General features: G+C 40.9%; 3 protein-coding genes across 7 annotated transcripts; 2 read left to right on the top strand and 1 right to left on the bottom strand.

Annotated features, from left to right (window-relative positions):
- Window positions 1-20,571: 20,571 nt before the first annotated feature.
- KCNK18 (potassium two pore domain channel subfamily K member 18) lies at window positions 20,572-30,956 on the top strand. The gene is made up of 3 exons (XM_053387450.1): window positions 20,572-20,754; window positions 23,830-23,973; window positions 30,145-30,956. The coding sequence occupies exons 1-3, from the start codon at window positions 20,658-20,660 to the stop codon at window positions 30,954-30,956; spliced, it is 1,053 nt and encodes a 350-aa protein (XP_053243425.1). The 5' UTR covers window positions 20,572-20,657.
- A 32,001-nt stretch (window positions 30,957-62,957) lies between these two features.
- Window positions 62,958-89,921, top strand: SLC18A2 (solute carrier family 18 member A2). 5 transcript variants are annotated; one of them, XM_053389071.1, is made up of 17 exons: window positions 62,958-63,397; window positions 63,804-63,906; window positions 66,934-67,084; window positions 71,731-72,088; window positions 75,959-76,017; window positions 76,762-76,845; window positions 77,390-77,482; window positions 78,395-78,484; window positions 78,595-78,638; window positions 78,718-78,778; window positions 81,214-81,309; window positions 82,697-82,775; window positions 83,023-83,074; window positions 84,762-84,825; window positions 86,421-86,540; window positions 87,492-87,625; window positions 88,200-89,921. In XM_053389071.1, exons 3-17 carry the CDS (start codon window positions 66,964-66,966, stop codon window positions 88,308-88,310), a joined length of 1,566 nt encoding a protein of 521 aa, XP_053245046.1. In that variant the 5' UTR covers window positions 62,958-63,397; window positions 63,804-63,906; window positions 66,934-66,963; the 3' UTR covers window positions 88,311-89,921. The 5 variants fall into 5 exon arrangements, with proteins under 5 accessions (XP_053245046.1, XP_053245048.1, XP_053245047.1 ...); XM_053389073.1 differs by lacking the exon at window positions 62,958-63,397 and having other exon boundaries at window positions 63,752-63,906; XM_053389072.1 differs by lacking the exons at window positions 62,958-63,397; window positions 63,804-63,906 and adding an exon at window positions 64,121-64,256.
- Window positions 89,922-92,387: 2,466 nt separating this feature from the next.
- PDZD8 (PDZ domain containing 8) lies at window positions 92,388-130,580 on the bottom strand. Its single transcript, XM_053389068.1, has 5 exons — window positions 129,262-130,580; window positions 114,678-114,800; window positions 113,006-113,108; window positions 99,535-99,697; window positions 92,388-96,762 (listed from the first exon to the last, which is right to left on the bottom strand). Exons 1-5 carry the CDS (start codon window positions 130,137-130,139, stop codon window positions 94,472-94,474), a joined length of 3,558 nt encoding a protein of 1,185 aa, XP_053245043.1. The 5' UTR covers window positions 130,140-130,580; the 3' UTR covers window positions 92,388-94,471.
- Window positions 130,581-144,179: the final 13,599 nt, after the last annotated feature.

Below are 144,179 nucleotides of genomic sequence, written 5' to 3'. Positions count from 1 at the left end.
CTTCCCCATCCCCCCACTAGACTCAGCTTCTTCCAGCTGCCTTTATCCAGGGAAGGTGGGCTTCCCAAAATCTGAGGTCCCATCAGTTAATACTACAAACTGAAACTGACCCAAACAGACAGGGTAAGGCTGAGCCCAGACATAAAAAGAGGGTGAAGAAGGCTACACATACAAAGAGAGTGAGAGAGTGAGAGAGTGAGAGAGTGAGAGAGAGAGAGAGAGAGAGAGAGAGAGAGAGAGAGAGAGAGAGATGGAAGGACAATGCTGATGTAAGCAACTGGAATCAAATTCTAACGCTGTTCTTGCACACAATAAAGTGGACCATTGACGAAGTTCTCAGAAGAACTTCTACCATCATCATAGGAGCCAACTCCTATGGACAGAGGGGTCTTTACTCCCCCCAATAAAACATTTGAAGGGGCTGCCCCCCCAGTTGATGGGCATTGTCATTCAAATGGTGTGTGCACACCACATCATGTAATCAATTATGCGGGACAGAGCTTACCTCCCCCCCCCCCCATATTTTATTCAAGTTGGCACTCTTGGCCATCATAAATGTGTTAATCTTTAAATGTTTCAGCGGAACTATTCCCTGTTTTTAGCGAACAACATATGGTATTGAGAAACACACCCAGATGCTTTTCTATTTCTCTGTGAAAGAGAACAAGCTGCCTGTGTGTGTGTGTGTGTGTGTGTGTGTGTGTGTGCGCGCGCGCGCGCCTGTGCGTGTAAACTTCCGTGTTTGAACCGTTATCTGAACTTTCAGAAGTAGGCTGTAAGCAGCCATTATTGCTATCGCGACTGCGAACTGCCGTCAAGTGAGGCGCGTGCTTCTGCTAGCTCTCTGCCTTGTTCGCTCAAATCTCTTACCCTCCACAAGGCTTTGTACAGACACCTCTGCGCTTGGCGTCGTTGCTTTCTTGCTGTTCTGGTCTCCTAAATGTTTACAGAATACCAACAAGAAGACAGAATTGTTGGGGGGCGGGGAATAGGACCCCGGGTCTTGAAGCACAACTTTTGTCACATAAAAAATAGTTTTAGCTCCCATAACAAGTGCAGCAGAGTCAGACCCTAGAAGTATATGTATCTATATTCTACTGGGGTCTGGGACTTCTGCCCAAGGTTTCAGAACGGCCAAGGTGACCTGAGTCACAGGCAGGATACAAACCGATGGGAAGAAATTCCGGAAAATCAAATTCACTTGTGGATCAAATCAGGACTGCGCTTTCTCAAGCCACACTTCATGGGTGTACAAATCTGGATCAGGATCCGGCTGTGTTCTATTTAGCGAGCATTCTATTTACCGAGAAGTAAGTCCCATTGAAATCAGTGCGACTTATTTATGGGAAAATCCGGGCGGGCTTGGGCTTGAAAACGGCCCTTCTAGAAGCCTACATCCATCTTTCTTTGTTTGTCCGTTTATATCCCTCCTTTTACAGCAAAATTCTCACAAGGAAGCTTGCAGAGCTTAATAAATGAATAGCACAGATCAAGCAAACAAAACCCACCAATTTGCAACTAATGCACGAAATCGAATACAGCCATCTATAAAATGTTGAGTGGAATAATAATAAATTTTGTAATCTGCTTGAAAGCCAGCACTGAGGAGATCCTAGGGGTCTTCACCTCTGGCAATTCCGAAGATAAGGGGCCAACACCGATAAGATCCTATCTCTGGTCTCAGCGCCAATCGGATGGTTCTGAACTGCGAGTCAAACCACAGGCTTTGAGGGTCGATCTCGGGCCGGCTTATATGGGAGCCCGTGATCCTTCACTTAGTACAGTCCCAAACCTCACTCTACCTTGATTTTTAAATAAAATGTTGGGTTCACAGCGTGACCCTTTACGCGTCTTTTCAGAAGTAAGCCATATCAAGTTCAATGGGACTTGGGAGTTAAGTGTGTGTTGTGTTATTCCCTTACATAGTCCTCTTAAAAAATAAAATAAAATTCCCAACAGATTTGTATGGCTCAGGAGCTTAATATAACGGACTCACTGTTAAGTCTGTGTTCATGGAAGACAACCTTACTCGGCTACGAGTGATCGCCAAAGAAGAAGAATTCCTTCAGTCTCCCACGCCTATTTGCATTAACTATAGGCGATACCAGTGCTTTTTCTGGGGGTACGCAGGGGTACACATACCCCTAAACATTTTGTGACTCTTTGCACTTTTGTCCATTTACTGTATTTATTTTTCTCGATTTGAACTATAAAATGGTGATTTTCTTGAGTCAAAATGAGAGTACCCCTAAACATTATTAAATAGAAAAGAACAACACTGGGAGATACCATAAACTTTAGGGCGTAAAGGGCACAAAACTGGAGTTGTCAAAAGCAGCGTCTCTTCCCTTCTCTTTCGACAGCACGTTGCGTTGGCAAGAAAAGTTTAAAACACACACACACACACACACACACACACACACACACACGAGTAGTGGAAAAAAAGAACAAGCCTTTGAAATGAAATCTCACTTTAATAAGAAATCAAACTTCCCCCATCCCGCTCCTCCTCCCGCCACCTCTCTCCTTCCTCCCCCGTGGCGAGTCCTCGGATGCTTGGAAACTCAAGATACTACAGACTTCAACGAATCCAGAGACAGACCACAGAGCTACATAGAGAGCTGCCTTCTGCTGAGTAGAAACACTGTTCCATCCAGCGCAGTTTTGTCTACACTGACTGAGACCAGCTCTCTAGGGTTCAAGTCTGGAAGTGCCTGGGATCTTCTGCATGCTGTCCATTGTCCACTGACCCCTGGCCTTCTCCGGATTGTTCCTCCCGGGTGTTTTTCCACGTCTCGTGTCTGGGGGGGGGGGCAGGCAGGCAGGCACCAGTCGCCTAGGCTCCTGTCCCAAAGTGTGGCATTTTTCTTTAATCGCCTGGTGGGAGTGGCTGTGGAACTTGACGAGGTCGGGCGTCTGTTTCTTCCAAGGCAATCTTATACTCAGAAGTAAACCCTACTGAATTCAGTGGGGCTTACTCCCAGGTAAGCGGATAGGATTGCAAGCCTTCGGTCAGTTTCTCCCAGGAGAGCGGGGTGCGTGTAACTATTGGGGGAAGGGGGGCTCGATCGGTCGCAGCCCACCCCGTCGCGAATCACCTTCCTCTTCTTCAATCATCAATATCCTGGTTTAGAGGTCCGAGCGCCGTTTCCTCGGCGCAGGCAGCGTTGCTGGGCCGCGGGACTGAGCGCTAGACGGAGCCCTCCCGCCCGAGAGGACTGTTCGACGGAAAGGCGACGCGTTGCGCGAACTGGAGCGAACCGGATTGCGCGCGGGTGCGAGGGAAGGTACATGGGCAGGTACATAGAGTCAGCCACATAGAGACCTGCTCCGGGGTACTGGATGCCCCCAAGCCACACTTTCCCCCAGGTGGAAGGGGACGGCGGCACCACCCACGTCGGAGAAAGGCAGCAAACGCGCTCTCTTCCTTCCACCCCACGCCGCCACGTCTGCTTTCGCACCCTCCGAGTTCACGCGTAACTGTGGCTCACGCGCGGCGCTCTGGTAGTCGCCCACCCCTCTTTCGTGCTGTCTCCACCCATCTTCAGAGCTATAGACCCATTTTCAGGTTTTTATTTCTATCAGTGTCGCATTATCCTGATTTTCTACTTACTTTTAGCTCCTTACTTTCCCCGTACATTGCATCTAGGCAGTGTTTCCTTCCGTTTCCCACAGCGCAGTCCTAACCATGTTTACTCGGAAGTAGGAGATATTGATTTTTATTTTAATGGGACTTGGTCGGAAGCGTCTGTTGCAACACTTGTCCTCCGCCTTTGCACCCACTTCCCTTGACAGCTTCTTCATATTTTTTACACACGCCCTCAGGTTTTGTTGTGGTTTTTTAAAAATTAAGATAGCCTCTATATTTATTTTTAACCGCAAGTGGTATTTTTTTGTTCGTCTATTGTCCTGTATGTCTTTGAATCGAGGAATGAAAAAATTGCAGGATCATTCCTTATTAGTATCTACGCCCCACTTTTGGGGGGGGTCTATTTTGGGAGAAGAATAAGATCCCCATTTAGTATTTTTGTATCTCTGTGTGGACACAAGGAAAGTTATGAAAAGTTTGTTTTTTAAAAAATAAAAAACAAAGCCGTGCTAAACGTTTTGAGTGTTCCTTCCACACCTTTCTGGTACACACCGTTTCTGAATTTCATATCTGTTGCAGCATTCAATATCTACTATAATATAGGCGCTAATCTCGGGTGGGTTATTTTGAATGATCATTATATAAACATCTGGTAACAGCGTAGAATAAAACGGAGCCACTAGCTCTACTCAGAAGAGAGTCCTATTGAATTCAAGGGAGCTTCCTCGCAGGTGAATTGGGTTAGGACTGCAGCCTTAGCAAATGAATGCCCTACCTTCGCACCGTGTGCCATGATGCTAAGGGCGATGGTGACTTCTGTACACGCTTTCTCTTTTGAGCAAGTTGTCCTTGAAATGATCCACTCCTTTCCTTTCGCATCTCGCCTTTTCCCCGCGCAGCTACGGAATTTCTGGAACTATGGGCGCAGGAGACTCGCAGTCGAAGAAACTATGACCTTTAATAAAATATCGGTTAGGAAACACAGTCCCGGGAATCCCTCCCCCCTTGTCTTTCACACACACCTTTCCAAAAGCCTTACGAGACCGTTGCTTGTGTCTTTTTTCAGAATCCCATCGCAACCCGCAAACCCAACAAGAAGACTCTTTCCACCTCCTTCCTCAGGCTGAGCAGGTCTGCCTGGCTCAGCACTCAGCAGCGACCAGGCAGGGCTCCAAGCATTATGATGGGCCTTCTCCTGCAATGCAGCGCCACCGCCATGCAGAGATACACTGCCTCTGCCCATGGAGGCTTTGGTTAGCTGCCTGGGCTAGCAGGTCTGCTCCACCATGAATATTATTTTTACGAAATAAGGAACTGCAAAGCAGCCAAAAGTGCCCGCTTTGGCAAGGTCAAATCAATTAATCTTTGTTTCTACTGTGGTTTTTTAATAATTTATTGGAAGCCGTCCAGAGTGGCTTGGGCAACCCAGTCAGATGGGCGGCATACACATAGCAAAGTATTATTATTGCTAGCCCCTATTCCACCCCTGTATCCCCCGCTGAAGAGGCGTAGCATCTCCTTATCTGCGCTGAGAGAGAGAAACGCCTCCGTCGAATTTGGGCGAGGGCGGCGCTGCTTAGGCGCCCAGGAGTCACCCGGCTTAGCAGCTCTTCTGCTCAGCAGACACTCTTCCGGGCCCCAGTTCCTTTTGCCCTAAGTGGGGATTCCTCCTCCAGCCCAGACGGAATTCCTAAACTTGGCTCGGTTCCACGGGACTCAGCGCCCAGAGCCAGGTCTCAACACCGACACCCATCTAAAGAAAGATGAGGTGAGCCACTGAGCATGTGCAGACGATCTTTGTCTCACTTGAGTAACTAAGAAACTCCCCTTCCACTTCCAAGTTAGCACAGGAAACAAGGAACTTTGTAAGGAATTTGGAGACAGAGCGCCTAACCCTCCCCCGCCCCCAAGATATAAAACTTCCTGCTCTGTGAATTTTGTATTGTTTTCTCGACCTCTCTTCTGGTGTAAACTCATCAAGGCTGACTCCACTTTCGTCTGTCGCCGGTGGAAGAAAATTAAGAAACATTGTATGGGGCCAGCATGGAGAAAAGCTCATCTTTGGCTAGAAATCTAGTCGACCGCGTTGGCCTCGGTGCGTGCACGCAGGTTTCGCATACGGACAATTCATGACAAACGCAGGAATGTGCACGTGTGAATGAACGATCAGATGCTAAAACAGCCCGGAAGCAGCTTTCCGATCGCCTCATACAGAATGGGTTCGCCAATGCACTATAAATAAATGTAAGCCTTCCTGGTAAAGTTTAATTGGCTGGCGGGATAAATCCATCCATCTCAAAGCCTCCGAATCAGGTATCATACTTAGTCGGCATGAGACTCTTAATCTTAGGGTTGTGGGTTCGAGACCCACGTTGGGCCAAGATTCCTACATTGTAGGGGTTGGACTAGATATCCCTGGGACCCCTACCAACTCTACGATTCTGATATAATATACTGTACCGACAAACCAAGTCCCACACGCAGATACCTGCGCGATTCTGCATTAACCAGTTCTGCTTCCCCGCACTTCCCAGAACTAGCTGGGGGGTGGGGGGCGTTGACTGAATTCAGCCCTACCCGCTGTCGCCCACCAATTTTAGTCCAAACGTGCCCCCCCCCGGTAGCTGTCAGAACTAGTAAATAAGGTGGTATTTTTAAAAAGTTGTGGCGGCATCACGCCCGGGTCACTGCTGTCTTCAGTTCCAAAACCCTAGCAGGATCTTAATAATCGCCAAGGGGGAAATAAACACCGAACCCCATTTCTGCTGGTTATACTCTCTCCCTGGCGCCCACCCTTCTCGTCTAGGGTCGAAACACGAGCTCGAAAAAGAACAGTTGCAAAAATGAAATTCGCTCTCTGCCCTTTTGAAGCGCCGAAGCCAGCATCGCCACGCACGTGGTGGGCCTCTGCGAAGTCTCTCCCCCCCACGGAAAGATAGTCCAGGGCGCCGCTTCTTCAACCCACAGGACACACCGGCGCCCGCTCCGTCCCCGCATCTCTCCGCAGCAACGCTCGAGCGTCTGCACCGGCCGAGGGAGAGCAGAAGCGCGAGAAAGTAGCTGCCTCGAGGGTCATCGGCAGCTGCAGCAGAGGCCTGTCTTTCGGGTCAGGGAAAAGAACAGCCCTCCTGGCTGCAAACATGCTGGTGTTAAAGAATTGCTATGGGGCGAATTTCCCGGGCATTTTACATAAATAGGCAGTGAATAAGGAGCCGCATGTAGTCCCACCCATTGTTTATATGTATAGTGTTGCTGGCAGTGCAGTCCTCAGAAGGGAGTTTCACTGAGTTCAATGGGTATAGGATTGCAGTCTTAGGTAAACCAGGGAAGTGAGACCTGCTATCTTCCAGCTGTGAAACTGCAGCTCCCACCATCCATGAACATTGGCTATGTCAGGTGGTCCTGATGGAAGCTGGAGTCCGGCCTCTGAAGGGCCACAGTTTCCCCAGCCCTTGACTAAACATTTCACCCTATCTAATACTGCAAATGTAAAATCTACGGTTGCTAGAGCACACTGTACAATCTGTTTTAGGATTGCTTTCTATTCTACGGTTTTAAAAATGATAAAAAGAACACATAATATATCAGAGGCTGATAGGGTTCACAAATGAAAACTGTCTCCAAACTGACACATTGGCTGGACCTCGAGCTATTCTTGGTGTCTTTTGCAAAATTCCCTTTTGGCACCACGTAATTTTATGACCTCCTTGAGAACAGGGGTTGCCATGAAGGTGGGGCTGAGTTCACTCTTCTGTAAATAGGGACTTGGAAATCCCTTATGAGTTCTGAAATTGTACATGTTTTTGCACCAAATGAAGTACGAGGTAATAACTTTTGTCATAGTTTGTGCCACCCTTTATTGAAATTTCTTAATGAACTGCAATGGAAAGAGAGCAACTACAGCATATTTGAGGGTTGCAGTTCAAGAATGTGATGCATCCATCAGCTCCATTCAAAACTTTAAGTTCAATGTGGACGATCATTTCTTTAAGCTTTCCTTTTAAACAAAGATAACCTGGACTCATTCAGTATTCAGCCACACAATTTTAAAAAGACCGTTACTGGCTATTGCTTCTAAAATGTCTGTTGCTTTAACCTACTTTCAAAGTATAAATTGATGATGCATTCAGTTCAGACTTTCAAGCTATGAATTGATGAAAGAAACAAATTTAATAAGCTCTGCAAAAGGGTGTCCATTTGGAATCTGGCTTTATTGAAATGCGTGAATGCTTGACTTGGTTCATGAATATGAAATAGCCAAAAGCTCAGTGTTTCACACAGAGTCTTTCCACTGTTTCTCTCTCTGGCAAAATACATTTAGGTCACAATCCAACAGATAGCCAAGTGCACTTATGTCCATCGACATCAATGGGCTTAAGTGCACTTAACTCTTTATTGGATTGTGGCTTTACACTAAGTCCAATCCTGATTTCAATGGGACTAACACTCAAGTAAGAATGCTTAGGGTTGCAGACCTCTTTAACTTAACAATAGTTAGCCATTTCGTATAACAACAATAACATTTTATACCACACATTTAAAATGTTCATAATCCTCCACATATCTTATCTTGGGGGTCTTTACAACAACCCTAGAAGGTGGGCAAATCACATCGCTCAGTTTCCTAGTGCCCTGGTGCTGAAAGAAATAGAGCCAAAACAGAGTCAATGCTAAACAAGAGAATTGGCATCCTTGGTGTATGTGGAGTAACCATTTCATAGAATCATAGAATGGCAGAGCTGGAACGGGACCCTTAGGGTCACCTAGTCCAACCCCTTGCAATGCAGGAATATGCAGGGATCCAACCTTGCAATGCAGGAATATGGGGATCCAACCTGTGACCTTGGTGTTATCAGCACCAAGCTTCGAAAAGGAAGAATCGGGAAAGAGAGGGAGGAAAGTGAATGGAGTCCCCTGCAGTTTATATTCTGGAGGAAGACATGAATGTCGATGACTTGAACCCTGAACAGGAGTATTCCTGTTAAGACAGTGATGAGGGGGCTGTGGCCTTCCAGATGTTGAGGAGTTCCAACTCCTATCAGGCCAAGCCAGTATGATAAATTGTTAGGATGATGGGAGCTGTAGCCTGGGGCAGCAGCATCTGCAGGGCACCAGGATCCCTGACCCTTTGTCAGTGGAGTGGAGATATGCTGCAATGTTCTGCTTCTTGTCCTCTCTTTTTTCAGGTACAGGACTAAGATAGAAATATGGTTCATTAAATGCAACTAGTCTATCTCTTAGATGTTAACTATCTAATTAACAATTTAGATTATATAATTAACATGGCCTAAATGAAATCGTAACTGCTGTATTGATTGCACTTTCTACGCATCCCGCTTGACATGGTCAACTAGGAGGACCAAGTTCTTTCCATCCTGACAATCTTCAAAGTGATCAGGCGCCCTCTTGTGGCACAATGAATTATTTCTGCGATACAGTATGTACTTTCAAAGGGCACAAAGTTTCTATAATTAATCACAACAAAGATCCACTACAGATTTGCTAAAGAAGAGATAAGGACTTCGTCAAAACTACTCATTGAACTGTATAGCTAAGAGTTAATTTATACCAGGGTCAACAGCAAAGAAGCCTGTGGACCTTAAAATCTTACAAGATTTATTGTGGCATAAATTTTCATGGCTTTCATCATAGAATCATATAATTATAGAGTTGCAAAGGACCACCAGGGTCATCTATTCCAACCCCCTACAATGCAGGAATCTTTCATCCAATGTGGGGCTAGAACCCAGAACCCTGAGATTAAGTGTCTCATGCTCTACTGACTGAGCTAGGTCCATGAGGCTCAAAAGAGCTGCTTTCTTACAGATGTGGGATTTTGCTTGGAGAATCCACCTACCCACCACCAATGCCTTTCTTTCAGATAAAACAGAGTTCAGCAATTGAGTGGAGAGTGTTCTAAGGTTGGCACTGCGCCTAATTGTTTCTGGATGGAATCCTGTTACTGTCCCGTTCTTGTTTGAGATGCAGAGTAAAGTTCTTAACTGGGGTGGAGGGTGCCCAGGTAGGAAACTGCCCTATCTGGAGATGATGGAGATTGAACCTGGGGGAGCAGATGCTTTACTACTGAGCTATGGCCCTTCCCCAAGCACCCTCCACTTGTCTTGCCTCTTCTTCTCTAGGCAGTTGTGTGAATTGAGCCCAAAGGGAGAGGGCAACTCAGTGGATAGTGGAAGCAGCCAGACAGGTGTTCCACTAAGAGCATCTTGTCCAAGAGGCTTCCCAAAGCCTGGAACTGGCACTGCCTGCAATGATCTATATATTCTAGTACCAGAATTTCTCACTAACTCAGTACACATTACAATAAAGTCATATATCTAACCTGAGCCTGTCTTCACATATATATGCAATGCTTGCTTTTTTCTTTTTCTTTTAACTAAGCGTCAACAGGTTAAGAAATGGAACATGCAAGCTTTGAGAAACAGTATATATGGATTTACCAACAAGCACCGTCTTGGGGATCAACAGGCTATAATTAGAATTTAATAATATGAGCGGAGGAGTGATCTGCATGCTGTTTGAAAAATTGGAGCTTTTTCTCAACACTTCTGAACATTTTCCTTCCTAGATTGGACTCCAACTTGCCTTGCACAATATCCCTCCAGCTGAGACAAACGTGATACAAATAAGAACAATGAGATCAGCAACACTCTAGCTTTAAACACCATAAACAAAGGGACTAATTGAAACACCTCTAGCTAGTCTTGATGGAATCTGCACAACTGGTTAGCTTGGGGAGGCAGAAAAGCAAACTGGATTCCCAGACTTCAGAGGGATCCTTTCCTTATAGGCCTTGCCCATGATCATAAACATTAGATTCAGTCTAGTCATTTATTTATTTATAACGTATTCACTTAAGCAAAGGGTGGCAGTGATATTCTGTAAGCAATGCATAGCAGCAGTGGTGGATGGTGCCCATTTGAGCTGGTAGAGAGCAAGGCAGGGTGGCTGCCAGTGGGTGGGGCCACAGTCAATGATGGGCGGGGCCAGAGTGAACAACTGGTGGAGCCAACTCATGTGTCTCCATCCCCTGCTGAGTTCTACAAGGGACAACACTGAGAACTAGGAGGAGGAAACTGACAGGCAGTGCCTCTCTTTGGGCTGGTTGTAAGAAGGTAGGTTGGGATGCGGGTGGCGCTGTGGTCTAAACCAAAGAGCCTAGGACTTGCTGATCAGAAGGTCGGCGGTTCGAATCCCTGCGATGGGGTGAGCTCCCGTTGCTCAGTCCCTGCTCCTGCCTACCTAGCAGTTCGAAAGCATGTCAAAATGCAAGTAGATAAATAGGTACCACTCTGGCGGGAAGGTAAATGGCATTTCTGTGCGCTGCTCTGGTTTGCCAGAAGCGGCTTTGTCATGCTGGCCACATGACCCGGAAAAACTGTCTGCAGACAAATGTCAGCTCCCTCGGCCAGTAAAGTGAGAGGAGCGCCGCAACCTCAGAGTCGTTCACGACTGGACTTAATGGCCAGGAGTCCCTTTACCTTTACCCTTTACCTTTAAGAAGGTAGGCAGGCAGGGGCTGGTTGAGGGCAGTGCCCCATTTGCCCTAATGGACCAACATCCACTGCATAGTGGTGGTGATGTGGGGAGCAACAATTCTGTGCACCCTTTCTTGAGAGTAAGCCTAATTGAATACTGTGGTGTTTACTTCCGAATGGACATACAAGTGTAGATTGCATGGTGCAGTATGCTGGCTGAAATTCCCTTTTCTAAAAGTGCAGGAGACATGTCTTCTTTTGTATCTGACAACTCTGTTATGCTGCAATCCTAAACACAGTTACAGTGAAATCGTATATTTGTCTACCCAGAAGCAAACTATTTGAATTCATACCTCCTAACTAATACATGGCTTCAAATACAGCCCATAAGATTTTGTACTTCCTTGGATTTTGCAATTCACTTTTCAGCTCGAGAAACAATCCTTGAATACATCTTAAGCACGTGCATTTTAGGATCAAATATATTCAGAAATGCATAAACCCATGAGACAAATATGCATTTAAATATGAATTTGCGTATGGATTTATTTATTTACTTTGCAGATTAATGCAGCAATGGGATGGAATAGGCTTTTGAATAATACAGTACATGCATTATTGCCATAGACTGGAAATATTACAGGGCAGTTGAATTGGTTTGTTTTGCATAATGCACAAGAAAAGGGGCCCATTCTGTTTTTAATAAAGCCCACACCCCTCCAGAGAGTAAGATGAATCTACACACAAACATCCTTGTGTGCTATTTTGCGCCTTTAACACACAAGCCGTTTAAAACCAAATTAAAGCTAGGGAATCTTAGACTGATCAGAGAAAGCAATGAATGCTGTTAATTCCAAGTGATGTTAATTGTGATAGTTTCTGGAATGTGAGCTTCACTCTCTAATGTGTCATCTCCGGTTACACTGGTAACGACACAATTAACAGGGCCACTCTTCTAACTTGTAGGGCCAAACTTGAAGAAGATGGTTAGCGGCCATTTGAGTATATTGTAAAAGAAAATATTGACTTGTTGATAGTAATTTTCAGTCAAGCATGCACTATTTGTCTATTTAGAAACTTTTTAGCTTGCCTTTCAGTAAAATCAAAGTGTTCCCAATGCAGGGAACAACAATATCAAAGAGCCATAATCCAATTAACAAAGCCATCCAATAAGCCATAAAAACAAATAAGTTTCAACTGCAGGGAAAAGCAGCAATTACAAGTCTAATTGACATATTCCATAGTCTGTCTGCTTAAACACAATCTGGTTGCTTTATTGTGGGAGATGGTTTCCCTATATCATGTCTTTAAGCAAAACAGCCTCCCACAGAGCTTGTCCTAGGGATTTGTGATGCACAACAGATGCTGATGGACTACAAATCCGATCACCCCTGACCATTGTCCTTAGGGCTGATGGGAGTTGGAGTCCAAAATAAAAGGAGGGCACCAAGCTGTGGTAGCTTATACAGTGGTACCTCGGGTTACATATGCTTCAGGTTACATACGCTTCAGGTTACAGACTCCGCTAACCCAGAAATAGTGCTTCAGGTTAAGAACTTTGCTTCAGGATAAGAACAGAAATTGTGCTTTGGCAGCGCGGCAGCAGCAGGAAGCCCCATTAGCTAAAGTGGTGCTTCAGGTTAAGAACAGTTTCAGGTTAAGAACGGACCTCTGGAACGAATTAAGTACTTAACCTGAGGTACCACTGTATACAGCAGAGGGTATTCCTGCAAATGTCCTGAACTCAAGCCATGAACGGCTCCAAAGGGTACCAGCACTTTTAATTGGTCCCAGAAACAAACTGGCAGCCAGTGATGCTCATGCAGTTGCACATTTCCTATAACTAGAAGCAACAATCACAATGGCGTCTGCATTCTGCACCTGCCAAATCATTTTCGAGAGGGTGTATCATAGTCATCTAAATGGAGATCAAAAGGTGCACTTGCAGATTTCCTGTGGTCTAATCTGTGTCTCTCTGGTATTTTGATTTCTGAAAATGTTTGGCTTGATACCTTATTACCTGATCTAATTTAAAGCAAAGTAAAGGTAAGAAAAATGCAGTGCGGGCTATCTGAATAATCCAAATTTGCAAACATATCTGCCTGAGTCAATACTAAGTTGGATCAGGGGTGGTTTGGCTCATGAACTAGTCCAGCTTCATAATAATAATGGTATGAGTCGAGCTTGCCCAATTATTAATTGTAGCCAAGGACTTTCCTACAGATACTTGCCTGACATTTTGGAACACCTTTGAACTGTTGAAGTGAAACATCTTAAATGAGGCTTTCCCGACCTTTCCCTAAAAGCCTGGTTTAACAAATCATGTGTTCCTTGAGTGCCCTCTTGTGGCTCTTTTTACTTAAGTCAAAAAAAGGCTGTAAATAGCTGAATGGTGCATGTAGGAATTGTGGAGCATTCCTGACAGGTAAGTTAACTTCCAGGTGGGTACATGGCTGCTGTGCTTTGATTTATGAAGTGGGATGGGCATTATGAATCTTAACAGCAAAAAATTATAAAAGGATCCCATGGAGGCAGCAAAAACGATGCATTTACACATTATATAACTTGGTGTCCTATACTGAAGAATGCTTAGAATAATGGATAATCCAGCACAGGTCAAAATCCACGTATTATTCTTTGATCACCATCGATTCTATGCATAACAAGCTAGAGGGAATAATCAATAAGCCAAAGTGAAAAAACAACCTTGAAAAATACTCTGGTAATAGCTCATCAATAGTCCTGCAAATTTCCCGTTGTTTCTGTTACACCACCAAACACTGGGTAGCTTCAGTGTAAATGAGATCGGAATCTGGCCACAATCCACCACAGACTGACCAGTGCCAGGCAATTTATTGTTGTTACTTAACTTTAAATGGTCCATTGGCTTCCTACTATTTGTGGTATGCTTCAGAAGAACTCTCAGTCCCAAATGATTAAATACAAAATAACTGTGAAGCAGACAGGTAGATGAAATGGCTCTCTAATGGAATGGGCTTGCTGAGCTAATCACTTTTGCTCATATAAACATTTGATGATATAGAAGGATATCATCTTTGTCTAATGCAGCAAAGAAATACTTTGGAGTAACTGTAAACAAAACCTATTTTCCTTCTGGGGTACAACTGTTGCACACTTTTGTACAACATTTACAAAGTGTAAGCATTTACTGTACGAAGCTGTCTAAAGCAACTGATGGTAGTTGCTTCACATACAGCAGAGGGAAGGGCATTCCACAGTACAGGGGCAGCAGAAGAAAATGCCCTCTGCAGTGAGCCGAGAAGAATTACCCCATATGATTGAAGTGATCTTACAGTTCTATGCAAGGCCAGGGGGACTTTCAGGTAACCTGGTCCTGAGTTGTTCAGGGCTTTATATATTGACAATGTGATTCTTTACATTTTGCCTTGAGAGGGATGTTAAATCAGCGTGCATAGTACTCAAGGTTAGTCAAGTAATGTTGACGTCCATCGGGCAGAAAATCCCACAAATGTCTCTTAACCCCCCACTCTGAAATTAATAATAATAATAATAATAATAATAATAATAATAATAATTTAAACCTCCAATGCAAACAAATTAGATGACCAACAATTTATTGCCCTTCTACCAACTTCCTGAAGTGATTGCTTCACTCTCATTAGTCGTGCAAATCAGCTTCCTTTGGAGGCTACCTCAATCTGCCTAATGGTAGGGCTGGACATTGTCCAGGGTTTAATGAGTGAGGCCAGTTTTCTGAGGCCTGGAAAATCTGGTTTCTAGCTTGGGCATTGGGGCAGAGTTGGCTCCAGTTGTCCTGCTAGATTATCTTCACAAATGATGTCCCCAGGCTGCTGGTTCTGATAGACCCCTCCGCAGCTTCCATTACCATCTGCTATGTATCAGGATACATAGAAACAGGTCTCAGAGGCATAGTGTATGGTGGCTCTTGTCAGGGTATGTTTCAGAAGGTCCTGCTTGGGGATTCTTCTTCCCCGTGGAGTTGTGGCACATGAGCTGGGGTATTGTCACTGTACTACCCTCTTGGCTGTGATGGCACTACTGCTCATCAGGACTAAGATGGGTCAGGGTAGGTGGCGACAAGGGCAGGGGAAACTTTGGGTTGGTGGGAAACTAGAAACTCTTGGGCAAGTCACTATCTCTCAGGCGGCCATTGTAGATATCACATTCCCTGTCCTTCGGTATGGTGTCAGCGGACATATAGGTCATGATCACACAATACTTCAAGGACCGCCTCTTTCCATATGAACTTACCTGGAAGCTGAGATCATCCTCTGAGGCCCTTCTTTGTGTGCTTCCTCCATGGGAGGTCCCAAGTTTGGCAATGCGAGAACGGACCCTTTCTGGCTATCCATTTGTGGAATGCTCTCCCCCAGGAGGTTCGGCTGGTGCCTTCATTTTATACCTTTAGGCACCAGGCGAAACATTGCTCTTTAATCAGGCCTTTGGCTAATTGACATCCGATGCCCTTTTGTGGAAGGGGGGGATTATTGGGTTGTCTCTGTTTTTGTTTTTATTTGTGTTTTTTATATTGTAATTTTGTGTTATAAACAGCCCTGAGATCTACGGGTATAAGGCAGTATACAAATTTAATAAATAATAATAATATGGGTTGGTCTTAAAGGTCATTAGTTTTAAGCCTTTATGTCAAAAGCAAGCGTATTTCTCTCTTAAGATTGTTAACCTTCTGCATTGGGAATGAATCACGCATCAAGAGTTGGGAGTGTTCCTGCTGTTATTTAAATCCACAAGCACAAACTTGTTCTCTAAGCACCACCAATGCTTGCCAGGTGCTGTAGAGCAGAAATGTGACCTGAGTATGAAGATAGGATTGTGGTGCAATTTGAGGATGAAGTAATGGCATCTCCCTGTTAAGTATAATAGTGGCACAAAACCACCATTCCCATTTGGCTCTTTTAAATGCTACTACAAAACTTGGCATAGTGGGATATGCCCTTGATACTCTAAATGGCATTCCTCAATAAGGCCCATCAATAATTTATCTAAGAGCAATATTTGTAGAAGCATTAAATTAAACAAAGGTGCCACGGGGAATTTAAAGATCCTCTTCCGCCAGTTTAAATCGGAAGAAGAAGAAAGCAGTAAATGGATGCCCCATTCCTCTTGAAAGAAAGATTCCCCTGATTAAGCCAGTATCTCAGTGGCTAACATTAACTCTACCCCATACCACACAACTGTCCCATTTCAAGCAAGACATCCCAGATTTACAGAAACTACCCTGGCTTCTGATCCCAACACCAGATGTCCCGTTTGGGCTGTGCCAGAGCGCAGGACCAAAAGACACAGATTTTTTGGTTCCATGCTGTGGAGCAAGTGTAATTTATCTACTAATTTATCCAAAAGAGATAGAAAAAGCAGATTCATGCTATTACGAGTTGTGTGTGAGATTCCTTCTGCCTTCGTTGTGATGTGCTTAGAGCAATCAAAAACAGATTCTTAACCCAGTCAACTCTTCAATACAACTCATTGTTTATTGTTGAATAATTTTCGTATAAAAATCACTGTATCAATAGAATAAGGGTTTTTTAAGAAAAGAAAAGAATCTAAATTGTTCAAATGCAACCAGCACAGACGCATAAAAAATATTTTCCTTTTATTTTCTGGTGCTGCCTAGATCTTGAGAATGGTTTATTTCAGTCCTAAACACACGTATATCCCTGTGGAACATATTCCAAAGTAAGCAAGTATAGTATTTAAGAGCATAAAACCACACTGATAACAACAATATTACAGTCAGCCAGGCTTAGGATTGTAGCTTATCTTGATGAGATCACCAAATAATAATAATAATAGTTATAATAATAATAGTTATAATAATAATAATAATAATAATAATAATAATAATAATAATAATAATAATAATAATTTATTATTTATACCTTGCCCATCTGGCTGGGTTTCCCCAGCCACTTTGGGCAGCTCCCAACAGAATTATATTATATCTAAATGTAAAAGGTTTTCCTTTATGATAGCATGAACACAGTGAGCTTCTTTACTCCATAAAATGCACATCTATTGTTAGTTTAACAACATTCAGCTCCTCCATTTAAGCATTTACAGATGACTTGGTTCAGAGATCTATTTAGATGAATATTTATTAAAGGTGACTGAAAGACACCTTTGACTGTTTCCACCCTGTTCATTATTTTTCCAGCTCTATGAGAAGTCTAGTTAATTTATATTCAGGATGTAAAGCATAATTCATCACATATAAAAACTGTTCGGGAAAGCATGAATTGTAATTTAAAGGTACTGTGAGATATATAAAAAAGATCATACTTCTGGGTCAAGTCCTATTTATATCTGTACTATTTAAAAAACTAATATAATTGAAGAGAGGCCACCAAAGAGGTAAAAAAGAAATATAATTTCATGGTCATAAACCAGCGTTGGGTTATGTGGGCTCAAGACCATTGATTTTAGTGCATGTGTTGGCTTTTGATCATTTGGAATGCCTTGAAAAGCTACTATCCTGGCCCAGCAATGCCTAATGGAAGATACTATAACCCACCTATTAATATTTCAAGAGAGCAGCAGGCAAGAGCAGGCAAAATAAGAGATGAAAATCAATGCCCATATAAATGAAATGCGGTTGTTTGGTTATTGGCTATGGCTCTGTCACATCTAACCATATGGTTTCAGGTAGTACCATCTGCGCTGGTGGTAATACATAATCTTCACCATAGTAGTCTTATATTGTAAGATGTGAGCCTGGGATAATGGCTCAAAAGATGAAATGGAACAAATAACATGACAATCTTGATTTACGTACCCAGATTTGTCTTAGCATTAATATCTGGTCATTGTGACCACAGGGACCCCAAAACATGGGGATAGTGAGTTGCATCAAAGCAATAGCCGATCAGAGATTGTCCATTTAGACTGTATACAAGTTGCACCTGCAACAAAACAGTGATGTGCAGAGTGGTCCTGTTAACAATTCTACCCACTCCAGTTCATTCCCCTTGCCCTGCCCAGTTTCTCATTTTCCTCCCAACAAACTATTGGAATATGTTTATTATGAATGCATTTGCTTCACCACCACATATCTCTCTCCCCTCTTTATATGTCCTGGCAAACAGCAGCAGCAGCAGCATGACTGACAGAAGGACAGGCACATGGTGCCACACTACCATGCTATCTGCCACTGCTTCTGCTCTTGATCTCCAAGGCTTGCCAACCTGCCCACTCAGTTCAGTGATCTTGAGGGTGGGGGATTCCTGCAGCTGTTCTTGTCCGATGGAATGCCTCGAGTACAGTGTGGCATGTAGCAAACATTGCCCCTTTCCTTTTACTCTTTCCCCCAATGAATCACTTAGTGATGGGCAGGAAGGGAAGACGTATAGTATATGTATAAATTATATGGACTTGAAATCTGAGCATTTAATGCTTGGAAGTACAGCAGTTGACTATAATGGAACACCTAAACAACAGCTCATTGATAAAATAATGCAGGGAGAGTTGTTATTGATTATCTAAAAGCCTTTCAGTATCCAAAGAAAGAGCTTTCTAATTTGAACTACTGTGATCCAAGAAAATTAGAAGAACTGCCTGCATTCTAATTTGCACTTATCTGACGGAATAATTGAATTAGGCTTGTCTGCAGTAATCCCCTCCCCCTATTTCCACAGAATATTTTCATAGCACAACATCTCTGTGTTAGCAAATGAAATAGACTTTTGAAAATGTGTTGGGCTTTACCTTTTATTAGTACAGACCTGAACATGGGGAGGGAGTGCACAGATACCCAGTTTCTTGATCCATGTAGACTGGATCATGCTCAGGAATGGGTCAGGTAGTCTGTGCCCAGTCAGAAGGCTACTCAACATCTTCTTATCCCAACATCAGGATGCTTTCAGGAGCAGATTAAACAATGTCCCAGCAATTTCATGAAAATACTTCTCAGAGATACAACAGCACATAGCAAATAGTGACTCGCAGCCTGGTTTGAGAGAAATGAGTAGAATTGCCAGGCCTAGGAATTGAATGTGGTCCTTCAGGCCTCTTCCCATGTGTCACACCCTCATCCCCAAACACAACAACAGTGGCTCTTAGTTGAGAATAAGAAAGGGATCTTTATTTTGGCTAAAAATGTTACAGGCTCAGCAGCAAGCATAGGGCCCAGAAATCAGGATCCCAAGGTAACACATACAGAACTGAACAGAAGCAATGCAGATGTCCCAACAATTTCCCCTCCCCTCCCACCAAGCTTTTAAATATGAGTCAGGGTGAGTTAACTTGCAAGACTCTCTCACTTACGTGACCATTCAAAGTCTGGGCTAGTGCATCTGATCCAGTCCACAGAGGCAGCACTTGGTTACTGGCAACAAGACTGTGTCCTGCTAACTCTGACTCCTGCTTCTCCTCCACCTCTTCCTGCTCAGCCCCTCCCACTGGATGGAGTGTATCCAAACTGCCCAGTACCTTGCTGCAAACACTCCATTGGGGGGGGGGGTTAATGTTGCCTACTGCTGGTGGGAGACTGTCTGGAGGAATCCTCTTGTCCACTTGGGTATAGGTTGGGCTCCACCACAGCAGAGCCCCCCCAACTCATCTCTACTCAATAATCTACCCTTCCAGAACACATTTTAAAAGGGCCATCAGCCAAAGGCCAGGTTAAAGAGGAACGTTTTTGCCTGGCACCTAAAGGTGTATAATGAAGGCACTTAAGGCATTCTAATCTGTATATATATACACAGGATACTGACCTACAACACAGTCCTAATCCTGTCTACTACTTGAATTCAATGGGGCTTATTTCCAGGTTAGTGGGGTTGTTGTTGTTGTTGTTGTCGTTGTTGTCGTTGTTAGGACTGCAGTCTTAGTGCAGCAAACACCCAGAAAGCCAGGATGAAAGGGTGGGAGGAATAGCAAAACAGAGTGATATTTTGAATTCCCTGGGAAATAGACATTAATCCATACAATGGCAGAAGCACAATAGATACTACATCTTCACTCCTTGGGGACACCCCCTGATCATATTCCGATCCATTATCTGTATCCATTATCTATACTCTGCAGTTTGCTTTCTCTTACTGGAAATTTCGTTTCAGTTGTTGCCAGAGGGCAGATCGCAGGAAGTTATACTGCACAGTACCAAAACTATCCTCTCCTTTCAAATATCACGTAACTGTTGGAGAGGCTGCACTGTAGCCTGTCATCTGCATGCATTATAGCTCCGGTGGAAATCAATAGCCATTCTGCACAAAGTATTAATATCTGACAGACGGATATTTCTCAGACATGATTGGTTGCAAGCTCTCTCCAGGCTCCTTTGGGTATTGTGAGGATAACTCCAGTTATAATATCAAGAGCGCTTTAAGCATGGAACAGAAATAGTGTATTCTATTCCTCTTAAGCGGAAGAGGTTTTGCAGGAGTGCTGGAGCCTTCTTGAGTCTGCTTTTGCTGAGACCAAGTTTTGAGAAGATGAAGACAGAACCATCGCCTTCCCAGACAGAGAAAAAGTCCTGCAACCAAGTGTTTTGGACAGTCTTCCCTCATGTCTGCTTCATTTGTTCCTTAGTGATCTACGCATTGCTGGGTGCTCTCATGTTTTCTCATGTTGAAGGCAACAGAGAAAGCAATGAAACAGAAGCATATCAGACTTTCATGCGACAGCTTTGGAATCTGTCAAAGAATTCATCAGGTATGTGCACAAGTAGCATTGGCAGAGATGTATTAACCCAAGTTTATTTCACAGAGTGGATGTCAATTCTCTTGTCCTTTTGAATGTCTGAATATATTTGGGCACCTGTGACTCTGCAATATACTGTGTTGGGTGGTTTGTTTGTTTTTTGCTTGTTTTAATGTGAAAGGATTTCTCATCCTCGGAGGAATCTCTGCTCCCAGTTTCCGAACATCATACTTATCTCTGGTTTATGAAAACAGCTGCTGCTTAGGTCTTCTTCCCCATCTTATGACTTTATTGTTGTGTAGATCTTTCTCACCCCGCAATCTTGGTCATGGGCTGTGGGACACTGCCCATGATTGGACATTTTGGTGTGAAACAGATTCCTTGGTTCCAGTAAAGCAGTTCATTATTTTGAGGCTTTTTTTCACACCAATCGCTGTAGGCGGCTGTACCATGCCTGCCCTACAATGCTACAATCCTAAAGTCAAGTTTTGTACATATCCTAAGAAGCAGTAAGTCCTTTTCGAGGAATGTGATTGTTCCAGGATGCATCATTTTAAGAAAGAATGGGTTTGGAACAATGGTGATAATTTATTGAAAAAATATTTAAGATCCAAATTTGTCAGGAACATTTTGTTAAAATTATGTTTTAAATTCAATCTCAGGTTTAATTTTATGATGTTTTCTTTCTTCTATCACTCCTCAGTATTTTCTCCATGCCTTCACTCAGTGCTATGGAAAACATGTAAAAGCACATGGTTGTGTTACCAAGCAGGTGCTGTTTGCATTTATTTCAACACCAGCTAGAGTGGCAACCCCCACCCCCACCCAGATCATAAGCTCGCCCCCGTCCAATCATTACTTTCCTCTCCATGGAATGATGCACTGGAAGACTTCCGGGTTAGCGCCATCGCCTAATGGCGGATTCCCTCCGAGCTCCGGAGGGAATCGGCTCAGCAGGGGTTGGGTCCTGCCGCGGTGGCGACGCGGGGACCCTCATAAACCACAGGCGTTGAAGCCTGTGGACCTGGTGACTCGGCGGGCACCATTTGCGCCCCCCCGACCCGCAAAGGAGCCTTTTTAAAGGCTCCGGAACGGGGGACGGAGAGCGGCGTGGTGCTGTGAGTCGACTGCTTCCCCTGCTGAGTGAAGCCACATGCCATGGACGGAGAGCGCTGACTTCTTTCTCTGAACATTTGGACTAAAAGTAACAACCCGTGAGTAATACGGAAATTGGACTTAAAAGGGAAATTTTCTTTGGGAATTAGGCACGACCGGGTGAGGTGTAAAGAGGAAGTCCGCCCACCCGCCTTGTAAACATCGTAAAGCAAGGATTTTATTACTAAGGTTGTGAGAATACCTTTCTTCTTTGTGGATTAAAACAATTAACTCTACGTTTTGGCAATTTAAGTGATTGTGCTGGAGGATAAGAGCTAACATTGAGAAGGGAATTCACCCCCCCAAGACCCGGGAGCGATCGGTGGGAGAGCCTGCGGAAGAGAAATAAAGACTTTGACAGCTGTCAAACTAGCTGTCAAAGTTGGGAAAAACCGAGAACTTTGTTTCTGCTATCTTTGCTGGTTATATTCGCTACAATTTGGTAACAAATTGTTAAAAATAAAGAGAAAAGACTAACTTGACTTTTGGGTTGGAACTGGAAGATAATAAGAAACTAGAATCCCTCTAGAGGGGATTAGGACATTACAAAAATGGCTGTAAGTGGAAAAATACTGGCTGAACTGGAGAGGTCTTTTTTTCTCTTGGGAAAGTTACAGGAACAGAGTGATGTTTTGACTATTAACGTCACAATACTGAAGGGAACAGTAAACAAAGTTGCTGAGCCTGGGAGGGACTTGACTCAAGTTTTTGCAGATGAACAGGAAAGTCTTGCAGTTGACCTTAAAATTTCAGCAGCCGAACAAGAAAAGAAATTTGAGAAATCTGAGAATGTGATGAAAGAGGAACATGATGATTTGAAGGAAAAAGAAGGAGGAGCTATAATGCCACAGATGGTGAGGAGAGCCAGAGGCCGGTTAAGATGGATATAAAGGAAAATAAGATCAGGATGATGGAAATTTCGTTTGAATTGAAGAATGGAAAATGGAGAGATCTCCCTATGTGGAGATCTGAAGACATATGGAATACAAACCTGGCTAAAGTGGAAACTGGAGCTTTTGGGACATTTGGACTTAAGAGAAGTAAGAAACAAGATCTTGGCTCCATTTTTAAATATGGAGGCCTAGCTGGAAGAAACATGGACCTTATTGGGACAGAGCTCCTTCGAGATTCGGAGTTTAATATAAAGGACTATCAAAAAAACCGGCAGAGAGGAATTGAGAGAGAATTGAGAGCCTCGGACGTGAGGTCGCCAGGCTGACTGCAGATGGACTGATGGACTTTTTGTTGGGGTTCGAAACCGGGAAAAGGGGGTGGTGGGGCCTTGGGAATCCAAAGGGTGTATAACTATATTCTGTTTTAATTAACTTGGTTTTGTCATTAACATAAAAATGGGGATTTCAGGGAAGGGAATTGGGGCCGACCTTAGAAAAAGACTTTTAAGAATAAGTATTGACGTATAAAGATTGAGGTTTTTAAGTTAAAGTTGGTTAATTAAATTGATGGGGTGAACTTAGAAAAAGATTTTTAAGAATAAGTATTGATGTACAAAGATTGAGGTTTATAAGTTAAAATTGGTTAACTAAAATGAATTAGAGAAAATATGGTAAAGTTTGGGGACAAGAACTTGCTGAGCTAAAAATTGGAACTGGAATACAAGAAGGGGAGGTGTGGGGAAGTCAAGGAAATTGGTAATTGACAGTAAGAAATGTGAACTTTATGTGTTTTAATTGTTGTTATTTAAAGTTTTTTCTTTATTTTTTGAAAATTCCAATAAATATCTTTAAAAAAAAAAAGGAATGATGCACTGGAAGAGAGGCGTGTGTTGTTTTTAAAAAAACTAAACCTCAATAAAAGCCAGCCAGCCAGTCTGTGCTGAATAACTCAATGGTCCATAACCCTTACTTATTGTCCATCATCCAGGACCATAATTTTCAGTTTGTTTAATACTAAATCCCACTTTCTTATGAACAGGAAATGAGATCTCCTTTGATGAGTTCAAGGAAGAAGCACGTAAGTTGATTGAAACAATTGAATGGGAATGGTTTGGCGACCCTAAAAAGAAATGGTCCTTTCTGGGCTCTCTCTTTTTCTGCTGCACTGTGTTCACAACAGTGGGTAAGTATGACTTTTCGAAAGTATTTTGCACTTGACTTGTTAAGATAATTGAGCTCATCAGCATGTCTGCAAGAAATATATAAACCCCAGTGGGGACCTGTAGCTTCTTCAGCAACAGCATATGCCACCAGAATCTCAAAGTTACCTACATTACACCATGAATATAGTCATTTGAGGGTGAATGTCGGTGTCCATGTACATAGGAGTCACTCTCATTGAACTCAGAGAGATTACTTCCAAATATATATACGCATAGGGTTTATGGTTGCAAAGCTACAATCCTGTGCTCATTTATCAGACAGTAAGTCACATTGGATACAGTGGGATTTACTTCCAAGAAAACATGTGATTGTAATGCAAGTTACATCAAGGACCTCTCATAAAGTTTTTACATACAACGTGAAGACACTTCTTCAGTGTTATAAAAATAGCTGAAACAAACAAGTAAGTTAAGTCATCATTGGCTGTAGAAACTTCCCATAGAAAGAAGGGGTAAGCCATATAAGCCATATAAGGGAGTACAGGATGTGTGGCTCATGAGGGTCCCCAGGCACACCAAATCTAGAAATCTTCTTACATTTTTGTTTGGAAAAGGTTTAAAGTTATTGATGTTAAAAAAATAATATTTGCAATATTCGAATATAACTTTATTATGTCAGTTAGTATTATGTGTAAAGACGTGTCTCTAATTTATATACATTCTGAAGACTTGTGCTTCATATTTTAATCCCCAATCAAATCACGTCACATCAAATCTTTACTAATCTTGTCGATGAACAACATTTAGAGAACAGGATAAAACACACATAAAACACATTCACTTCATATTTAATTATATTCCAACAGAATATTAATACAGTATTAATAATAATAAAGTGATAAAATATCAAACATTAAAAACTTCCCTAAACAGGGCTGCCTTCAGATGTCTTCTAGAAGTCAGATAGTTGTTTATTTCCTTGACATCCAATGGGAGGGTGCCATTTCCGAGAAGGCCCTCTGCCTGGTTCCCTGTAACTTCACTTCTTGCAGTGAGGGAACTGCCAGAAGGCCCTTGGAGCTGCACCTCAGCATCCAGGCAGAACAATGGAGGTGGAGATGTTCCTTATTATTAATTTTGTTGGCCTCCATCTATCTTGAGAGACAATGGAGTGTGCCTGGGGGGCAGGCGCAAGTCAAACTGCTGTGCTAGCAGCACTGAAGTGACTCCCCTGGGGCACAAACCAGGGCAGTGTGTATGGAGGTCCAGGGCTGCCAAGATGACAAGACAAGATCCCCCTCTCAGCCTCTCTGTTGTGGTTCAAAGGAAAGCCAAGCAATATGTTTGGCACCAGCATTGCTGCAGGAGTTGCCGGAAGGAGGTGTACAAGATGCCATCCAACTGTCTTAGGGACTCCACTCAGGATTTGTGTAGGGTTTAGTCCTTAGTCTTTTCTTCTCCCAAAGATATCCCACAAGACAGCAGAGGTTTAGGATCAGAGTTTTCCTTCTCCTAGATGGGCTGCCTTCCCAGGTTGATGAGCCCCATCTGCCCCTCACTTCCCTCTACAGCATGTGCAGAAACCCCCTTCTTCACCGTTGGACCCACTACTGGTCTTGTCCACTCAATCTGGCAGCGCCTGTCTTCACGTGCAGGAGAAGTCCCTAACTCACAAGGGTTTGAGACCCATTGGCTACCCTCACCTGGTTTCGCCAGCCAGTGAAGTCATTCCTGGGATATGGCTGCTGTCACGTGCTGACAGCTTCTAAGAGCCACAGGTGAGAGCTGAGTGCAGGGTGAGGACCAAAGTGGACAAACTACACCAGAAGGAGAACCACGTGTCCCCCACCAGAGATACTACCCCTCTCTTAACGCCCCATTCACCCCTCCTATTTAATTCAGCTGCTAATAATATTATTTCATCTCCTGTCAGAATATACTGGTATATAATCAAATTAAATTGGGAGCTCCCCCTCCAGAAAATAAACCCAATTTTTTCTCAGTGAAATATGATTGCCACTACCTCAAACCAGGAAGAAGAAACCAGGTCAGGAGGACACTAGTCTCAAACTGCCATAGTGCATAATGTATAAATGATGATTTTGTTTCAGTGTCAGAGCATTGATGCCTCTCTTAGTGCTTAGGCTATGTGCACTATGTACCGTATTTTTTGCTCTATAAGACTCACTTTTTCCCTCTAAAAAGTAAGGGGAAATGTGTGTGCGTCTTATGGGGTGAATGCAGGCTGCGCAGCTTTCCCAGAAGCCAGAACAGCAAGAGGGATTGCTGCTTTCGCTGCGCAGTGATCCCTCTTGCTGTTCTGGCTTCTGAGATTCAGAGTATTTTTTTTCTTGTTTTCCTCCTCCAAAAACTAGGTGCATCTTGTAGTCTGGTGTGTCTTATAGAGCGAAAAATACGGTATATTCTTGTGATGCATGCACCAGAGATAGATTCTCTACCTCTGTATGCACAGATAGCCTGTATGATATAGTGCTTAGAGTACCTGGCAGACTGGAGTTCAAATCCCCACTCAGCCATGAAGCTCACTGGGTCACTACCTCTCCACCTAGCCTACTTCACGGGGTTGTTGTGAGGATAAATGGGAAGGAAGAGGAAACATGTATGCCGCCCTGAGCTTCCTGGAGGAAAGGTGGAGTATAAATGTAAGAAATAAATGAATGAATCTTCAGGTCATCAGTTGGCATACCCCAATTTATTTCCTGGGATTGAGGTAAAGACAATAACTTATAGGGACCACTTCAATGAACATATTATGTGGGTAACCAATGATATTCAAGGAGCAAGTAAAATCTCACTTGGAGTTCTCTTAAAGATATATTAGCAAGGAGCAATGCTAGTTTTTAACATTTGCATTTTCCTTCCAGTGTAGTACATCATCTGGGGAAAGGTGGGCTTTGGTGAATCTAGTCTTCTTCTGCTAGCTAAGTCATTTAAGATGACTGTTTCAAGAAAGAATCATCTAAGCAACATATGCATACCAAAAGATTCACAGTAATAGGGACCTAATTCGTTTGTGGCTGGCAAATGCCATATTGCTATTTTTAGCAATTGGATTTATAGTAAAATAAGCAACAGGGTAGATCCAAAAGGTATCTCATAACAGAAATATGAATACAGGACAATTTTTAACAAAAATAAAATATAAATATTAGTATTGATGTCATTTGATGATTTTCAAAAGTTAAGACGTGATTGACACTGTTCTGCATTCTCTTTCTCCCTCCTCACTTGTGGCTGCTTGCCATACATTGGCAACCTATTTCTTGATTGTGAGCACTCTGGAAGTACACCAACTTTTTGCAATTATCATTTTTGCTATCGTCAACAATTCTGGGATTACAAGACAGTGCATGTCTGATTCATAGTCACTTATGAATCCAGGCAATAAGGATTTGGGAGTTAATGGCCAATTATAGTCTGTCATTGATTTCTGTTAAAAAAAAAATTCCCAAATTTAGACAACAGTTTGGGAAAGAGGGGATGTTCACTGAGACCTTTCATGAGCATCAGAGGAGGTACCAACTGGCACAGCCATCCTTTGAAATCAGCACATCTTTGAATTTTTCAAATCATTCCTCCAGGGTAAAATGTGCATGAGAATCAACTTATTGTTGAAATATATATATATAAATACATTATACTCAAGAAAACTGCTTTCCAAAAATGTGTATATTAGGTAAAACTGTGTACAAAAATGTGTATATTAGAAGAAAAGGAATATAAAGGGACAGAAGAGTAGAGACTACTTAGCTAGATGGACCTGATATGTGGCAAATTCCTACTATCTAACTGAGATCCAGTGTGGTATAGTATTTAGAGGGCCAGGGAGTTCCACGTTCAGACACCTGCCCTCTGTCCTTGGGCCAGAAGTCCAAGCTGCAGCAAAGTCCAAAATCAGCTGCAGCAAAGTCCATTTGTATTAACCTAGAATAAAATCATTATAAAAATTTCATATGTTGGGGATTTGCCATGTTGAACATATGTTGAACAGAATAGATAACATTGGCTATTAAAACTACTGGAAACATACAGGTGTTGTGAATGAGGCAGAAAAATAAGAATCTATCTTGCAGGGAAAGAAAACCTCCAAGAAATTTGAAGATATTTTAGTACAGCAGGTTTTCAACGTTATCTTAAAGCAGCAAACATATAAAAGAATATTTGTCCAGCTGTAGATTTGCACTGGAGATTTCATACTATCATAAAGCTGGAAAGAATAATAATAACAATAAAATAGTTCCCTGCTCCAAAAGAAGGCTTATCCCTCCACCAGTTCTCTTCCCCTTCCTGGTCCAATCCATATACGCAATCCAGACTGTTGTGGCTCATGAACTAGAAGGTGCCGGTAAGGCAAATTCCCCTGGACTCAGGAAATCAAGCCAAGCCAGCAAAATCATGAAAGCAATGCCAATCTATTTGCTGAGGGTTTTTTTGTTTATTTGAGATAGGAAAGGAGGACGCACTCTCTGTTGCCTGTAACCTCAGGCAGAATTTGTTAGTATTTGGGTGGACTGTATTGTTAAAGTATTTTACAAATAACAACCCCACCCCATCCCCCCAAAAATCCCAGAGTCTGGGCTTAAGCCTTTTCGATTACTATCATTAAGAGATAAAAAGGAAACAAAAAAAACCTACTCCATACATTTAAATTATAGCAATTAACTTCCTCCTCTGGCCAATCCCTGAAGTCTACATTATTAGTTGCTTCCAGGTGCGAAAGTAAGGAGGTAAAGGCATTTCAAGCTTCAAGGCCACACATCAAGTTGGCTGTAAAGTTGAGAATGGAATCTAAAGACTGTAGGAACGCTTAGTAGCAAGAATTCATGCAGTATTTGGGACGTACTTCTATAACAACTTTTCTGGGAGTAAGTCCTATTGAACTCAGTGCGACATGCTTTTGAGTAGACACAAATAAGATATGCTGTTAAACCTTTGGTTTGCTAACATCTCTTGATGAACTAAGTAGCATATGTAGTGACAGATCTCCTCATAAACTACTATCTTCATATTGTACTTTGTATGCAGTGTGGAATCACTGTACCCCCCAACCCAATTTTCTATTAGTTCTTAGGAGGAAAGGACTCTGATCATAACATATAGGAATGTTATTAATGCAAGTTGACATTATGTGATTTGATTTGTTGACGATTTGCCCTTTGCTGCTAGATCTTTAAGGGAGAGTGAGGCCTCAGGCAGCAGATACTAAAGGGAAGGGAGCAGGCAGAACTGTGTAACCCATACAGACTGCCCTGAAAGCCCTAAGGTAGCTTGCTGTCCTCAGATGGGGTGGATAATTTTTTTCCATTGCCAAATGTAAGAGTCAAGTACAAGTTTGATCAACTTCCGTGCATGGAATGGGAGAATTGCCATCTTTCCCTTTGCCTCAGGCAGCAAAATGTCTTGGGCTGGCCTTGTGTTGTAGTCAACCGGTGTATTGCAAAGAGATTAAGTTGAAGTATGTTAACATCTTGCTAAATCACCTACCAGCACTTAAAAAAAAAAATCAATCAAGGATTACCAAAAGTCAGTCTTTAGTTGAGCAAAAGATACCCAAGTTAGATACAGTGGTACCTCGGGTTACAGGCGCTTCAGGTTACAGACGCTTCAGGTTACAGACTCCACTAACCCAGAAATAGTACCTTGGGTTAAGAACTTTGCTTCAGGATGAGAACAGAAATCACGCGGTGGCGGCACGGCGGCAGAGGGAGGCCCCATTAGCTAAAGTGGTGCTTCAGATTAAGAACAGTTTCAGGTTAAGAATGGACCTCCAGAACAAATTAAGTTCTTAACCCGAGGTACCACTGTACTGGAAGAATGTTGTTATTTGCAGATAAACATGAAGAAACTAAGGATAAACTCTACAAAAGGAGGCAACCTTTCCAAAAGAATTTTAAAAATGCACAAAAGGGGACTTAAAGAAACCATTTCATCTTGCATTGTAGGTAGGAAAATTAAGTTCTGCATAGTATTTGTCAAAAGCAATGGAAATACATGAATGTAGTAGAGCTGTCTGTTTTTAGACTTCACGTTCTGGGTGGCAGGGAAGCAATATTGGATAAAGGGAGGAAATTCTTTGCATATTTCATCAGCTTGGTTTTAATTGACATACCAGTGAAAAAACAAATCAAATGGAATTTAAATTGTGCTTCTCTGATTCTGTTTGGTTTCAGGTTATGGTCATACCTACCCTGTGACAAGACCTGGGAAATACTTGTGTATGCTGTATGCATTATTTGGCATCCCTCTAATGTTCTTAGTTCTCACTGATATGGGAGACATCCTCTCATCTATATTATCCACATCTTACAATAAAGGGAGACAACTACAGTCAAAAATATTAGCCAGGCTTTCTCTTGCATCCTGCTGGAAGAAGAAGAGAGACTCAAAATCTGGATCCTTAGCCCTCAGGCAAACCAAAGTAGTCCTTCATGAACCTTTAAACATCAAAGAAGTGCTAAGACATCATTCTTCACTGAAAATAAAGCCTTGCCAAAGTCGAAATGTCGAAATATTTGAACAACTTATTGCCAGGGAGAACCAGTTCCTTGCACCACCGAGACCTGGCAAGTTTGAACGATGGAGTTCATGCCCTGAACTGGATTCAGGGGCAATGATGAACCACATGATTGACAATATTGACAATATAGGGAAAAGAGTAGAAAAGTTGGATGTGCCATTTTGGTTGATGATGCTCATTGTCTTTGTATACATTTCCTGTGCTGCCGCCATCCTTCCGCGCTGGGAAAGCCGTTTGAATTTCGAGGGCGCTTTCTATTTCTGCTTCATCACCTTAACAACAATTGGCTTTGGTGACGTTGCCCTGGAACACCCCAACTTCTTTTTGTTTTTGTCATTTTATATTGTAGTCGGCATGGAAATTGTCATCATCGCTTTCAAGCTGGGACAAGACAGGCTCATTTCTCTGTACAAAAAGTTGATCTGCTGCATCGGACGGAAAAATGCCCCACAAAAAATGGTATGAAAAATGTCCATCTAACTAAAAGGAGAGGCAGCAACATCAGTGCCAAACTCATGTTGATGGACAGCTGCTGCAGGCTATTGCAAATGCTTTTGTTTTTCCACCTTAGATTCAGTAATGGAAAATCATGATGGGTGATTATTTTCATTGACAGTGGGATCTGCTGTAAACTAGTGGAATGATTATGTAGCAGCTGAACACAAATGATAGTGAGGGCATTCCTCCCCTTTAAGGAGTGGAATAAAACTATTCTTTGGAACGCTAGGTAATATAGAAGGTGCCACTCTGTTAAATATGAATATTCACAATTGTGTGGACATATCCACCATTTGGCTCCCCCCACTCCATTGGCAATGACAGCGGTGAGCTAGAATAATTGATAATAACAATGAAATATTTACAATATTAATATACCACATCTTACTGAAATTGGTTCCATGTACATTTACACAATTGAGATAACAAAATAAAACAGACAATTGGTAAGATTTAAAATGCTTAAAATTTAAAAACCTGGGATAACAAAAGGGGGGTTGTTTGGCACCCAAAATATGATGGTGATTGATCAATCAATCAATCAATCAATCAATCTAAATAACACTTGATGCAAAAAAAGGACTTCAATATGGTTTACAGGTATATTTTAAAAAATACAGAATCATTGAAATATAGGCATCCAAAATTAAAATGTGCAATAAAACAATTTCATCAAAATATAGAAAATTGAATCTGCAATTAAGGGGTCATCCATAACAAAAGGAACTCCTTGATGGACATTGGCGGATGAAGAGGTTCCTGTGGAAGCTGGTTTTCTCTCAGCTGCCCCTGATCTAAGCATGGCAAATGGCTTTGAAAACCACTGAGAAGAAATCCAGAAGAACCCACCATGTTACATTCCCTCTGTCTCTCCTAGAGATGGTTATCAACCAGGGCAACCAAGGCAGTTTCAGATGGCAACATTACTACCATGTGAACTTCCTGGGGGATGCCATTCCATGAATGAGGCACCATGGCTGAGAAAGCCCCCTCTCCATGTTATCACTCACTTCTCTGATGTCACCCTGGTCTATTTAGTTGTCACATCTGAACCAGAAGTGGCTGTATAAGCTCTGGACTGGATTCTGTGGTGGGCCGGATGAAGGCTAGGAAACTGAGTGAATCCTGGCATGACAGAGCTTCTGTGGGCAAGTGATTTCTGTGGTCAGAAGATAGGCCAGCTGTCTGTTCTGGGCAGGGTTGCATGACCTTTGAAAGTGCAGGCATGCAGTCTGGGGGATGCTCCTACAGGTGCCTGTCACTGGAAACGCAGGTATCTTCCTAGGCTTGAAAAATCTGCTAATAAGCCAATATGCTACTGGGTCCAATCTCTTCTTCTTCTCTCTTTGGCAATCACTCATAGCTAAATATGGTCTTAACAGTGTGTCCATAAGTGACTGTGGAGGCCAATTCTGGACCCACAGATCAAATTTAAGGTGCTGCTGTTAGTATGTATATAAAGCCTTAAACAATTTGGGGCCACTGCCAGGCAAAGCCACCCCCTGAATTGTCGGCAGCAAGAAAGTGGACAGGTGAGAGATGGCTGAGGGCAATCTGAGGTTGGTGGGCCAGTTGCCCATTTGCCCTAACAGATCAGCCTCTACCAGTAGCAGCACTGATGTTATGGAACCCCCTGCCAAAGAAGATCAAGCAAGTTCCATCTGTATTAACTTAGAAGCAAAGATCTTTGTTTAATCAAGCTTTCCTGAAATGTGACCAGTTTTGTATTATTAGTTATTTGACTGACAGTACAGTATTCATGTTTGAATTTTATATTGTTTCATGTAACTTTTTGTATCATTCAGCACTTAGGTGGGACTTTCCTTTTGACTGAATGGTGTATAAATTTGCTAAAGAAAATAAAGAATCACAGGAAAGAACCTTAGCTAATGATCTGAGAGTGCAAGCAGGAAGGCACTCCTGCAAGTACTGGGATCCCAAGCTGTTTAGGCTTTAAAAGTCAATGCTAGCACTTTGAGTGGGCATAGAAGTGGGCAGCCAGCCAGTTGAGCTCTTTTAATGATATATGACCTGAATAGGCTGTGCCAGTTAAAATCCTGGCAGCTGTAGCAGTTCAAGCTTCCAAACTGCTGCCTTCAAAGGCAGCCCCAGATGGAACACATTATAGGAATCCAGTTGGGAGGTTATCAGGGCAAGGGCAACTGTGGCCAGACTAGCCTTGTGCAGGAGAAGCCACAGATAATAAACCAGGCAAAGCTAATGAAAAGCACTATGACAGCCTAGGCTGTAGCTTGCCCCATGAGAGAGAGAGAAGGAAGGCAACTAAACCAGTCCAACCAACCCCTTCTTGGCCACTTCACCACTGTCACAAAGGGGATGTCTTTATTTTTCTCCGGGTGCCTCTGCTAAAAAGCCCTTTAATTGGCACAACTTGCTCCTAATATTGAGTAGTGTGGCATTTAGGGTGCAATCCTAATCCTGGCTGCCAAGCAGCAAGGCTTTATCAAGCAACAGGCATTCTGCCACATCTCCAGCCCCGACACACACAGCAGCTGACATGGAAGGTGGAGGGAGGCAGCAAAAGTGCTGGAGCTGATGCTTCAACTGGGCCCAGTGTCATCACACAACAGCAGTGGCTCAGGATGAACAAATCCTAGGGCAACTTCCCTCCTCTACAAAAATACTCCATTTCAGGGTAGAGGAGATCCCGTAGGAAGCACTGCTGCACACCTGTACATTTCATAGGCAGAAGGATAATAACATCAATGGAATGAAACCTGCGACATTTCATCAGTGGCAGAAAGCTGGAGGCTAGCTTAGCCAGGAGAGCTGGGTGCAAGTGACTGAGCACTCCCACCCCTGGGCCTGGCACAAGAGAGAAGATTGAATTGGTTTGCCAGGCACTGAATGAATAACAAGGTCTCATACCTCCCCCCTATATGAAGTTTTTCACAATGTGTTCCATGGAAAATATATGTGGCAGAGAGGGATATGTCAAATTTTCCTGCATATGTCCAATCCTTGTTACTTTGCAGAGAACACTTGGATAGAGTTTAAGCACTCCTCACACATCCTGATCTTCTTTTTATGCCTCAACTATGTATTATGCACTGCTGATAATGGATGGTGTTCAGAATTGTGTGTGTGTGTGTTACTAATAGCTTTTGTGGAATGTGGAGGTGAAGGGCCAACTGATTCTCATGCTTACAGAGCTGGAGAAATGAAACATGGCTGAGAGCAAAAAAACAACAACAACCCAAAACAACCCAATAATTTCTCAAAATCATAAATACCGTAATTTTTCTTATTTAGCATAGTGAATGCATTTCTTCTATTTCCTACAGTACTATCACTAGAAACTTTATTTCACAACAATGTACTCCTGTTATTAAAGCACATAATGAAAACTCACCTTGCTAACAGCAAAGATTCCTCCCCCCAGGCATGCACTTGCTTTGAGCTAGCAGTCACTGGGTGCACAACTAATCTGATTTAATGTTCTAGCTGCAGTTACTGTAATATTTTCAGAGAGGCAGAGTTGGGCATGCACTGTCAGTGTTTCTGTAAAACTGCAGTCTGAAAAGCACTTTAAATTCTTATATCAAATTTTGCCAATGATATCTTGGCTGAACAGATTGGTGCCTTCTCACTAACCTCTTTCATTTTCACAGTGAAATAACCACCATCTCATAGCAGGGCTGTTACAAGGATTAAATCAATGAAACTTAATGTATACCTTGATCACAGAAAAGCGTTGTCATCCTAATGCATGAATATTTTCCAAATGGTGCTTACACTTGGTCTCGAAAGTGGGTTTGATTCTCTTTGTCACACAAATCCTATATACAAGCACATTTTGATTGTCAGAAAGTTCAGTAGTGCAGAACTAGGTATATAGGCTCTCGTATCAGTGAAGTATTCCTGGTAGGGTCACTGCTCTGACTTTTAAAACCCTGCTTCAATACAAGTGGGCAGTTCTTCAATATGTATCATTTGATTATGCTGGACTCCTTTTACAGTTGACATTTTGATCTGAGCTGATTGTTTTTCCCGTATAAGAAGCAGGAGCACTGCTAGGTACTTAAGAGATTAACAACACAGGCCATAAATTGGCACAACATGTGCATATGCTAATTTATATGTGCAGATGCAAGTTTAGGTTTCTGAGTGAATTACGATGGTGTGGCTGGGGTCTCTCTCTGCCACTGTGCTTCATAGCACTCCCAGCATGCCCTGTAAGCAAAGGCTCCCTGCCCCCAACATTGCACTAATTTATTGCCCTGCCAGTGCAAGGATTTCTGCTTGCACAATGGGACTTGCCCCCTCCCCCATGTGTGCCCCTCCCCAAATCTGCCCCAGAGGCTTGGGGATACCCCCAGATCAGATTTAGGGGGCCTGTGAGGGAAGAAAGTCCTACTGCACAAGCAGAAATCCTTGTGCTCATGGGACAGTTCCTTAGCACTACATTCAATGCAAGCTAAAGTAGATTTTTTTAAAGTTTGTTTTTAATGGTAAAGGAGTCCAGAGATCTGGGGCCCAGCATAAAAGATGTGGGTCTTGGAGGGGGCCTGCTAAACCACCCACTAACCACACTGCTGGTAAGAAGTGAGAAAATAAAAATCTACGTTCTGAGTTCCTGATCTTTTTGCAAACTGTTAATGACGTTTATCCAATAAAAACAATTATTTTATGTTTTTTCCCCAAGGTTTAAGCAAAGAGTATTAAAATAAACAAGCTTTCAGTAACCTCAATAATCATGATTGATTGCTAGGAATTAATGAATAATTTATCATATGCTTTAATGTATGCAAAACAATACTAATAAAGGTTATGCCTGCACCACACCATTCTAGGTATTTAATCTTTAGTTTCATTTGGCAGCTATTGTTCCAAAATAACAGCACTGTTTGGAGTGACTTATGAATTTCTTTCAGGTTGCCTGATATTTACTTATGCTCTACAATGCCTCTAAGCTTGCCCTGATATAACTGAAAAGTAACGCACACAATTTCACCCAAAGCTGCTTCCAGGAAAACATAGGTAAATATGAAGCTGTCTTGAAATTACTCTGGAGATGTAAATTTGGGTGGCCCCTCTGAAGTGGCACTGAGTATGGACCCTTAAGTCCCCAAAACAGCACCATACACACAGAAGAGGGAGATATCAACAGACCTGGTGCAACCCCAAAGCTTGCAGATAAACAAAAGAAAACCTTTAGAAAAACCTTAGGCGTGGAAACCCTAAACCAAACTAAACATACTGGAAAGGGAAAATTGAAAATAGGCGTGGGTGGGAGATGGAATGCCATAGGAGCACCAGAAGCTGCCTTATTGTCAGACTCACATACCCCAAACACCACCGCTGAATGTCCAGCACTCATTCAACAATTGGGGTTCTCTCCAGATGGACGTTTGCTGCAATTTACTACCATGTGAACTTCCTGGGGGATGCCATTCCATGAATGAGGCACCATGGCTGAGAGAGCCCCCTCTCCAGTTATCACTCATTTCACTGATGTCACCCTGGTCTATTTTTTTGTCACATCTGAACCAGAAGTGGCTGTATAAGCTCTAGACTGGATTCTGTGGTGGGCCGGATGAAGGCTAGGAAACTGAGTGAATCCTGGCATGACAGAGCTTCTGTGGGCAAGTGATTTCTGTGGTCAGAAGATAGGCCAGCTGTCTGTTCTGGGCAGGGTTGCATGACCTTTGAAAGTGCAGGCATGCAGTCTGGGGGATGCTCCTACAGGTGCCTGTCACTGGAAACGCAGGTATCTTCCTAGGCTTGAAAAATCCGCTAATAAGCCAATATGCTACTAGGTCCAATCTCTTCTTCTTCTTTCTTTGGCAATCACTCATAGCCAAATATGGTCTTAACAGTGTGTCCATAAGTGACTGTGGAGGCCAATTCTGGACCCACAGATCTAATTTAAGGTGCTGCTGTTAGTATGTATATAAAGCCTTAAACAATTTGGGGCCACTGCCAGGCAAAGCCACCCCCTGAATGGTCAGCAGCAAGAAAGTGGACAGGTGAGAGATGGCTGAGGGCAATCTGAGGTTGGTGGGCCAGTTGCCCATTTGCCCTAACAGATCAGCCTCTACCAGCAGCAGCACTGATGTTATGGAACTCCCTGCCAAAGAAGATCAAGCAAGTTCCATCTGTATTAACTTAGAAGCAAAGATCTTTGTTTAATCAAGCTTTCCTGAAATGTGACCAGTTTTGTATTATTAGTTACTTGACTGACAGTACAGTATTCATGTTTGAATTTTATATTGTTTCATGTAACTTTTTGTATCATTCAGCACTTAGGTGGGACTTTCCTTTTGACTGAATGGTGTATAAATTTGCTAAAGAAAATAAAGAATCACAGGAAAGAACCTTAGCTAATGATCTGAGAGTGCAAGCATTTGCCCCAACAGATCAACCTCTACCAGAAGCTGCCTTATTGTCAGACTCACATACCCCAAACACCACCGCTGAATGTCCAGCACTCATTCAGCAATTGGGGTTCTCTCCAGATTGACGTTTGCTGCAATGTAGCATAAAAGAGCAGGTTTTCTCTGGGAAAGGAGCAGGGCAGGGGGGAAAGGCACAGCACAAACAGAAGTGTGGAACACTTAAGAGGTGTTTTTAATATTTTGTTGAGAGCCACCCAGAACGGCTGGGGCAACCCAGTCAGTTGGGTGGCATATAAATAATAAAATTATTATTATTATTGAGAGTAAGACAGACTAATAGCAGTATAGGCTCAGCAGCAAACCTAAGGTCCAGAAGTCTAGATTCTAAGAGATTCATAACCTAATGGATGCTTTGAAGACGTCCTGAAAGGCAACATGTCCCTCCTGCCAAATTTTTAAAGACGAGGCAGGCTGAACTTCCTCATTACACACTCTTGTTCTGTGGGCCTGCTTTGCAGACATGTGCTCTCTCTGGGTGCATTTGAACCCACCAAAGAAGGTGGCACCTTGTTTTCAGTGACAAGACCGTGTCCTGTCCCTCTCCAGCACCACTGCCATCTCCTCCTGTTCTGCCCCTCTCTTTGACTGGTTGAAGTCCTGCCCGCTCCCTGATGAGGCTCGGTACTCCCTGAAGGGGCAGGGGAGAGAGCTGGCCCATCTGTTTCTCTCTCTTTGACATCCAGAGTCACAAGCAGAGGACTTCCCTTCTCCATTTCTTTGTGCCAGCCTTCCAGCCCTCCGCTGGCTCTTCCTCCTTGTCCATCTGGGGTAGCCAAACTATGACACATCCTGATGGAACCACAGGGTCCATGACACCTATTCTGAGCCAGACAATTGTTCCATTTAAATCAGTATTATCTAAATTGACAGACCACAGCTTTTCAGTGTTTCAGGCATGATTGAACCTGGGTCCTTCTGTACATAAATCTGTGCTCTTCCACTGAACTCTAATGTCAGAAATGTCAAACAAGCGTGCTCAACTGTTTGAAGTGTCTCTTACAATAATGTGGAAATGAAAGAGAATGGAACTTGATCTAATATCACCACAATTCTGAGGATAGTTTCTCCCAGGAAGACACCAACAACGTAAAATAGAATATATTCTTTGACATAACAGAGCTGTGTCAAATCCCATGATAATAAAGTGTCAGCTCCACATAAAAATGTGACTATTCACACAGCCATTTGGCTAGACTAGTGCCCTCTCTTGGCTGATGGAGTTACTGTACATTGCTAGCACATTGCTTGGTGTGTTTTTTTTGTTTTTTTTACATTAAGTTGTTGTCAGCGCTGCCCGAGGTCCCAGCTCACAGAAGACCAACGCTGCTTCGTTGTTTAGTATAAAAGTCTTTATTGAAGTTCAGTTTCACTTCCACAGGCGCAGCGTGCAACGCTACGTCTCTAACCTTAGACCGCCGAAGCTCCATCTGAATCTCCTCCCCCCTGACACCAGTTTAAGATTCTAGCCTTGCTCCACCTCCTCCTTTGTTCTTTTCTCCTCTGGGTCCGCCTGCCCGTCGGGGTCTCTCCCTTCCTAGACTCCTCTGACGCTGAGTCCCCTGACTCTTCCCCCTCCCTCCGTCGGGCTTTAGGACCTGGCTCCCAATCCGGGTTTCCTGCTGTCCCGCGTGCCTGTACATTTGAACTTGGCGCGCGCGCCGAGCCTCCCACTTTCCTTCTGACCGTTACACTGCTGTCACTACTCCCTCCTTCAGGGAGGCTAGCTGGAACTGACCTCCCCTCCGTTTCCCCACTTTCCGATTGGGGCGTGGTCAGTCCTGACTCATCTTCTCTCCCTGCTGGAGGAGAGGCTGGCCCTGACACATGTGACTCTTCCCCCCCACTGCGCTCTGGTGGGGGAGCTGGTCCTGATCCCCCGCTGCTGCCTTGGGAGTCCCCGCTGGCCCCCTGCTTCTGGTGCGTCCCCCCTGGGACCCCCCTTGCCCTCACCATCGGCGCCCCCTTCTGGGAATCTTCTGATTCGCTGGAGAAGCTCATGGAATCTCTCGGGTCACTGTCATACTCCCCTACGCTCCCCTCCGCTCTCCATTTCCTCTCTCCCCTGTGCTTCTGCTCCTGAGCCCCTGACATTTGTATTTAAATGAAATATTTTTGTTGTTGTATTTTAATGTTGTTCCTTGGCCTGAGATTGTGTGAAGAATAAAGGGCTGCCGCAAACGAACAAATAAAAGTATGCTGCGAACGTCTTCATGTAGTGCGAGCAAAATGCTCTTGTAAAAGTGATTGTGTCTTGGGGGTGGGGGGAGATCATCTGAATGTATCCGTAATTCCATGGAAACAAGATAATCAAGAAAAGCTCTAGCACAGACCTTCTTCTAAAAGCTGGTGATACTTGATTCTCCGCTTCAGCAGAATTACTTGGCTTCCATGCTATGTTGGCTGTTGGCTGGCTCCATGCTGAGTGCTCTGAAGGAGCAACTCATTGACTTGCGGAAAGAATAAGTGACTGTTGACACTGCTGCCTATTGCCATATGTGATACAAGGTCTAAAGAAACAATCACATGTTTAGAGGATTGTGCTTCCAGACGGCACATACTACTCTTCCATAAGCTTGCCTTGCTATTCATTTCAAACAATGGGTCAAGTACTGAGAGACTAAAATGCAAACAAGACCAGCAGTGTTAATTCAGGTGAAGGCTTTCACATTTTAGGCGGTTTTGTCCTGCAGAAACATACTTCAATACTGCAAGATGTAACTGATAACTAGGAGTTTCTGATTTGCTCTATATGCCCCGTTTCAACTTCAACTGGTGGAAACTATGCTTCCGCTTTGGGTATGGTTCCAACATTTGATAAACTGGGAGCTGTCTTTAAAAAGTTCATTCTGTCTGCAAGAAATTAAACCATTTCCTTCAGTAGTGGCTGTGTATGTAATATGTTTAAAAAGTGAAAAGTGACTGGCCTGAGGTCACCCAGTGAGCTTCATGGCCAAGTTGGCATTTGAACCCTGAAATGCCTTCTCATGAGTAGAAGACAAGACCTCTCTTTGGGTCCAACCTGCTGAATTATATTTTGTGTTTTCATTTTACATTATTATGGTACAACAGATTCTAAATTATAATTTGAAAATTATTCCAGGTAGGTCCTTGAAGAAATATTTAAAATTAGTATCCTGTTCAATTCCAAATCTATTGCCACTTAGCTCAAAATTCCTGCAGCATATGCTTTTAAGTGCTTTGTTTTCATTGGCCAAATCTCTCCCCCCCCCCAGTTAATTGTACTCTAAGCCACATAATGAATTTAAATTTTAAATTAAAGAACTTACATCAAATTTCAAAATGTGGATGGATTCATTTTTTAAAAAAATCAGCTTGCCCTAATAATTCTTCTAGGGCTGCCACTACAGTATCTATCACATCTACATCATATGTAATGAAAACATATTTACAGCTTGGTAGCAAATATATTGCAGTATAGCTTATTAAAGTATGTCCATGTCATAAATTTGGCCAATTTACTAACATAAAAGAGTCTGGTGACATCAGCATTGTTGTCTGTCCATGTCCAAATGACGCAATTAAAAAGCATTGCAAATAAAGCATGTGCAGCATGCAATTGTCCAAATGGAAAGTGTTCCAGCTGTACTGCCTTTATTTTTTCAAATTACATCTTGGAGCATAGCCATTTGACCAGCATTTATAAAAAGGCCAATGTCTTATCAGAGCATTCATTTTTTGTGTGCTTCCATTAATAAATACACATTATGATCATTGTGCAAACACACTGGAGCCTTCCAGCAAGCACCAGGGAGAAGAATGCAAAGGTTTCAAATTATAGCACTTTCCATTATGAACCAGCTATCTTGATCCCTGCAGGAGGGCAGAAGTGGGCTATTTGAAAGGAGCAACAAAGCAGGATTTCCCCCCCACTAGCAAGGGAGGAAATAAATATAGTGAGCCTATTTGTGAACAAATATGCAACTTCTGGTATATGGACAAAAGTTGTGCTTGTTTTGTTGTTGTTGCTGTTGCCATGCTCACACTTTTGAAGGACTTTTTAGGCCTGTGCTCACTCGGTTCCATTAAAAAACAACAGCATGCCAACAACAACAACTTGGGATTCTCATTAGGAAAAACTATATACAGTGGTACCTCAGGTTAAGAACTTAATTCGTTCTGGAGGTCTGTTCTTAACCTGAAACTGTTCTTAACTTGAGGTACCACTTTAGCTAATGGCGCCTCCCGCTGCCGCCACACAATTTCTGTTCTCATCCTGAAGCAAAGTTCTTAATCCGAGGTACTATTTCTGGGTTGGCCGAGTCTGCAATCTGAAGCATATGTAACCTGAAGCGTCTGTAACCCAAGGTACCACTGTATGTGTCTTAAGAACATGAAAAGATAAAATGGGCCTGCTGGGTCAAGCCCATGGCCCATCAGGTCCAGCGTCCTGTTCTCACAGCAGTAGCCAACCAGATGCCCGTGGGAAACCAGCAAGCAGGATTCAAGCACAGGAGCCCTCTCTCTTCCTGTGGTTTCCAGCAGCTGGTTTCAGAAGCATGACTACCTCTCTGGCCATGGAGGCGGAACACAGCTATCATGGCTAGTAGACTTCAATAGCCCTCTTTCCTCCAGGAGTTTGTCTAATCCTCTTTTAAAGCCATCCAAGGTTGGTACCCACCACTGCCCACCTCCCTGGGAGTAAGTTCCATAGTTTAACTGCACCCAGAATAACTGCACTTTCTGTAATCTGTCCTGAATCTCCCAACATTCATTGGACATCAGACTTGCCTCTTCTTTTCCATTTCAGTAGAGGGCTTGCTACAAACATTATTCAGAACCTGCTGATTTAAAGGATGAATTGGTGGCAGGGTCTGGAAGGCAAACCCCCCCCCCCACTATTTTCATAGTTTGAAAGTAGTGAAGTGACCTGGTCTCTGTCCATTAAACTTTAATTAGTTTAATGTTAAGTAAACGTCCAGTGCGCTTCCAACGCCATAAATCTTATCTCAGCAGAGAATTTCGTGCAGCGGTTTAAGAAGGCAGGAGAGTCAGTACCTTTCAATGAAGAATCCTGGAGCAAGCACTTTGGAACTCAGGAAAAAACTTTATTTACAAAAGAAAACCCTGGCGATAAAGCACACATGCTCTTATCTCCGGCATAAAGAAAACTTTACTCTAAACCTAACTCATATCAGCCCACTGGCCACAAACTGAGTGAACTGACTATTTATACAAACTAACTCACATTCTTGGATGCTTAATGACTTCTAGCTGCTCAGTGATTAGAGCGACTTGTTACCTCTTAACCCTTTAGTACCAACACCCCCTCTCGCTCGTAACACTGAGCTGTACCAACCTTAATTCAAATTTAAACCTGAACAGAAATATTTATGAGACTCAAAGCTTTTGTAAAACCGTCTGCGAGATTTTCTTTGCTTGGACAATACTTTAGTTCAATTAAACCTTGTTTTACACTTTGGCATATATTTTGATAACGGATATCCAAGTGTTTTGTGAGTGCCTTGAATTGACCTGATTTAGCTAGTTTAATACAAGGTTGATTGTCTTCCCACACTCTGATAGGTAGGGAACATTCTCCAAACAATTCTTGTACCAGTTGCTTATAAAATTCCAGTTCTCTACATACATCTGATAATGCATTGAACTCAGATTCAGTTGAACTTAAATCTATAAGTGATTGCTTTCTTGATCTCCAACCAATTAGTGCATTTCCAAATTTTATCGCCATTCCTGACACTGATTTTCTATCTGGTCCAGCATCTGCCCAACTGCTGTCGGCCCAACATTCAAGTTGTGTGCTGCCCTCTGCTGATAGTTTTAAGCGAAACCTTTTGGTAGTTTGGAGATACCTTAAAACTCTTTTTACTCCTTGCCAAGCATGCATTGATGGTTTTTCAGCTTGTCAACACAGCATTTTGACAGCATATGTTATATCGGGCCGAGTCCACTGTGCAATGTGGAGTAGACTGCCTATCGCTGACTGGTAAACCCCGGGATTACTGAACTCTGCCTGTTGCTCGGCTTGAACATCCTTTGTGTAACTTAACTCCATTGGGGTTTTAACACCAGCACAGTTGTCCATTTTAAACCTTTTCAGCAACTGCTGGATCTTAGCTTCTTGGCTGAGCCAATAGTTCCCATTTTCATCTTGCTGAATTTTGACTCCTAGATAAACAGATACAGTGCCTAGTGATTTTATCTGAAACTTTTCTCCAAGCTTTGTGGCAAATTGTTGTGCAAGTTTATCGTCTTTTCCACTGTATAATAAATTGTCAACAAATATCAAAACTGCTTCTTGTTCACATCCAGAGCCTTTTAGATAAAGACACGCATCTGCTGCGCTCTTTCTGAACCCCATGCTCTCTAGAGCATCGTTTAAACACGAATTCCAATTACGGGCGGACTGTTTCAACCCATAAATGGATTTGTGTAGGCGCCAGACCTGGTTTGGCTTGTCTCCTTCAAAACCTGGTGGTGGTGTCATATAGACTTCCTCCTGTAAGTCTGCATTTAAATAAGCCACATTGACATCAAAATGAAACAGCTTATTTCCCTTCTTAGCTGAAGAGGCTAAAAGCATTCTTAATGACTCCAATCTTGAAGTAGGGGCATAGATTTGAGAATAGTGAACACCTTTGCGCTGCAAGAAACCTTTTGCAACTAGTCGGGCTTTATATTGCAACTCCTCAGTAGTTGTGGGCTTTAAACGATATACGCATTGACAACCTACAGCTTGTTGCCCTTTCGGAAGCTCTGTACTTGTAAACACACCGAGAGACTTCATTGAAGCCATCTCCTTTTCCATTGCTTCCTGCCACTTTACGGCTTCTGAGCTTGGAAGCTGTTGTACCTCTATATAGCTATCTGGCTCACACTGTGCCATATTTACGTATACACTTGTCACCTTAAACCGCTCTGGTGGTTTGCCCTTTGTGGCACGTTTTGATCTGCGCAATTGTTCCTCTTGTGCCCCCTCTGACCGTTGGCTGTCAGAATCTGTCTCAGACTTTATATCTGGGTGCGCCCCTAGGGATAAAGACCTCCGTTTAGATACCTCCCTTGGGCTTGGTGTTGCAGGCGACCTGCTTCGCTTTTGCTGTCTACTAGGCCTACTGACTGGCGATGTTGGAACACTCCTAGATTCTGGCTTTTCTACCTTAGGAGAAGAACCTTGTGCCTGGTCAGAATCTGCATCTGAACCATGTGCACCATCCCCTTCTGGCTCACCACCCTCTGGACTTTCATTCTCAGCATAAATGCCTAAATCATCTCTCAAAATGTCAGGGTTAGCATGTAAGTGAGTCCATCCGGATTGCTCACAAAATTCAGCGCTCCTACTGATGACCACTCTTGTAGTATCCCCATCTGGGTTCACGAACCTCTAAGATTTGGCGTGTGGTTCGTACCCACAAAAAATGAGTTTCCTAGCCCTTGGACTTCCCTTTTTCCTTAACGCTTTTGGGATAAGTACATAGGCTTGAGATCCAAACACCTGAAAGTAATTAACTTTGGGCTTCTTCCCGTATAAAGCAAAATATGGTGTAGTATCAATTACCGAATTATATACTCGGTTCAGAATATGAGTAGCCGTCTGCCAGGCTTCCGCCCAGTAACTTTGAGGGAGTTTAGAATCAAACAACATAGAGTTTGCCAACTCTTGTAGAACCCTGTTTTTACGTTCAGCCACGCCTCCTTCTTGCGGGGAATAAGGTGTAGACAGACGATGCTTAATTCCCTTTTTCTTAAAGAAATTCTGCAACACAGACCCGGTAAATTCTGACCCTCTGTCTGTCTGAAAAGCAAGTACTCTAGTACCAAATTCAAGTTCTACTGCATGAACCCAATTTTTAACTGTTTCTGCAGTATCTGCTTTTGTTTTGAGAGGAAAAAACCATGTGACTTTTGTTTTGTCATCCGAGAGACACAGTGCATGCCTCGAACCTCCCATGCTAGCAACAGGCATTGGGCCACATAGGTCCATATGAACAAGTTGGAATACTTTGTCAGATTTCCTATCTGAACTGGGATAGCTGCATCTATGAACCTTCGCCCTTTTGCATGCAGTACAATCCAAATACTTAGTACATTTGTTCATTTTGCACCCTTCTGATAATTCAGGTTGCCTTTTAAACATACTGAAAATTAATATGTCCCAAACAGCGGTGCCATAAATGAACACAAGAATTATGGGTAGGCGAGTTCACACAACCAGCATGAACCTGTTCAACTTCATCTGGACTTGTCTCAAAATAATATAACCCTTTCTGCATTCCACCTGCAAAAGAGATAAGTTATTCTTTGAAATAGTGCAAACCCCATTTTCAAACACAGTTTTAAACCCATCTCTATCAAGTTCTGACACAGACAAAATACACCCCTTCATTCCCTTTAGCACATAGGCATCAATTTCTGTATGCAAACAATTCAAGAACACTGTGCCTACGGTCTTTAAGGAACGTTTAGTTGAATCTGCCATTGTCACAACTTTAAGGGTTTGCAATGCCTGCAATTCTGCAAACGGACACTAGATGGCGCCACCAGGTGGTGAGATGCACCACTGTCGATCAACCAGCGTAGATTGCTGCCTTGGCCACGCCCTTGCATCAATGCCATTGCTGAAGCCATAAGTTGTGTGCTGTGGGAGTAGCCACGACCACCTCCTCTTCTTCGACGTCCCCTGGAACTCCTTGTCTGGTAACTAGGGGTAATGGCCTTGGTGCTGTCTTGACCAGGTTCACGTGTGCAGTTCCTGATTAAATGGGAAGAGGAACCACAGCGAAAACCACAGTGTCTAGCTGCAAAAGCATTTACTGTGTTCTCAAACTCAGCATCCCCACTCTTAGGCACAGCACAACTCCCCTTTGAAGACAAACCTCTTTCTCTTTGCCTTTTATCCTGTTCATCTGCAAGCTGAGAAGAAATGTATTCAAGGGTTAATTCAGCTGAAGGCATAGCTTCCAAAGTTAAAGCTAGAGTCTCATAGCTTTTATCAAGAGAAGACAACAATATGTATGACTGCTGCTCCATAGAGAAAGGAATGCCCAGCTGTCTTAGTTGATTAAAGGCAGACACCATTTTGGCAATATGTTCTTTCACACACGCTCCCGGTTGGAGACGTAAATCAAACAAACATCTTGTAGCATGGATCTTGGCCCCCGCAGTGTTTCTGGAATTTAGCTGCTGCAGAACCGTCCAGACCTCATGCGTGTTCTTTAACTCAGAAACATAAGGCATTTGCTCTGGTCCCACTGCCAAAACTAATAGACCTTGGGCTTTCCTGTCACGTTTTTGTGAAGCTGCTGCTGCTGCTTTGTCTTCTGCAGACGCGTCTGCAGCTGCCTGCAAAGGCGGTGCTTCAGTACAACTCCACAACTCTTTTGCTTGCAACCAAACCCTTACTCTAGCCTTCCAATCTTCCAATTTTTCCCATTGAGTCGCGTAAACGGGACAGCAAAACTTTCCTGGGACTCCGCCATCCTCCCTGGGGCTTAGGAACGATACTCACACACCTGTAGACCGTCTCCCAGCTGCTGAGGTGGTTCCTTGAGGAATAAGATGTCTTCCAGCGAGTACAAACTGCGCAGTGCCTGCTTAAAACTTTTTCTAGGCACGTTGCAGGACTCAAGCTGCTTTGAAGGCTTTCGTTGTCGGCAACCGGTTCTGTCTTCACTCCAATCCTTTCATAAATCACTCTGAACTGCACTCCTTATCTCCTTCTTGACGTACAAACAACCATAACGTGTCCATTAAACTTTAATTAGTTTAATGTTAAGTAAACGTCCAGTGCGCTTCCAACGCCATAAATCTTATCTCAGCAGAGAATTTCGTGCAGCGGTTTAAGAAGGCAGGAGAGTCAGTACCTTTCAATGAAGAATCCTGGAGCAAGCACTTTGGAACTCAGGAAAAAACTTTATTTACAAAAGAAAACCCTGGCGATAAAGCACACATGCTCTTATCTCCGGCATAAAGAAAACTTTACTCTAAACCTAACTCATATCAGCCCACTGGCCACAAACTGAGTGAACTGACTATTTATACAAACTAACTCACATTCTTGGATGCTTAATGACTTCCAGCTGCTCAGTGATTAGAGCGACTTGTTACCTCTTAACCCTTTAGTACCAACAGTCTCCTCCTTCTCCAATCCTGCTACATAAGGCATATAAAATTCTTTCTCGTGTTCTTGGTACATGGCCAAATAGTTGAGGGAAGATGGACAGTCGTGAGCAATTTCTGCAGGAACAGCAGCCTCACTATCTCATAGCGATATTTTCTAATTTTGAGAGAAGTTGTTTTCTCACTCAAACAGCAACAACAAACTGCACTGTAATTCCAAAGCTATGGCTTTTGTAAGAGTGCTTTCAGGCCACATCAAACCATTATCTGCTTTCACATCTATAGTAACTGCATCCCTGGTGTAATCTCATTGGCTATTCTTGAGGTGCCCAAAGCTGACTCATAAAGTATGAGCTTAAAAGCCCACATGAAGAAGTGCTAAGTCTTACATATTAGACTATATGCCTGCAGGCAGGTCTATTGTCCATTTAAAAAAAAATCTGTACAGTGCATCATTGTAGGAATAATTTGTTATATGGTGCATTAAGGAACCTCATATCAATATAGTGAATGTACAGTGATAGCAGAATACTCCATCTTCACTGTAAATATGCAGCACATGGGCGAAGCACTGTTTTTCACTGGAAAAATCTTCCCAGACATTTAGTCAATTTCTGCCTGGACACTTTTTGCAATATTCTGGCTATGTCCAGGAAATTCCAGACATATGGCAACCCTAAGATGGTTTGGACAAAGCAGCTGTTAAGGCACAGGAGCTCTGGAGTGGAGGTGGGGAGGGACCACCCCAGCAATAACTTGCTTTCTTATACATCCTCCCAAGGACTTTCATTGCGTGCTTCCAAACGCCTATCCTTTTGTTTGGAAGGCTGGCCTCTGTTCTACGTGCAATACAAGTTGACTCATCAGACAGACTTAGCAGTGGCCACCAGATGGCATCACTGAAACATATAAATAGTTTTGAAACACAAATTGCTTGTGGACATAAAAAATCAAAAGACACCAAATGGAATCCTCTGACACAAACTGTTATTTTTGGATCCTTGCTTCAGTATTCTCATTCCATCATTATTTTTGTAAGCATAAAATGTCCTGCAAAGACCTTAACTGATTTTAATGTTGTAGGTAAATCCCATGGTGCAGTGATTTACAAAGCCATTACTTGGGGAAAATGAGGCAATAATAATAATAATAATAATAATAATAATAATAATAATAATAATAATAGACCCAGAGCCACAGTGCAGGTCTGTGGCAGCAAAGCCCTCAATTTTCAAAACAATTTGGCTAGTACTTTAGTATACTGTTCTTAATATTAGCACATTTTCATTCAGAATTGTTATTGAGAAACAATGTAGAAGTACCCAGTATATTCTGTCAACTCAAAAGTGCGCACTTATAGTCTAGGTCATAATTAAAATTAGAAGACAATGTGAGGAATAAAAAAAGTAAAAATGCATTTTAGGAGAATTAGAATTTAATCTTCATTAAACTTTTGTATACTGATATTGGGGCATCAATATACAGGTCTTAGGCTGCACTCCTATAGACACTTACCTCAGAGTCTCATCAAAGTTAAATTGGCATGTATAGGATTGTGCTGTTAGGCTGCAACTCTGTGCAAGTTGAAAGCAGGCTGATCAGGTAAAAAAGAGCACGGAGCACCTGCACCTTTAATAGCTGTATAAAACTCATCAACTTCATCAACTATTAAAGATACAAGAGCCCTTTCTCCTTTTTTCACCTGGCCACCCTGCTTAGAAGTAATTCAACCCAATGGAACTTATTTCCAAATAAGCACATATATTGTTGTGTTCATATTTCTTTTAGGGAATTAAATATTGTTCGTATTTTGTATAATGTATATAAACAGCATTTATTCAAATATTGTTATATGGCATGTTTCAAAATACAGAGCCAGCAAGAGCATTTCTGAGCATGTGCAAGGAATACCTCCCTCGCCACTGAATGCTGACTGCCTACAACATCAAGATCTGAGAGGAGAGACAGGGGATTCTGGTCAGAGGTTGGGCTTCCAGTCATGCACAGGTATGTTAGATATTTAAGGCACAGCAGTCAGTCAGAATAAAGCAGGCCTATGGTCTCATTGATTTTAATGGGAGGTATTTAATCTATAACATTCTTCCACTGAAATGAAATGCTTTGGTTGGATCATGCCAGTAGAGATTAAACACTGACTATATATACGGTAACACATGTCATATCTTAAAACAGTTTTAACAAGTGACTTAAATATTGGCTCAGTGCTTGCTTTACAAGCGATGATAAACTCTGATGCATTTAAAAGCATACCCGGCTAATGCCAGGTGTTCAAATGATGGACTGAGAAACATATTTTCACTACCGCCTTTTTGGTTTTGCTCTGTGACTATGTGGGTAGCCAGAAAAAGGGCAGGGTTTCAGCAGCTAGGGTTTTTACAACTAGTAAAGGGGGTCTGGGAATAGCTCCCTTTCCTATGCAACTAGTGTGGAGAGCCTATTTGCAAGTCATTGGTCCCTCAGCCTGCTAGCCAAAGCTTCTCCTGTTTCTTGAACTTATTTTGGGTAGGGCAGCCAGAAGCAGCATCTCTGTGCATGCCTCCAAGTTGTGCAAAGGACTGTGCTAAGTGGTGTCATGCTTGGGGATGCTTGAGGGGGGTGTCTGATGATTTGGGACAATATTAGCAGATGGCAATGACCTAGAAGGGTGTGCCTTTTTGTGAAAAAAGGCCTTCAAGATTGAAGCTGTCGTTTCTGCCCTGTTCCCTTGCTCCTGCCTGCAGTGCCCTGGGATGCCTTTCAGATCTTTCGTCAAACACCTCGTCAACATCGAACAAGGTAGCAAGTGAGTCACATAATTAAATGTTCATCTTCTGCTTAAGCTTTTCATTCAGCGGTGAATCTCCTCCTTTACTGGTTGCCCGTTTCCTGGAATTTTAAGCCCTGTGCAGGTTTTGATTAGTCCACCCTTTGTCGCAGACGGCAGCATATGATTCACAGTCTTGATGGTACAGCTGATTGCAAGTGTTAGCAGTGCAGCAGGCTTGTAAAATGTCAGCTGTTGCACAAAGGTCTAATTGCAGAATGACAATGGCCTCCCCTCCCCTTTAAGTACTACTGTGACCACCACTGAACCCTTCCTGCCCCAAACACTTAAGAAAACACAGGAAGGCCAAAACACCAGTGATTTTGCACCTGTGAGACACATACGCTGCCGATTATGGTCTTGACTTCCTGAAAAATGAAACGCTGGAGATTTTTTGCATAACATACTTTCATTAAGAAAAGAAAGACGGTCTCTCTTATACAGCTCTGATAAAACAGCTGACAACTTAGCCAGAACCAGGGGGAATGAGAGACGGAGATCTGTACTGAAAAGCTCCGTATATCCATTCCTGTGTCTTTGGGAGTCAGCCTTCCCCAACTGGGTGCCCTTCAGAGGTTTTGCACTACAATTCCCATCAGCACTTAATAAGTATTTTAAATAAAAGCAATAAAATATTTATATAAAAGGAATAACAGAGTTCATATTCTCCTGGTCATTCTGACCGGTCCGTAGCAACCTGGAGGATGCTCAGGGCTGTAAAATTCTGCAAACATGGGTCAACCATTTTAATTCAACTTGGATTTCTGTAGAGCTTAGTCATATCAGAACTCCTGTTGTTAGTGTCAGCAGGAGATAGATCTGGCCCTCTGTCTCTCGCTTAATTATGGTCTCCTGTACAAAATGTTTTGCATTGCAGTAGTTCAGGGATATGCAGAACATTTGCTATGGATGTTGAAATGATTCTCTGCTTAGATTCAAACTTTAAAGCTGACTTTCTCAGAAGAACAAAGAGGCAGCAGGATGTAATGAGCATCCAATGATCGTAAATTACTTCTTTTATCTCTAATTTGCCCCTTTATTACTTTGTCTTTGTCCTTTTCTTTTTTTTACAAGGAGGGAATTCATACTAATATTGCAAATTTAAGGATGGAAGCAACAAAGGCAGTCTTTTGAGGGTTGTTTTTTTAGCCCTAGCAGGTCTGTCTGGTTCTAGGAGACTAAAACTGGCATATTTGAAAGGGTCTTATCTGCCAAGATTCAGAACATCAATGTATTTATAAAATATATGATCCAAATACTCTGGATCCACATACTTCACACATACACTGTGCAAGTATTATTATTAAATAAAAATGTGTCCTTTTTTATTTAAAGAAGAGGTGGCCTGGTTTACACTTGCTTTGAAGCCCTTCCCAGATGTGCAGAAGTTTGTAGGAATGACTTAGTGGTGAGGAAAAGGTACTCTGTACATGCTCATGGCGTATATCAGTTTTCACATACAAATTATAATAGTTCCAGCTTGACAGGAAATTGAAAACAATGCCTGATCATAAAAGAGACTTCAGAAACAGTTGCATTTGTAACATTCTGAAAGTCTTATTAAAGGTAAAGGGACCCCTGACCATTAGGTCCAGTTGTGGCTGACTCTGGGTTGTGGCGCTCATCTCGCTTTAATGGCCGAGGGAGCCGACGTACAGCTTCCGGGTCATGTGGCCAGTATGACTAAGCTGCTTCTGGCGAAACAAAGCAGCGCACAGAAATGCTGTTTACCTTCCCGCCAGAGCGGTACCTATTTATCTACTTGCACTTTGATGTGCTTTCGAACTGCTAGGTTGGCAGCAGCAGGGACCAAGCAACGGGAGCTCACCCCGTCGTGGGGTTTTGAACCGCCGACCTTGTGATCAGCAAGTCCTAAGCTCTGTGGTTTAACCCACAGCGCCACCCGTGTCCCTCAAAGTCATATTACATGGTCATAAATAGCTACCTGGTGGACATGTTATGAACATCTGGGTGAGAATTAACCTATGCAATGTCCTAAATTCCATCTAAATTCCAGGAAATTTGGAAGCCTCCATCTGAGGTTTATCTCTGTGGTCTCTGTGGTTCCAAAAAGAAAGAAAGAAAGAAAGAAATAAAGAAAAAGAAAAGGGGGAAAAGGTGGGGGGGGGAAAGGCTTGACTCGTTATAGCTGTGCCACCCTATGCATGTTTACTTGGAAATAAATCCCAGTGGGTTCAGTGGGGTTTACTCCTCAGTAAATGTGTATACAATGGTAGCCTGAATCCTATTGATCCTATTCTACTAAGCTTTGGCTCAATCTTGTTTAGAAGCCATATCTTCTGACCCAGAAGCCCAGTCTCCTGATCCCAGATGTGTGGGAAGTACTGTATTTCTCTCTGTGATGAAAGCAATGCATTCTGCACTAGTTCAGAGGCGCTTTCTTCTTCATTGCATTTTGCAGGCTGAAGACAAGTTCTCTGGATAAGCCCTGAACCAAATTACATCCCAGTTCTTTTCTTCTTTCTATTCCTCTCTTGGTTCACGTTGCATGGCAAGTAGCCAGAAGCAAAATGGCCTTTGCAGTGAGAGAGAGAGATAAGAAAACGGAAGCTACAGTTGACTCAGCACTAGCATTGTGGTCCAGTTTGCTAAAGATCTTGATTTATCTATCAAGCCTAAACATGCCATCCGCTTCCCTCAACTCATCTTTATTTTCAATCTCTGCTGCAGGAAGAGGCTTTAAAGGCAGATCTATGAAACTGTTCTAATGGTGTTTCAAATAAATGGTGTTTTGGATGTTTTCCATCTGAGTGGTGGTGGTGGTGATTACCTGGCCTTCACCCTAAAGTCCCAGGTGGGTTAAAGCTATTTAAAATACAACATTAAAAGCAGTCTTAAAATAAAATATTTTTAAAATACAATAACAAAGAACAAGGTGGGTCCTGAAAATATACAGGTCAGGTACATTCCACAACAATGGACATGTATCAAGAAATCTAATGAACATTTAATTCACAAATCTGTCATTTTAATAAAAGAACTGAGTAATCAGTTACAATTAAATGAGTTTGCATATTACCAAACACTGATAATTTGTGCCTTTTGGAGATACTGAAGGGAGTATAAGCGGATAAACAATTTGTTGAACAAAAACTGCCATCCATTCTTAGTAGAAAGGCCACTGTTATATGTTCTTTACTCCCTTTTACAGCAGAAGCAAAATAGCCTCACCATCCCACAAAAAAGAAGTTGAAAGTGCTTAAACTCACAGCTCCAGCAATTTAAACTTTCCCAGGTTGAAAATTGCCCCGACCCAATAATTTATTTAGTGTAGGTAACTGAGACTGCCATTCCTTAGGAACACTTAACAAAAAGTAAATGCTGTGGGACACTTTGAATTTTGGATCTTGCTGCATTCCATTGATAAAACATATTAATTGTTGCAGCCCTAATTATGACTTTCAGCTTCAGAACCCACTGGTATATTTTCACCACGTCTTTAAATCCTCCATCATAGGATATTTCACTGACTGTTCTTTCTCTTTGCTGTAAATGTATAAGGGACAGGAATATTAAACCTCTGTCCTAAACAGATACTGCTAGACTACCTATCCTAAAGAGCAGCTGTTTGCCTTAGAAAAAGCTGCCCATCCATTCCCAGGCAACTTACTTAGGATTTTCTAATAGCAATGTGTACATCATCTGAAAATGTCTGGAAGGTGGAAATTACTTGTACGTGCTGGGGACAATGTTCCATTAGCAGCAATTTATTATCCTTAAGAGCCTCACAGGAGCGTTTATTAACACAACAGAACACAGACATTCACAATCTGTTGTAGTATCACATTGCATTTGTCCATTTGTGAATCAGCACTACATTGCTCCTTTTACTCCTAGACCAATTTTTCTATTTCTTAAAATCTGTCCTAAATCCATAGGACCAATTGAGGGAAGATAGGGCGGTGGGATTAATCCTGCAACAAAATAAATCGCCATAATTGAGAAAATACACAAAGCAGGCACATGACATTACACTTGGTGTTAGTGCTTATAAAATGCATGCATTTTCCAGCGATATTTTAATTACATTCGACTAAGCTAAGGAACAGTTTTCAATTCTATGTAAAAAGCTTTGAGAACTTGTTTAAAAAGCAATATAAACATTCTGTATGAATAAGACTGCGATCCCACACTTACATGAGTTCAATAGGGTCTGCACTGCAGGTTTCAGGTAGAACTTGCTGCAAGATTATTTGCACCTTCAAACAGCAACCACTGTCCTGTGGATGAAAGAGTATCTGTGTGTGAACGCAAGCAATGTGTACATCCAAACATATTGGCTTGGAGCCTAAGAAAAGTTAACCTAAGGACATTCAGGGAGGTGAAGTTTCCCATTCCACCCTCCCAGCTGCAGGCAGCTGCAAGGCTTTTCAGAGGTTGGGGAGTCCGCCTGAATAACATGGCAGGAGGTGTCAGGAAGGGCTGCTGAAGTGCAGAAGGAATGGGAAATGGTCCTTCTGTGACTTAATTTTAGGACAGCTGCAAGGGGGGGTAGCAAACAGGAAAGTGTCATTCTGTAAGCTTTCTTAAGTTAATTCTGCCCCCCATGGCCCCCAGACCCCTTCCTTTTGTACTGTCTCCTGTCCCCCCTAATTTTTCATTTTAAAATTTATGGGGTTTGCTTTGCTTTTTCTTTATTTGAAGGGGCTGCCTTCGCATGGGAGGGTGTTGCCTGCTTTTTTGTCTGGGCTTTATTTGTTTTGGGTTATGTTTTCCCTTTTTTCATGGTTCTGAGCATCACCAGTTGTTATTTTGTGAGATAGGTATTTTGTGGTACCTTAACAGTTCCTTAGATTTCCAAACAAGTCTCCAAGCCTCTGAAGGTTGGAGACTGCTGGGTTAATTTACCTCAGGATTCAGGTCATTGTCATTATACCAGTTTAACTGATATAACTGTCCTGGCTTATCTATAGTATCCTGGGAATTATAGTCTGAAGAAGGCACTGACAATTTCTTCTTAGAGATACTTTCCCCACCCCCATAAAGGATTCATTGGAGAGATAATAATGGTTAAACCAACTGCCATCAAGCCAGTTGTCTGTGGAAAAAGCTGTGTGAAAGAACAAGCCCTGACCTAGACATTGATACCTGCTCAACTTCTGGGTCAGGTCTGGGATGCTTTGGGGGAAGGGTTGTTCTTGAGTCTTGAACATCTACATGTGGAAGCCCACATTATCTGGCACTTTGCACTTCAGTCAATGTCTTGATGAAGCATGTTTGCAAGCCTCTGTGGACCTACTGACGCCACCTAGAGAATTTTTATATTAAAAAACAGTATATAAACTTCAAAGGAATAAACAAACCAGTCACTAGGAGAGCCCAGCTAGATCTTATATGGGAGAACTAATATTATATCTTTCCACATTGCTTTCTTTTCCTAAAAGCAAACCTTGGGCTGGATTTGCATCAGAACCATGGCACAGAAGAGGTGGCTTGAACCCTCCCCACCACCCTCCAGAGCCTCCCTATCCAACTCCTTATGTAAGAAAATAACATGTAGGGAGATCCAATAGTAGATCTCCCATGTTATATCTGGTTTGGTCCTTAAGTCTATAAATTTGAATGAATTTGGAAAACTCATCAGTTTTAAAAGGGGAAATTCAGTATCTGATTCAAGCGAGCCCCAATTTTCCCCATGGATCTGATTTGATACTTCGTGCATCCAGTTAAGTAGTTTCTTCCCCATGAAAGCTCATGCCACAGCAAATCAATTCATCTCTAAGTTGCCACTGCACTTTCTGCCTTTCTAGATGCTCATGGAAAGTTTGCTTTGTACCTTTCTTTCTACCTCTGTGCTCCTGACGAAAACTGTTTATGGGCTGAAGGCAAGATGTGACATTTTCTTTTCAAAGTTCAGGGCCCAGAGGAGCACAGATGACTGTTTCCCTTTCTTAGCTTGCCCAATGCACAGTTAAGCTACATGTGCTTGTCAAATGAACACAGAGGGGTGCACCCTGATGTAGCCAATATTTAACTCTGAGGAAGCATATTGCTATTTTATTTTTATTTTATTTTTTTTAAATGTGGACCGTTGCACACGGGTCATCATGCAAACATAATCACATTTGAAACATAGATCTATAGTTACATCCATTTGTACTTCCACCATGCCTAGAAGGTGGTATTTACTGCTCGGTGCTTAGAAAACTAAATGCCAAAAGGTTTCAAGAGCAGTGTAAACAGTCAATATAAACACAATTTGCATGTAATGACTGGATTCCTCTAACCTCAAGCGATGGGAAGATTATTTGTCAGATGCCTTTTTGTGAGAGACAAATTTCCAGAAACAAATAATTAGGTTTGTAACACTGCAGTCAGTGTGGCTTTTTATTGATTATGAAGCTAAAGCAAAGTTGCCCTCAAGGCTGTGTCAAGTGTTAACGGAATACTAGGTTTGAAAAGACAGATAAAACAATGTGAGATTTAGCCTGGTTGTTAGCCGGCTTTTATTTTGCTTGACAGAGCCTCTCTTCTTGTTAGAGTAACGAGACAGGGCAATAGAGGCCTTCCTTTCAGGGCGCAGAATGGGAAGAAGTGTGTGTATAATGATATAGCCAGCTGCTCCTGAAACCATTGGCCATTAATATTTCCCCATTGAATGGATTGCCTGACAAAGTTTAAATGTTGTGTTTTTAAATTCCATTGAGGTTGTATTGTTAGTGCTTGATATGATTCCTCGGAAGAAAACTTTTTATGGTGTCAAAAGGATGCAGTGGAAATAACAAGAATGGGACTATACTTGGCCGAAGCAGAATTTAACAGGAGAAAAGATTGACACAGGAATCCAGACAAGGAGTAGAGAACAGATTTGGAAAAGCACTGCACAGGTCAAGAGTCCATGGAATTAAGGCAGTATCATAGGAATTAAATATAACATACAAGAAATCATTTCTCTGAGTGCTGGTCCTTAGCTAGCCACAATGAAAATCACAAGAGGGGACATTTTGATAGGGTCGGAGCATCTCCATGGTTTGTAGACCTTTTAAATGATAGTATCTTATATTTGGCACTTTATTATATTATATTATTGGACTGGTTAAAGGTGTGTTAATCTTGACATGAACTTGTATGACTGCTCTGTATAGTGCTGTGTTATATTCTTTTAAAAATATTCTTATTACAAACCTGAAATAAAAACATTTTCCCCCACCAAGGGGAAAACTATATCTCTCTAAAAACAGCCCAGGGGGCAAGTGATGCTGACTTTTTCTAAGGGAAAACAGAGAGGTGCGAGGAAGAGATAATGGAACTTAAACATTCCATGCCACAAACATTCTGTTGCAGATCCCACTAGTTCAATACAATATCTGTAGCAATACAGTTGGGATGATGAGTGGGACTGCTGACCCCTCATCCTGACTCAGTGGTTTTGCAAGGTCAGTTTTGAAAGTTGTTCTAAAATAACAGGAGACTGAACTGGTAGAATTGTGAGTGGTAGTATGTCAGGCTGCAGGTGGACCCTGTATTTTGAACCCTTCCCTGGGTAAAAAGTTTGCGGAATGCAGTGAACAGTGGCACCTAAACTATTTTGCTTCATGGAAGGAGAAACTATTTTTCTAGATTTTGAAAGGTGGGAGCATTAAAAATGCAAACCTCCCCCAAACCAAATGTTGGCATCTTTATGCCATTTTAATGGAAGCATGGAATGAATTGCACATCCACATTAAAGTGTGTGGTATTTGAGAACATTTGTATAATTATTAAGGGAAAATAAGTTTATCCCTACAGAACTGTGTGTGTAATTTTTCAAAGGGTTAATCAGACACACGAAACCAAAACATTTCACAAATCAACAAATATTTTCATAATAATTGCTTTGCATTAGTCTTTCCTCAAAAAAGCGTTAGTCATAGTTCCAGTAGATTAAAACTATGTTCTAATGTAGATAGAAGCAAATCTGCATTTGTAAATTAATATTAAATGTTCACAAAATGCTCACCTAGATAAGGTGAGGCTTAAAACTCACTACTTTGAAAACAGTAGTAATTCAGTGCTTGAATTGTTATGATTAATTTTGACTTAATTTCAGGGGATGCTAGAAAGTGTGATAGGTTAAGGATGAATGAAACACACAGGAAGAACTCTGCTGGACCCAAGCAAAATAATCTGATGATTATTCTAAGTTCACTCGTGTCGATCATAACCTGTTCTGCAAGGGCCCAAGACATTATTCAAGGGAAATTTAGCAGTTAGGATCACATGTAGTCACAGTTGGCACAGTCACAGTGCTTCCAAGTTTGAGTAACCAGATCAGCACCTGAGAGAGCTCCCAGTGAGCCAAACCTGGCAGATGTTTCTTCCCTCATTGGATAACATGGGAAGATGTTAACACAGCAAATTGTTGTTCTCCTTGGATTTTAATGGTATTTCCAGGCTATAACGTTATTACTCCTCTATTCTAATTGTTCATAAATCCTACAACAAGGAGTTGGTGATATATGAGGGCTTATAATCACAGGCAAACCCTGTGCTGCTGTAAGATAGTTTCCCCAAAGGCCACTTTCTGCTTGTGCAAAGACTAAAGGCCCCTTGCCTGGTTTTGTATTCTTAAGCTTTTGTGAAGAAGAAGAGAAGAGTTTGGATTTGATATCCCGCTTTATCACTACCCTAAGGAGTCTCAAAGCGGCTAACATTCTCCTTTCCCTTCCTCCCCCACAACAAACACTCTGTGAGGTGAGTGGGGCTGAGAGACTTCAAAGAAGTGTGACTTGCCCAAGGTCACCAAGCAGCTGCATGTGGAGGAGCGGTGAAGCTAAGGAGAGGGGTTGTGTGGTTGGTAGCTCATCCTCTGACAATGTGGTTATGTATTTTGGCTGGGACAGTGCAAAAGAGGGTCCCAAAGGATCCCACTTTGAGACAACACCCCAAACCTTCTGCTTGTCTGCAACATCCTCCATGCCTTGTAAGAACCCAGAGCCAGGGGTCGTGACACACATAAATTACTATAATTTCTCAAAATTCCATTCAGGTTAGACCCTAAATTTTGTTGCACATTCTCAGGGCTGCAGAGTATTATATATATATTCTTAAAAATGCTTCACTTTATAATATAATTTCATCTGAAGCCACACTGCATCGTGCTTTTTGTAGTTTTGAACTTCCTTTTCCTTTGACTCTGAATGGAGCAGAGGTCACTTGGGAGTAAACATTCAATATTTTAAGTGTATCTTAAGTGCAAAAATGTGGTGGTGTTGGGATGGACAAAATTATGGGATGGACTCGAGGCAAAGGACTGAAAATATTGCAATAAATATGGCATGCTGGTAGCTCTTATATTGAAAATCCTAAATTACCAAAAACTTCCAGAATGAACATACAGAATTTCTTCAAAAAACTATGGATTTCAATAAGGCTACATGAATTTCCAGACCAGCATACTGATGCAGCCATAGTATTTGAGACTGATTTTACTATTGATGGATTTTGGCTGTAGTCGTATTATTTGAAATTTAGTTTGCAATTATAATATAAATATTGTGCAGAGAGAATAACAAATGTTGCCATATTCTTCCACAGATATTGATCTCTGGATAATGAAATTCTAACTTTGGAGTTATTTCTATAGGTCCCTTACATGAAAAAGAGAGTGAGATCTGAGTAGCATCCAGGAACTGATTGGCAGACCTTTGTCTTTTCTGTGACCAGACATCTATTTTCTTCCTTCTCATTGAAAGATTCTAGTCATGACTTTGACTAGTAGGAGCATCACTGTGACTCAAAGCCTAATGATATTGGAGATCTTGGCTGAACTGTGGCCATCAGAGGAGGCTGTTAACAGAAGTACTTTAAAATACTTCATCTATATTTCTTTTGTTTTGGCATCAAATGTTAAATGAACCACATCAAATAAGAACAAAATAGCACTTCTGCCCACTTAATGGGCTAACTGCAGTGCAAAGTGCCCAGGGCAGCATGCAGTTACGCTTCAAATACATCTTCACTCACTGATAAGATCCAGACCAGACTATAATGAAATTAACAGTGTATATCACTGGCCCTAGCACACATACACACTTCCTAAAGCATCAGATTAAAACAAGGGCAGTATCCAACTAAGTTCTACTTAGAGTAGGCCATTGAAATTAACGTACCTACATTCATCATACCCATAGATTTCAGTGAACCTTTTCAGATAATTATTATCATGTGGGCAGGGTAGGGGGGGAAGAGCTATTTCCCCTCAGGCTTACAAACAAAATGAATGCACACTATGGAAGGAGAGTGGAGGGAAAAGGTAGAGGAGAGAGATCAATGTGAAAAGATCAGAATTTCAGCAGAAAGTTAAAATATATGCCCTGACTGGAAATGAAGTTGTATGACTGCCCCCAAAACCTTTGCAGGCACAAATAATAATAATAGTAATAATAATAATAATAATAATAATAATAATAATAATAATAATAATACATTTATTGTCATTGTACAACCTGTGTACAATGAAATGAAATGAAATGAAATGAAATAATATTGAAAGGGGGATTGTATATGACTGCCCCGATAGTATGCCTTGTGAGCACAGATAACCATGAATGCACAACAAAAAGGACACCTGGAGGGGCCCTTAATTCACATGCATACTTGTGAATAAACAGTTTGTCCAAATGTCCATGCATGTTCTGCTGTGGCAATGGACAATTTGCTGTCCAAATTGACCTTTGGATGTTACCACAATGCAAGTATTAATAATATATCTGTGCACAAATAAGTGCTCTCAGAAACAATTTCAACCATTTGTGCCTAAGGTACTGACAAGATCCCTTTTAATATATATTGGCTTTTTGTATCTGGCGGTGAGAATGTCAGCTCCTTGGAGGCAAGGAGGGCTTGAGAGACAAAGAAAGCAGACGATTTAAACATGAGCAATACTAAATAGCCATTGTCAACATGGACTGCAGTAAGATGGGGCAAAGAATAACAGTCTACAGATCAGAAGGCCTTTCATGTCACGATGTTCGCAGTACAGTATATTCTGTCACAAGCAAATTTGTTCCTCTCCATTCTATCTACAAAACATGTGGAAATACAACTGAAGGCTAATTCTGCTTTGATGTTCTATGAAAGCCCAATTCCCTTGTCTTCTGATGCAATATTTCTATTGATGTTTCATTAAAATGCATTAAAAATGTGATTCCCTATCACCAAAGCATTATCTACACAACTATTCATTTTTTGATGTACTAGGACTTCAAACACAAATGTAGTTACACATATGTTTACAGCTAAACCTTCAACTTGAAATGTATGTCTGTCCCTCTCACTCTGGTCAGTTTTTGTACATAAGGAGGTTTCAGAAGGCATTTACATATCATGAGGAGAATTATTTTCTATCCCAGGAAAATGTATTAATACATACTTTAATATGACTTCTTACGTATTTTTAAAATGCCTTCTTTATGCCTAATGCTTTACAGACCTTTACAGACCTAATGCTTTACATGAGTCTGACCCAAACATACCATGATAGTTAAGCAATGCCTTTCAGTCTCTTTCATTCTCTCAAGAGCCGATGTGGGATTTGGGTTAGAGTGGTGGGCAAGGATCTGGACCTTGGGGCATTCATCACATCTCAGCCTAACCTAATTCACAGGATTGTTGTGAGAATAAAACGAGAAGATAGAACAACCATGCATGCTACCTTGAGCTTCTTGGAAGAATAAATTAAAAAGAAGTGACCAAAATGGTTAGATAGAAATGTAAAGGTAAAGGGACCCCTGACCATTAGGTCTAGTAGTGGATGACTCTGGGGTTGTGGTGCTCATCTTTCTTTACTGGCCAAGGGAGCCGACGTAGAGTTTCTGGGTCATGTGGCCAGCATGACTAAGCTGCTTCTGGTGAACCAGAGCAGCACATGGGAACGCCGTTTACCTTCCCGCTGGAGCGGTACCTATTTATCTACTTGCACTTTGACATGCTTTCAAACTGCTAGGTTGGCAGGAGCAGGGACCGAACAACGGGAGCTCACCCCGTCGCGGGGATTCGAACCGCCTACCTTCTGATTGGCAAGTCCTAGACTCTGTGGTTTATACCACAGTGCCACGTGCAAAACATATAGAACACTAAAATAAGGACACTTATAGTCCACTACCTTCTGATGGCTAGAAAGTACTGCTCAAGTACTCTTTTCTTGAAACTCATTGTATGAAGTCTGTCTTCTAATGGAGAGTTCATCACAAAGCAAACCAAGGCGTAGTTGGCACAAAAATGTTTGGCAATGGAAAATCTGACTTTATGAATTTAAAGCATTTTCAGATTCTGGATGAGAGATTTTTAGTAGCAGCCAAGAATGTAACTCTGCTTACAAAATGTATATTTACTAGTATGGTCATGGAAACACATTAGGTGGGATCCAGGCTAAGTTAGGTGAAGTTCCTACTGAAATCAGTAAGACTCCATGGCTAACCTGCCTGGATTCCAATGGGACCTAAATTCAGCTAATTTACTGACATCAATGAGATTTAGTCTCAGAAAAGTGGGTCCAGGCCTTAGTCTGGTTCCACCCCAGTGATCATAATCCATGCTATTTTTCTGTAAAAAGAGGTGCCAGAACTCCTTCCTTGTTTGTTCTCTTATCGTCATGGCAATGGTGCCCACCTGAGAGGTGCTGAAACTGAGTTCCAGCAAGTTCCAGCTGAAGAAAAGCTCTGATCATAATTATTATCATAGGTATGCCAATGATAGTGATTATGTTTAAGCAAAGAATAGTGAACTATGTCTACCAATGGCCTGAGAGCATCGGCTGTGAGTCTTGCTGGACCTGCCCCCTTCCTTGTGCTACCTTAATTGTGTGGTGGACAAATTATCAAATCAGCTGTGGAACCTGCTGAAAGAGATTAGTCAAATGTTGACTTCTTTTAGAAATTAGAATTCAATTATTTGTTTGGAGGGGGAAGCATAACCATAAGATTCTCCTTTCCTCATTGCCACCTGAAAACTGTTCCTAAATATATTTTGTTGGGAGTAGGATCAGTATTTTTTCATTATTATTTTACTTCCAAGGAATTATATGTAGGATTCAGCTGCCACCAGTACCCTGCAAGAGTCCTTGGGTAAGTGGATATATATAATGGTGCAGAAATAAACTGGCTAGCACATTTGCAAAGCTAAGCAGGGTCTGGTATGGTTTCAAATTGGATTGGAGACTGTGTTGAGATTCGGGGGTTGGACTAGATGACCCTTGGATTCCCTTCTAGCTCTATGATTCAGTGACTCCATATATATTCATTATAATTCTGCTTGATCCCTTATAAAGGCATAATAATAATAATAATAATAATTTATTTATACCCCGCCCATCTGGCTGGGTTTCCCCATCCACAATGAATGCCAACAGGGAAATATAGGAGTTTAATTTGTTGTTGTTGCTGTTGTTGTTGTTTAAAAACTTATGCTATTTTAAAGCTGCCAAAGGACCCATGCCGTTTCTAAATATTTACTCATTTGTCTATATCAAAGGAAGGTGCATCTGCTATTAGCAGCAGCGTGGAGGAGGCGAGGAGTGTCAGTATCCTGTTCAATGAGTCCCAGCTGGAGACGCCAGAGAAACCCAGCTGGCTGAGTGAGTTCTTTACACATCGCGCCCCTAGTATTTATCCCTCGCCTCGCAGCTGCAACAGGGACCAAGCGCACGGCAGCAAGCGATGGTTTTGCTGCTTATTTCCCGGACCTCCAAGCCAGGCGCTTGCCAAAGTCTGGCAGAGCCGCCTGAGCAGAGCATCCTCCGGGAGCTCCTTGCAAGCGGTGAGCATTTGGTCCAAAGAAGCGGCGGGGAGTAAAAGCGGGTGCTGGGTGGAGGTGGGGCTGGGAGAGACGCTTGGGTCGAGTTGGGTGCCTGCTTGGAACAAGCAGCGCCCCAGAGGAGTCTGTTGGGAGCGATAAGGATCTGGCGTGACGTCAGAGAGGAGTCTGGTAAGTGGAGCTGCCCAGAGGCGCTGGGAGCTCTTTCGAGTTCTGCTGGAGAGGACGAGGCAGCGTTTCGCTGAGGCGGAGGGCAGCAGGCAAGCAGCGGCGAGCTCGGGGGACCGCGGCTGGGGAAGCCTTTGCCCGAACAGGAGGGTAAGCGAAGCCCCTGGCGCGCGGGGAGGGAATTTAGGCGGGAAAAGGGAGCAGGCGAGAGAAAAGGCGGGAAAAAAGTGAGGGCGAGCGGCGCGCCCAGAGGGAGAGGCGTGGGGTGGGTCTGGGAGTGGGGGGCGCTCACGTGGAGAAGTGAGGGGGGCGGGCAGGAAAAAGGGGTCGCGAATGTGAGGCATACTTGGGAGGGAAACGTCGAGATTTAGGCCTTGCAAAGCAGGGGTGGGGGAAGCTGTGCCCATGGCTGGACTGGAACACCCATCTCCCTCGACATTTATTTATTCATTGCGCTTATATCCCACCTTTTTCTCCGAGGAGCTCAAGGTGGCCACGTTTTTCTCTTCCTCCTTTAATCCCCACAACAACCCTGTGAGGCAGTGAGTGTTCCAGGTTCACGCTGTAACCATTACGCCACACATACTGGATGGGGTGGCTGATGGGTTTTGGAGTCCAATAGCATCTGTAGGGCTGCAGCTTCCCCACCTCTGCTGTGTGGGATACTGAGATGGAGCAGGGAAAGTATCTGGTTGGGCAATGAAGGTGACAAAATACTCAAATAAGTATTGAAAAAAAAGCAATAGAAGTGGTCTAGAAGCATTAATCCCAGTAACCTTGGTTGCTGTGGCTGGCTCAAAAATTGCTACTGGCACCTGTGGGTTATTAGCTTTGTAAATTGGCTGCTGTTTTTTGAAGTCCTTACAGTAAGGGGTGAATAGTGTGTTTTCTGCACTAAGGTCAGACCTGAAATTGGGTGAGAGTTCTTCTCAGCATGTACAAAGAACAAGTTGCGGCAGTAATTTAGGGATCCCTGGTCTGGAGTTTTGACTAGGGTTTTGGCTCACTGCTGGACTTTCAACGCATCTAGGTTTAGAAAGCTGCTTGTAGGTTAGAGAGAGTGGCTTCCAAGCTGATTTAATTGTTGGCAGTTATATTTCAGCACTTTGTAGGAGAGGACAGTGGAGGAAAACAGGGAGCACAAAGGTAGTGCTCTGAAAGTGCACGTTGAGTTCACTTTATGTGTCTTGTTGTGTAACACAAGCTGTTTTTTGGACAGTGCCAAAGATACATTCAGATTCTGATGAATGGAGATTTCAGTCATCTACTGTGCGCCCACCATGTGGCTGGTTCAAAACTAAGGCTTTCTTAGTTAGCAGGACACACAATAAATCCATGTAATGAATGTCTACCCAAATGCAATTGCAGAAAAAGAGCAACCAGTCTCTGGTGCAAAAACTGCTTTGTCAGTCAGAAGGGAGTGTAATTGTTGGTCAGCGAGAGTGTATAGTGGGGTTTACATGCATTTGGTAGTTCGCACAATAATACCCCTTTGTGTTAATAGCATCCTTACTTTGTGTCCTTTGTGTGGTGGACATTTCTCCAACCTGTTGAATCAGACATGATTGTTGAACTACAATTTCCCTTGTTTGCAGGTTAGTAACAGGAGAGACATATTTTTTCTGAGAGGGGAATTTGAGGGATTGATCAAGGTGATGCAGGAGTCTCTCTTTGAGGCAAATTTGCACCTTCCCCATTGTGCTGAGTATCTTGTCCTCACAGCCCAAGTTGCGGCAGTAATTTAGGGATCCCTGGTCTGGAGTTTTGACTAGGGTTTTGAGAAGTCAAATGTTAGTAATCCATTATTCCTGTTGGATATCTTGTTTGTTTATGGCCAGACTAGATTAAGCAGTGAAGAATTAGAACGTGAGCATTTTCTAATATGGGAATTGGAACGAAACATAATTCAGAGAGATGTGTTCAGTTCTCTTTGAATGTAGATTTTCTTTTTAAAAATGTATATATTTGTAGCATTTGGAGTTCTAGATGTTTATGATTTGAAAGCTAAGTGGAAGATACATACTCATTGGATACTGCTGACCATTCATAGTGCTTTGAGAATATTCTAAATGAAGCTGAAGTGCTTGGTGTTCTTTGCCTTGGGAAATATGTGTAGAGGGATTAATTAATACAGAAGTGGAAATGAAACCTGCTGGCTAGAGATATCTTCCATTTATACCAGTTCAGTTAATGCTCATACTGTATTTGAATGCATCTTTATTGCCCTTATTTTAATATGTTTGGGTGCTGGTGGACTTCATTGCTAGTTCTGTCTCCACCCTTCCTCACAACCCCTTTAAATCCTACATAATTGGACTGGGCACAGTTTATTTTTTGGTAGTCAGTTTTATGAAAAAGGCAAGTGGCCCTTGTATAGTAAATTAGAATGGTAATGCTGAAACCAATGATGAGAGCTTGGCTGGAATTATCATTTGTTTTCATAGTGATCACAGGAAAACATTGATTTACTTGGCTATTATAAGTAGGTCCCAAATGCAGAAGCGGCCTCATTGACCCCTCCCTATTATGCCCAGGAATGGAAGAGAAGCAAACATCTCTTACATTTCTGGTGGCAGATTGGAAATCCTGTTCTTCCTTAAGAAGGCTGCCTTGAAAACAAAAGGGGATGATGCATTTTAATTTTGGATTTGTATTAAAATATTATTTTTTATGTTTGTAGTATAAGCCATTACTCAAGGGAAACTAAACCATGGCTTGGAGTGAATTCGGTGTCCTCAGCTGGCTCAGAGAGAGTCGGCAATCCCGGAAACTAATCTTGTTGATTGTCTTCATTGCTCTGCTCTTGGACAACATGTTGCTTACTGTAGTTGGTACGTAGTTTTTTATTCTTTCCTCTTGTTTTTTTAACAACCATTAAAGGAGGCTAAAATGTTACAATTGCTATGAAAGTGCAATTGATTTCTTTATAAACAAAGCTAGCCATTTGTTAGGACATATCGCTTAACCATTTCCAGTTACAATTATAATAGTATTGCTTCTGTGAATATCTGCAGGAACCGTCAAATAATGCTTTGAATAAAAAAATTATTCATAAGACAAAAATAGCAATGTAATTTTTTTTTAAAAAAAAATCTACAGTACTTTCCTTTGTGGTTTCACAAACCAAAATGACAGTGAGGATAGGACTTGAGATGTGTGTTTCCTTTTGATAGGTTCTTTTTCATCTTTGAACTTATGAGACTATTTAGCTTTGCAAAGCTACAGCATTTAGTCATCATAGATTATGAATGTGGCCACAGATGGAATAAACTTGCACCACTGCTTGTATTTAATAAGAATTGGCCAGAGAAGTAAACACGACACCCATATTAATGCAGGACATTATTTGACTTCAGCAAGGTATGATCAATACCAAAATACTGTTAGGTTGGCATTCAACCTAGTTTTACTCAGAGTAGACATTACTAAACCCATAGTGAAATCTTCTTAAGCTGCCCCGCTCTTGTTTTTGCTGGTCAGCTTGTAGGGCCAAGTTTGAAGCAAGTGGTTACTATCTTGGAATAACACAAGTTTCCTGCTTTGACTCAGCCGTGGTGAGCGAATTGCTCTGGGTTGTATGTGTATGCCATTACTGAGATGTTATCTTGTGTAATTAGGCGTCAAAAGGCGGGGAGGAATGCATCCACAGTGCTGTAAAGTGAGGAACCTGAGAAAGCAACATAAGAACATGATGCTTGCTGCAGTACATTGCTACCAAGATAAACCATTGTTTATCTTGCTGTCTGAATGTAGCCAATGAAAAGGCATGAAAAAATTCTTTCCATGGCATTGAATAACAAATACTCTTATGCTCAGTAGTGGACAGCATGGTGGGTGAGTTGCTTCTGCTTGCTGGGAGGGACTAGGTTCCAGGATGCTCCTTGGCAGAATGAAGGCTCTCTTTAAATATAGACCCAAGTGTTTTAATTGTTGTTGCAACCAGTTAATAAAATGCTTAATCAGAAATTACCGTATTTTTTGCACCATAACACTCACTTTTTTCCTCCTAGAAAGTAAGGGGAAATGTCTGTGCGTGTTATGGAGGGAATGCCTACGGGTGGCGGGGGGGGGGTTTCCTGCAGTCGTGAGCAGAGGATCCATGCTTCCCCTTCCTTCCCTCCTCCGTGGCTCGCTTTGAAACAGCAAAGCGGGAGAAGAGCCGCTGAGTGGGGAGGAGAGAGGGACAGAGAGCCTGCTTCTTTAAAGGAGCAAAGCGGGAGAGGAGAGGAGCCGCTTACACGAGTGTAAGCGGCTCCTGTCCTGTTGGCTCCTTTAAAACAAGCAGGCTCTCTGTCCCTCTCTCCTCCCCACTCAGCTCGCTACATAGCAGCAAAGTTTTTCAGCTCGCTAAGTCGGGGATGAGCGGGGAGGAGGGAGAAAAGCAGAGCCTGCTTGATTTAAAGGAGCAAAGTGGGAGAGGAGAGGAGCCTTCTCTTATACCCCTCTTCTTCATTATTAGCAGCATCCTTCTCCACACACCCCACGTGTGCTCCTTGTCCCTTGAGTGCTTTTCCTTCATTCCCCACTTAAAACGTGGTTACAAAGCACGGATCCACATGGATCCTCAGGATTTTTGCATTGGGCTACTCCAAACTCACTGTCAGATCACATGTCTGTGGCCACAGCATGAACCACAAAAATCATACATCCACTGTTTCGTTTAGAATATTTTTTTTTCTTGTTTTCCTCCTCTAAAAACTACGTGCGTGTTATGGTCGGGTGCGTGTTATAGAGCGAAAAATACGGTATGTGCTGTAGAAACTTTGAAGATTGCTTTATACTTGTCCTTTAAGTTGGCCTCTTTTCTCAGTGGTTTAAATCCACCATGCTCTATACACAGTTTCTTCAGCATTTCAAAATATTGTGGAAGTCCATTTTACAAATTCCTTATTGCTGTGCAGTCTAGGTTTACCAAAATAAATTGAAATCCATAAATTATAGAGCTGATGCTCTTCTGTCTTGTTGTATCTTCCCCACTCTAACACACACAAACACACATGAAACCTTGAGTGTCAACCTGGATTTAATTCTACTACCAAGTCATGTGTGTGATTGATGTTAAGGAGATTTGCTTTTAAAAAATAATAATCTGACATCTATGGGGTTTCCCCCTAACTATAAACCTAGCTTCGCCTTCATTATTCAGACTGCCACTTCAACATAGTGAAATAATTTGGAATGGGACTGGCTTCAAAAATAGACTTTCCAAATGTTGCTAACCTTTGTAGTTGATTTATCATATCTTCATTTTCCTGTCTCAGTTGCCTAGATTTCCTAGCTGTTCCAGTTTATACTCCTGCCTTCTCGGTGCTTTGCATCTTCCTCCTCTCCCTGCTTGAAAGCACCGTGTAACTGTTTGGGTAGTTATTTGAATAACACCCTTTTATGGCCGTTTGTGCTCTAACAGGAGCAATACAATGTGTCTGAGTGAGACTCTGAAGTGTTTATTTTCCTGTGTGTTTGATGTTATATTCTTGCCAGAGTTGCTATTTTCTTCTGAAATTGAAAAACACCCTTTTGCAAATTTGTTGCTGTATCACTTGGCCTTTCACATCTCGACAGAAAGGTTTCCTAAATAAATATAATTGTTGCCACAGTAAATCGATCCAGACATCTGCAAGTCATGATGCACGTAAATGACTGTTGATTTTGTCACTCATATTTCCTGATAAAACATGCTGCCTCACCTGCTTCTACTATTTTTAGTTCTCGTTTCCTTCCTTTCAATACAGTTAGGATGTAATTAGGATTTTAAATCGCATGCAGAAGTTTAATCTTACCTTTCAGAGTTTAGCTTTATCCTTCCTGCATTATATAAAAGGAACGAGGTACTAGTGGTGGAGAAGCCAATGTTATATGGGATTCTCCAGCTTTTTTATTGTCAGGAGCATGGGATCATGTAGGAGGCAGGGCCATGGTAAGTTGCTTCTCTGCCTCTTTGGTTACACTTTAAGTCTCTTTGAAACCAATAAAAAATAGTTGTGACTTAGCTCCCAATGAAATCAGTGGGACTTAATTGCAAGTCCTGCATTTTAGTCTGTCTATATCCTTTATTCTTTAATGTTCAAGTTTTCTGTAAAACAGTTTGAAGAATAAACAAACTTAATAATAAAATAAAGAACAATGAAAATAAAGAACTCTGGTAAAACGCCTGCAGAAGAGGGATATAGTGTTCCTGATAAAAGATACTGAATGAAACTTGTACTATAAGTACACAATGCTCTCTAGATGTTTACTACAACTGGCTGCGGCTGATGGGAATTGTAAATAAAACAATTATTAGCGTATTGGAACAATTCTTGTGATGTGTTGAAGACAATAGCAATTAGGTGACTTTCAGTATAAACATCTCTTGTTTATATTTTATTCCCCACTCTTGGAATAGTAATGATTCTTTTGCCTTAGCAAATGAAATATATTCTAAGTGTGTGCATGGCATGCGTCACTTTCATTCTTGACTTTAAATGACTGGAAGTTTATATTGTAATTCAGATCAAAAATACCATTGGAGTCTGTGGGGTATGCAAGTTAAAACTGCCCCACTTCTCTTTTCATCATAACTTACCCCATTGTATTTTGCAATAATGTATCGTCATGATGCTTATTTATATGCCACTGTTTCAAATTATACTCAAAGCAGTTAATCACAACAGTAAATAAAAAATAAATGTGTTCCACAAAAACAACAGATATATTAAATACATCTTTCAAAGTGTTTTATACCCACATTATCAAACCAACAAAGAAATTCATCATATTATTATTAGCTACATATTTGCACTAAGGTGTCTCAAAGCAATTTACATAATAAAAATTGAATTACTAAATTTCCCTATTCATATGAAAAACATTCAAATCTGTTTCATCAACTATATGGGTCTTTCCCTTCTCCCTTGACCTGTCCTCTCATACATATAGTGCCTAAGAGCTTGATTACTGGTTGCTGGTGCTCAAGTCTATCCAGACGTCCTTCCCCCACAATATTTGATAAATTGGCACTCTCTATTTGCCAAACATAGGAATTTTTTCCGGGAACTTTAGAGTTTAGTTTCCTTGCATTTTAGAGAAATGAACTTTGCATTGAAAATGGATGCCATGCAGAACTTTGTTGAGCCTTGTTGCAAATTCTCCTGACCATATGGAAACGAGTAGGGGAGAGGGGTTGAATTTCCATCATTTTAGAAAGTAGTGGCACCTATGTTTTCCCCAAAGATGGAGGTAAGATAGGAGGATGCCCAAGGTGTCAGTGTTTCGGTTTGCATGAGAACTTCCTGCACATTTTTGTAAGGAGCACAGCTTATGATTCAGTGATAACTTATGTACTCTTCCATGATTTCTGGCAGTACGTACTGTATAACCTGAAAGCTTACATAATCTTCTTGTAATTTGATCCAGCAAAGGTATAACATTTATGTATGTTTTGATAGTGGTATTTGTATATTTCCCTATATAATATTTGTTCTGTTTGTTTTTTCAGTGCCAATTATTCCCAGTTACTTGTACAGCATTACACACCAAAAAAATGCAACAGAAATCCAAACTATTAGGCCGGAGACATCTACATTAAGCCTGAATAGTTTTCAAAGTATCTTCTCCTATTATGACAACTCCACAATGATTACTGGAAATCATTCTGAAGGGACAAGACCAGGAGATTTTTATCACGCTCGGACAGAGCAAATGGTGGTAAATATGACTAAGGCATCACCATCCTCTGACTGCCCCAAGGAAGACAAAGACCTGCTAAATGAAAATGTCCAAGTTGGTTTGTTGTTTGCTTCCAAAGCAACTGTGCAGCTGCTTACTAACCCTTTTATAGGGCCAATGACAAATAGGTAATGCTCTATCTCTTACGCACTAAAGTGGCATTTAATACTGATCTGCCAGTTTATATATCAGCATTTCAGAGAGAGGTTTGCCTTTTTCCTTTAATTATTTGCATTATGTGTATGTTTTTGTTGATTGCTCGCATTAATGGATTGCTCTTACCAAAATACATATCTGAATAGTAAATCTCCTCTAAGCCTGCAATATTTTTTAAATAATGGGCTTCTATTAGTTATGTTAAATAAATTTAACATCTCCTTCCTTCTGTATTCCTTGAATAGCACTTGTTTATGAAGGCTTTTGTAGAAAGAGGGAACCTCTTTTATACCAGGGTAAATACCAGCATGTGTGAAGTAGAAATACATAACAGTGGTTGTTATACTTGTAAATTTTTTGAAGATTGGTTTTTGTCTTCAGAACTTTTCAGTGTCATTTCATACAAGTACAAAATATGAAATTATAAGATTGAAGAGCTTCTGAAGGTTTTGGATTTTTATATCTCAGAATAATATATATAATCTAAATTTAAATCTAAATCATGATGATGTTTGTAACCTATCCATCCGACTGGGTTGCGCTGGCCACTCTGGGCAGCTTCCAGCATATTCCAAAATGCAATAAAACAGTATCTCATACAAACAGGCCACCATCTTGCTTGGTTAATTAAAAACTAGTTGGAAGTCTGGGAGTGAGGGACCAAGACCCCCAATTTCAGCAGGTGCCAATGTCCTCAGCCTAAGGGAATTTGTATCACAGGTCATAGGCTGGTCAACTCGGGAGCAGAAATTGGTTGCAGGCTGTGCAGCCATCTATTCTGCTAAGGCCAATTGTGTTGCCACAGTAAGTTACTTTATGGATTGAGAGGCAATAGGCATGCTTGAGTGAGGAAAGCAGGTTTTATTAAAGCACAAAAAGCATATAACTGAAGAATGCACACTTAATGGATCACAGTTTAAACAAACTATATAAGGCATATTACTGATAGCTAAGCAGAGCTAAAAATCTATAATAGTGTATCTCATGCCCTTTCTGCTGCTGGGGAAATCTTTGCACCCACAGAACATTCTCCATGTTGGATTCCACCCAGTGTCACAATCCTATGTTTCTGAACATCAAAGTCAAAAGCACAAAAAATAGGGGTAGAAGCAAAAGCTAACAACAATATTGTGATCCACTCCCACAGAGTGCTTAGCAACTGCTCCACCTACTGATTATGGTGGCATTTGCTGGTGATACATCCACATTAGCCATGCGTGAAAGACACCAATAAACAAAGAGCAGTGAGTGGAATTCCAGAATGATGTTCCACTCACACATACTATCATACACAATGCACAATCATGTTATGAGGAAAAGGCCATAACATGTCTGTCAGAGCTTCAGTTGGCCCATTAATTAGGAGATCTGTATGTAATACCTTTATGGAACCATCATCTTCCTTTCCCAAGAAGGATTCAAGTCCTGATGCAATACCAAGGATCCCCACAAAGACAGCATGAAGAACATTGCATATATCACATTTGTATTGGTATCCATGTGAAGTTGTCCCAAAACAGAGAACACTAAAGATCTGGGATGAAAAGAACTATCAATCTGCCCTACTCCACTTTTCTTTTTGTTTTTTATACACACTATATTTAAAGCACATTCAAAGTGCATTCTTATCCTCAAATAATTCTGGGCACTGTTTAAGTTGGTGGAAATGTAACTCATGGGGTCAGCTGCAATGCCCAGAATTATTTGATTGAAAATGTACTTTGAATGTGCTTCCCTGCTATAGTGTGTGCACAACTTTAGTCTGGCAGCCAGATCCACAGAACATGTGGAGTTTGCTCATCATATGTATGCATGTTCTTCCATGTTGTGAAACTGTCCAGACTGCTGCTGATTGCAAATGGAAAAGGGCACATGGCTCTTGCACCATTTAATAGTTGTTTAGAAGATACAATTTCAACAGGTGTTGCTTGAATGACAAGCTGTGCCTGCCTCTACTCAACTTCCCTCTTCTACACAACTATTAAAGGTGAAGAAGTCCTATCTTCTCTTTCACCTGGCTACTCTATGTGCAGACAGAACTCTTGGAAAATTGAATCTGTGTTTAATTTTTATAATAATTTTTCAAAATATTAAGCTGTTTAGAAGTGCTTTTAAATAAATATGATGCAAGTGAAACAGATTGTTAGTGTTTCTGCAGATGGAAAATGTGTGATAGGTAAAGGTAAAGGGACCCCTGACTGTTAGGTCCAGTCGTGGACAACTCTGGGGTTGTGGCGCTCATCTCACTTTACTGGCCAAGGGAGCCGGCATACAGCTTCCGGGTCATGTGGCCAGCATGACTAAGCCGCTTCTGGAAAACCAGAGCAGTGCACAGAAACGGCGTTTACCTTCCTGCCGGAGCAGTACCTATTTATCTACTTGCACTTTGACGTGCTTTCGAACTGCTAGGTTGGCAGGAGCAGAGACTGAACAACGAGAGCTCACCCCGTTGCGGGGATTCAAACCGCCAACTTTCTGATCGGCAAGCCCTAGGCTCTGTGGTTTAGACCACAGTGCCACCCGCATATGATAGGTGTATCACAGATAGAGTTTTGGAACAATGTGGTATCTGAGCTGCAAAGCTGGCTTTCACTTATAGACCGCTTGGAGGATTGTATCGTGTAACAGCTGTGCAGCTAACTGTGCACAAATAACAGCACTGTGCTATTACCTTGTGCTAATACCATGTGGTATAATAAAGCAGAATTAGACAATTGTAGCAAGTATATTATTTTTCCACATTATTTCATTGCAAGAAAATAAATCTATAAATGGTTTAACGTTTAAACCATTCTTTTTAATGAACATTCTCATTACCAGTCAGTTCTGTGATACTGGATCCATCTTTTCACACAGTCTTGGCAATTTATACATACACTGCTAGTCACTGCCTGCTTTCTATCAGCCTAACAATGCACACTTTTCTGGAGATCAATACTTTCTTTTAGCTGGAGACATACCTTTTTAAACATGGTGGATTCTGAGCTGCTCCACTTTTGCCCCTCCTGAACTACAAACTAAGCATTGTATCAGAGCATTATGAAGAGAAGTGTGCTGATCCAAAGCCTCCAATCTACCAGAATAATTGGTTGCTTAGGGTGGAAGTAGCCATTACCCAAAACAGATGCTGCCAAGAAATTAACCAAGCTAGTGTGGTGCACTGGTTAATGTGTTGGACTAGGACTTGGGAGATCACCATTCATATCCCAGCTCAGCCATAAAGCTTACTGGTTGTTGTGAGGATGAAAGGTACATCATATAGTGCATCTTAGAGGAAAGGTGGGATATAAATTTAATATAATAGATAAAATGAAATCTAAACATAATTTTCTGCCTCTTGTTCCACAATATATGACAGTTGCGGTTGGCATGGTGGGGCCAAGATACTTACTTGATCTTGAAGGTCTGCTGCTTGCCAGGCAAGGTTGGCACAGTGCAAATGCACCAGCAGAGTCAATTTGGTGCTCCTGCTGGTGCACTTGTACTGCAACGCCTTTCTCAGTGCCTCATCCCACCCTGCCTCTCCTAGTAAGCAGTGGTGACTTGCCTGCTGGGAGATCAGGTAAGTGTCTCTACCCCTTGACACCATCTGCTAGAAATGTGTGCTGCCCTGCCCTGTTGACAACTAGTGGCATTTAGGACCTAGCGAATGGTCCGATAGCACCTGATGCTTTAGTATTTGTTACAGCTAAATAGTAAGGCCCAGCGGAGAGACCACAGAGAGGTCCATGTAACTGAATTTTCTAAAGCAGCTTTCTAGTGAAATAAGTCTTTTAATGTATGTTAAGATGCAGGAAAGCATAAACAGCAAGCCAAAATATTGTGTTGGTTTTGTTTTCCAGAATAGGCTATCAGATTCCCATGTTTGCTGGCTTCTGCATCATGTTTGTCTCAACAATTAGTAAGTGCTTTTCCTCCCTTGCCTATGTCACCAAAAATTATTATATTATACTGGAGATGGAGGGGTGGACGGATAGGAAACACACAAATGGGGACACTAGTTTAAAGCATGCATGAGTGTACTGAGGAACTTCCCTGCTTATATTGTTCCATAACAGTACAGTATGGACATGATCATTCCTTGCTTCAATTTGGGGGGTGTTGCTTGGTGCCTAAAATATTTGCTTTTCTTGTCCAGTCCAAAATGTTGAATCAGCAGCACTATTTACAACCTAGCACAGTCAGTGGGAAGAGAAGGCTGCCATTTCCACGTTGCCCACCTTCCTTTGCTAGTTTACAAGCAGCCACAGAATAATTAAAGAGGAAACTCTATGCTCTTCTACTCATCCATATGAATGTTTCCTTGTGCTGTATCTATGTTTAGTGTTGTTAGCCGCCCTGAGCCGGCTTCGGCTGGGGAGGGCGGGATATAAATAAATTTATTATTATTATTATTATTATTATTATTATTATTATTATTATTATTATTATTATTATTTTCTTATGGAGGCTTGACATTAGTTTGGCTCTTCCTGTGCTATTTTCAGCAAGGCACTTCTGCCAGCAAGTGTGAACTGTATCTGGTTTGGGACACTTCCTGTGGTGGTTTTTATGGTAAATGCATTGTGAAATGCCTTTACAAGATCCTGGATCAATCTAGTTCAGTTTAATACAGTTGTGTTGGTGTGTTCTGTCTTTTCCACAGTGTTTGCCTTTTCAGAAAGCTATAAGTTACTATTTATAGCAAGATCTCTTCAAGGAGTCGGATCTTCTTGTTCTTCTGTAGCTGGTAGGTATTCATATGCACTTCATGATATAGATTGGTGGTTGCTAGATCTGTCATTTTGAGCATATTCTTGACTCTGTCGTTTTAGCTAAGTATTTATTTAGTTAAAATAATTTCTACTTTCATTTACTTCCTCTATTTAATCAGATAAATTTTCTTCATCTAGCTTTTTACTTTTTACAGATGAGCTGAAATGGTCTAATGACCCCATTATTGTTGCTTTTTAAAAAAATTACTGCATCTTTTTTTGCTTTAAAAGTTTTAAAATTCAGTTTTATAGGTCAGATGATATTAATATATTCTGTGTGAGGTAGGATACATTTTACTGCAGGTCTTCTTGGCTCTTGGGATTCCTTTTCCTTCTCATTTGGGTGTTCTATTTTCAACAAGCTTGCTAAGTTTAGCTTTTTTTGTGAACAAATGAAGCATGTTCTTGTGCTTCATATGCACCTTGCTATTCATATCACTGTGTGATTTCCTGCCTGATTTTCACACTGAGAACAATAATCAGTACTGACCTGTCCTTTTTCATTTACTGCTTATGCAGGTATGGGTATGCTGGCCAGTGTGTATACTGATGATGAAGAAAGAGGCAATGCAATGGGGATTGCCTTAGGAGGCATGGCTATGGGGGTATTAGGTTAGTATGAGGAAATTCATTGAAAAAGAATGTGTGGTCCCGTCCCCCCCAAGTTCTATCTCTTTCATACACTGATGCCTTTATGTACCTACACTGCAATAAATGCATGATTTAAAATGTTCTAATCAACAGCGGCTAATGGGGGTGGTTTGGTGGAGGAGGCAGTCCCCATCCCAGCAGGGGTAGTGCTGCTGCCATCAGGACACCACTGCCTTTGCCTTCTTGTGAGCGACTGCTGTTTCTAGTAAATTAGTATGAGTTTCCATATTGGTACAGATTGGAGAAGATATACCTGAGGCGCTGTGTAATCTTAATTATTTCTGCTGTATATCATTTAATTGAGTCATTTGCCTCAGGATTGTTCCTTTCTGCTAAGTGTCAAATATTTCAGTTATTAATATACAGGTATCTCTTTGCCCTCTCTCTGTTTCATAAAGTCATTTTAGTGACATAGCTAAAATATGCTAGAACAAGATCTGCTTGTTCAGTGCCACTTCCCCTCTCTCCTCTTCTGTGCCCCTGGAGGAGGGTTGTGTGAACTCCCAAAACAGGTTTGGTGGAGGGGGATGGAATACAGTTGTATCTTGGTCATTGAATGCCCTGGAACTCGGACATTTTGGCTCTCGAATGATCAAAATCCTGAAGTGACTGTTCCAGTTTTCAAATGTTCTTTTGGAAGCCGAATGTACGACAGGGCTTCCACGGCTTCTGATTGGTTGCAGGAGCTTCCTGCAGCCAATCAGAAGCCACGCTTTGGAAGTCGAACGGACTTCCGGAATGGATTCCATTCGACTTCCAAGGTACAACTGTAATCCTGTTGCATGAGTGGACCTCATTCATTGTGTACATACCCCACTTAGAACTATGTTGAATTCCACCCTAAGAAATGTGTAAATGACTTTTTTTTGGTAGTGGGACCGCCTTTTGGAAGTGTAATGTATGAATTTGTTGGGAAGACAGCACCTTTCCTGGTGTTAGCAGCATTGGCTCTTTTAGATGGTGGTAAGTAAAATTCCCATATCTATGACATGACCAATAGCTTTGAATTGTGACATTGTCACCTACTATTATTTTTGAAAAATACCCCAACATTATGATTTCTTTTCCTGCAGCAATACAATTGCTAATTCTGCAACCATCCAGGATACAACCAGAAGTAAGTAGTTCAACAACTGTTTATTTTTAATGCTTGTATTCAACTTTCCCTAAAACTGAGGTTATTTATCTGTTGATAGAGTCAGAAAGGAGCATCGCTGCTGACACTCTTGAGGGATCCATACATCATAATTGCTGCAGGTATTTGCAGTTATTGCACACTTGCATTTATTTGTTGTGGTCATTTCTGATCTGTATTTGGTAGTCTGTGGGAAGGATCACTTAGTCCAACTAAGGAAGGATCACTTGAGCTGCACGCACCAGCATGCAGCTTGTGCACATTATGGTTAAAACTATAATGTGAACAAACAGCCAGTGTTGTTTTCAGGTATTCAGTTGTGATAGAAGGACAAATCTACTACCTTGTGCTCATAGACATGAGTTTTTCAGGTGGAGATTATAGTGGAAAGATTACATTAGACATAACATTTTATCTTTGTAAGAACAGCACTGAACTATTGCTTCTTGCCCTCAGGATCACAGCACTAGTGAGACCACAATATTGTTTTAGGGATTCTTCATACAGAGTCTAATGCAACTTGGCATACTTGAACAAAGAATGACAGCAGTGGTCATTTTTTTGCTGAACTGTGTTACAAGAGGAGAGCCTTTTCCTAGGAGAAACAATTTATCTGTGATTTAAAACAAATTAGACTTGAATTTTAAAGATAACAAGCTCCTTTAGCTGTAAATGGCTGCAGCATGAGTCTGTTGTATTTTTTAATTGTGATTGAAAGGGTATAAACATGTTTTGAAGGTACATTCAGCACTGAATGTGCTGTTCGACAAAGTGGAGTGGCAGTTTATAGATTCAGGGCTTCTTTACATAAGACAAACATCCTAGATTTCCAGGTAGGAAAAATTGCATGAACATAGTGTGTGCATGATGATTCCACACTGCCTGCTTTGTCACATGTACATATTGTAATCCAGAATGATGGTGCATTAGTATGATATATTGCTATGGCAAAATAAACCCATGTGCATTTTGTTGCACACAGCATAGTACATCAAGAATATATCAAATAGTCCAAAGTTGAAATTCAGATATGTATTGACAAATGCTGTTTAGCCCATGTGCCTTACATGGAATATCACATTTTCTTTTGAATATATTAAATGCACTCAATATATTGGGACATTGTCCTGTTAAACGTTTGGTTAGCTGGGATCTGGCATCCTGTTAAATTAGAGGGGACCATTTCATCGCAGGCTAAGCAGCAGAGAGTAAGGCAGCCCACATATATGCATCATCATATATATAGAATTAGTGTGATCTTTGTCAGCTTTTTATGATGAAGAATAATCCTTAATTAATTTGGGTGTGTACTTACAGTACTGACAATGGAGTCCTATTCATGTTTTCTGTGGAAGTAAGTCCTCCTGTCTTGAATATGGTTTACTCCCTAGTAAGTGTGTTTAGGACTGCATCCTGAATCTGCTTATGTTTTGCACGCATGCAAGTTCATAATATACCATATAGTGAATGTCATCCACAAGTATATGCACATGTACCAAAGTGTGCATTTGAATCCACTCTTAGTTCTCATTAGCTTTATTTCTCCAGGCAACAATTCTATTTTATTACAAGTGATCAATTCGCTGGAGCCTGTCCTTGCATGCAGGGGAAGTCCTTAACTGCCAGATGTATCACTCTGCTTTCCTTTGGACCACATTAGTGAGGCTGAGAGGGGGGTATTGTCATCTGGGCAGCCCAGGACCTCCATACACACTGCCCAGACTTGCACCTTGGGAAGGTCACTTTGGTCTGACTTCACCCCTGGAGGTGCACTCCATTGTCTCTTGAGACAAATGGATGCCAACAAGTGATCGACGCTTCAGTTCCCATAGGGATGAAAGGGACAAACGGCAATTCAACTAACTAAATGTTCTGGTGGATGGATTAATGTTAGCACAACGAGACTTTCCCCCCCTTATCAACTTCAAATCTGCTCCAGAGAGTTGGTGGGACCCCAATAACAGATTTAGGAGACGCATGAGGGGGAGCATGTTCCATTGCAAATGAGCTGACAAAAAGTTCACATTAGTACTACATTGAATACAACTGAAAGTCTTCGGTGTTCTTCTTTTATTCTGCTTCAAGTACCTGAGGAATAGGTTTTTAACAAATCTGTGTCCAACAAAGTAAACTGTTTCTGAACAAAATTAGAAGTATATTTTCAGATTAATTGTTTTGTTACAACCGGAGCATGTGAACCAGGTGCAATAGAATTATTGGCAAATCTACTATTGATAACTGTGTTGCTCCTACTAGAGTTCACTTTCATAGTATCATCACATACTGAAATATATTGTCTTTCTATTCTGAAATGCAATGAAAATAGGGAAATCTTTTGGGTGTTTTTTTTTTGGGGTGGGGATAACAGTACTATATATGAAATTACAGATTAAATGACTTTCCTCCCACACTAGTAATTTAGAAGTAATCAGTGTTGTATTATTTGACAAGCAAGTCTTCAAAAGACGTTTTGTTTCTGTAAGTGTTGCTTTTTCGAGCTGTTGATTGGAATTTAAGTGAAACAATTCCAGCAATTTGTTTTCCATCTCTTTTCAAGGATCAATATGTTTTTCAAATATGGCAATTGCTATGCTGGAACCAGCTTTGCCCATCTGGATGATGGAGACAATGTGTTCGAGAAAATGGCAACTTGGTAAAGTGTTTTCTTTCATTTATTGTATTTCTGATCCTGAGAATGTTTGTGATTGCCATCTCAGATCATATGACAAATGGTAACATTTTTTAAAAATGTGTCTCTAGACAATTGAGTGAATACTGTAGATTGCTGGTATGCCATTATATAGTTTATATTGCACATAATCAAGGGACACTTTGGTACCTATTTATTGGGGAGGCGGTGGAAGACAGGAGTGCCTGGCGTGCTCTGGTCCATGGGGTCATGAAGAGTCGGACATGACTAAACGACTAAACAACAACAACATCCTGATTTCAATGAGAGGTTATATGATGCTGTCATTGAGCATTCATTTTGGTTGGTTTGTTATGCATTGTTGCATCAAGCAATTGTTAACCTACACAAATATCTGTGTTTTTCTTTCTCCCTTCCTTTCCCCAAGTAACTCCTTTACATTCCACCTGTTTTTCAGCACACCCCACCCCTGGTTGTGTCAGCTTTCTGTGTGCACTGAGCATGTTCATTCTTCATTGGGCTGGTTTATTCCCCTTCCCTACTTTAGTGTTTGTTCCAAAGTTTTTTTGGGGTTTTTTTGTACTTCTGTAGATCTCTAGATATCCTGTTCTTGTGCATGAGTGATATGGTTTTGGCTACGGAAAGGTGAACCGCTGAAGTCTTTTGAGTTTGGTGTTGGTATATATGGTATTTTACATTTATCATAACCCAAGTTCAGTAGGAAAAGAGAATATGCATGATCAAAGTTATTACATATGTATCCTGTCTTTTCTCCAAGAAGCTCAGGGCAATGTGTTGGGAGTTTTACCCATTTCATCCTTATAAGTAACCTGCTGTTTTCTGGGGGTGAGGAAGGAGAGGGGCTGAGCCTCACTGCCATTACATGATGACATGGAACCTCATTGCTGTCCCACGTCCAGGCTGTCAGATGTTTGCCTGCCTTCTGCCCCCTCCCCTTCACTCTGGCTGGCATGAGCAGCAGGGCTGCAGATGCAATTTGTCCCCTCTGTTTGAATAAATTCTGCCCCGTCCAGGTCTGGATTGCAATACTCTTAATCTTAATTCATCTCCTTTTAACACAGTTTATTATTGTGTTTAATTTGGAAGCTACCTTTCTTTTGTTTTATACACACACACACCACTTATGCACAGATACTGGTGTCCGATAGCAAGTATTATTTTTAAAATATAACAATGGTCTAAATTTGATGGATAATCTTGCTAGATCAAACAAAAGGCTTGAAACAAACCGGATATTAATTTTTTTTGGTTCAGGCTGAAGACCTTCATTAGATATGTTCTAATCAAAACTGCTGTGTCTGAACTTATTGCTTTTCCCAATGCTTCACTGAAACCAATGTTGATAAGATAACCCATTCATATTTTTCAGGCGTTGCTTTTATTCCTGCCAGTGTCTCTTATCTGATTGGAACTAATATTTTTGGGGTCCTTGCACACAAAATGGGACGGTATGCTGAATTTAAACATTATCTAATTCCTTAACACAGTTGTACAGTATTTTCTATTCTTACAGTGTTCCTTCAGGGAGTTGCAATATGAGAAACAAACTGCAGCTTTCATGATAAATAAATTAACCTGCTGCTTTATTTTAAAGTTAATATTTTAGTAGTAATTGTAGTAGAAATGCTGAAGTAAAACACATGTTTAGTGCCTACGTTTCTTGGTGTCTAAAAGATAATGTTTCTTCTTTCATAGGTGGCTTTGTGCTCTAATTGGGATGGTAATAGTGGGAATAAGCATTTTGTGTGTGAGTAAAAGTTGATACTTTGAAGAGCAAATTCTGTTATTTCTATAATTTCTATAATTTACTGATGGTTCTATCCTTTTGGTGTGGGTATTTGTAGATGTAAATTGGGGGAGGGTATTTGGGATTCAGTGATGACACTAACTTTCTTCAATCTTAATTTGAATGTAATCCCCTGAGGGGTGCTATAGCATTCATACTTTTTTGGTTTCATGCATGAGAATATGGAGAAGAGAGCTGCGGGAAGATTCTATTATATATTTTTTTTATCTGGGCTGTCTTTATTTGTGGTTGCACACAGTCTCCTCATTTACAGCAGCGTCACTATGGCTGATTAGCTTCTTTTAACTTGAACCTAAACTGTTATGGGTTATTAGATGTTTCATGTTTAATGCTAGTAGGGAGCAATCATATGCTGCTTGGGAGGACAGCTGAAGGGCCCTAATGAACTGTGGACCTCTGTGGGTGGGTGGAATGAATGGTGTGGCATGATGTCCCTGGTGTGGCAGGAAAAAGCTGCCAGTGGTAGGGCCAGGATCAGGACATGTTTGGGGAGTGCCAGGTGAGGCTGTGAATCTTCATGATCCAATTCCCTCGTTTCCCCAAAATCCCACTTTTAAAAGGCTGGAGCTGGAGCTGGCATAGTTAATTCCCTTCCATTGCCCATAATATGAAGAGTGCAGGAAAAGGATACCCTGGCCACTGCACCCTTCTCCTTGCACCCTGCCCTTTGATCGCTGTATGTCAGAACTTACTGACTACAGAGCATAATATTAATAACATTTTTTTATTTATGCCCCACCCATCTGGCTGGGTTTCCCCAGCCACTTTGGACGGCTTACAGAATCTATAAAACATAATAAAGCATCAAACATTAAAAACTTCCCTATACAGGGCTGCCTTCAGGTGTCTTCTAAAAGTTGTATAGTTCTGTTATCTCCTTGACACCTGAAGGGAGGGTGTTCCACAGGGAGGGTGCCACTAACGAGAAGGCCCTCTGCCTGGTTCCCTGTAACTTTGCTTCTCGCAGTGAGGGAACCAGCAGAAGACCCTTCAGTGTCTGGGCTGAGCGATGGGGGTATACTGGATCGAGGCTGTTTAGGGCTTTAAAAGTTAGTTCCAACACTTTGAATTGTGCTCGAAAACGCACTGGGAGCCAATGAAGATCCTTTAGGACCGGTGTTATATGGTCCTGGTGGCTACTCCCAGTCACCAGTCTAGCTGCCGCATTCTGGATTAGTTGTAATTTCTGAGTCACCTTCAAAGGTAGCCCCATGTAGAGCACATTGCAGTAGTCCAAGTGGGAGATAACCAGAGCATGCACTACTCTGGCAAGACAGTCTGTGGGTAAGTAGGGTCTCAGCCAGTGTATGAGGAGGAGCTGGTAGACAGCTGCCCTGGATATAAGATTGTGATTAGGGATCCCCTCAGTATTTGAAGACTTAGTGAGCTACTGGTATGTGAAGAGTTTTCATGAGGGTAAGCAAGAGAGATTGCAAATATAATTGTTCAGTGAAAGCAGTACAATAAACATTAGCAGAAATCTAATAGATCAGAAAGCTAATAGATCAGATTAAAGCTAATAGATCAGGTGAAAGAAACACTCACCAGTAATTAAATGAAGGTCATATGATACAATCTAGTAAGCAGCTTGATGTTTGATTTTGAATGTTTGCTTTTCTTTTTTCAGGTGCCACTTGCTAGAAATATATATGGACTCATAGCACCAAATTTTGGGGTTGGTTTTGCCATTGGTAAGGAAAACACAAAATACTTGTTTCTGTTTTTTGATGTATTCTATTTTTTTGTGAGTCGCTCAGAGAATGTATGTTATTGAGTGGCATATACTGTACAAATACTAAGTAAGTGAAACTGTAGCTGGGAATTTGATTTAGTGGTTGAAAGTATGACTTCAAAGTTATATACAGGATCACATTTGAATGTTATCTTAATAGGCATGGGCGTAGCCAATGGGGGCAGGGGGGGCAGCTGCCCCCCTAGATCAAGTAAAACAATAAAAATAACTAACCAATCACGTCGGTTCTGCTCCCCAACAAAGACCTCCCCTCCCTCACAAAAATCCTAGCTCCACCCATGCTAATAGGGTTAAAAACAATCTGCACTTTAATATATTTGTTAATAGATAGGACTCGGTTTAGATTTCTCTAGATGGGGTGAATGTCCACCTGTGAGATAACTGGGGAGGAGTAGTCCTGCCAGGTGTGCATTCATGTTATCGCATTTCAAGTAAGGGCTGGTGCATATGCACCAGGCTAGTGACTGATAGGAAAAGGGAAGGAAGGGGAAAGTGCTAAGTTAACTTATGGGGATTGCCTCCCATGCTCTGCTGTGTTCTAGATTTTAATGATTATGTTGCAGCATGTCACTCTAAACAGTAAGGCCCGTAAGTAGACTTTCATGTGTGGCTTTGCTTACCAAACTCCGTATGGATGGATATGCTTAAAAAATCAAGGGAAGCTCTCTAGACTGTGGATGTGTTGATCCTTTCTGAATTAGGCCTGCTTATGTGCATTTCCTAAGAGATGGTTGCTTTTGGGGGGATGGTGGCTCTGAATCCAGAACCCTTCCCAGCTTCCACTGCTAATGGGTGATCAGCACTGCCGCTCACAGCAGTGGGTGTGGCCCACAGCTACAGGTGAATAATTCTGGCTTGGGCTTTAGCTTCTGGGGGGGGGGTCAGAAAACTTAAAATTATTTGTAATTTATATGACATAAATTTTCAATTTTTTAAATGTAAATTCCCTACTGTTCCTTTCCTTTCAAAGAGCAATTTATGTATTGCTTGAAATGCAACAGGTGAACAGATTCAAGTTTAAGTAATTCAACCAGGTATATTAGCAATCTCATCTTATTTCAAGCAAGTGTGTTTAAACTGTGCTGAGAGTAGTAAAGTCATGTAAGTGTCTTTATTATACAGTACAGGAGTTGACAGGTGATGAAATAATTTGATATTTAGAAATTTAGCTTCTTTTGAAGGTCTTAAAAGTTCTCTGAATATCATTTTTTCCAATTCTGGAGAAAAGGGTCAGAGGGCTGTGCAAGATTATAATTGTATAAGGTTTTGTGAAGAGGGTGGTTTTGCATTTGCTGGAAGATCTTGTGTTTAGGACAATGGCACCATCTTAGAATGAAAAAAACCTCATACATTCAAAGATGGTATAAGGAAAATTGAACACAACATATTGGTCATAAAAATGAGCAATTGTCTCACTATTATCTTTTTTTCCATATATTCATGCTTTAAAATAAGTTTTCTAAACTGTAGAAAGAGGAAAAATGAAAGGTCTTTCTCAAAATAGCATTTGTTTTCTCCCTATCTTATAACCAGGGATGGTGGATTCTTCGATGATGCCTATTATGGGTTACCTTGTTGATCTGCGCCATGTTTCAGTCTATGGAAGTGTCTATGCAATTGCAGATGTTGCATTTTGTATGGGATTTGCTTTAGGTAAGAGCTGAATTTGCTTCTTGAAATGCATCTAACAGTACCAAAAGGATATTACAAAGGCCTTGGAGCAAATGCTGGCAATGCCAGCTGCCTGGTAGGCTGCAGCAATAGCGGGGTTTGCTGCATAGAATATGCAGGTGATAAGGCTGTAGAAGAAGGTAAGAAATATCCCTTTCCCATTGGCACTATTAGCTGTATCACACAGTCATGCTGTTCAGTCTCCACACTATTGGGGTAAATATCTACCCAAGTCACTGTTAGGACAAGGCAATTGCATTGAAAACTCCATCAGCTAGACTCTCTTCTGAACTGATCAATATGAGTGTTCTGCTTACATACAGAGATAACAGCTTCTTACAGGGATGACAAAGTTGTCACAACCTGGTCAGTAAGGAACAGCAAGAAACTAGCTAGGCTGAAGTCAAAACCCCTGACATTCCATTCATCTACATTCATTTTCTCTCCCACCTTCTTAGCTGGCCCAGGCCTGTTATAGGCCCAGGCCCTTGCAGACTGAAGTCCCAGACATTCTGCTTCCACAGATTACAGAAAAAGAGAGGACTCATGAACTGGTATTAATTTGTGGCTACTGGTGGGGGTGGGGAGGAGAATAGAGGGAAGGCAGAATGCCTTCCATTTCTGTAATTATGGGAACTGTTGTCAAGCCTCTTGCTTGGTAATGAAACAAAAGCACTGAACTAGTGGGTAGCTTTAAAATCCATGTTGAATTTGTACTATTTTCACTGGCTTTAAAAGGCATTTAAAAAATCAATAATTTTCCAACACACAGGTTTTCAAGCATACCGTATATTTATTAATTCTGCTCATACAGTATATTATGTTAGGACTTATTTTTTTCTTGCTCACAGATTCTTTTAGGCTAGTTCTTGTTTTTCTTATGTATATACCCTAAGACTTTTTCTTTTTTTAAAAAAAATGTGTTTCCCAAAGGTCCATCTGCTGGTGGTGCCATTGCAAAGGCAATTGGATTCCCATGGCTCATGACCATTATAGGAATCGTTGACATCCTCTTCGCTCCTCTGTGTTTGTTTTTGCGCAGCCCTCCTGCCAAGGAAGAAAAAATGGTAAGCACAAACTTTTTCTCGTTTTGCTGTATTTGAATTCTGATATATTTTAGTACATAAGCAAATAGAGAAACGAACTATTTTGTAATGTTCTATTTCAGTAGCTAAAATCAGTATTTTGTATTGAGTGGGGTAACTTGGTTTGCACAAGACAAAAAAAAATTACAAGGCTGGCTTATCTTTGGAAACCAGCAGTAACAAAGTTACTATATTTTGGGTGAAGTTTGAATTAACAGTGCATGTTAGACATCTGGTTTTCTTTGATGTGTGAGGCTTTACCATGATGCTGGAATTCAAGTAACTGTGAAGAGTTCACACGGAAGGGTATTTGAGACTAACACCTTCTCTGAACCCTCATGCTAACAAATTGTGTCAAAAACCTGAGGCAACTTTAGGAACAGTGGAATGTCTTGAAGAACCTTCAGGTATCTGATTTCAGTGTGAGAGCCCTCAGGGTTGCTGCAGTGCATGCACAGAAGCTAGGAGATACTTGGTTCCAATTCTAAGCCATCTGTTGCTGATAGCAAAAAAATGCTTAACAGATATACTAATGCACAGCTCTGTTCTTTTTCAGGCAATACTTATGGACCATAACTGTCACTATAAAACCAAAATGTATACGCAGAACAACATCCAGTCACATCCAATAGGCGATAATGAAGAAGAATCAGAGAGTGATGAGTAATTTCTGAAAGCCATATCAAGTAGTTTAATGTATACAAGTGTTTCCTGTGGAACATCTCATCAAGACGTTTTAGTTGTACTGTACTTTTAATGGTAAAATAGTAAACAAGAAAAAGCCAAAGGTAGCTTTATTTATTGCCCTTGATTATGAAGCAGATTACCCACTGCCTTATAAAAGGAGAAGGGAAGCTTTTATAGGAGTTTGCTACAGTGTCAAGAATTTGTGCATTTGACATTATGCACTATATTTTTGATTAAATTAGTAGTGTAAATCTAAATCGAGATCTATGCCTTTAAAATGTCCATTCATTAACACTTTGCTTATTCCACCATTTTCTCTATTTGACTGATCAGCAGCAGAGAGTGCCTGAAACTAACAATGATAAGTTATCCGATTGTACACTATATAAAGAAATGAAAATGTTGCATTTGTCAAATAGCTTTCCTTGAAACCATGAAATAGAATACATAATTCCCCTAATTATATGCATTTCCCCATTATTCCTAGAGGAAAAAATCATTGAAAAATAAAATATGGAAATTGTGAAGGATACATTTAATTGAACTCCTTATTGGATCATCTCTAACTACTATTATCAGATAGTAGGCACTACACCAAAAATGGCTGTATATTTTGCTTGCCAACACATTTGTGCAACTTAGGTGGAAAAAATCTATCTGTATAGAAATATTGATTCACAGTGCATTATATGATTTAAATTTTAGACAAGTGTTACTAGGTGCACACCATAAATTAAATCCAAATTGTGTCAGACACTTACAGATGCAGAATACTTGCAGATGGACAATCCCTCCCATATAACACAAGAGAAGACAGTTTAGACAAATATATGACACTAGAAGCAAGACTGGTCGATGTCTGAACAGTTTCACCTAGTCGATTTGAAACTTCTCAACAATTCGGATGAAATTGTTTTTTCTTTATTTTTATTTCTTAAAGCTTTATTTTGATTTTTAATTAAGAGAGTTGCAAGACACAAATGTCTCATGGGGGACCTGTGTGTCTACCCAAATAATATAAATCTAAGAGCTATCAATTAGGTAATCAAATTTTCACTCTTGGCTGGCCCTCGGGCATGAGGAGACTACAGAACCACAGCCTTAGAAAGTATTCCTGCTCTGGGCAGAGTAACTTGCAGCAAGGGGATTTGGAGAGACGAGGACTGTGTAGATTGCTATATGGGAGAAATGTAATACCCCTGCCTCTTCTAATTGATAGGCAACTCAGCAGTCCATTGAGCCCTACAACAGTGTTGTCCTTCATTTGGATCTGAGCTCATGAAAAGATGTGTGGTGCCCTTAGTTGTGAAAATAGAATTCCAACAAATGATAGACCATTATCAATATCAAATATTTAGTGTCATGTACTTGTCATGCTGTTTGTAAAACATGATCTCTGTGCCTTCTTTCATTTATCAACAGATGGTTTGTGTCTTAAAGCAGACACTTTGTTTACATATTTTTGTAAGTGTATATATTGGTCAAAATTAGAGATGCTGTAGATTAATTATTGTTGTTAATTATGCAGAAAAGTAACAACTTGGAATGTTATCATTTCTTGGAAAACCCCCCAAATAAACGGTGGACAATTTGATGTTGTTTTGCTACAAGTGATGTACAGATTAGTAGAATGACTCCAACATTGTCTTCTAGGAAGAAAATAGGCTTATGATTTCATCATGCTGTTGCACTCTTGCTGTAACAGCTCTTGATATGATCATAGGAGAGCTTAGGGGAAGCTGTTTCAAAACACACTTGTTCCTGCATGCTGTTTCCATATCCTTAAGTCAGCACCATTCCTGTAGCACAGGACAGTATAGTGACTGATAACAAGAGAGTACTCTGTTGTGTGTATTTTGCAAAGGGTGCTTCTATAGCTGTACAGTGGTACCTTGCAAGACGAAATTAATTCGTTCTGCGAGTTTTTTCGCCTTGCGAATTTTTCGTCTTGCGAAGCACGGATACACTGGGTATTAACGGTTTTAAGAAAAAGGAAACAAACTCGCAAGACGTTTTCGTCTTGCAAAGCAAGCCCATAGGGAAATTCGTCTTGCGAAGCAACTCAAAAAACGAAAAACTCTTTCGTCTTGCAAGTTTTTCGTCTTGCGAGGTACCACTGTAGTTGCAACTTCTGCTGCAAAGTCACTTAAGAGTACAGGATTTGGTCATATACAAATTTAGACTGCTTGACTTAACTTCCAGATAAATGTTTGTGCTTTAAACAGATTTTCACTTGCGAAAACAGAACGTCTGTCTCTCTTCCCCCTGTGGAACAGATGGGGGCACAGGGAGAGAAGATGAAGAAGCCCTATTTATTGCAGGAGCAGAATGCTTCTCAGAGTTTTGGATATAAGCCTGTTTTATTTTGTTATATAGTCCAAGGGTGGCCAACTCCCAAGAGACTGCGATCTACTCAGAGAGTTTAAAACTGGCAGTTCAGGTTGAGCTTTTAGGGAGGAGGAAAGCCCCATTTTTTAGGGGTTCAGGTCAAAGTTGTTGAGCTTCTTTGGGGGGGAGCCAGTGATCTACCAGAGACGTCCAGTGATCTACCCGTTGGACATGCCTGTACACTATCAAAATGCTTCTGAATGGTTCAAATTATAAATCAAATATCCTGTGATAACTATTCAAACATGTTTTTAAGTTTTTTCTAATGGAAACAGTACTAATGCGAATAATACATGGTTTCAGTAGAATCTTGAATAATATAATATACCTCACCCATCAGACTGGATTGCCCTAGCCACTGTGGAAGTGAGATCTATGTCATAATGTGTGTATCTGAAGAAGTGTGCATGCACACAAAAGCTCATACCGATAACAAACTTAGTTGGTCTCTAAGGTGCTACTGGAGGGAATTTTATTTTGTTTCGACCACGGCAGACCAACACAGCTACCTGTAACTAGAACTATGCCATAATGGTTGCATTTGTTTCAAATCTTATCTGAAAATGCTGTAGTCTGCATATTGTTTTTCTATCAGACTAAACTTCAGAAACATCCCTTCAAGTGGCGTCGGTATAACTTGGGTCAGAGGAGATGGTCAACTTTATTATTTTAAAATGAAAATTAATACTAAATCTGAAGTACTTTATGACTGAAGCTTTAATTTCATGGTAAAATGAATTTCAAAATGTTTTTAATATACCCACAAGCATTAGACAATATACCATAGCTGTTTCACAAAAAGAGCATCATTGTGGAAATTCTCTTCTGAACACATTGCACTGCAATTTTGTACCTGTAGGCCCACATCCATATGAAGATTTGTCAGTTTTTGCATGTGAAAAAGACATTGGTCCTGTCACTTTGATACATGTTTCTGGAAGGAGGAGAAAGGCTCTGTAGTGTGCAGCTACAAAGGGATGTGCTCTTGGACTCAGGTTAAACCCACACAAAATGAAATATAGGCCCTAAAGCAACTTTCCAAGGTTGCATTGTCAGTTTCAGGATATGTGAGACTGAAACATTCCCCCCACAAAAAATCAAGATACTGTGAAGTTTAGGTCTGCAATGCCAAAGTGCATTTAAGGAATTTATACTAATTTGATGTAGTAGATTTTTATCTATGCAGCTTTGCAACGGAATGGATCCTGATAGGCAGCCTACAATACTTTCAATCCCCTGCACTTGTTGAGGCCCCCCAAATGCAGGAGAAATTTAGCATGCTACCTAGAATGTATCATTGAATCCTCTGTGCAGATGTGAAAGATGTTCCTTAGCTAACAAGTCAATGGAAAGGAACAGTGAAAGCAGTCTATACCACTAGCCCATCAAGCTCAGTAGTGTCTACAGCGAGTAGAAGTGACTCTCAAGGGCTTTAGGCAGGTGCCTTTCCAACTCTTATCTGGAGACGTCAGGGAGTAAAGATGGGGCCATCTGCAGACAAAGCATGTTCTCTATCACTGAGTTGTTTTCCAGGGCATCACTGAAAGGATTCACTTGAAGATAAAAACTTTGGATGTCAATCCTCTACAAAATGGATAAGATAATATTTGCAGATAAGTACTGAAAATATCCTATAAATATAACAGCTTGCAACAGAGAAACTGAGAACTTATTTTAAAAAATTTATTAAAGCTTGTTTTCATGATAAAATCATGTCTGACAATCATCTTGGGCAGACTTTCTATAAATATGTGCAAGTGTCAAGTAGTTACATACCACTACATCAAGATATCCTTGCTTTCAGTGGCATTTTTTATTTTCAGCTATGTACAGTAAAGCACAGAAGCAAAGAATATAATAGGAATGTATTAATACAGCTTGCCTCTCAAGATCAGTGTTTGTTATAATTATGTTTTCCCTTGCTACCATACAATTATTTTGCCACCATTCTCACGCAACATTTAGAATATTGCACTACATTTATTATACAATCATCATAGCAGAGTATTGATACCAAACTTTTCATGCCCGTTTCATTAACTGATAAACTATAAGGTATTATTTTGAAAAAACCTAATGCCTATATTATTTTTGCAGCTGTTTTCTCAAATGAGCAAGTGTTTCAAGGCAGTACCTGGACTCAAGCGAAAACTAATGGAGAATTATTCCAAACCACCTCAGTTGGTAAGCAACCCAGAAAATAAATTGAGAGATAAAATTCATTAAACACAATGTTGAACTCTTTTGGAGGGGTTTATTTTTTGGAAGTATCTAGTATAAGTTATGAAGCAAATTTTTTAAAAGAGCAGAACTGTACCCTTTTTTACTAGTATGGATTGTATTTTAATTTAATATTCGGCTCAGTTATGTTTTTTAAAAAGCAAAAGGTTATTCTTAAGGCCAAAAAGATGTGAAGAGGTTGTTATCACTCCTATACAAACTGAAAAGCAGATTCAACATAATAGGATATCTGATTGCTTGTCTGTCAAAATAAGAGGCTTTAGGTGTGCTAGCTTTGCCAGTTTCTACAGGTGTTTGTATATATAGCACAGGGCCTAAAATAATGATATGGAAAACAAAGCCCTATGACACATAAATGTCAACCCCCCCAAATATATTTCTTAGCAGACCAGCTGGGGCTTTTAAAAAAGAAATTTAAAAAAGGTCCCCAATTTCTGTTGGGCCCAGGAACCAGTAAGGAAACTCACATGCTATATTAAAAAGCTGGGTATCTAACTAGCATTTTTCTGTTCACGATGGCATTACAACCAGTGGAAGTAAATTATTTTAGCATTTCATTTACCCTTTAAACATTAACACACAAAAGTCATACATTTTGTGGAAAAATCAATGCTTAGGTAAACAGAAAAAGCTACAACTCAACTTAAAAATAGGTCTTTATGCATTATAATATTACAGTGATATGTTCTATAAGGCTTCCACCTATTTTTACATTAACATATCTTTTGCTGGTACATTTCCAAGAAATTGCTATACAATATTGGTACAGCTTATGATCAGGCGAAATTGAATGTTTGTGGTCTTTAAGGAAGGAGAGAGGGGGAGATGAGCACCTACTGATAATTATTTGAGCTTTGAACTAGACATGTTTTAGAATTCTCTCCCAGCTTACAATTCTGCTAAACCCATAAAGGAAAAAGGTATTCAAGTGTCAATTAAGCTTCAAAAATCTGTGACTGAAAAAAATTATGGAAAGTAAGCATCATGATATGTAGTAACACCTTTACTAAATAACTGAAAATAAAGCCTGTGTTGGCTATGATGCATGATTGGCAAAAAAACAAAACACCCCTGCTCTGAAATAAATCAAAGAGCCAAATAATGAGACACAATCAAAATCTTCAGAACCTGGTCCCCATGGCTGTAAATTTCAGCATGCAGTTAAAAATCAAAACATTAAACTTAATAATGGAACGGAACAAAAAATAAAACAACTGTATTAGCATGAAACTTTAGAAAAAGTTCAAATAAATTAATCTTCCAGTATAAACTTCCAAAATGTTCTTTAAACACAAATTGGACCAGCTATGTCAACAAAAAACAAGAAAGGGGAACTGTACTTGTAAAGAAAACTCTAACTATACTCTTACAGAGATTTTAAAAAACACCTGTGGAAAAGCAGCTTGTATACATTTTACCAGTGTTTAATTACATTTTAATGTATCTGGTGTGGTTTTGATTAAGTGCAAAGTATTTTCCCAGTTTATCATTCTCAAGGCCAAATGTGCAACATCAATCTACTAAGTCATCAGATCTTTCAAGCTCTCCTTCTTTTAGTAGTTGTTCGAGTACTGGCTCCATTACTAGAGCACTTTCAACTTCATTATCCATTTCTTCGTCTTCATATTTATCCTCTTTTCTGGATTCCAGGTCTAAAGCTTCTATATCTTCAATGCCTGCTCTGTAGTGAATCATAAGGAGTGTTAGGGCTTGCAGTCGTTCACCTGATTTAGCCAATGCAGTAGACAATAGCATTTTTTTCCTTGTATCTGTTGTTTCTTTCTTTTCTCTTATTAAAGAATTGTTATTTTCCAGTTCCTGGTCTATTTCATACTGTAGTTTTTCCAACATAACCTCTAATTTTAGGATTCTTTCTTCTGTAGGCAAACCTCTATAAAGGTCTCGACCAATTTCTTTAACAGCAATGTAGACACTATCATCTAATCCACCTTCTTTTCTTGCTAACTTTATCCCTGTACTTGCTTGCTTGGAAGGGCTACTTGGACCACCAGTTTCTGTGTCGCTACCTTCATTATCGGAACCATGTGGCGTGTGCTTTGGCGAAGGTTCTACTACATCAGCCCCTGGCTCACTAACACGAACTTTAGGAACTTGACGAAGATTTAACAACCGGGAGCTAGTGTTGATGATATGTCTTGTTAAACCTGTTGTTCTGTTTGCAGTTTTCAATTCTGTATCGGCACGAGATGCTGGTACACTTAGAGAATCAGGGCTATCAAATTTAAAAGTGCGAAGGTCTCGTTCAAGCCGTCTTGTGGCTCCTAAACAAAATGGGCTTTCCGTTAGACACTTTTCTTGACATTTTTTGTGACAAACGTATGCACAAACAACACACTGTGATGCTGCTTTAGTCCAAACTTTTTTTTTGCAGTAATCACACCAAGTTGGATTCTGAAACTGGGTGTCCTGAAAATTATGCTTGTTTTCAGTGTAGATAATCTGTCCAAAATAAGGATCCTCTTTGGGAAGAATGGGAGCAGACTCATCTTCTGAAATATTTTCTTTTTCTTTTTCCAGGAGAAAACTGGAGTCTTCTGGTTCACCCTCTTTTAAATATTTAAAATGTATAGTAATATCACCGTAACAAAAATTTTCATTGAAACCTTTGTGAGAAATCAAATTACGCAATGCAGTTCTAGTTACTGAAGCTTTAGGTGCAGGAGGATTTAATCTAAATTGTCTAATGAATTCCATGGAGGATGTAGCTATACAATCTAAAGCTATTTCTTCAAGTTTTATGCTTTCATATCCTAAACAGAGAAGCCCACCTAATTTGAAAGGATCCCTACACCAAACAGCAACATTTAGGTACTTGTGCTCTTTTTCTACTTCAAATATGTAAGAAGAGGTCTTTGTCCTTGTCCATTTACCTAATCGTTTGCGATAAGGAATTTCTGGTGTTTCCCATGAATTATGGTTTTCTGTAGCTGATCTAGAACTTTGTGAAGATTCTGAAGGTTCTTTTACTGTTTCTAATTTGTTTGTAACTGCTTTGTTTGTAACTGCTTTGGGACTCTGTAATGATTCTGAAGCGTCCTTCATTAATTCTGGTTTGTTTGCAGCTGGTTTGTTTGTAACTGCTTTAACATTCAGTGTGGAATCGGAAGGCTCCTTAACTGCTTCTGGTTTATTTACAACTAATTTGGATCCTGTAGGTCCTTCTTCTATATCAGTATTTTTTGTTAGCTTTACTGAATTTTTATCTCCATTACTTGCAGGAAGTGGCTGCTTCTCTGGTTTCTCAGCAGATAAGTCACCAGTTTCTAGTGTATTTTGAACTTCATTAGGAAGTGGTGTGATTTTAAACTGTGGCCTGGGTGGGACAGGAGGTTTACTTGTCTGTTTGTTTGTTTGGTGGGCTGCATCTATATTTTCAGAATTTTTTTGTACCACTTGTTTGGCTGCCTCTCTGAAAAGTGCCTTTCCAGTTGCCTGAGGACTTCCAAAATGTCCCTTGCGGCTTGGTAGCGGTGATACAGTTCCAGGTGGTTTTGCTGTAGATGACACTGTGGTATGCTTGGGACTGGTTGAAGAATCATCTCCGGGTTCATATGACTTTAATTCATTTGCCAAATCCTCAAATTGTAAATCTAGTTCTTTGTTTTCTAGATCTGCTGATGTCTCCTCATCTGGAAACACTGAGTTTACAAATGGTGCAAGACTATCTTGCGGTACTGAATTCTGTTGGTTATAGCCAACAGGCCTCTCATAATGTACGATGACTCTGTCACCAGCCTGTCTGATGAGCTTTAGCACTTGTATTGTTGATGTAATTTTCACTCCTGTCAAAAAAGAGAAAAGAATCCAAGAATCAACAGTAATGAAAAAAAAAATATATATAGCTGACTTTATAAAACATTCATGCCCTGTTTCAATGAGGACAACGGTCATACCAAACACCAGATTCTGCTGACTGGGAACTGAGTGCACAGAAAGGGCCCGACACATGGAGATCTTGGCAGCACTTTGACCGGAATATCTTGTTTCCATGATGAACAAGACAATCAGATTTGACAGCATACATGTGAAATGGAACTCTGGCCCCTCCTAGTAGTAGGGTGATAGGCACCTGAATTCAGCTCCTTATTGATCCTAAAGGGAATTAGTACCATCAAACATGGCAGTGTGAAACACTGAGTTCAGTAGCTAACCATGTAAACCATTCCTGATTCAAGGAAGAAGACACAAGCTATTAACACAAACCAGAGCCATGGAGAATATTTTCACTATTGTCACTCCAACTGATGATGAAGAAATAAATATGAACTTACAAAGATAGAAGTAAGTTGCTAATATACCAGAATACCACATATAGAAAAATGTTCATGAATCTGTTTTGTGAACTCCGAATTACTGAATATTGTTGCACCAGAACCCAAAATACTTCCTCACTTTCGGAATGGCTGGTGCCTAATCATGTGATATGGGCCAAATTATTTATATATTTTTCAGGTCTCTAGGTAATAATTTATCAGTAATTATTGTTGCATCAGCCCATAGTGCCTGCAAAAACCATGATCCATGTTTAGGTGCAGCTGGAATCTACACACAGGCAATAGCCAGGGAAGTGAAACTGCGAAGCAACAGCTGCTGGGAAAAACCACCCTGTAGTTCTGCCAGGTAAGAAACACTGTGATACCATCTAGAAGATTTTAACAAAAGGTGGTTTCAGATGAACCCCATTCACATTTAAAATATTGAAGAGGGTGATGTGCTATACCTCTAATGTACCTTCCAACCTTCTAGAATGGTGCTGGGGGGCTGCAGTAAAAGCTGCCTTCCCTGCCCCTTGCCACATGAGTGAAGTCTAGGTTCAAGGTCACCCTTTCCCAAATGCACATTTGAATCTGCATTTTCCACACATACTCTAGCAGCTGCATCACACTGGTACACTACATACCAGGAACAGTGTCAGTGCCTTTTGGTTTTGATCTGCAGGCACTGGGGTAGGTAAATTTATCTTTCCAACATAGCAATTCCACAAGTCCATCAAGGAGGGATTGGGACTGAAATTAGTGGACCCTCAGATTCCAAAGTTCTATTGGGAGTGATGTGGCAAAGCAGAAGGAAGGAAGGGAGCAGCGCCCCCCCCCCCGTCCTTGCCTCTGGTTCTTCCACCTTTTTTATGATCCCTCCCCTACTGTTTTTGAATGGTGGGGGGCAGGCAAGAAATGTCATGTCCAGGACTAGCATAGTTTGTTCCATACTTCAGTTGTGAGCTGGAGAATGAGAGGGCTTCTTCTGGCACATTTTCCTTGCCCCCCTTATGTCTCTACTGACCAGGGGTGCCACTTGAATAAAATATTGGGAGGGCCCAGGTAAGTTCCACCCCACATAATCAATCACATGATGCAGTGCACGCACACCATTTGAATGGCAAAGCCCCCTCGGCCCCTCTAGGAGCTGGCTCCTATACTACTGACATCTGCAAGGCAAGGGTGCTGTAGTTTCATAATGGTTAGGAGACAGCTCACAAGATCAATATCACTCACCCAAGAGTGGGCCTCTCTCTTTTTCTCTACCCTGGAAAGAGATTCTCTAAATATCCTCTAGGATCCCATCTCAGGGATCATAGGATTGAAGTGTAAATAAACTTTAAAAAAAATTGTATTCATGAAAAAGAAAAACACAATTGCACGTAAGCAAAGAAATGTCTAATGAGTGGAGACACCATGTCTGTCTTTGAGTAGGAACAATTTAAATGTGTTTATATTGATCTTCAGATGCTTTCAGTGCAATTATGGAAGTCAGGTGTTAAGGAAGCTTTAAATCTACAGTAATGCATTACAGCAAGTACTTTGAGAGCAAGTGCAACCTAACTGTTAACAGCAAGAAGCACAAAAACATAGTTTTGGATTAGAACAAACTGTAGGTGTAACCTAGAACCACAGAACTGAAAAAGATTTTACTGTGTCTGTTTTTCCAAGGGTAGGTAAAACTAACATCTTAGGGCTGACAGGACTGGAAACTCATACACAGGCAGGCTTGGAACTGGGAAGAGGTTTTACGATGTCAAAACAAAACAAAAACCTGAGGGAAAGAAAGCCAAGAAGAGTTTGTATTTGATATCCTGCTTTATCACTACCCTAAGGAGTCTCAAAGCAGCTAACAATCTCCTTTTCCCTTCCTCCCCCACAACAAACACTCTGTGGAGTGAGTGAGGTTGGGAGAGAGAAGAGTGACTAGCCCAAGGTCACCCAGCAGCTGCATGTGTGACGCGAACCCGGTTCACCAGATTACGAGTCCATGGCTCTTAACCACTACAGCACACTGGCTCTAGGAGGGTGAAGCAGCAGGACAAAGTATGGATTGAAATGAGCCCAAAGAAAATGTAGAGAGAGAGCAGGGCTTGAGGAAAAGGACAGTTACAACTGGAAAAGAAAGCAAGAAGAGGTTATAAATAAACCTCAGGTCACTTAAGTACGGGACAGGAGTGAACAACAACAACAATATGCTATGTGTGGAAGAAGGGAAGTATTAGGGAAGCTGGTCCAGAGAGGATAGCTAAAGATGGATCTGACATACAGTTTTATCCAAGTTGTTTTACTACTTACCTCCAATAGCTATAAGCCTATCCCCTCTCTGAAGATCAGCAGCTGCTGCAGCTGAGTTCGGTGTGATAGTTTCAATGACAACATGCCCTGTTTCACCTTCCTTAACTTGTATTTGGCGCAGAGTGAGTCCAACACTTGGTGAATTTCCTTTTATTAGTTCTGCCTGGGAAGAAAGAAATTGTAAAATTGTAAAATGAAATGACATTTAATCTGGTATCTAATAAAGATTTAATGCATAAGGTTGCTATGTTTTCTCTAGACAAATCTGTCTTACAAAATGTGGTATGTTTAAAACAGGGTTGATCAATAATGAACAATGCCATTTTCTATCCATGTTTGCAAAAATGAATGCTTTTTATCAAATAAATTTGAATATAAACATGTTACGTGAACTATAGCATACTCCAACTCAGCAGAACACTATGTGATCCATGACTTTAATCAAGCCAGTTAACAGAAAAAGAAAACCAAATTAAGATCAGCTCTACAGATATCATATGCTGTATTCAAAACCATGTGGCAAACAATTTGCTTCTTCCAGTACAAGTAGTGCTCAGGGTCTCAAGCAGAAGTTAATCTGAAATGCTGCAAATCAACATAAAATCTTATTTTACTAAAGATGAAGTGATTTGAAATCATAGAGCATTTATTGCTGTAGGGGATAAACTAAGCTCAAACTATTTCCCATTTCCTTTTTTCAAAAAACATCATATGGGCATCAGGGAAATACATCTGTTTCCCTTCTCAGAGGAACATTAAGTTTTTTCCAGGTACAGTCTGAAGCAAACAAAAAGCCTGCAAAACCAGGGGCAGAAAAACTTATACATTTATGGTGGACACTGACAGGTGGGGACACCCAGGTTAACTCATTTAAGATAAATCACTTAGAAGTGTACCTGCACATTTTGCTTCAGAAACTACTTTTCTAGGGCTACTTTTTTAAAAAATAAAATAAAATAAAAGCTCAGGGTCTGGGCATGCCAATGAAGGCATTTGTGGGTATGATGGCACCTGGCAGCCCCCAACAGACATCTAAAACTGATTTATTAACAATATGAAACACATACCAATAAAATTGCAACAGCAGCTGCAAAATGAGGCTCTCTCAACAGAAGTTATAGAAGTCATAGAGCTGGAAGGGACCCCCGAGAAATCATCTAGTCCAACACCCTGCAATGAGGAATCCTGCCCACAGCTGTCCTTGGGTGGACCTGAACCACTAACCTTCTGGTTAAAAGCCAGATGCACTGACCCGTTCAGCCACCTGGCACCACCACCCCAAAGGCTTGGGCAAAAAGGTACATATTTTTTCCTGCTGACGAAACAAAAAAACATGCTGGAGTGTGACACACCTCAGAGGGGAGTTCATTCAACAGGTGCCACAAGGAAAAATCTTTCATGGGCCCCTACACCATGGACCTCATTAAGTGCAGTTATTACCCAGATTCCTCTAAGCAACGGTTACAACTCCTTACTGTGGTCGTGTGGCTGCAATGGTGGCTTTTGCAGAGATCTTGGGAGAGTTCTGTGAGATCTTGCTGGAAGCTGCCATTGCATGACCCTAGTAAGCAGAGCTTTGGCAGGGGTGGAAGGGTGGGGGACACCTCAGGCAACACAAGGGGACAGGCCGTCCCTGGCATATGTTTTGCATGCAGAGGGGTCAATCCCTGCCATCTAGTAAAGGAAAGCAATTAGTAGAGCTAGAAAAGTTAACTGCCTGAGAAGTTGGAGAGCCACTGACAGTTTGAGTAATACAGGGCTAGATGGACCAACGTCTGACAACTTCATATGTACAAATGCTCATATTTTCCCAACAAAGAAAACATTCTCTACTGTTAGAATATGTGATTTATATAAAAGGGGGCTTTTCTGGGCATACTTGTAATAGCTTATGTTTACCTTCGAATTGCAAAGCAGTAATTTTTCAGAACACTCAGAAATAACCAGTTTCTGTGACATGCAAGACACAATCTCTTTAGCGATTAGCATGAATTGCCCAGGTATTCCAAGCAATGACAATTATGGAAGCAGCAGATACAAACAACTACAACAGGGTAACTAGCATTTAGGAGGACAATGTCTGCACCATGTAAAAAGGAAGCCATTGGTTTTACATGCAATTCTGCTCCTCTTCTAAAGAAAGCAATTTAGAAAAAGATGCTAGTGTAACTCATGCTGAATGGTTATTACTCATTGACTTTTAGTTCTTGCTAAATGCAGTTGTGATGTTCTCTCAGTCCTGAAAAAATGGAAAACAATTGATTTTTCATATTTCAATTCTGACAGCCACTGATAGAAAAGATTCCTCTAATATAGCACTTGAACATGGATCAGTTATTGCAAAATGTTGACAATCTCACATTAATTGACTCATAAAGTCAATTTTCAAATATTGCAAGAAGAGCTGGGGGGGGGAGAATCAAGAGGGTTTGGGGGCCAGAAATGAGTCCCAATCTCTCCACACCATCAGCACTGCCTTTAGAAATCACAGTTGACTTGGCAGAATAGCTGTGATTAAAATGTCTATTCTTCCAAATTTTTCATATTTTTTCCAGGTTTTGCCCATCCATATTTCCTCCTCTTTTCTTAAAAAAATGGCAATGACAGCTAATTCTATTTCTATGAATAGAAATTCTAATTCTATTCATCTAGTGGGAAAATATAGAATAAATCATAAAACATTATTTAGGCATAGATCTAAGGGAGGTCTCAGAATGCCCAATCTAGGACTCTATTATGCAGCATTTCAAATTAAATCTCTGATCCCCTTGATTAGGGGACAATATGACATTCCATTGGTGCAGACCAAGGCCCCTCCCTCTTCACCATCAGTAAGGGCATTTCATTTCCAAAAACTGTCCCAGGCTGAGTAGAGCAAGATTCAAAACTATTTCGCTTTTCAGTGCATAGCTCTAGCACAAGGTGCAAGCTAGCTCTTCTGTAAGCAGAATATACTTAACATAAAAAGAACATCTTAGGATTGCAACCCTTGTCTATGGTTTCCTAAGTACCAATAGTCTCTTCTGCTTTTCCATTTCTTTTTCCTGAGCTATAAAATGTTTCTACCTCTTTGTGTTTATATCCCCCCAAGGACTATTGTTCAACATTACACTGTGCTGTATTTTTCACTTTTCAACAGCAGCTGACTAAACCAAATTTCAGTGCATCTCAGGGAAGCAGAATGACCCCAACAGTGCCATGGGCTGTGTGTCAGGAGTGCTTTCATCTGCTTCCCTGTAACTGCTTTTGTTTGAAAAACCATCTAGGATTTTTTTACTACAATATTATAATTCTTAAGCTGAAACTAAGATAATAACATAGGTAATTTGGGGGGAGGGGGATGTTTTACTATCCCAAGTGAAATTCTAATATGCATCTGGGTAGTAAAATGTTCCAAAACAAAAGCAATGTGTTTTCTATCAGAAGAAGGGCACTTATCTGCTTCCTTGGGTTGATTTTTGTTTTAAAAACTGCGTGGTACATTTGTTACTCCAATATACTAACAGTGGCTGAAACAGAAAAAGCATCTCAGTGGCAGAAATCAATAGATTTCACAGGTTTTTGTTGTTGTTGACACAAATAAAACTTAAAGGTTGAAATTTGGGAGCACCCTGGGTAGGTGACAACTGTGCAGATGATGATATATCAAGAGGGACTACTTAGGTGTAAAGAAAAGTATCGGTGGGGTAAATTTTAACCACAATTGGAGGGAAGTAGGTTTTTAAATAAACTAATTGTTTGACTGGCAATTTTATACTATAATTATCATTTTATTTAAATTTTATTGTGAACTGCTTTGAGCACAATGTATTTGTGAAACATATCAGTATTATTTGCACAGTATATCATGACTATTATTCCTCTGCATGCAGTAATTTGACATTTCATCTCTATATATGCAGCTGAAAACTGTCTGTGCTTTTAATACTTTTAAAAAAATGATCTTTTCTGTGAGCCTTTCGAAGAGTAGAATTTTCAGAAAATTCTGCAAGTCCTAGAGACAGAAAGAGTGCTACATTTTTGCCCTTTTTGTTCCTATTTGCAAACAAAGGGATCTATGTTACCTTATCATTTTAAGATCACTCAGTTCTGTCAATTACCATAATACATCAATAAGGCAGTTTTATTTCCTACTGAGGAAATTTGTTAGCTTTCAAATGTCAGCAGAAAATCATGAAGAGTAAACCTCTGTTTTCATCACTGAACTCTGGTGGCTCATATCCTTTGACCTATATACTTTAATATCCTCTAAACATGAGTGTGGTAAAATAATTAAAAGTGAAAAGATTCTACAGTATGATGGCATTTAAATGATTTGATAGCTTGGAAAAGTAAAGATGGAATTATGTTTCTATGTCATTAAATCAACCAATATTGTTTTGAGTTTTATTGTACAAAAATAGGTTTAATTTATGGATTTGTTTAAATGCCACTTTCCCTTCAAGCATGATTAAATGCTTTAGCACAGAAGTAAAAATAAGGAAACAGCAATGTAAAGAAAACAAACATTTTTGGACAATCATATGCCCTAACACCTACCACTTGACAGGGGCAGAGAACAGACCCAACACTGGCCTGATTTGCACAATAACAGTAAACAATGGTTTAATAAAGGACAAGTTGTCTCACAGAAGTTCAAACAAACTATGGCTTGTTTCTCCAAAGTTTGATATGTTTCTCTTTTGCCTTGTGCCTTTCTGGTTTGGTAAGCACATGATATGGGGTGGCTGAACAAACCATGGCTAAGGAGGTGTGGCAGGTCTGCAGGTTAACACAAAGTCATAGTTAAACAAAGGTTCACAAGTCAACAATAAGCTTCTGATCATGTTTTTTGACATAAAAAAATCTCACTAGTGTACAGGGTTTACACATAATAAATAATTTCTTAGCATATGTGAACCAGACCACATCAGTGTACTTCAAAAACCCTTTGGTAGGAAGAAATATGACTGGAAATGTCACTCTCAATAGTATTAGTTTGTAACACAGTTGGCCAGATTCAACTAAATAGCTGCGCTAGCAGAAGCCAACACAAGATGTCTGGCTGGTACAACAAGGCTTTCCCTTGACTCCTTCCCCTGTGTGCCCCATCAGCTATAGGGGGTCAGGAGAATCCCCAGAACTGCATGTGGCAGGAGGACAGGAGAGATCATTCTATCATGTAAGTCATGCTAAGGTGATAGCTATGCCAGCACAATAATTCTTGTGCTGGCATAACTAACTCTTCTTAGTGCTATTTTGATTTCCACCCAGGGTATTTTTCTTTAATGCTTTCAGTAGGTTATCTCTTGTGCCTTTCCCCTCTTCCTCCCCATAATTCATATTTGGGCTTAAGCCTTTATTAAATTTTGAACATTCTCTCCTAAAAGATCACACACTCCCTTTGCCAGGTATATGGAAGATGGCCAATGTAAAGCCAAGTTTTAAATACACCCAGAGAAGATCCAGAAAACTCAGATCTGTCAACCTAGTTTCTGTCTCAGAAATGCAAACTGGAAGAAAGTGCCTATTAACAATTAAACATTCAGAAAGCATCAGTTTAGCATGTTTAAAAGGGAAGTCATTCCTCAGTAGCTTTCTGGAGTATCACCAAATATGAAGATAAGGACAACCTGGTGAAATGAATTCCAAACCTTTTAGAAAGGAATCCCCTATCAAAGGCTTCTAAAAAATATGGTTATCATGCAGTAAGAAGGAAGGTCCTCTTATATAGACTGGCAACGAGCTAGAAGTAAACAAGCAAAAGTAGGAGTAAATGGCCATATTTTATTTTTTTATATAAAGGAAGATTAAAAGAGTAGGCTCTCCTCCAAGAACTGAGATCATTACTATCATAGAACATCTTTCTAGTAACAATGAGAGGAAATGCTCGGTAAGGCAATATATTTGTTGCTTGATACTGAGCTTATCCCAATAACTTGCAAAAATATGTTTTTGGGCAGAAGAGGCTGGTTTGCACATAACATTAAACCATAGCTTAGAACTACATACATGAACTAGAATAAGCTTGAGCAAAGTCTTGGCCTCATGTACTCTCTCACCCTCCCCCCCCCACCCTGTACAGCTGGGAATAGAACTGGCATGTTTACATTCAATTTCCATGAATCCTGGCTTCTTATTACACACAAATCAGGGGCAATTGTTTAAGGTTAAATTAAACAAGTCAGCTTCACAATCCATGGTTTGAAGTTGGCTTGTTCTGAAACTTAAAAAGAGTTTGTTTTATGCCATAACTAACAAGCCAGAAATTTGAAGTCTACATGCCAGAAGTCCTTCTCTTGGTCATATGGGAGGAGGTGAGGTAGCTTATTAATCTGAGGCTTCACTCTGCTCATTCTAGTTTGTTCATATAGTCATAAAACATGTTTAATGTGTCCAAAGAGAAACAACAACAACAACTTGTATTGCTAGTGCTATGACATCAGCACTTGGCTTCAGAAGGAACAGATTCTAAACATGGCTGCAGTAGCTATGAACCAGAACACCAAGAATGACAATTGGCCCTTGAACCATTTCAACTTTGCCTCTCTTTTAGATATGAACTTGCAGGGCCAAGGACAGATGACTGTTTTGCAACCTTTCCATGGACTACCTGAATGGAGTGTGCAGACCATATTTTGAGAAACTCTGGTTTGAACACAAGCCAGGACTCCCAAGTAAATCACACACATACATAGACACAATATTAACTAGATTACGCTGGAACCTTGTAACCAGGCAATATATTCTGTACAATATATCACATACGCTTTAGAAAGTCATTTGAAACTAAGCACATTACCTGGCAACCACCATGTTTAGTTGGGTCAAGAAAACAAACATTGTTATCACTCTTACAAACAGGCCATATTGTTTACACAAATAATTAGCTTTCATGCTGAGTCCACCTTTATAGCTGAAATCACTTGTCACTGTAAATCAATTTCAAATGAGAAACATGGCTGTCTGCAAGTAATACTGAAAACTCTGCCTTGTGTCCAATATTTATATAACCAACAGAACAGATTACCATGTGAATACAAAATGGATTGTCAGCACAGTGCATCTGTGAAAAATAAATACTCCTCTTTGTTTCTTTTAGGATTTGTAGCTGCTTAAAGAAAATAAACCAAGTTAAGTTTATACCCTAGGATAACATATGCCTTTACAAAACATGTGTTACAGTGCACTGAACCATCATTAACACCTAAGCCATCCAAACAATAATTAATTAATTAATTAATTAATTAATTAATAATAGTAAACCTACTGTTTCAAGAACAGAGTTAAGAAAGGGGAAACTGTAACATAAAATAGGACTGGGAACACCTTGACTTTTCCTCATCCAAAGTAGCCAAGTTCAGCTAAAAAAACCACACCTTGGTGCATTCACAGTATGTACAAAATTGTGTCCTTTATTTATTGGAAGGATCTTGGAGGGAAAGGACAGATATCATATGACTGCAGACATAATAATAATAATAATAATAATAATAATAATAATAATAATATGCACATCAGGGTAATGCTTGCAACTGTTGCCAGGAAAGGGAAGATAGAGGAAAGCTATTTCAACAGAATATAACAACTTTAAATCAAGGCAGTTACTAAGTAAGCCAAATAGTTAATGCTCGACATGAGAAAGCAGACAGCTTTCCATTTTACATGCAATATGGATTACAGAAAGTTATGCAAGTCTCAAAATTATCCCCCATTGTATTTTCAAATGCTAAGTTTTACAAGACTTGGTATTTTCATAAAAAGTGACATTTTCAAAAATGGAAGGTTTTTTATTTGTTTTTTGCCTTAATCTCAGTTCTTTCCTTTGACAGGATTAAAGATTGAAATGGCAGACTTCAGTAAGCTCACTAAAATACTATTACTGAGAGACATTTGACTGAGTCTATTTACACTATTATTTCACAACTACTTCAAGTTGTGAAGTAGTTGAAAAAATGGCATTTTATTAGAGTATGTATCATGCCACACCTACTGCAATTTCTTGCAATGGGGGAAAAAAAACTAAAAGAGGACCCAATAAGGTTACATATTTTGATATGTTTATTACATTGGGTGTCATGAAAGTCCAGCTCAAGCCAACAACAGAGTTCCTTGTAGTCATCTACCAGTGAAGTAGCAGCATAATGTACCCCAGTTGTCTTCTCTAGCCATTAATGCTAATAACCCTCTAGGAATGCCATCAATTTTGGTACCCTCCAGTGTTGGCCATTTACTGGATGACATCAATTCAACCATATGATTAAGTTGGCTTGTTTTATAATAGCTATTTAAATTCAGAATGCCTCATCTGCCAACCAATAGGTAGAGAGATATAGTAAGACTGTTTTATTTAACCCAGTTGGCACATAATGCTAAACTATGTTTCAGCATTATGAGAGAAAGCAGTATGAGGAGCTTGTGGACTCCTTCCTCCTCCTCCTCTAAAGTGACCAACTGAAGATCAGAAGCATCTACTTCTGTTTAAGATTAGCTACAGTTTGGCTTTGTTGAAACCCTAAAACGTGACTAACCTTAACTATGTTTAGCATAAGCAAGTCAGCTGCATAACCCAGGGTTCAAAGATGGCTTGTTTCTACTAACCATAGTTAAGGCCAGTGCTTTTTTTCAGGGGGGACGTAAGGGTATGCAGTACTGGCACCTCTCTTTTTTGGTTAAAAAGTGTGGCACTCTAACAACTTCATGGTGAGTACTGGCACCTATTTTTATAGGGGGGGGGACAGTGGTTAAGGCTAAGCATGACCAATTGCATTTAGTCTAAAATGGAAGCAAAACCATCTCTTCAGAGCAGTGCGAGAAAGGAGAGCAGATAGCAGGCAAACCCAAGGTTTACTATGGTTCATTCTGTTAATGTTAAAACATGGTTTGGTATTCAATGAAAATGCAGTCTTTGTTAATCGGGAGACTCAAAAATTTGTTTGTTTGGAAAAAAGACTAACACTAGTTTAATTTTCCAGGTTTCAGTTTTAACAAATAGTTTGTTCAATGTCACTTAATGGAGAACATCTAAAGTCTAAAGGAAAGTCCTGCCTTACTTCATATCCAACTACTGATTAAAATCAATCTAGTAATGGAAAATGGAAAATTTCCAACCACAACAACTACTGTATATTCCACAGCCAACAACATATGAAAAGAAGAAGAAGAAGAAGAGTTTGGATTTGATATCCCGCCTTACACTCCCTTTAAGGAGTCTCAAAGCGGCTAACATTCTCCTTTCCCTTCCTCCCCCACAACAAACACTCTGTGAGGTGAGTGGGGCTGAGAGACTTCAAAGAAGTGTGACTGGCCCAAGGTCACCAAGCAGCTGCATGTGGAGGAGCGGAGACGCGAACCCGGTTCCCCAGATTACGAGACTACCGCTCTTAACCACTACACCACACTGGCTCTCCACAAAAGGGTTGTAGCTTGGTTATAGGTTATGGGCATTGCATGGGAAAGGTCCAAGGCTCAGTTCCTGTCATCTCTAGGTAGGGTTAGGCAAGATTCTGGTCTGAAACCCTGTAGCTGCTGCCCATCAGTGTAAATATCAAGCTAGATAACTTGGTGTAAGGCAGCTTCATAGGTTCACCTACCATATTAATCTCATCTTTGAACTGGATAAATAAATCCAGAAACCCCATATGTAGCGACCTCTCGTGTACAATATTTTATCTGAAGTATTTAACTTTTGCAGAGTTACATAATAGTATTGATTCTACATGTAGTTTCACTATTAGCATGCCCAAACTATCTCAACAGCATCCATGTGCAACCACAACTATTTCCCATTAATACGTTTGTACATTTGGTTTCTCCATGTAATGGTTTATTTGCAATGTTAGCATATTAGGGGCAATGTGGAAAATTGCAGCCCATGCACCATATAAATTTGCTTGAAACAGATCCATCTTCCATTGTAAGTGGCATTTGAAGTAATGCACTGGACAGGTTTAATAACCTAGAATCTTTGTTCAAAATCAATTATACATCAATATGTAAAGGGACATGATTTGATTAAAGTCTCACTATTTTTAGTCATTGTGCAACAAGCTGTCTAATTTATCCTCACTGCTTACATAACAAAAGTATGAAAGCAAGACCTAAGGTGGGTATTTTGCAACTGGAAATAATTATAGAGGACAATTTATAGTAAGAAAAAACTGTTTTGTTAACTGCCCATGAACAAATTTAGCTCTTTCTGTGAACTTGCAAAACAATAAATTGTTTGAAAATATCCAGACTTATGACATTTGAGGTCCCTATACTGTGATTTAGTTTCTAGGTCACAAAGGACCATTATTCACATGCTAATCCATTACAATTCATTTATTTCAGTGGGATCAATTTCTACATAAGTGTTTATAGGTGTACATTTAAAAAAATAGCAGTGGTATGGGGAAATCAGAATATTTCTCATTACAATGGAGGTTGTAAGGATTGAACCAAGGATCTTTGATTTACAAAGCATGTGCTCTGCCATGGAGCTATGTCGCCTATCCTCACCATTCAAATATTACTTTTGCATGGAAGGGCTGTGGCTTCATCTGATCCTGTGGATACTCTGTGTAAGATATCCTACCTCTCTCTACAGTGTTGTCACTGGCTTTGCCACCACAGATAAGGCTCCTTCTCATGTTGCCACCCTCGCAGCACACAAAGAAGGGGCCTCAGATGATGATCACTGGGTCTCGGTCAGTTCATATGGGGAGAGGTGGTCCTTCAGGTATTGCAATCCTGAGCCATTTAAGGCTTTAAAGGTGAAAACCAGCACTTTCACCGGGACACAAAACTAATTGTCAGCCAGTGCTGTCGAGCCAGGATCAGTGTAATATGCTCAAACTGTCTTGCCCCAGTGAGCAACCTGGCCGCCAAACTGCACCACCTGAAGTTTCCAAACCATCTTCAGAGGCAGCCCCACCTATGATGCGTTCCAGTAATGTAAACTAGAGGTTACCATAGCACAGACAACAGAAATTAGGCTATATCTGCCCAGACAGGAGCGCAGCTGGGCCACCAGGCGAAGCTGTTGGAAGGCACTCCATGCCACTAAGGCCACCTGAGCCTCAAGTGACAGCAAAGGATCCAAGCGTACCCCCAAGCTACATACCAACTCCTTCAAAGGGAGTGTAACCCCATCAAGAGCAGGCAATTTCCCATCCATCCGGTCCAGGGAACTACCCACTAACAATGCCTCTGTCATATCTGGATTGAACTTCAGTTTCCTGGCTCTCATCCAGTCCATTACCAAGGCGAGACAACAGTCTAGCAATTCCACTGCCACATCCACAAAAGTAAAGGAAAAGTAGAGCTGTGTGTCATCAGCCTATTGCTGACAACATACTTTCCATGCACTACCTTCTGGACACAACCATCCAAGTAGGACCAGAGCCACTGCAAAGCGGTGCCACCCCTAACTCAGAGCACTGCTCCAGAAGGATACCATGCCCAAATGTCATCAAAAGCCACTGAGAGGTCAAAGAGAAGTAACAAGGACACATTTCCTTTGTCTCTCTCCTGACTGATGTCACCACACATAAAATATTTCCTTAAACAGTACTCATCTAGCTTGAAGTCTCTCTTCCTTGCAAACTTAATCTTGTCCCCTGCCAACTCATGTTCCAGACTATTGTTCTGCTCGTAAAGGAGAATCTGAGTATTTTCACTAGCAGCTTGAGTGAGTTTTAAACAGGGTGGATAAAAATCAAAGTTTTTAAAAAAATAATAATTAAAAAATCAGTTTTTTAAAAAAAATTAAATTGGATTTTTAAAATAAAATGCTTTTGGAGGAAAAATCTTTCTAAAGATAGTTTTCTATTTAAGTTACATTATAGCCCAAAGTCTATTCATCAGGAAATGAGGATTTGTTTCAAGTTTTTCATGTGTGCTAAAACTCAGTCTAAGGTTTTTTTTTAATTGTTTAACCACATCGGTTAACAAACATAGATACATATGCTATAATGTTATTGTTTTAGTTAAATAAATTGTTTAAATTGTTATTAAGGAAATGATTATTTTTCTCCTTCCAATAAAGTACAGCAGAAAAGTTGTCCAAATATAAACAATAATTTCATAATTATCTGTCTATGTATTTCTGATAGGTATAACCAAATCAGTAATTTTTTGATGTAACTGTAAAAACTATGCTGAACATTTATTATTCCAAAAATGAAACCTTCCTCTGGTTGTAAATATTAAGAGGATGCCAGCAGGGTTGAACCTTTCTGTAAAAAATGATTTAAATCAAGCCTTGCTGACTAGTGATTTAAATCGTTATTTAAATCGATTCGATTTAAATCAAATCCACCCTGGTTTTAAACATTTTTTCAATTTGAGTAATTGGTTTCTGGTATCACCATAATGCCAAGAATAAACATCTTGTAGGTTAAAACACAACACGCACATCATCATCAGTTTTTAACTTCTTTTAAAACACAGTTCTCTCTTTCCTGCTGGTCTAATTCCTACTCTGCTGTCTAGTTATATGTTATATACTGCCATCTGGTGTTGAAATGTATGTAACTACTATGTATGTTAAGGGAAGAAACACATATTTACAAAGTACGCAATTGGGTTGTGGGCAGGTGGTATTTATTTGCAAAAGAAATCCTGCAGAAACCTCCAGATGTATTTAGATTGCTTCCCCTTACTGGCCCTCTGTGCAAAAAGGAGCTGATACACAGAATAGGGAGACCAATGCAACTCCCGCACTTTCACCAAGTGTTGCTTACTTCCCTCGGACCTCTGCCCACTACTAAAGATTGGGATTCAAGTACAATTGTACCTTGGAAGTCCAACAGCTTAGTTCCCGAATGTTTTGGCTCCTCAATGCCGCAAACCCAGAAGTGACTGTTCCGGTTTGCGAACTACTTTTGGAAGCTGAATGTCCGATAGGGCTAACGCTGCTTCCGATTGGCTGCAGGAGCTTTTAGAAGCCAATCAGAAGCCGCATTTTGGTTTTCAAACATTTTGGAAGTCAAACAGACTTCCGGAATGGATTCCATTTGACTTCCAAGGTATGACTGTAATTTGAAGGCCAGGGGCCCAGGGAGGAAAACAACAACTGTATATATGTACAGGAAGAGCACAAGGGCCAATCCTTATGTCCATTAGCTGGCCCAAGAATTGAGAGGGGAGATTTCCATTGGGATCTACAGAAATCTCTCTCAAAGAATGTGGGGAGCGGTGTAGGTGAGTGTGTGAGAAATAGATCCTTCCCTTAATATTTTGATACACTGTATTCATAGTATTATTTCAGTGCTATTTATTTAAACAAAATTTTTGATGTAATTGGGTAAAAGGTTACATAGCTACTTCATGTGCATATTCTTAAAGGTGGAGGGGTTTCTTATTGGTTTTATCTCATGAACTTCTTAGAGACAAGAAGTGAGTACTTTGTATTCAATTGTGCTTGCGTGTCAAGTTATTAAGTGAAATGAGGGGAAATATGAGCCATCACATAAAAATAATATAAAATAGCATATATATAATTTACCGTCTTGATAAAAGATCTTTCTTTTTCTTCCCAAACTTTTTCACCCAATTCAAATGTGCAATGAATAGATACTTCTCTCTCATAGGATCCAAAAATAAGTAATCTGCAACACAAGAATATCAGTAGCATTAACACAAACATATATTTTAAGCCATCATTCATTGTTTGTAATTGGTTTAACATTTGCCCATATTAAGGAACCCCTTAAAATATTAAATAACTTGAATGTATAGCTAAGCCCACATGATTCTACTTGACAAATGTAGCACAAGTAACATCAGAAGTTTTATAAAGCACTTGCCCCCTCTAGTGGGAAAGGAGGATACATGAACTTGTTCAGATGCAGTTTCTCAATTTCTCAAAAACATAACATGCACACTGAAGTAGGCAGAAAGTTGAATCTTGCACTATTACTACATATGTAACAGTGATAAAGAATGAAGAAAATTGATCATATTTTAATTGATCAATTTTGTATTAACAGCCTAGTACTCAAGACATGCATGCTTCCATATTCTGGCATGCACACCTAACACCATCACAGAAGAGGTGTGATAGGAAGAAAAAATAATGATCATATTTAAAAGCTGGCCCAGGATCTACCAGATCCCAAGTAAGTCTAACTACCATATCACAACAGCATCATGCACAGTCTGCAGCCTAGAGCTGGCAAAAGGATCAGGCCCAATAGTCCTTTTCAATCCCATTGCCATGAGCTGCTGGGCTGTAGCTCTGCAAGGACTCATCAGCAAGGAGGACGGATTTGTCTTGCACACTAAAATATTAAAATACCAGTGGATAAAATGTAATTCATATACTGCTGTCTGCTATTTTGATGTTATACTTTACATTACTCTGTCAAGAGAATTATCTGTATTTCATCTGCTTGACAGCTCCTATCATCAGTTCTGTTTTTAGAATCTTTCAACAATTAAAACCTTGCAGATATCAGAGGCAGGGAGCTATTAGTATTATAAACTTGATGTTCTAAGTGCAACTGTCAACAAATACTCTGAATATTTGTTCTGTTATAGAACCCACTAAACAAAGCTGTGCTCATAACAAAAAGCTAATCATCCCCAGCCTCCAAATCAACCAGCCTTAGATTTCAGTAGACCAGATCAGTAATTGCAATTGTCATGAGTTTTAAGGGTTGACAATACATTTTAAATTTGAATTGCTATCTAAAGATCTGCTTGACAGAGTTACTCATTTTTGCTCAAGAAGTGCTAAGGCAGTACTTCTATACAAATTTACATGGCAGTAAACCACACTGAACACAGCAAGCACCATTAATACTTAAGCATGAAGCAGTGTTACAGTTACAGTCTATTCCTACTCCATTTAGAACACCAACAAAATGAAAAAAGGTATTCTTCATTTGAAATAAATTTTTGAAGATACAAAAAAAAAGATACCAAAAAAAAAAGAAAAGAAAAGAAGAAAATGTGCTAATAGAAGCTGCGAGCAACAGCTCCTAATCGTCTTTGTAATTAGCAGAGAAAAGCAAACTAATGTAAAGGAACACATATTTAGGAATTAATTTTAAATAGTGTTGGTTAACAAACTCATTTTATTTTTAAGAGCTACCGTCCCATTCCACAATCCACAAGGGAAATCCAATGGAAGACATTCAGTGAAACCAGACATGCAGAGAGTACCAAGAACATACCTTGAACATTCTATTAAGGAAACTTTCAGTCGTCCTTCAGTTAGTGAAAAATTTTGTATGCTGAGATTCCAATCTCTAAATTCTTCAGGTGGCACAACTTGAAATGGAAAAAACGGCTTGAACCTAGTCAAAATATATGTATAAATAGGTTAAAAACTTTCCCCCATAGGTGAAAAAAGCATACAAAATTTACACACTGCAACAAAGAGATGAAAGGTCTGATTGTAAGAACAAAGCAACTGCGTAAGTAACACTATACAATACCTCGGGTATTGTACCTCGGTGGTACCTCGGGTTACATACGCTTCAGGTTACATATGCTTCAGATTACAGAAATAGTACTTCGGGTTAAGAACTTTTCTTCAGGATGAGAACAGAAATCGACCTCTGGAACGAATTAAGTACTTAACCCGAGGTACCACTGTATGTCGAATTGAAAATTAACATGATTTTGTCAGATTTGTTTAAGAAATATATGAAACAGTTATCAATTGGAAACTTGATTTAAAACAGTCTTTTTTCTTGCCAATTTAAATCACTGATTAAAATTAATCTACCCAGCCCCTACCCTCTTCCCAAACTTTCCCCCCATAGCTCACTTGAAAATTGCTGAGTGTCTTGTTGGACCATTTGATGTTTATTCTGTCTGTTGTAGAAATTGTAATGTGCTGTGCTAGGTGCTGTATCATTTTTAATTGTATTTTTATTACTTTTTTATTTCTTATACAGTGGTACCTCAGGTTACAGACACCTCAGGTTACAGACGCTTCAGGTTACAGACTCTGCTAACCCACAAATAGTACCTCGGGTTAAGAACTTTGCTTCAGGATGAGAACGGAAATTGTGCTCCGGCGGCGTGGCAGCAGCAGGAGGCCCCATTAGCTAAAGTGGTGCTTCAGGTTAAGAACAGTTTCAGGTTAAGAATGGACCTCCAGAACGAATTAAGTTCTTAACCCGAGGTACCACTGTATAGTATTTTATTGTATTACAATTTGAATACATTGAAGTTCAAAGAACTCAAATATTAAGTGTTCTTCACAGACACACTGTGGACCACTGTTTGCCAATCCCTGCAATAAGGTATTTGCCTGACATGCGGATTGGAACTGAATGGCCATGTCCCTATCGCCAGATGTTGAGGCTGGCTTTTGTTGCAACAGCAAAAGCCACTTTTTACCCTACTGAAACTAAAGTCAGCCAGCCTATTCATGTTATAAATTAATGATTTGCAAATATCTGTTTCTTCCATCAATATATTTTGGGATCCCTAAAATCTCCGTTGGGCCTGGAAGTTCCAGAGGCTCAGACAAAGTTTCCAAGTTATCCACAGAAGTTCAATTTTTACTGAGTAACAAGTTGTATATGGCTTGCCTCCTCAAGACACCTTATTCTTTATACTCTATGGTTTGAAGTTGGCTTGTTTCAGTAATCTATCTTTAAGACTAACCAGAGTTTAGTTTGGTTCAGACCCACTCTAGTCATGGTTCGGCACTAAAATTGCCCTGGTTGATGACTTATTATGAGAGAGACAGAGTGTGCAACCTTGTAGATCCTCATTTATCTCTCAAAAGCTTTTTGATACCACTGACCCTAAGTGTCCTTTTGGAGGTTGAGGATTGGAGGCACTGTGATATGGTGGGTGTTTTTCCAGCAGAGCTGTCTCCAGACAATAAACATTGGGAGACTTCTTCTAGGTGCCTTGACAGTTAAGCAGAAGAGTCCTGCAGGGTTTTATTCTGTTCCCACTGCTGTTTAATGAAACCATAGTGAGAGCTATAGAGGAAGTATGGAGCATAGCATCACCAATATACTGATTAAACGTGACTCTATTTTTCCATAAGCAGGTCAGATGGTATAGGTGCTGGTGTGTGTGGCTTCAATGGCTAAGAGTGTCTATCAGCATTTATGGCTAGTTTGCCAACTATGGTCATTCCTAGACCAGGATAGCCTAGCAGCCCATGCCCTAGTAACCTTCTAATTAGATTACTCTAACATGTTCTACAAGGGACTGCCCTTGAATACTTGAAAGCTGCAGCTAGTGTAAAATAGAGCTGCAAGGATTCCAAGTGGTGTTGCACTTATTGCCAAATGTTACTGGGATCAATTCAGGGTGTTTGTTAGCTTATAAGCAGGCTTGTGCAGAAGTGGAAGCAGCTGGGTACACTTGCCCTGGGCCTCAGAGGGACTAGGGACTAGCTGCTTTTTTGAGTTTATAAATTTGTTCTAACAAAATTCATGCCCTGGGCCTCAGACGTCTGCCCTATAAGTCCTAAAGAACTTGGAACCCAAATACTTGAAGGAGTGCTTCTGCCTATATCAGCCTGCCTGAGCCATTGGATCTCATTGACAGCTTAGCTCAGCAGTGATTCTAGAGAGGGCTTTCTCTGTAGTGCACACATTTATTGAACTGCCCCCTCCGAAAGGTGCATAATGTACCTTCACTACTGTAATTCTGGTGCCATCCAGACAGCGTTTTGCCCTGGCCTTCACAGAATACTGAACAAAACAGAATCTCTGGATGAGATCAGCCACAAGAAAAGCAATCAGTTTACTGCAGCTATACACCTCATTTTAATTGTGTAGTTGTATTAATTATTTGGAAGACTGATTTAGAATTTGTTTTATTGCTGTTTTAATGTGCAATTGTAAACTGCCCTAGGATTCTGTCACCTAATGGGCAGTATGAAATTGGTTTTTTTTAATATAACAACAACAACCACCTGTGGTTAGTTAAAAATGAAAGCGAAAGCTTCTATTCTCTTTAGAACTGAACAGGCAGTTGAGCGAGGAGTACACAAGCTGAGTTTCACCTGGGCTTGTTCATGTAATGATAAATCCAGTTTTTAACCATAGCTTATTGATACAACCAGATGCAGCCAAGTAAATGCCAAGATAAAATTACTATAGACTTCCACCTAAACATTAGGAAGAACTTCCTGACAGTAAGAGCTGTTCAACAGTGGAATTTGCTGCCAAGGAGTGTGGTGGAGTCTCCTTCTTTGGAGGTCTTTAAGCAGAGGCTTGACAACCATATGTCAGGAGTGCTCTGATAGTGTTTCCTGCTTTGCAGGGGGTTGGACTCGATGGCCCTTGTGGTCTCTTCCAACTCTATGATTCTATTCTATGATTCTATCCTTCTAAGCGGAGTTCACATTAATTTGCTCACCTTTGCATACATAAAACGTTAATGGATGCAGACACTCGCATGCTAGTATCTCAATGGATACAATACTAGCATGCTAGTATTGGAATAACTGCTGAAAAATAGTTTTCTCAACAGGAACAGCATAAAGAGATAAAATAACTCCTAACACATTCTAATCAGAACTATCTGTTAATGTTGTGCCACTGAAATTATGAGTTTATGTGTGTCCTTTCACTGACCTCTATGACAAGGGGAATATCAAATGACAGGATTGCACAACAAACCCTTATGATCTCCAGAGGGGCAGCTGTGTTAGACTTAAAGACTAACAAATTTTACAATGGTATCATTTTATTATGCCATTCAGAACAATTTCCTCCTTATCATGTGGGATAGTGTTTTCCGAAAAGCAAACTTGTACTGGAAATAATCAGTACAAGTTATTTTTGTTAGAAGCTAATGTTTATACACTATTACCAAGGCAGTAAGTTTATAACACAGACTTCTACTATGGCCTGGCATATACAATATAACTATTGCAATACATTTTACACCCTGCAGATCTGATAACTGATCATACGGCTACATTTGCTGCAGATACAAATTTCACCAGTGCTGCAGAACTACAGTGCTCTACTCTAACCAAGGGTGCAGATGTTTGTCTGCATTCACAATGCAGTTTACAGAACCTTGTCAAGATACCCATTGCATATTATTTAAGTTTAAAAGCAAAGAGAGCAGAATGGAATTTGGCATGTTTTTCAATACGGAACTCCCCAAAATAAATAACTGTCCCCATGAAGCAGATTGTGAATTCAATTTAAAACAATTCTCAAGCTCATCATAATTTAAAATTGGATTTTCTTGAGAGAAAGAAGATTTGCAACTTTAGGCAGATCCATTTTCCACCAGCAAAAGATACAGAACCTGTTCTACAGCTAGGTTTAGCTGAACTGTAGCACTCATTTTAAATTTGACCAGTCAAAACTTCAGTAATGTGTGTCAATAATATATTATATAAATACATGATTGTTTCAAGAATAAGCAGCCTTCAACAAATCCACTTGTCATGGTGAGTGCGGCACCACCCCTGAAGAGGATGACAAATGGTTAGTCTTTGTCATCAACTTCAATTTTCACCAACTTGAAAATTCTTTAAATTTGCCCACCCTCCTAGAAGATTAATACAATTTTGGGAAGAGGTTAACCCAGCTACCATCTGCCAAACCTACAAAACTGGGTAGGGCTGAATACTTCAATCAAGCACTATCTTAAATAGAATAACGATCTATAGCTTATTATTGCATTTTTATCCCATCCTTCCAAAGTGATCACACTGGTGCACTTGAACTAACATATTTTATACTCAAAACAAGCCTGTGATGTAAGTTAAACCTCAATACAATAACTGGTCCAAGGTCACAGAATGAGCTTCATGGCAGAGTAGAATATGAAAAGAATCTCTCCAGCCCTAGTCCAACACTACCCACTAAACTACACTGCCTGACCTGCTTTGGAAGTCCCTCTAGCAAATACATAAGACAGATGTTGCGCAATCATCTTCATATTTATAACATGAAAGTTATACTCAGAAAGTTCTGAGTTAAATAGAGCTTCTTAATTAAATGTACTTATGATTGCTTTCATTTTTAATTTCTAAGGTATGACCAGTTAAAACTTCAGTAATGTGTGCCAACATCATTATATAAACAAGCATAGCTTCCTAAATATATCTGTTATTTTTAGCTGCCACCAGGAAAGATGCTTGCCATCATCAGACTATAAAAATAAAATGATTTCTCTTATCCTTTTGAGACAGAGATTCAGCATTAAACTTTCCACTATTCTGTCTCATATTTTCAACACACAACACCTTTGAAAACCTCTTAAGTTGTTGAGTTCTTAAAATAAGTCATAGAAAACAGTAATTTAGTGCTGTCAATTTAACCTTAACTAAAGGCTAAAAATTGAATGCATGTGTCCCAATGAATTTAGTGGTGTTTATTCCCAGGTAACAGGAATAAAATCAGGCTATAATAACAGTTATTGCAGTTATTAACTGTTGGCTAGCTGCTTATATATCCTACCATAGTGAGGAAACATTGCAGAAGCAGTATGTAAAAACACATAAAACTTAAAATAGACTCTTGTTACTTCTTCTTTCACACAATCTTTAAGAAACATATAGTAAAATGATCTGTGTCCTTGACTGACACCCCTGACCATTATCGAGTTACAAAGATGTTTCTGCTGAACAGAAGTTTGGAGGTTTCCTGAATGTATCTTCGAAACGTACGTCTGACTACTTTCAAGTTATGAAAATACTATCTTCCCATTACTGTCATGAGAACAAATGTAGGAAGAAATTTGAAACAGCCCTAAAAAGTACATATACAAATACATGTGAACAGGGCTTGATGTGGAGAGGAAAGAAGCAGCCACAAGGAGCTGCTGTTTTGAGCGGAGTAGTGGGGGAAGTTTAAAACAGAATTATTACAAAATCTCCACACACCCCTCCAGCAGCTTTCCCTCCTTGAAAGGTTCCATATAAAAGTTTACAAGAGTACTTAGGCATTGCTACTCACACTTCCATGGTGGAAATTAAGTTTGGAGGAAGATATGCTTTGGAGTAGATGGATGGCAGGGAAAGGGGTAAAGTACATACACAAACACACCCCAGTCAGATTTCAGAGGGTGCCTTTCATTTTTAAGAACACATATTTGCATGTGATATGCAGTTGCCCCTCACAGACAATAAGGAATATTTCCCCAGTTTTAAAAGATGTGTTGTGACAAAGATGTGAAATAAAATCAAGTACTCCATTACTGCTCTTGCCATCTCAATTTAAAATGCTGCAGTGACTAGAAGCAATAACTGGCAGAATTCTCACTTCAACGCAGTTCTTAAAGGCACAGGAGTCCTCTCAGGACATAGATCTGGCACCCCATGACCTCTTGGCTCCCTCACCCACATCCCCAATGCTTTTCCTTTGGCCTCTTGGCTCCTATACTTGCCTTTCCCTCAGGATCATATATTTCACCCTGCTTTTCTTCATTTGCCTAGCCTCTGGGCACTCTACTTCATACATTCCCTATCCTCCCAGGCCTTCTCCCAGTCAGCTTAGCTCACCCCATACAGCTTTTCTTTCAATAAAGTCTATGGGGTTCTATACCCAGACAGACAAGTATTCCTTTTTATAACTTAGACAGTGAACCTTTTGTTGCCAAGTTCTTGGTTCTCTGAGGAGTTAGAATGTTCTGTGCCATCACACGAGCTCATCTGATGTCCAAGGCATCATCGCAAGAATCACGTTATAACAGACACCAATTATGTTCAGTTTAATTTCTATGATAAAGAACTGTCTCAAAGTAAAAAACGTAAACTATATTTGTAACTTATGCTTTCTGGAATATACACTGGCAATTTTTAGAATGCAGGAAGATAGAGAATTAACATAATGGTTCCTAGAAAGAATATTCTCCAGTTACCCAGAGTTTACTTGAAAATATTAATAATTGTTCCGCACAATAATTACATTTTACTGTTGTATCTGTGATGCAGAAATGTTACAGAAGCTCTAATAAAGATGGTTAGCTATTCAACAAAGGCAAGGGAGAAACAATATGCAAGAGTATACTATAGAGATAGACAAATCTGAGGAAATATGTTGATAAATGGTCAGAATGAAGATTCACATTATTCATTCTTTCCTAAACACCATAGGGGCCACATAAAATGGTTATGTCATATTCCGAAAGATAAAGAATTCCAGTGGGAAACTGTTAGCATCCTGCAAACCTAATCTAAGAGCCAAATTGCAAAAAAAGTATATTTCAATTTAAAATTACCATACCTGCAAGTTAAAATCATATTTCTCAAGTGAAACAAAAAAGTAAAGAATTCAACTCCTTTTATGTAACAGACTAATGTCCTTATTATATACAGAGCTCCCTTACTGATTTAGCTATGTTAAGCAGATTAGGTATCTAATGGATGAACTCGCAAGACCTTGAATTAGGAAACACAGCAGCTGGCAGATTTTTCATATTACTTATGTGGAAATAACTTCTCATAGAAGCAGGTGTGTGAAAAGCAGAACTCAGTGCTTTAGTTGCAAAGCACTTTTTGAAATGCATGTAGCAAATATTTTTTATTATTATTAGTGTAAACCAAGCTTCAATAAAAGTTCCCCAGGCAATGAATAGTATACAATAAACCACAGAACTCCCCCCCCCAAACTAGAAATAATACAACTATAATTGTCATAACTATGATAAAAAATAACCACCAGCAGCTTAGATTATCATTATGCAGTACTGATGTGACCATCTCATAAACCTCTGAAGGCCAGGTGGAACAGATGCTTCAATTCCGTCTGATGTCTTTTCATCACCTGAAGATGTATCTCCAATTGGAGGAAAACCCATAATCAGGGAGCCATATTGAGAGGTTAAGTATGAAGGGTCTACAAAGATAGGCCTAAGAAAGGAGACAGAAACAACACTGCCTATATGGTGGCCCTGGACAAAACAGCCATAGTGACAGAGGCTGCAAAATTACCCATACTAATTCAAAACAAATAGCAAGCCTCTACTATAAGCTTGTAATAGTAAATGTAAGGTAAAGGTAAAGGACCTCTGGACTTTATAACATATGGATGGATGCATATTGTAAGATCTGAGTGCTGGAAAACCAAATGCAATTAGGAAGGCTGTTTTCAAGCATTACTCTTCTACAGGAGGTCCCACAGGCCCAAGGGATTGTTTCTCAATATAGGCATTCTTGCTAATTATATATACTTCATTTCCACAAGTCTTTTTCCATGGGACTGGAGCACCTTTGCTAAAATTAATATTTAGATTAATTTTTAAAAAGTAACCTAAAGGAAGGGCATGATGAAAGTTATTAAACTTATGATTTGTGTGGGCAAAATAAAACAAGGTAAGTTTGTCTCCTACCTTCTTAAAACTTGGATGAACTTAGAATCATCCAAAGAAGTTTAATGGTAGAGATTCAGGAAATAAAAAAGAATTTCTTCTCACAGTGTGTAAGAAATTAAATGAAGTCACTGCTACAAGACACTGTAATGACCAGTGTTACGCTATTTTGTAAAAGGTAAAGGTAAAGGGACCCCTGACCATTAGGTCCAGTCGTGACCGACTCTGGGGTTGCGGCGTTCATCTCGCTTTATTGGCTGAGGGAGCTGGCGTACAGCTTCCGGGTCATGTGGCCAGCATGACTAAGCCGCTTCTGGCGAACCAGAGCAGCGCACGGAAACGCCGTTTACCTTCTCGCCTATTTTGTGAAGAGTATTAAACAAATACATGGAAGGTGTCTATCAAAGACAGGCCTCCATGTTCAGATGCAGTATGCCACCGAGTATCAGCAGTTGTGGAGCAACAAAGGCAGTGCCCTATTCCCTTCATACCCTACCTGTGAGGCACAGAGATACACTAGGTTAGCAGCTATGGGAAAGTGGATGCTGGACTAGATTAACTATTAGTCTGCCCTAGAAAGTATCTACCTAAACTCTTAACTTTTCCTTCCACAGCTAGCAATTATACCCATCCACTGATTTATTTGTGAAACCCTCTTGTAGTACTGCACAAAGCTGGGGAGATTGTCTTTACCTGCAAACATCTAATCAGTAACAGCCTCAAAATCTGTGTTGGCTTCATTTGTGTATCTACCACTTGAATGGACATCATTCAACATGCAAATTCACAAAACAGATGTTAGAGAGTAAACCAGTCACCTTCAGTGCAACAGTTGTTTGCCCCAGAGAACAAAGTGTCCCCATTAAAAGAATGTTCTAATTCTTTTTTAATTGCTAATACTTACTAGAACAAAATGCAAAACAAAGAACACAAGCAATAGACTATTTACTGTTTTATGTCCATATTGCCAGTTAATACCTATATTGTTTGTTTGTTCTGTTTATATACCACCCTTCATACAGAGTTGGTTTTCAGAATAAAAACACAAAAAATACATAACTTAATAACAAACAATATATCTGCAGCTTGAGGTCAAAGTTGCCTTCCCCAGTATGGTGTCATCCAGACATTATGAGCTACAGCTCTCATCATTCCTAACCATTTGCCATGCTTGCAGGGATTTGAAGTCCAAAACAACAGGAGAGCAGCACATTGGGAAAAGCTTCATTACCTGAACCTTATTTGTCCTATGCATGGGTGATTAGAAATGTTAAAGTACCTTGTTTTTGTACTCTACATTACTTTATCCTTTCCAGGACTTCCAATTCTTGACATACTTTAATAGTTTTTTTAAAACAATAGCATTTCATACGCTCTGAGCAAAACAGCTATTTTTCTTCATCTCTGAAAGTTCCCTTCATCGTTTTCATTTAAGTACCTCTTTGAAAAGGAGTAATTACCACACCACTTCTTTTCAAATCTTATTAATTAGTAAATAGGCTGCCTATTATTATTGTTCTGTCCTTCAGTCATACACAGGTAGGAAGTACTATTCCCAAATATCTGGAAATGACTTGACACCAAGGTGACACCTTGCCAAAAAAGAGAAGAATAATTTGGACAAATGTCAAAGCCTTGGGGTTGATCCAGCTGGGTCAACACATTACAACTCAGGCATACTTCTTACTTAGAAGATTGATCAGCGTGTATTACTTCAGCCTGCAAGAAATACCATAAAAAATGTCTAGCACATTTATGTTTTAGTCTAACCTTTATCCCGATATGCTAGTTTTCTAGTTACCAAAAGCAAGGCTGCAATATGTAATTATCCAATTAATAAAATATTCATTTTGATTGGCTGAAAAAGGTGCCCGTGATTAATAAGGCATCAGGCGCCAAGACCCAAACCAATGGATTCAAGTTACAAAAAAGGAGATTCTGACTAAATATCAAGAAGAACTTTCTGAGAATAAGCGCTGTTTTTACAGTGGAACATACTCCCATGAGAGGTGGTGGTCTCTCCTTTCTTGGAGGTTTTAAAGCAAATGTTGGATTGTCATCTGTCAAGTATTATCTAGTTGAGATTCCTGCCTTGCAGGGTACTGGACTAGATGACCCCCGGGATTCCTTCCAACACTACAATTCAACTTAGAATCACAGCATCATAGATTTGGACAGATTCTATGATTACACAAACAGTACTTAAAACCTGCAAATGCCACCTTAGAAAAGGATTCCCTCCTCTTTAAATATCTAGTTTGATTATCACTTTAATACTATCCAAGTTCAACATTATTATAATTAAATCATGTTTAACTAAATCTAGGCCACAGCATCAGAATACACAAACATAAAAAATCAGGAAAACTTTTAAACAAGGGAGAAGTTCTATCAACAGAACCAATTGAAGGATATAAGAAAAACAAAAGAAGCCAATTTTAGCTTCACTTGATTTAGAGATGGAAAATATCAAATCAGAGCCAATATTGTTACGAAGCAGCTATTAATATTCTAACTCCTTTTTTTTCGTCTAGGGAGAAGCTGTTTTTAAAAACAGATATGCACTAGACACGTTTTTAAAATACAAGATGTGCCATGTGAGAAAAGGCTCTTATAACCACAAAGTTACATTTTAAAAACCAGTCTAAATTTGGGATTATAGTTCAAATTAGAGACTTGCTAGCTGAAACAGTACATCATTCCAGTAGGGGTTTATTAATACTCCAGAAAGCACCTGGAAGATTGCCTCACCAGCATCAGATTATAATAGACCTGGAATCTGCATACTACAAACAGGGAGAACAACAATAGCTAGATCTGTGAAAAATTAACTTTTAACCTTTGGTACTAGCAAAACCTATTGGACCCAGTGGCCATATTTCAGTAAATGAAAACACCAACATATGTAATAATCACAGATCAATTTTGTCACCAGGAACAAGATAAACTCCTATGAGGAACCAAGATCTGTGCTTTCCAAAGTCACTAGGAAAATAGAAAGTTGTATCATAAAGTAAAGACCAGAGTTGTCTCTCCCTTTTCCATTTCAGTCTTTTTGGCATTTAATTCAACTGTGAGAATGGAAGTGGAAAGTCTTTTTACGATATTTCAGTGTTTTGGGTTCTTCAGCCAAAATTTCCAGCTTAATTAAAAAAAAAATGAAGCAAGAAGGAACAGCAACTAGCCACTAATGTCCGCTTATCTAGAAGCAAGTTCCACACACAACGGAACAGACTCCTAGGTAAATATGAAAACGATTAAAATTTTGAAAAATAAAATAAAAAGCTGTCTATTTTCTGTCTATATTGAGGTATTATCTGATGAATAAAGGAGGTCACTTTTATACTGTGGTATATTCCAGGCTTGTTATGGAATAGCCATGCCTGTAAAGTTTAGCTGTTCAACTGTGGAACAGATTCCCATGAAGGGTGGTGGACCCTCCTTCCTTGGAGGTGTTTAAGCAGAGGTTGGATAGCCATCTGTCATGCAGATTCCTGTAATGCAGGGAGTTGGATAATGACGGGGTCCCTTCCAACTCTACAATTCTATGATTTTATAATTCTGTGGTATCAGTGATTTACTGCCAGTTAGGCCCTACCAAATTTTCTCTACCAATATCCATTGGTTAAAATCCACTGTAATGCAAGGTATTCACTCACACAATGAGGATTCTCTCCTCCCTCTGCACCCCACACTCAAAATCTTCCTGAATCTTCCAATATTCAGCTTCATTAGATATCCAAAAATTCTGGCATTATGAGGGATTTTTCCCCTCTATTGACTTTCTATGTGCTATGCATAATTTTATATGCTTATTTCATGTCGCCTCTTACTCATCTAAACTGAAATTCCCCCAAAGCAAAACTTACACCATTTGTTCAGTTGCAGAATACTTTGTAGTGTGCAAACAACACAATCGCTCCAATGATTAGTTGAACACTGCAAGGCACTCCCACCCCTGAATGAGGGAGCCTGCTTCCTCTCCAAGGGGATCAGGCTGATGGAAACAGAATCTTCTAGTGCTCAGGAACACATGCTATGTGAAAAACTATCCAACATCTCCCAGCGCCTTGCATGGTAGCTACTATTGCATTTAGAATAAAACCAAGTGCTTTATTATTAAACATTATAAAGTTCTAAACTTAGTATTTGGGTTGAGATATGTAGGATATCTCAAAATTGGTGTTTTTAAAATGTATGGGCACACATCCACAATCTAACATTAAGCTGAAATACCTTGTACAACTAATGATAAAGATGGTAAAGGGAAAGGAAGGAAGAAGACAAGTAACCACTCCTTTCAGGACAAGCTCAACACAGAAAAATAATTTCTACCTGCATTAGTGGCTAAAAGACAAAACCAAAAGCTGTGAAAGGCATCTGATCTGGACTAAATATCAACAGAGTACATAATCTTTTGAACATGGTGTTTTAAAGTGTTAGAAGAAAAGGGTGTAGCCAAGGGGTGTCAGTGAACAGACAACAACTTTTCTCTTTCTTCTGCTATTTTATACAAAGTCATTTTCCCAACAGAGACTATCTACAAAATAAGAGAGCATTAAAACCGTGCCTCTTAAAAATTCTAGCAAGTTTATGTAGTTTACCAAAACAAAAAACAACCCCCCATGCTTCCAATTTGTAAACAGGGTTCCATAAATACACTCACCTGTTTGCCAGTTGCAAGCATCCCTGCACCAAACACCCAGCACAAAAATATTCCCACCCCAGGTTGTCCCTAAATAGAAGAATATCAAGAGGAAACACAGAGAGTCCTCCATTCCCAGAGCTCTCTGCAGGTCAAAGAGTACCAAAGAGTGAGTGAGATGTTATTTACATCTCTTCCAAGAGAGAGAATATTAGTTATTTTCCCTAACTAGAGAGGAAAGAAAGACATGAAGTTTCTTTCCTTCCAGAACGGCTTTTGCAAATCAGAGTAGAAAGGGATTTCATAGGCCACCTAGTCCAACCCCCAGCTAGATCCAGGAAATCCAGAGCAAAAGCATCCCCAACAGATGACCAGTCTCTACTTGAAGACCTCCCGCAAAAGAAAGCCCAACCATATACCCCAGATAACTGATTGGTTTCATGTTCTTACCACTAAAAAGTTTTTCCTAACATGCAACCCAAGTCTACATGCAACACTCTGGTAACTTAAGCCCATTATATATGCTCTTGCTCTGGGATAGCAGAGAACTATGTAACAGCCCTTCAGTATTTATGCTTGACAAATCTATGTTGGGTTCTACTAACCACTGCGTTTTGTCAAGATTTATGCTTACAAATTTGTCCCTATCTAATCTGTTCAAGTATCTTTCCTGGTAGCAAAAGCAGTCTAATCTTCCTCTTTTCTGAGAACTGGACCAACATTTGGCTATCTCCAGTCCTTGCCTATTCTCAAGGATATCTAACAGATGATAGACAGAGATTCTGAGAAGACATCAGCAGCTTCTTCTAGTACCCAAGAATGCAAAACATCTGGCCCTAAAAACCAGAACTCTTTTAAGGTAGCTAGGCATTTTCTGACCAATTCCTCTTCTATCTTAAATTGCAATCCTGACCCTTAACTACTGTCGCAAGGTCACATACAGTTCCCCTTTTAGGAGAAAACAAGAGGCAAAAGGGTATTAAGTAGTTCCTTCTCTTTATTACCGGTACATGCTAACATTTCATCATCCTTACAATGAAGCAGGCCTAGTTACCTTCCTTTTTCTTAAACCATACAATCCATTTCATTACATAGTATGCCAGCCTTGGTTTTCCTATCACTGCTCTAACAGGTCTGGGTATGCATCTGTATTTGCCCTCTGTGACGACCTCTCCTTCCTTTCATTTTTTCTAAGTCTGGGGGTGTGTGTGTGTGTTAATTCATCACCAAACTTTTTGGTCAGCAGCATCAGCTCTTTACATTTTGCCTCATATTTTTCTCCCATTAGAATTGTGATTTGTCTTTAGTAACTTCTTCACTTCATGAACTCCCACTAGTCTTGGGCTCCTTTCTTTATTAGTATATCTAGCCATGGAATCCTACCTAGCATTTCTCTGAGCTGATTAAATCCAGCTTTCCTGAAATCAAAGGTACATGTTTGGCTTTATTCATCTTAAGCTTTCCACATGATCAAGATTTCCAGCAGACTGGAAGAAAACAGCAGTGAGTTACTGCTTGCACTTTCTTCAAAAAACAACAACAGAATAAGGGGCACCATGAGGTGTGGAATGGGGGAGTGGGGTCAGCAGTACAACTAAATAATGGCTTTGATAAGACAAACCAAAAATCTGTGGACCTATGCATATGTATACAAACCATTTCATCTTCTAAAAATGCCACCTTCAGAAGGCATTTTTGCGAATGTTATCATCACTGTTGTTATTACCATGTTTCAAATACTACTATACAGTGTTTACTAAGAATAAGTCAATAGAAAGTTTTCCTTCCAACAATTCCCCAAACTATAATGGTGAGTAAAGTATAGCTTTGCTCCAGTTAAACCCAAAGCACCTTACCTGATTTTATAATGAGGTAAAGTATGTTTGCGCCTAATGACTTTCTTGAACTGGCTGACAATGATGGAAGTAAGTTGTGGCAAGGGCCTTCCTTCGAACTGTGACTTGACTTCAAGACCAATCACAGGCTCATCGACAAAGGCGAAAGACCAGTGAGTGAAGGGCAAGCGGGTGAAGACCAGCCTCACCCGACCCACCACCCTAGAGATCTTGGCAAAGAGATATGCTGACTTGCCAAAGACAAGGTCGGCATCAATGGCCAAGTGGAAGCCACCGTTGTACTCAACGTCCACCTCAAAGTCTAGTTCCTCGGGGCATCCTTCCTCGCTACAGGTCACCGGCCTCAGGATCTTGATGTTCTTGAAAACGGGCACAACGTTCCCAAAGGCAACGTCTCTCAAGCTGAGTCCCTCCAGCACCTTGCCTGTCACCTTTGTCTGGAGCAGCTCCTCAAACTCCACCTTGATCTTCCTGGTGACCCAGTGCCTGACAAAGCCAGTGTCCTTGAGCTCCCTGAAGAGAAAGAGACAGATGGCATTGAGCCAGTAGAGGGTCTCCTCGGTGAACTCCACCACCGAGCTAGAGGAGGAGTCCGAGTGGGTGCCCTGGTCATTTTTGGAAGGGGACTGGCTGGGGGGCACGCTGCGGGAGCCAGCCCCCTCTTGCGCACCCCCGCCGCCGCCGCCAACGAAGCCGGCGAAGTACTCCTTGAGGCTGGTGTCGGGCACTGCCCGGGTGGTGTAGATGCCGGTGCTGGGCGCCGAGGTCGGCCCCTCGGGGGCTTCGGGCTTCCTCCGGTAGAAGAGCAGGATCTGGCACAGCAGCGTCAGGCAGGAGCCCAGCAGAGCCGACAGCAGCATTCCATACACCGACAGCATCGCCTCAGCACCTCTCGCCGCCCCTCACGCAGCCGCGCCGGCTCCCTGCGAGCCGCCTACCCCGCGGCCCTCGCCGCCTCACGCCGCCGGCGCCACGGCCAGCCCCGCTACCTCCATCTTGCGGGCAGCGGCTTGAGGGGGAACGGGCGCCGCCGCAACTCCGTCAAAAAACAAAAGCAACAACCCGGGGAGCTCGAGGTCGACGCAGCCCCCCCCCCAACGCTCGCTCCCCTCAGCCGGCCCCAGACGACAAACCGCCGCCGTATCCACAACTCCTTCCCCCCGTGGCCCGCTCCGCCTCACACAGCAGCAGCGGCCGCGGCATCCGGGTCTTTTCTCGTCTTCTCGCGTCCACCGCCCCCTTCCTGAGGAGAGACCAACTGCCACTTTTCTCCCTTTGGCTGCCCCGTCCCCTCTTCTGTCTGGATTGTAAGGGCTGGGGAGGTCCGGGAGTGGGTGGGTTACGTCATAGGCTACGCCGTCCCATGCGCTGACCTCATAATACTGCGGAGGGAGGAGGGAAAAAAAAGTAAGGCGGAAAAAAGGAGATAGGAAGTGCGCATGCGTGTTTGTTTCTGGCCCCTCCTCCTCCTCCCTTCTGTTGCTTTTGGTTCCCGCTACTCCCCCCGCCCGTCCGGCATGTTATGTGTTCAAGGCTGGTTGAGAGGTTAGTTAGTGTTTGTAAGGCAAAAGGGTTGAAAGTGTGAGGGTCCTTAAAGGCACCGCAAGAAGGAAACGTGGTCGAAGCCTGTTTCGAGGGCAGGCTCGGGCTGAATCCTGTCTCCACCAGGGGGATTGCGGAAGCGGTGTTTTCTTTATCAGCATAGGATGCAAGCGGTGTTCTAAGAATAACAACAGGGATTCTGAATTCGGACACGCGCGCACCCGCAACCCGCTTTGCTGGCCTGGATTTTATTTGCTCTCTTCCCACCTGGTCCACCGACAAAGCAATTGCAACCAGCGCATTAGTTTATTGAACTTATAAGCCGCTTCCCACAACAGAACGTCCCGAAGCGATAGAGTAAAACATAAACAAGCACATCAAAAATATAATTAGAGCAGAAGCATCAAATGTTTGGGTGCTACCCGAATGTCGTGGGAAACAAACGTCCTTTTTTTGTTTGCACTTCACCGGCATGCTCCTCCCACCCGCGTCGTTTTCCGATCTCCGTGAAAATCACTCCCTTTCTCCTGCTTTTGGTTCAGATTTAGGCAACTACTACTGCCAAGAAAATGAATGAAAATATTCTAGCCAAGATAACATTGGTACGCGGCTTATACTTCACTGAACATAACAGTTTCAAGCAAGAAGGTAGCCGGACCTTGAAGGATTGCAGTGACTTAAATATGCCGAATCAACACGAAGGATGGCTTTTGTAATGAAACAGACAAATCGAAAGGAACCTGTAAACTTTTTTCCCCATGCAAAAATAAGGGGAAGAGGGAGAGGAGCGGGTGCGGAGCGGGAGTGGGTTTTGGGTGTGAAATTAGGCTCTTGTGAACATGACAAAATACCAAATCAAAGTCCAGCGGATGGGGGTTGCCTTTATTTACCTTTTTAAAACAAGGCCTTTAACCTTAAGAAACACGCAGAACTTGTATATTGCTTCATATATGCTGTTTACGGACCAATTACACAATGCAACTGAATTAGGCACAGATTTCATTATGCTAAAGGGAAAAGAATAACAAACACAGGTTTTCCGGTTTTCCATTAATGTTATCCAGATTCAAAAGTGCAATGGAGTATTAATTATTCAGAGTCACTGTTTTCCCTTTTCCTCAAAAATAATGGTTATTGGATGGTATGAAAAACTACATGTCTCTGAGTGATGCTTTAAGATTGCAGTCCAAACAGCACCTACTTGAAAAAGCTGAGCAACAGCAAGATTCCGGGGTCTTGGCACTTTGGGTAAAGAGTTTATCTTTGAGGCAAACCTGCGACTAGTGTTTTTGAGAATAAAGGTTTGTTTTATACAAATTTACAACCTGAGTTTTGATGGAGGAAGTGCAGAACATTACACTCCAATAGTGGCTCTCATTGCTCCTCTCATAGCTTCAGCAAGCTTGGGTCTAAAGCTGCAGCCAGTCATGTCCCCATCCATGTCTCGTTGTAGCCTGTTCTAGCCAGTGCACATTCAGTTTTGGCCTTCTCCTCCCCCCAAACCCTTGCTCAGTTAAAAAGACAGGTGGTGATATCACACCTCATGTTACCTTATAAGTGTCCTAGAGATAGGTCAATTAATCAAGAGTCTAAATTTAACCACACTGGACAAAGAATTGATAATATTGTATCCTTTGTGACCTTACTGCACAATGCACTTCTACATTGTTGAAATAAAATAATAAATACCTGTAAGTTAAAATTGAGTTTTTAAAAAATCCTTTTAAAAACCCTTAGACATGTCTTCTGAATTGTTTTGGGGACGGATCCAGGGCGGGGATAAGTGGGTGTCTGACCTGCCCCCCAATCAACATACTGCAGTGCGTTGTGGGGGTGGGGTTTTTTTTTAATGTCTGGCAATGTTTTGTTGGGTGCCATCCATCACCAAACGCCCTCAGTGGGCTGCAGCTGTTTTGAGCAAGTCTGGTGTTCCACAAAATTTGAATAAACAAACAAACAAACAAATAAAGAAATAAAGGGCCTGCACAGGCAAAAGGATGCATGCCCAAAATGAAACCAGGTTTTCCCACAACTCAGGGCGGGTGGGCTGCTGGCGGGGCAGGCAGGCAAGAAGACACACACACACACACACACACACACACACACACACACACACACACATTTTAACTCACTGTTTTGCACAGGTCTGGTAGATAAATATTCAGGGTGGGTGGGAACACATATTTCAAATACATCCCATTGAACACTGCCCCCTTGTGCGGATGGAAAACAATGAGATGATGATTTTAATTGAAAGGGCTCATGTGTGGACATACATATGCAAAAGCACACATTAAAAAGTTTGATGCACGTGACGCACAAACTCATTAGCACTTGGGTATGTATACAGCCCTAGTCCTAGAACCTTCTGGGAAGCACAGAAGCACATGAAGGCAACTACCCTCTCCTATATCTTACCCCTCAGTCCTTGGCATTCAGAGGCATATCAACACTGAAATTATAAAGCATTTCCTTTGTTTTGAATGACTACCCTCAGTTCACAACACTGTATTTCAACCTAACATAAGGTGTGTTCTTTATTTCCAACACAAGAGCTCTTGTTTTTGAAACTGGATCTGGCAACCCTGCTTTTGCATAACCACTATATGGAAGGGAGGCTGAAATTGCTGACAGGTGCAGCTGTCTAGCCCTCCAGTGTCACATAACATATCGGGATGCATTTGGCATGTGGCACAGGGACAAAAAAAATGACATTAAGGGATGTGAATAGATCCAACCTGGCCAGATAATGCAGGACACATTGCTGCAAAGAGGAGGAGACTGGGCAGATGGCTTTTTGTCCTCTTATTCATTCTCTCTCTCTCTCTCTCTCTCTCTCTCTCTCTCTCTCTCTCTCTCTCTCTGTGTGTGTGTGTGTTTTAAAGGGAGCTAAGGCAATTGTCACAGGTAGGTAGCAACTTTAATTCCAATTTGTTATTTTTGTACACCAAGTATTTCTGATTCCCAACACGTAGATTCATCTTGCAACATAAACACTGGCAGATTTCCAACTATGTGTCTTTTAGCAAGCTACTTTTTTCCATTGTGTCTTTTGTGTGGAGAAGATGGATAGGGAGCAGTAGAACCTTGCCCTCTCCAATGAAGCAGGAAAGTTGGAAGATTAAGGAAAAAATAAAGTACTTTCATACTTTACATAGCGCATAAATAAACTGGGGAATTTGCCCTCACAAGAGATTGTGATGGCCACCAAAGTGGATGTCTTTAAAGAAGCTTAGACAAACACAAAGAGAAAAAGGCTATTAATTGCCACTAGCCATGATGGCTATGCTTTTACCCCCACTACTGAAGGCAGTCGCTGGGAATCACAAGTGAGGAAAGTATTGCTCTTGGTCCTCCATGCAGGCTTCTCCTGGGCCACTGTGAAACCAGAATGCTGGAAACCAATGAACCTTTGGCTTGTTCAACAGGGCTCTTAAGTTTTTTCCTTTGCTAATCACATTACATGTATAGTTAGGGACTATTACATTTACATTATATGAGATCAGCAGAAAGGCAGGAATGTGAAGCCCAGTCAAGCAAAGTGTGTGGAGCTACACTAAATCAACAGCTATGTTTACTGTGGCAGTTTGATTGCTTACCAGAAGCAACATACAACTCTTTGATTTCAAAGTTGCCACACTTCTGGGATTAATATTCAGGGCCATTAACATGATTTATTTTGTCCACAGCAATAACACAGGTATTATATGCACCACAGAAGGAGCCCACGTATTTGTCTGTATTAATAATATATAAATACGAGTTAATGAAGGGGGGGGGGAGAGAGCAAGAGAGACAGTTGTGTTAATTGACTTTCCGAGATGCTAATCTATGGCTCATTAGCTTTAAACATAGGTCTTGCAGCATGGTGCCATGTAGAAATAATGTACTTTAGCTGGAAACACAGCACAGTAAATGCAGCATGGTGTTCATCCATTATTCAGCTTATAAACACACACACCCCTCTATTTGTTCTCCGGAGAGTTTTAGGAAGCAGGATGATTAAAGGCACAGGAAGAGAGGTCTGCAGATAAACATGCATAATAAAAGCCTGGAGAGGAATAAAGAGCTGGTGCTTAAGTATGCAGGAAGAACTGTTGCCTAAGCTACATGCTGTGGTGGTAGTAAAAAAAAAAAAAAGGCATCTCAATCACAAAGCAGAGATGGGGAACCTACATCCTTCCAGATGTTGCTAGACTACAATGCCCATCATCCTTGGACAGGGCCAGTCCAAAATATGGCAGAGTGAGACAGTTATCTTAGGATGGAGGAGGGGTGAGGACATTGGTGCTCCCCAGATCCTCTGCTCACTTCATTATTAACAACTTGGCATATATGTTTAAAAACAGCCTTTCTAGCTTCCATGACAAACTGCGAGAGCAACTCTGGTATCCTTCTGGCCACTTTGGCCAGAAGGTCTCATTCTGAAGGATCCCCTTGGCCTTTTCTCAGAGTGAGGTGAGGCAGTGAGGAGGCAGAGCAGAGAAACCACCACTATTGCTGGTGATTGGGGGGGGGGCACAGTGTGGAGAGACACAAATGTCTTTGCAATGGCTGAAATCTTAAAGATGCAAATACTCAACGTAGGGCAGAAACTCAAACCAATAAAATTTTATTGAAACCAAATATGGCAGCCAGCCACCTTATGATTCAAACAGCATCCGCACCTTATTGCCAAAAATACACTAAATTCTATTTTGAAGCACAGGCACAAAACCATACCTTAGCCAAAACACACATATTTTCTCATCCTTCTATTTAATGCCTCCCTCTAGCCCAGGGCAGTGGACTACAGGTCCAATCATCCCTAACCACTGGCCGTGCTGGCTGGGGCTGATGAGATTTGGAATCCAACAAATATTTAGAGGGACACACATTCCCCACCACTCCCGCAGCCCTCCATGCGCTGGAGAGTTAACTTCTGCAGCAAGGCTTTTCTATACATGTAGGCTCCCAAACGGTTTAGAATCCTAATATTCCAGGGTTCTAGACCATGCAAGAAGCTTTCAGGACTAGAACTGGCTCCCTGCTGCAGAGGTTCAGCCCCCAACAAGTGAGAGAGCTCTGGGAGAGGTGACAATGATAATGAAGGAGCGGTGAGGTCAGCCAGAGAGTATTGCCATGCTTCCCCTCATGCAGTGATAGTCGCATGAGGCGAAGAACTCTGGAAGGCTTAAACTAGTGATTGACAATAGTTCATGCCGCCTTATGCTAAATATATGCAAATCTGTTCTCTTCCGAGAGTGATGAATTTCATCTTTCCTTTTGTTGGCAATGCATACATGCCCACCCTTGCTGCTTTTTATGAAACATTTAGACTTCTGTACATATTTTTATGGGACACTGGTGGCGCTGTGGGTTAAACCACAGAGCCTAGGACTTGCCGACCTTTCGGCAGTTTAAATCCCCGCAACAGGGTGAGCTCCCGTTGCTCGGTCCCTGCTCCTGCCAACCTAGCAGTTTGAAAGCACGGCAAAGTGCAAGATAAATAGGTACCGCTCCAGCGGGAAGGTAAACAGCATTTCCAATCGCTGCTCTGGTTTCGCCAGAAGCGGCTTAGTCATGCTGGCCACATGACCTGGAAGCTGTATGCTGGCTCCCTTGGCCAATAAAGTGAAATGAGCGCCGCAACCCCAGAGTCGGCCACGACTGGACCTAATGGTCAGGAGTCCCTTTACCTTTACCTTTACCTTTACCTATTTCTACATGTATTTGGTGCTTTTTCTGGGGGTACTTAAGGGTACACAGTACCAGCACCCTCCCCCCTGAAGAAAAGCACTTGTTAAAAGTGTGGCACTTACCATAACAACATCATAGTGAATACCGGCACCTTTTTTCTAGAATAAAAGCACTGCATGCTTCCCAATCTCTGAACAGTGAGAGATTTGAAGGTCCGAGTGCATATCTCTTGTTTTGTTTCCTTGAAATTAAGATCACTAGAGACTGAGTTGTATTTGAGATATATGGCTTTATTTGCACATGAGCATGAAATTTAAGGGCTCAGAACATTAACACTCTTGCTCCCTCATTGTGCTGAAGTGGCGGGGCAAAGCCCTGTCTTCAGACTCAACATAAGTCCTCTGTGTTTCCCAGTTCCAGATACACAAGAGGTAAGATGAGACTGGCCCTTGACCTTTTAGTCACCCACTGAGAATGACATTGCCTCCCCCTAGGGGAGGGGAGGAAGACCTGCCCCCTTCTCCTGGAAGCATATCACACTAGTAATTCCTATAGGAACACACCTGTACTTGGCCTACTATTTACTCATGCAAATATATACTTAGCAGAACTTGTTAGAACCATCAACTTAGCAAAATGACTACTTTTGCAGCCTCTTCCCTACAGAATCCCATCTTACAGATATAAAACCACAGGCTTGGAGGAAACCTAAGGTGACATCCAGACCAAGCCTGCATCCTGTAACATAATTGTTTACGAAAATGGACACGTGTTTCAAACTTAGATATTCCCTTTAAATATACATAAGCAGGGCCTTAATTCTTTCCCGCAGCACCTTGACGTATCTTAAAGGGGAAAGCTGCATTTGAAAAAGAAGTATCAATGACTTGGCGGTGGCATTCCCCATCTGGCATCCTTACCCTGTAAGTCCCCTTACACAAGTCTCATCTGATTTGTGCATAAGAATCGGCAAGAGAATGTTGTGCAACTGGCTTCACCTCTTTCCCCAGCCTCCTGTGCAAAGTTAGCAGCTGTGGCAATTGAAGGGGACAGCAAGTGAAACAACATCCTGAGCTCCAAAACAGAGAGGCTGTTAAGACAGAAGTCTGTTGCCCTTGCTTTCCCTGAGAGCAGGTTGTTTCTCTTCCCCTTTCTCGTCCCACTTTGCTCAGCCTAAAAGCAGCCCCGTGGCTTAGAGATATTAATGCATGGGGAAATCCTTTTGGGTGAACAGTGTTATCAGCCAGGCTAATCCATTTTGGCCTGTGCACCTGCATCCCTTTTAAGCTTCGTCCTTGTCTCACCCCACACTGTCAATGGCTGTTTGGATGAGGAGCATTTCTAAGTCTGCCCAGGAGACCAGTAATAGCGCATGGCTATTGCCAAATAAAGGAGAGCCAAAAAAGCTACTGTATCATCCCGATATTCTCTTCAACAAGCCTGCAATCCCACATAGAACCTGGGAGGTTATCGAAAGGCTTGATATCCTCCCTCCTGCCTTTGCTAAAACCAAGGTAGTTGTCTGTGTTTAATTTTATACTAGAGATTTGTAGGCCTTAACACCACCTCCTCACCAGCTGTTCAGTGCATCTGTTGTTGTAATGTGATCTCTATTCCACTCTCTGACTAAGGCTGCAATCCTATACATACATATCTGGGAGTAAGCACCACTGAAAACAATGAGACTTACTTGGGAGTAAATTTGCATGGGATCGTACTATTAAATCTATGGAAGGGTGTTGAAAATATTAAAGATGTGAAATGTTTAATGTCCCATGAGCAGGGTAAACATTACGGGTGGCATTCAACTCCGTTTTACTCAGAGCAGATCCACTAAATTAATGAGCACAATTAAATTAATTTCTACAGATCTACTCTGAGCAAAACTGAGTTGAATACCATCTTAGACTTCATCCTTTTTCAAGGACCATGATTTCTTTCTTATAAGCAACATTTGGCATATGACACTTTTCAAGTCTTAATGAGTTTTACATAGATGAGTCCTGTAAGGCAGTGAGGTATTATTAGCGCTGTATTGCAGCTTGGGCATTGAGGCTAATGATCTGGTGTGTACATGATGGTAAACTGGAGCACGGCTTAGCATGACCACATGAATGCACCAGCTCCCAGAAAGCAACTCTTATTTGTTTGCTCCTCCCTGAGATTTTTAGGTCAGCATAGCAGAAGAACTGCACAGCAACATGGAATATTCGTTCCCCACATGCTCCTGTGGTTATATGATGAAGGTAATTTTCCTCCATTGCTTTGTTGTCTCTACAAGGGCTGGACAGAAACATCTGTTATCAGTCCTGAGCAGTGCTTTTCCCCCTAGAAAAATAGGTGCCGGTACTCCCCATAAAGTTCTTACAGTAAGTGCCACACTTTTTAACAACCAAAAAGAGGTGCCAGTACTGCATACGTGGTCATTGCCTAATACCCACCTAGTGTGATCAGAACTGAGACCTCTTCCTTTCTAGGCACCTCTTAGGAGCAAAGAAGGGGACAACTTGCAGCCTGTACCATCCCTAACTCACAACCCCATTAAGAGAGAGCAGCACACCTTGCAAGTAGCAAAGCCAAGGTGAACAAAGAAACAGAATTTTGACATTTTCAATGGGCTTTCTGTGAGCATGAAAGGGAATGATAGTCAGATACCCATAGAGGCTAGAGGCGCGGGGCGCCAGGGCACCAAGTTCTGAAGGGCACCAGGGAAGAGGTGGAGGCGGAACGCGGCAGCTCCCAGCATCAGCTCGCCACCCTTGCGTGCCTCCGCTATGCTCTGCCAAAGCAGCACCGCTCCCGGAGCCTCCATCTGCCATGGCCACAGCGGCACGAAGTGTCCAGCTGAGCCGAGAAGCACTGCGTCCAGCCTCCGCCTCTTCCCCACCGGAGGAGCGGCCCTCCAGCCACTGCCTGCCTCCTGCAGCCCCACCGGCAGCACCGTCTTCCCTAAAAAAAGGTCAACAAGTCTGGGAAACGGGGGGGGGGCAGGGGCACTGGAGGGAGCTTTGCACCACAGCACCGGATATTCTTAAGACGACCCTGATGATAGTACCTGTGACCTAGGGAAAGGAGGTGTGTGATCTAGAGAAGAGTTTTAAAATAATTCCCGTACTAGAGTTAGGAGTTAACACTAGCGAGTCACCATTGCCGTGAAATGAACGGGAATGATGAGTCTGGGAAATTGAAAATGTAGAACATTAAAACAAAGATTAGGGATGGAATATGAGTCTTTTCTTTTGTATGTGTGGGGTAGTGGTTAAGAGCAGTGGACTCATAATCTGGTGAACTGGGTTTGCGTCCCTGCTCCTCCACATGCAGCTGCTGGGTGACCTTGGGCTAGTCACACTTCTCCACTTCTCTGAAGTCTCTCAACCTTACCCACCTCACAGAGTGTTTGCTGTGTGGGAGGAAGGGAAAGGAGATTGTTAGCCACTTTGAGACTCCTTGTTGTTGTTGTGTAGTCGTTTAGTCGTGTCCGACTCTTCGTGACCCCATGGACCAGAGCACGCCAGGCTCTCTGGTCTTCTTCTTCTTCTTCTTCTTCTTCTTCTTCTTCTTCTTCTTGCTTCTACCTTCTGCAAACACTTGGTAGCTTGTACTTTTCTAATTCTTTTTACTATAATGTTATTTCTAAGTGAATTAGTTTAAAAACTGTTAAAACTAATTACTCCTTTTAAGAACCTTGTTTCCTCAAGTCAGCATTTTACTAAATAGCAAAAAGAGCCTAACGTTGTAGGGCTGTACCTGACATAGTCATATTCCAAACATGGCCACTGAAATCAAGTTAGCCATGACTCTTGACTAAATTAAGTTCACTGATTTCATTGGGCTGTGTCTGAGGTTAGCCAGATGCAGTCCACACGTTTTGCTCTAGGAGATATCAAGGGCAGGTTGCTGGCAGTCAAAAGAGAAATGCTCAATGCTTTGAAGAAATTGAACGAGACACAGAACATGTGAAGCTTGCTTTTTCCAATGTCTGAGTGCCCAGGGTACTCCTTAGTGTGGAACCACTGGAAAGCTGCCACATAATTATTATATCTCAAAGCATGGTCTCCTCATCCTGCACCAACTGTCCTCAAGCATAACTAAAGATCAGTTTGTACTCTGTGGCTTTATTATCATTGGTTATAAAGCCTGAGGTTAAAAGGGTGTTTCACAATTTTGCTCTTGGCCAACCATAAAATCCAGTTAAAACTGCACAAGCTGCAGCATTTCCTGGAGATGTCTGATCTGGTGATACATGCCTTAGTTACATGCTATATGCGTAACTGTCTTTGGAAAGTCTTCAGAAACTTCAGCAGGTCCAAGATGCTGTGGCCAGATAACTAAACTAGATGAACCAGTGGCCTGACTCAGTGTAAGGCAGCTTCCCATATTGCAAATTAGCAGGTTTGGGTTTTTTTAAAAACACTAACTTTCTTCAATATTAAAAAAGGGTTTTTTGACAACTTTCAAGATGCAGAATGTGCATATGGTGGAATTAATACTCACATACACTACAGAATCAGGGCCGTGGGTGGCGCTGTGGGTTAACCACAGAGCCTAGGCCTTGCCAATCAGAAGGTCAGCGGTTTGAATCCCTGAGACGCGGTGAGCTCCCGTTGCTCGGTCCCTGCTCCTGCCAACCTAGCAGTTCAAAAGCACATCAAAGTGCAAGTAGATAAATAGGTACCTCTCCAGTGGGAAGGTAAATGGAGTTTCCGTGCGCTGCTCTGGTTCGCCAGAAGCGGCTTAGTCATGCTGGCCACATGACCTGGAAGCTGTCTGCGGACAAATGCCGGCTCCCTTGGCCTATAGAGCAAGATGAGCGCCGCAACCCCAGAGTCGGTCACGACTGGACCTAATGGTCAGGGGTCCCTTTACCCTTTACCTTTACACTAAAGAATCACTGTCCATTTTCATATGTGTGTCTCTCAATCAGATCCAGTAATGATAATTTCCTTTTTGGTTCCTTTTAAGTGTCACATTTTGTTGCCGCACCAGAAATATGAATGAGACTACACTGCTGGTTGCTTTACTTATATTGGGGCTGCAGGGAGAGAGAGAAGAACCACAAAAGGAAAAGTTGGGCAATGAATTTGTCTAGAGACGGAGGCCACGAATATGCTTCGGCTAAATGCTGTAAGACAGCTTGTAAATTTGTAAGATTGGATTTTGTGTCCAAAGAACGACAGTCCTGAGCTGCATGCCCTGAGCTGTGTGTCCTTGACAGGGAGTCCTGCAGATCTGGAACTGGAGGAGGAGAAACCTCTCTGCTAGTGTCCCAAATGGACTTCACTGCAATCTCTCCTGCCAGAGAGCGAAGGGGAAAGCATTGTCTTCATCTGCTGCTGTCATGTCATCCTGCTGCCTGGTGCTGCCCAGAGGGATTTCTCAGGCAACTCTGCTAATATTCTTTCCCAGTTTACAGGTGTAAGGTTACTGTACTCAGTAGACCATGCATCTGACTCACTGCAGCAATTCTTTCTCTATGTTCCTGAGCTGATAGCCAAGGCTTGAGGTCGGTGGAACAAAAAAATAAATAAAAAATTACCCAGATTTAGCATCAAGAAAGACTAAAAGCTGTGCCTAGAATATATTTTGAATTGTCTAAACAGCACCATCAAATACCTTTGTTAAATGTTATTCTCATTTTTATTTTGGCATACTAGTTAAGAAAAAGAAGAGAAGAAGCATCAGAACAGAATAGAAGGTGGTATCAGAGTGTATGGGAGAGGTACAATGACCTTTGCTGTACAATCCTCTTTTCACAAAATGAATGCACATTTGTGGTGTCTGGTCTACACATCTCCCCGCAAGGTAGTACTTTTGTTTTGATAGGATCATACTTCTTCAGCAAATATTCAAAGTGCAATTTCGCTAACCTGAGAAGATGAGTATCATTATTGTGATAGTTGGCTTGAATGTATGTGACATAACAGCATCCCCCCCCATATGATCTTATGATTTTTACATAGTAATTGGGGGGAGGTGTTAATCCTTTTGGGGCAATCCACTCTCCCACTCTAAAATCTGTATCAGGATATATGTCTCTCTCTTTTAAAAAGCTCTTTGATGAATTAATGGCCAAACAGAGAATCATACAGAGCTTTGAAAACATTTTTTTTTCTTAAAGTGAACAGCCCATGTTAAGTATGGGGAAAGGGAAAGGCCAGCAGTGGAAATAACTTTAAACTTTCTGGTATTTTCAGCAGTCATTCAAATTGCAGAACTGGGATTCTGCAACAATAGCTCATGCCACAGCTTCTGAATCCATTGTGAGTTCTCAGAATATGGGAACAGCTCTCCAGGGTTTCAGGCAGAAATCCTTCCCAATCCTATCTGGAGATGTTGAGAATTGAACTTGGGATCTTCAGTCTTGTGATCTGTTCTGCTTGCAAAGCTAATGCACTATCATTGAGCTAAAACCCTTCCCCCTCTTTTTATATTCCATGTGCCTTCAGACCTTCACTGCGGTAGGTATCTGAATTCTTCCCCCACTCTTAAAATAAACATCTTGCTAATATTGATCTACAGTGAGTTAAAAAAAGTTTGAAACAACAATCCCCTCAAAAAACCTGAGACCTTTTTGTTAGGAATAGTTCAGTCTGAAGTTCCTAGCTGTTAGGAAAAAATATATTTATGTACGCAACCACAGCGACTCGAATTTTGCTAGCCCAAAGGTGGAAAGTGAGCAAGATCTCTAGTAAGGAAGATTGGCAACTTAAGATGATAGAATTTGTGGAAGCAGCAGGTTTAATTTATGGAATAAGAGAGCAAGAAGAATCTTTATTCAAAGAGGAGTAGAATTTTTTTTGCTGAATATTTAGAAAATAACTGTGTATGGTTGAAAATGCTGGTAGCATTTAGATAAATTCAACAGTATGGTAAATATTTGAAGTTTGTAAAATGGAGAAATGATTAGATTGGTTATAGTAAAATATGCAGGAATGATAGATAAGTAAAATGAACCATGAAAGGGGAAGGAGGGAAGTCAATTGTTACACATGGTATTATGTAAAATGTTTATTTTGAGATGTATAAACTGAAAAATTAATTAAAATTGTTATTTTTAAAAGTAAAATATATATTGAACAAAGCTATTAAACTAGTTTGCCCAGTACTCTGGATACAAATGTATATGCCAGCAGAGCTTAAAATAAGCTGCTTGAAGTGGATTAGAAAAAAGAGAACAATTTCTCAGTTCTCGGGATTGGCTAGAGAGGTAGGCATCAGGGAACAGAGGCTGCATTTGGAGACTGACTGATACCACTTTCAAAGTAGCAGCGCCTGCTTGTGGTTCACCTTTTCAATATATTTATCTGTAAGCAACTGTGTATCACAGTTTCCGGTGTTCCCAAGGAAACCAAACCTGCTTTAAAATGTCCCAGTGGTTGAGGGAATGTGGAGTGCAAAATAACATGTAAAATTGTGTCAGGTTTTTATACTTTGCTAATTTAAAAGTATTAATATAAATCTATCTATAACTTGATTTCCCCTGTTGTGCAATGCTTTTGTTTTCTGGAGATTGTTTATAAGGTTATCAATCCAAAAACAGTTAAAATCTGATTTTGTCACAGCACGGCTCTTGGGTTTTAAAAGGACCAATCCCCCCGAAAGCTATTTTCTTCAGCTTGCAATGCATTACGAATTCTGAACAACCAGTGGTGTTGCCAATTTTGGGGGGGGCATGCAAGGTGTCTGTGGTGCCCCTG

This window comes from Podarcis raffonei, chromosome 5, assembly GCF_027172205.1.
Source record: "Podarcis raffonei isolate rPodRaf1 chromosome 5, rPodRaf1.pri, whole genome shotgun sequence".
Taxonomy (NCBI): domain Eukaryota; kingdom Metazoa; phylum Chordata; class Lepidosauria; order Squamata; family Lacertidae; genus Podarcis; species Podarcis raffonei.
The sequence above is the reverse complement of the archived record's forward strand: the minus strand, read 5'-3'. Positions and strand labels throughout refer to the sequence as shown.

Bases quoted from the DNA above. Each gene is read 5' to 3' on its own strand.
- KCNK18 (XM_053387450.1), top strand. From the start codon at position 20,658: ATGTTTTCTCATGTTGAAGGCAACAGAGAAAGCAATGAAACAGAAGCA. The intron at 20,755-23,829 runs GTATGTGCACAA...TCTTATGAACAG, and splicing joins TCTGTCAAAGAATTCATCAG to GAAATGAGATCTCCTTTGAT. The intron at 23,974-30,144 runs GTAAGTATGACT...GTTTGGTTTCAG, and splicing joins CACTGTGTTCACAACAGTGG to GTTATGGTCATACCTACCCT.
- SLC18A2 (XM_053389071.1), top strand. From the start codon at position 66,964: ATGGCTTGGAGTGAATTCGGTGTCCTCAGCTGGCTCAGAGAGAGTCGG. The intron at 76,018-76,761 runs GTAAGTGCTTTT...TCTTTTCCACAG, and splicing joins CATGTTTGTCTCAACAATTA to TGTTTGCCTTTTCAGAAAGC. The intron at 78,639-78,717 runs GTAAGTAGTTCA...ATCTGTTGATAG, and splicing joins CATCCAGGATACAACCAGAA to AGTCAGAAAGGAGCATCGCT.
- PDZD8 (XM_053389068.1), bottom strand. From the start codon at position 130,139: ATGCTGTCGGTGTATGGAATGCTGCTGTCGGCTCTGCTGGGCTCCTGC. The intron at 99,698-113,005 runs GTAAATTATATA...CTTTCTTCCCAG, and splicing joins AAAGATCTTTTATCAAGACG to GCAGAACTAATAAAAGGAAA. The intron at 96,763-99,534 runs GTAAGTAGTAAA...CTTTTTTGACAG, and splicing joins TAGGCTTATAGCTATTGGAG to GAGTGAAAATTACATCAACA.